The sequence below is a fragment of the Corvus moneduloides genome, chromosome 10, assembly GCF_009650955.1.
Source record: "Corvus moneduloides isolate bCorMon1 chromosome 10, bCorMon1.pri, whole genome shotgun sequence".
NCBI classification, from domain to species: Eukaryota; Metazoa; Chordata; class Aves; order Passeriformes; family Corvidae; genus Corvus; species Corvus moneduloides.
This window is the reverse complement of record NC_045485.1, coordinates 13,375,240-13,519,418: the sequence shown is the minus strand read 5'-3', so window position 1 is coordinate 13,519,418 and position 144,179 is coordinate 13,375,240. Positions and strand designations below refer to the sequence as shown.

Below are 144,179 nucleotides of genomic sequence, written 5' to 3'. Positions count from 1 at the left end.
AATATAGCTGAATATTCTCACCCCTCCCCCGCTGCCCAGCTATACCTACCAGCAGCTGAAAAAAGCAGTAATTGAAATTAAAGGCTCCTCCAGCACGTAGGAACGTCTGGGTTTAATAACCGGAGGGGTTTCAGGTGCAGAGGGCGCTGTTGTTCGTGTATTCTGCAAGCATTTCCTGAGCAGGGAGAAAAATAGGGATCCAACAGTTTAATGTTTATATTTTTAAGATATCCATAAAATGTCAGTGGAATTGCTGACATATAGATGCTACCTTCCACGGTATGCGATGATTTTCCTGAAATAAATCCTTTTCGTGGCAGTCTAGAAGGAAGATGCCAGCTATCGTCACCAAAGTGAAATGTTTTTCACTGTTTCCACTTTACAGTCCATTTCCCAAGATTTTATAACCCAGCCACAAGGTTCCTTCCATCACACATTTTCATATAGGGATATTTCAGTTATTTTCATTTTTAAAGCACACCAGATGTGTTTAAGTGTAACTTGCAATGCAAAGTGTGAAAACAATTTGAAACACATCACTTCAGTGGCATTCTTAAACATTTCTTTCTTTCTGAAATATTCTTTGCAGTTCATAACTAATTGTTTCAGGTGTCTTTTCCATAACAAATTATTAACTAATTATACCCACAAAAAACAGTAGAATACACCATTTACATCTTGAAATAATTTTCTGCACAATAACTTCTCTTTTGAGTTTTACGTATGCATTTACTAGCATTATACCTCCACATGCATAACTAACAGCTTTAAAGACATCATTAGCTCTTTGAAGTAAATTGTTTTCTAAATCCCTATACAATGTACTACATCTTGTCATGTATTCATATTTTCTCTTCCCCCCTCCCCCCACTGATGGAAAACAAGCTACCCTGCCTAAAAAATAGAGTGTAAAAAACCATAAATAAAAACCTTAATGACAATTTAGACCCACAGAAAGTCAGGAAACTTACAGTTACAGCTGAAATTTTGGTTTAAACTTGAATAATTGTACCTAAGGTGTTTAGCTGGACAGGAAAGGGTGGTCATCCTGTAGTCCTTTTCTGGAGTCACTGGAAGTTCGACTTCAGTGGGATTTATAGATTCAAGCATCAGACATCCTGGATCAGCTCCTGTACTGAGTTTCCTGTGCTACCTAAGCCCAACAGGGTGTATTAAAGCCAAAGCAACAGGCTTTGTCCAGTTCCAAGTTGTGACTTTAAATCAAACTAAACTGCTCCAGCAACTTAATAAAGTTCAACTTTTATTTACCTATAAAATCTGACCTTACCTAAAAAGTTATTACTTGAAAGAAAGGAATTGAAGAAAATTATGTGATATAGTTTACTTTTCTCCTCTAATAAATTTTATTGATTCCTGTATTGCACTACAGTCTAATGCATCTGCATTTTAAAGTGTCTGCCAAGCATCCACCTGGGAAATCTGATTTTTAAAAAGAAGCTACTAGGTTAAACAATAAATTTTGGGAGAAATAAATTTCTCATGTGTCACTCTTGCCATGGGGCTCTTCAACTTTTACAAAACATGTTAAAACAAATTCTGTATTTCAAAGAAACAAAAAACCATCAGAATACGTGGCCGACCAAAATTGCTCTTTGCATAAAGTTTTTATTCCCTGTTAACCAAAATTTTACCTGGTTAAAACAGTGCCTACACTCTAATAAAAACCAGCCATTGTTAGTTTTTCTCCTTGAATCAAAGCTTATTCAAAAGTTTCCCACCTGATAAAGGCTTTAATATAACTGAGACAAAGTTGCATTTTATGATTGGCAAGTTCTTTGCACCCCAGCTACCCCCCAGCCTGGCGGAGTGGGGCTCCGAGAAGCATTTTGGCCCTGTCTTTATGTCAAATCACTGCCATCAAAACAATGGCACATATTACATGAAAATCTTGTGCAAATGAGCCATAATGGAAGTGAATGACAATCTTGTAAGACCGTGCAGCAGGATTCTCCTTTGATCTGAAATATTGTTAATCTTTCTCAAACATAACACTAAGTATACTTGGCAAATCCTGGATGAGACAGTCCCCATAGTGCGGCTCTGTGGACAGCCAGCCAGAAGCCAAGCACACCCTGCCACAAAAAGATGCACAGCCACAAGAGAGGAACACCCCGACACTCAGCCGTGAGCTCTGCAATTGCTACAAATTTGTTTATGATTCAAAGACCTCTTGACCCATTTCCTTTTCCCGAAAACAAGCTAAACTATATGTTTATTTATTCTTAATAATGGATATTTGCTGCTGGATCGCAGCTTCATTTAATTAAGAAACTGCAGTATTTAAGATATTAAAATCCATGTTTCGAAAAAGGTTTGCTTTTACAAAACACAGGCCTTATTTATTCACGGCATAAGAAATAACCTCACTCTAAATTATAGTTTTAATATGATGCCGAGGGAGGAAAAAATTCTAGCAACGTAAGGCAGGATTTTTCATTGGTAACAAAAGCATGATATAGGAGTTTATACTTTCCAAATGATGCTTAAAGCAAAGATCTGGAACGGTATGTCTCCGATGAGGTCATGCATCAACTTCAAGAGAGTAAAAACCTCTCCTTAGACTATATCACAGCCAACTCACACCTTTTTGTTGTGCAGCCAAATATGCACGGCGTATGTAGACGAATGCAAACAGAGTAAATCATGTTGATTCAGTGCTAGTAGGAAATATGCCTCTTCAGTTGTGTGCTGCTTTTGAAGTACTGCCTAAAAATCAGTGTTGGGCTTCAAAGAGAGGGGATTATAGCCTTTATCCAGCAATTAATATGGCTGAAACTCAGAATGTCAGCACCTGACGACTATACAGGCTGGACAGTAGCCTAGTAGGGGTCCAGTCCCCCTCAAGAATTGGAACTAACAATAAAAATTAATGGATAAATAATATAAATTATCATATATAAACTGAAATATTTTGGAAAGGGTCACAAAATTTTAACTTCTAATGACCTGTCTATATTTTGACATGTGGGGAAGAGGGAGAGTTGTGGTGTCCCTTGACCTTTAACCTGCCTTATCCACCTAGATCATTTTAATCTCCCACCAACTGTTAAGCAGAAAAGAGTGCTATTAAAGAGAAAGCTATTCCTTTTGCCTTCTTACATAGATCAGATGACAACCTCTCCAAGTCCCTCCTCTCTGTCAGAGTTCAAGGGTTCAAAAATGGTCAGAATATCAAGCAACAGAAAGCCAGCAGGACTGCTGCAAAAAGAGTTTAAGGACTTCATATTATGCAACGGGGGTTTAAAAAAAGGGAGAATGCATTATTTTGAAGTTTTACTCCCTGGTTTACTGGTTTTTTTTAAATAGGTACTTTAATTTCAGAAGAAAATAGAGCTTCTAATTTGAGGGGGAGGAAAATTCTTACATTATTATGATATGCTCCCAAACTTGTAGCTATGTAATAATCTTTTCCATATTGATTCTTTATATGTAGTTCCTGAGGTTTAGGTCACATACACATGCATTTATCAATAGTGTTGTACTGTAAATAAAATGAACACTTAACACTCTAGTTCTAGCCAATATGTCAGGGGTAATAAAGTAAAATAAGATATAATTAAATTAAATTAAATTAAATGGAACATGCAGTCTTTTAGTTCATGACTATCCTCAGATGACATTTCCACAATGCACCCTATTCCTCAGAGAACATCCAAGCTTTCTACTATTTCTCATTCTTAACCATAGACAGTTGTTATAACACGTTTCTTCCCAGAATTTCCACTTTCTTTGAAGAAAATATCCCCTGAGTACCCATGCTTAATGTACTTATGGAAAAGCAACTCTATATAATGACAAGCTAAACAATATGGTTCTATAATAAAGAATGTGCAATATTAAATGCAGAGTTCTTATTTCAAAATGGTAAAAAATCAGTTTGAGGGAAGGAATATAATTGCTCCACATAATATAAATGGAATGGGTGCAAGCTGAATGTAATTTTTAACAGAGTCCCACTTTCTAAATATACATATAATGTGTTTGTGTGCCTGTGTACAGAGACATGATAAACAATAGAATTTAGAAAACTGCATTAGATTTTGGTTTTTGCATTAGGCCCTTCATATCCTGTGTATCCTCAAACACTTAACAATGTTTCCATTGTACTTAACTAAATACAGTAATGGTGCAACAACACAATGGCCTGTGCTCTGCCTTGGACGGCCGAGCCTGGCGTGTGACAGCGAGTTTTGGCTGGGAAGGAGGCTTAGCCAGCCTCTTTTCACAAAAGTGCCATGGCGATATTGCCCAGAGAGACAGCAGGGACAGGAGAAAGGGATTTTGGATTAACATCTCTTCTCATGAAGGACGGCACCTCAAACACTTCGACACCTCCCCAGTGCTGCACTGCCATGTCAGCATTAAGAATCAGCCCAAGTCCTGGTGGGAGACTTAAACTTGTGACCTTCTAGCCAAGAGGTAAGAGCACTGCTGGCTGAGCCACACTGTCATTATTGATATGTGCTTGCATGGGCTGACATCAGTGTTGACTACAGTTTGACCTGAGAGTGGAAAATTGATGCCCCCACAGATTTTAGAAGTAACCCACATCTTGCAGAAAAGCTTAGGGTTTTTTTCCCTATTGGAATTTACCTCTTCTACCAGAGAGTTGCAGTTTCCAGCCTAATCTCTAAATACTGACTTCCTAAACACCTTAAACAAATTGGAATACCTTTCAGATATGTCTGGATTCACAGTATTTAAATGAAAATTTTTAGTTTAGCTTATAGTGTTTCCAGGTAGAATGCATTTTTATGGAGAAGTTCCTGGTGGAGGGGGGAAGATTGGTATAGTATTTCCAGTAATTAAGATTAAATATATATTTACATTTTCCAAGACAATAAAAGACCTTTAAGGCACCTTGCACCTATATAAGCCATGGTATTTCTCAAGGACACTTTAATATCAGTAGATAAGATACAAAAAGGGCTAAGAAAAGTGTTCAACTGGTATCGTGTGCTATGCACAGCAAAGGAAATCCTCTTGGGGAATGTTTTCATTATATTACAACATACATAAATTTGATAGGGAAGAAATTATCTGTCTTGATCCTGCTTCTGCTGAAGTTGCCATTACCAAATTAGACAGTTGATGATTGCAGACTTGGACCCAGTCACTGAAGACTCATTCCAATTTGACAGTGAAGCTAACCCTATTTAGCAGATGTTAAAATTTAAGCATTTGAAGACCATCTAGATTTGCAAAGTGGTGATGTAAAAGGGTGTTTTCTGGGGCTGAGGTACACTGTGGGTGTAGATAAAATTTGGAATAAATCTTTAGCTGGTAGTCCAGACAGGATTAGATTTATAGGTTGTTTTTTTTTATCAGAACTTATAATTGGTGCTTGTCCCAAGCTGCTAGCACCACACCAAATTTAATTTAGAAGCACAAATCATAGCAGAAAGTGAAACTTTGCCAGATACTAGCAATAACAGTGCCAGCTAATTCTTACACATAAAAGAATTTCTCTCTCTCAGCAGATATCTCAGGGCAATCACACGTTCCTAAAAATACACTGAAAAGATGAACCAGTGATTTGACAGTGGATAATATCCCACAACCTTTTTTAATCAGATTTTAGCCTTCAAATCCTGCAAAGTCAGCTGGTTTCACGAGTTTCTGATTGCTTCAGAATCAGAAGAGTGAAACAATGAATTAAGGCTGATCACCTACAGCTCTAATTCAGGACCAAATACTGGCAGAAAACACTCCAGAATGGGGACATGTATACAAGCCTCAGCCTCATTTCTCCAGCCTAGATAGGAGGTGTTGAACTGTAACATCTTTTTTTCTATCTGTTCTCTCTTTTTTGTACAATATCTTTGCTTGTTTATTAAAATGTTCACTGCTGTGATCCTGTTTTTTACCTGGGGAGTTGAGTAGATTTAAAGATGACACATAGCTGCATAAATCTTGTATTTACTCTGCCTACTGTAAAGATGTGCTTGGCTGACCAAAAATAACTTTTAGAAGCCAAGAAAAAGTAGTGGAAAGGCAGGGTGAGGGACACCGAGGGGATTATGTGTTCTGCACAATGTGGTGGATTTACTGGCTGTGGTGTGGGAGCTGAGCCTCTTTCTCAGGAAGCCAGCTCCGTCCTAGAGTACAGTCCTGCAACCAGGAAATCTCACTGCTGGATTCTGTGCTCTTACACAAGTATCATTTCAGTTGCTCAAATGAAGTTGTCCCTAATCAGACTGATTTAAACTATAATCACACTGAAGACCTTTCTTTTACTGAGATTTTTTTTCCAGTAAAAACTGAAAAAGTCTTTATGACAAATGATGAAAGTAATGACCTTACTGGGTTCTGAGAGGTTTGCTCCCAATCTTTGTAATGATTCCATAAATTCATTTTGGATAGATGTAAACTGTGTATATGAAGCTAAAGAGTCCTGACCTGCAGTCCTTAGTTCATTGATATGGTTTTCCTCTTGTAAGTGGATTCCTCTTCTCTAGAATTCATAAGTCAATTCAATCATCATCATTATTATTATATAAAAACTATTCACATCCATAATTCTATGGATTACTGTACAAGGACATTTGTTCTTAGAAGTGATTCCCTTTAAGTTTGTCAGAAATAATAAGAGGAAACAACTTTTATATATTTCCCAAAACAAAAGCTCCTAAAAATGGACACCAAGCAAAATATTAAAGTAAATATCTCAGATTTTTTATTTGTACCAGTGCTCATAACTGAAAGCAATTGAGCTCCCCCACCTCTTAGCAGTGCTTTTTTTCTGGGCATTTTCCTTCCGCATCTCCAAAGTGCAGGCCTACAACGCCGGCGCTGCTTTGGGATATGGAATATCTACATTTTTCTGAGTGCTGCACCTTGACACCACACATCACACCACAATCCATCATCAAGAGCTAACAACTTGTGTGGAGTCCTTCCATTGGCTGACTGGGGTCCCTGAAATCCATCTATCCTTGCTGAAAGGCAAGAACCTGAGAGGCAGCAGCCTCCAGCAGCATAATCTTCCCCATATTCTCTGGCAGCCCTATTCTGATTTTGTCCTCTACACCAGACTAACGACAAAATCTCAGCTTTCTCTTCATCTGTCCCTGTCCTCCCCCAACACCTTGCCAGCCCAAACCTTTCCATCAAACTCACACATCTGCCTGAATCCATCTCGGGCACCTCGTCTTCACTTATTTTGTAGTTCACTTCTACCTGGTACTCTCTCTCTCTGTACACCTTTATCTTCCACACTGCTTCTGCCATTACCACTACCTCTGTGCTGGAGATCTTTCATGTTGGAGCCAATTGCTATGGTTACAGGCAATCTGCTGCATGTTTCATCTCCAGGAGCTGTAAATGAGGGAGTTTTAACAGCATTTGAGTAAGCACTGCCTCTTCCTTACATGGAGAACACAGCCCCATTCAAATTCATCTATCCACTAGTTGCTGTTGCATCATATATATTACACTAATTCTACCTAGATGTACAGATTGACAATGAGCTCGCATCTTGTGAGAAACAACAGCTACAGGATTTTTATTTTATGTTCTTCTTCATTTTAACAGAGTAAGGCTACCATTTTAGTCACATGCCATTCTGGTTTGTGTACGCAAACTCAGATTCTGACTGTGGGATGAAGTATGAGGGAGAAAAAGATTTAATCTTTTTCGTATCTTTATAAAGTTCTGTAAAATGATAGTGAAATAGAATATACACACTCTGCATCCTGAAAATAAACCACACAATAAAAATTACAGTGTGTTCATTCTTTGTGCCTTAAGAAAATAAGATTGGTAGCCCTGAAGTTTTAGCATCATGGGGATGAAGTTCATAGCAATTGACAGTCAACTAAAATATAATCTTAAACACCAGTCATTCCATTTTATTTGTGTGTGCGTGTTTGGAATAAGGATGGGAGAGTAGGAGGCATTTAAACTCTGAATTTGGATCTATTTTTATCAGTCTAAAAGATAGACAAAACTGATAATGCTAGTATTTTAATGTTTTAACAGGTGAAAACCACACTAGCTAGAAAAACTGTTTTCATAAATGCAAATGGAAAACATGCCAAGAACTGATAGTTTGATATTTCTACAATTTTGTATCAAAATCCGATAAAAACAGCTTGCCTGATTTTACTTCACAAGGAATCCAGCCACAAACTCTTCCCATGATTCTGTGTAAAAACAAATCTGCTGTTCTCTCATAAACCTCAGTGGAATCAGGATTATCCACACACTGGTCTTCACACTTTCAGCTCAGTCCAGGTGACGACAGAATAAATTCCGGTTGGTCCATCCCTCAGATTAAATACTTAGTTGCTCCTCTGAGGCTAGAGGGGAACGAAGGGCCCAAAAGATCATGAGCAGGAGGCCACTAAACAAAGTGGCTCTGATTAAGCAGTTGCCATGGCCAGGCCAGAGCGTGTGGCTTCAGTGCACACCCACACCTCTGGGAGCTGGTGGAGACTGCAAGTCAGCACTGACACCTCAGCTCTCATTAATTAATGAGGAAAGTTCCTGTTTCACACAGTGTTGCACTGGATATTCTCTCTGGCTACATAATCTACGCCACCCCAGTCCCTGCATTGTCGGGAGCTGCAGCTCATGTCTCTGTGTATCAGAACACAGCCCAGTGCAAAGCCTGCTCCCTGCATCCCAGCACTGCCTGCAAATGAGGGGCCTGCTCATGGAAAGCTCATTCCACACTGGCTTTGGCTCCCTTCCATTCCTCCCACGAGGGCTGTATGAAGGCCCTCACCAGCACTGCCTACCAGGAGGGAGTTCCTCCATGGAGAGAGGCTACAAAAGTGCCCTCAGACACCTCTCACTCCCTCATCCTCTGCTGTCCCCCATCCTCTACTGCTCCTCACCCAGCTGATGCTGCAATCTAGTCCAGTGTGAAACTGGATCAATGGGAAAACAACTCTCATTTGTAATCACAGCACCCTATTTAGATTTCGTATAATGCAAAAATAAAACAAAGTTGGGCCTGAATTTGGCTTTCTGTCTGTAACATCTTATAAAGGGATGGTGACAGCTGAATGAAATCAATATATCCCTTAGGCAAATGACTTTCCCTTCCAAGAATAAATCTCTACAAAAATAAGATTATGCACAGTCATTTCAGGGCCCCAAAAAGAACATGATCCACAAATAAAATAATTATTTGATTATATATTTTAATAAACTCTCTTCCTTTTAAGTCCCTCCCTCCTTGGAGTTTAATTACTCGTCATACTCCCCTGACTTTGCTGTGAGAAGCACATTCAGAAAGCTGTTACGCACACATCAAATTCTTGGAACTGGCAGTACAAATTTGATCTTGGAAGGAGATGAACCAAGTACAGCAGAAATGCATCTGTAATGCACCACAGTGGACAATACAGGACATCCATGGGGAGCGCCTGCTGAGTGCTGCACCCCTCAGCTCAGCACCTCGTTCTGGCAATGTGGAGCTTTGTTTTGTGATGGGCTATGGAGGTAGAACCACTGCAGTGCAAGTCTTGGTGTATATGACAACAAATAAATGCCCTCTTCAGCTCCAAGTCTGCATTTGTTCGTCAGCTTAAATAAGGTGTGAGAAGGTTTTCAGCATGAATGAACCAATGTGGTTTGGAAATTTTCTCCTAAAATCTTAGGCCCATTTTTTTTAGTATCAATTGATTCCCGCTTTTAAATTTATGGAGCATTCACGCTGCTTCCTGCTGCGGTCGTCATCAGGTCTTGGCTGCTGGATCATGAGGAAGCAAGGCATGAATGGCAGAAAACCCTGTGGCTGTCCTTATCTACAGAATGGCAAATACAAGCTGAGCTCTGTACAAAGTCTGCTAGGCTGTCAAAGAAAAATTACAAAGGGTTCCCTTCTTTCAGTGAAGTAATATATTTCTGACTTTGCAAAAGTCTTTTACTTAGCCACAATTGCATCATATCTGAAATTATTTTATGACCTGAGGCATGCATTGCAGGCCCATCTGTTCTCTCATAGTGGCTCTGAAAGGATTGCCACCATTTCATTCAGTGTTTGAAAATGCCAAAAATGAAACAACTTCCATATTTGTTAATGAGATTTACCAGAAAAAGAACACCACGAACAAAAGAGAACACAAATACCCTCAGTCTGTATCCTTCCAAGTCAACATTTTAACTTTTCAAATATAGCCACACAAATCCATTACAATTGTCACTAGAAAAGCAACTGAAATTCAGCTAGCAATGAAAGGAAAAGTGGCTGAAGGTTAAGAGCTATTTGGTAAACTACAGCTAGCTTTTGCACTTGTGATTTTTAAGAACAAACCTTTAATTTTGAAATTCTCAGTCTCTCCACCATTACAAGCCCCTTCAGGGCAATGATCTATCAAGTTCTGACTGTTTCAAACTGTTTGTGCTAGATTCAGCATCTATCACTCCTCAGACTTGCTGCACATTTAGCCACAGAGCCAAGAAACAATAATTTTCAATTAAGAAACCTGGAGAAGACTTGGGGACTTGATTTATGGTGCATGACTAATTATCAAATAGCTAGCCTAATGAAAATTAAGCTGCTGGTTACTACAAAGATTTAACTTCATTTGCTTGAGAAGAAGCTGATATGACCCAGAATATAATTTATTGAAGTTTTATTATGTATTTTAAAACAGGCAAAACAGCAGAAATGATCTAATTAAATTTTTAAATATGATTTGAAATTTTCTCTTTTTTTACATTGTACACTGTAATGAAGATAGCTCATGTAAACTTATATCTGAATTAAAAGCTTTTTATTTCCTGAAGTTAAAGTGTTTCCTTTTGGATGGCAATGAAAGACATAGGAATATGAAGGGTGATATGACAGAAATTGCTTTTAAGGCTCAGTGCATTTACAAGCAAAAGATTCTATTCAGCACAGAGTGGATGCACAAAAACTAGGTTCAATACCTAGAGTATTTTATATGTAAAATCCTGGTTAGATATTCTGTTTTAGAATTAATTTTGGCAATCTTTAGAAAATAAGTAGGATACTGCTCTATGATGCTTATTTATTTTTAACTCTTTGTGGGCTGGATTCACAGCTTAAAGAAATCAGTGGACTTTCTTGTCTCAAGTATTCTCTTCCTGCTTATAGTGGTCTGTTTCAGGGCTGCAAGGGTCCAGCTCTCTGGCTGTGAGTATCATACACTCATCTGAGCAATCCTCCTAGAAACCTCCACGGGCGAACAGAAAGGTTTACAATCAGGCACTAAGAGTGAAGGTAGAGGCCTCTTAATTACTATTTCTGCAGTGAACTCTTGGATAGAAATTCACAACCCTATATATTTAGGGTCTCCAATCATGCAAATATTACATTATTAAGCAGGAGGAATTAGCAAACTATTAAGCACCCAATGCAAACAACTCTGTATATATCATTAGTCTCTACTATTTTCACCCAACACATTCACATTTACTCTCTCTGGTGCCCATGGATCTATACAAAAAAAGGAAAATGAAACAATGAGTTCTTCAAATAACACTCTTTTGCGGAAGTTAAAAACTGAAGATATGTTTTTTGCAAGGAAAAAATAAATCTATTCTTATGGAAGAAGCCAGCCTTAGTTTGATGCGTGTCAACTGCAAACAATTCTCCCTCTGCTCTGAGCCCTGCACGCTGCACTCATAGGCTTTGTTTTGTGCACTTAGGCAAAACAATGGGGAAAGAAATATCAAGGTGAAATGACAAAACCCCCTAGATTAGAGCAGCTGGTAACAAGACTGCTCAGGATCATCACTAAAGATACCAGTCACTGAAAGGGAGAAAAAAGGGAAGGAGGAAAAGATAACTTGATTTATTCAGGAAATTGCTTGTTTCTTCAGAAGGCCTTTATGGGGGCCATCACTTTATATTAGAAGACAGCTGGTAACCAGAAAGGGAGTGGGAATTAAATTAATTTCCTATCTAGCTCTTTAAAGATCTGGGTTCTGTTCAAGTAGATGTACAGATATGTACAGAGTGCAACTGATGCTTTTCCTTCAGTTTCCCAGTTGCAAAAACAGCCTAAACCAAGACTGCATATTTTTCGTATTTTCCATACTGAGGCAGCACTAAATCCTGATTAGCTCCAGTTTGGCTAGGAAAACTCTACCTACACAAACTTCCTTGACGGTTTCAAGACCCTACGTCTTACATGTGTGTTCACAGACTTTTTAGCCCAAATAGGAGACTGTCTCACAACAGGTTTGGTACAAGATGAAAGACACTAAAGTCAAGTAACAATGCCTTTCACTAGTCCATGAGGAAGAAATCCCTCCCTTTCTCTCCCAAGGTGTTCTCCACTGTCCTTCTGAATTACTTGGACTGGCACTGGGAGAGCATGTTGTCTTTGCTCTCCTAAACCCATTGTGTTGAACTGCTGTGTGCTGTTAAACAGCTGCCACAATTTATCCCTGGCCTGGCCATACCTCAATAGTGGGTGAAGTGATTCATGCATGTATGGACTGTAAAGTTTGTAAAGCACTTCAGGATCCTTTGACATAAAAGCTGCTACATCACTGTAATTTATTAGCTGAGTGTGTTAAGTCTTAATGACAATGCCCTCCGAGGTAATGCAGCTCAGACTATTAGGCTGAAATGGTCTTGAAAAGTTTACACACAAAACTAAATGTATACTGTAAAAGCTTCCTCTGTTTTCAGTCTGGGGCCACGGTCTGTCCACAAAAACACTTCCTTGTCATGGTTGTTTCCTTAGGTTGCATGGCATTTAGGAGCTGGAAATAAACATATATCCAGATCCTTCCTTACATGGTGTTGCAGTGCAATGGAAGTTGTTGCTGCACCCAATACAAGAATATTATTTGATTTAAAATGAGAAGAAGGTCTGTGCATTCATGTGTAGTTCAAACTATCAACAAAAATGCTGAGCACCTTTGTTCAAAACTTCCTTTGGTCTCCTGATTTACCGCTGTCATCAAATTTTCAAATAAGGCCATATGAAAAATACCTACTTCAAGTGAAACCACTTCCTGTAAGGAAATAAAAATACAGGAAAACAGGGAATAAGAAAAAGAGGTTGTAGTGTATTTCAGGTCTAGGATGCAGCATTCATATCTCCATGTTACCATTGTGGACCTTCACGTAATCTTAGCCATCTGATCAGTGGTACATAAAATAAAGCACTGCTGGAACTAAATCAACTAAATCAACTAAATCAACTAAAGGAAGTTGATCTGTACACTGGAAGATATATGGTCCTCCATTATAGAGACCTCTCAACTAAAATTTGGAAAATGTCCTTTTTTCCTTTCCCACAGAAATTTCACAGTTCTGGCCCCTCTCTGTATTTGTTGCTGCTAACATGCAGTGTCCTCTGATTTCAATAACAGATTCATATTCCAAGTAGCAAGTTAACAGAACCTGAGACAAAGAGGAGAACTGCAGTCATTTAGTTTGACCTATATAGCTCAGGCCACATCTGTGGTACATGGCACTGAATGTCATGGGGACATGTTTATCTGGGCCTCAGGTCTCTCACTGTCACTGCCTTCCAAGGCACACTTTGCCATCCCAGAAATCTTTGGTCCTAGATATGAGAACTTGCATCCAGTCACTTTAAAATTCATGTCATTGAGGCGTCATTTTCCCCGGACTGAGTCAAGGACTGATATGTACATACACTCCCTGAGTCATCACCCCTCTGCTCAGACTGGAGGTTTGAATCAAGAGCAGGTTCATCGTTTCCCAGGTTTACACAGCAGTGCGGTTTTCTCCGTAAAACCAGCTGGGTAATCAGTTAAATGCATAATGGAGTATTATATGTTAGAAACTACGAGTAGATTTTTAAACTCCACAAAAACACCATATGAAGTTTGACCCCTTTTTTAATTATTTGTCCCACTGACCTTTTCTTTTTGGCGTTGGCTTCTGGTATAGGTGTCTCATCCAAACTCTCTGCCTTTTGGAGCTACTACACCCTAGCAAGGAGAGATGCTGGGGCAGTAGACTGTCTGATGTTATCTAGGAAATGACTGTGTGTTTCTTTAAAGCAGTGGGACTCAACCTCTTCTTCTCACTGGGCACTGAAAGAGCAGCATCTTCCAGTTTTCTCAACTGCTAGTGCAATGCTTAGCAATAATCAGTGCAGGAATGAGAGGAGATGGAAACAATGGAAGAGAAACTACAAGCAAAGCAAGGCTTACTTGAGATTTGAATAAATTAGCTGCTGATGGAGAGAGATGGTGCAGATGGTCAGTCAGAGCAACATAAGCCCAGGCAGTCCTATGAAAAGCAGCACAAAGCCAAGCAGGCAGCTCGCAGAGGAGGGCCAGCTCAGGAAACCAGGGCTGGAGAGACTGGCACCACCCAGTGCCGGGACAGGCAGGTATCCCAAAGCCCACCAAAAAGAAAACACGCAGCCTACAGTAAACCCTCAGGCAGACTGCTAAAAAAAATAACTAGAAAACCAGCTAAGTATCCACAGCTGTTCAGGCAAAACAAACTCTTAACTAAGCACCCATCACAAGATTCACCTCAAAATAACAAGAATCTTATTAGTCCTTTAATCCCCTGTTGGACCAAGAGGCCAGACAAGTTAAGAAGCTGTGCTTTGGTATGGTTGTACAGGTTGGAACAGCCAAAAAGAAAACAAGTCCAGCAGTCTCAGATCATTTCCCAAAGGGCCTCTCATACCACTGCTGGCAAGAGGTGCCTTTCTCCTTGGCAGCCACAGCAAAGACAAGGACAGAGTAGGTCTGGAGGTTGCCCACATTTTGCTGGATAATGTTTTATTAGCTCAGAGGACACTGCAGGGATAATGAAGTGGGATTTGTATTTACTGTTGCCCAGCCTCAGTAAAGACAGGGCTACAACATCCAGGCAATTGCTTTAGCTGCCCCTTTTAAAAGCACAAACCCAAACCAGATTTTGCATTTTATTTTATTTTTCAACAGGACATGGCTGCATGAAGCACTAAATATATTTTGAAGTGAGTCTTTATGCTTTGCATAAAAAATTCAGTGAATGTCATCTTTACCCATTGCAAGCACAGAGTTCATATTCAAAGAAACTTCATGAGAAGTGTGAAGGCAGATGCTTTTTGTTTAATGTCACTTACTAAATTTTAGATCAAAATTCAGCAGATAATAAGTGTCTCCCACCAAATACAAAAGGTCATGGATTCAGGAAAACAATTTTAAGTATGTTTGTAAAAACACAGTGTTTTTAGAGAAACTGGTTTTACTTTCTAAAATGCTTAAATTTTTAAAAGAAATGTGATTACTCTCAATTTTCTCTAGATACTAGATTATGGACCTGAAAGTATTGCTAATTCTGGGTATATTCAAACTTAACAGCTGCTGCTTCTTGATATGAACAGCATGTTTTCCCACTCCTCAGACTGCTGTACTATGCAAAAGTTTGTGCTTTAGACAGAAAGGCCATAACAAGCTGACCTAGGAAAAAGTCCAAATGCAACTCCTAACATGGATCACTGAAGAATTCTCAGCAGATTCTGATAGACAAGGTTTATCAGGGTGCTCCTATAGCAGAGTATCCAACAAAGCAAATCAATAATTTCAGGAGTTTTTCTCCCTGTTTGTTGCTGTTTCCTGTTAGGAGATATATCAGATCTCAGATAAAAGTGTTAGTAAGCCTAAATAACCTTTACAGGAAATGTAAAGTCATCTTGGCCTCCAGCTCTGGACCACATAAGGCAGAAGGGATTTATCTGCTTAACAGCCATATACCTACACCCTTGTATCTGTGGCTTTTATTCCATATTTGATTTAAAGCACAAGTTAATTCTGGAGAGCCTGTATTTTCTCTGCAGTTAAAGCAAAACTTGCTGAAAACAAAACAACGCAAACAAAGTAGAAAAATATCATAACAGTGTAACTATGGAAAGCTGAATCATCAACAGTCTTCTCATATTTTATTGTGATTTTTTCAAAGTGCTACGTTTCTCTATTAGAAAGACATGGAGATCTAGTTTTACAGCATATTTGAAACACAGAGAAAAATGTTACATGCTGGGCAATGAAATTGAATTTTTTTTATTCTTGAAAGAGACCTATCCATTTCGTTCAGTTCTGCCATATTTTTAAGTAAAAAAACAATAGGAATCTACGAAAATATTTTGGTAAAATTCGTAAATATCTGCAGGGGTTCTGGAACTAAAAGTGATATTTCTTCCAACCTTCATATGAATAACTCAGCTGCTAGCCGCATTTTATTTATCACAAATGAAATAATAAGGCAGAGACACAGAAAAGAGTTTCTCTGCTCATACAATACTTCTTGCTCGTTATAGGTCCATTAATACTAACCAGGCACTTTTTGTGTTAAAGATTGAAGTGATAGAGCAGCTATGTGTCCTTGTGGCTAAACATTTTCAAAAGAAAGTCTCTGATGAGATGTTCCTGTGTCGTTAGAAGGAGCTGCGTCCTGAAGACTGTGTTTGGGCAAGGCAGGTGAGCCTCAGGGAGGCAAAGGCAGGGGTGGGCAGACCAGAGCAGAACAGAGGCTTTGACCCTGGGGTGGCTCCCAGGAATACAGCCAGGTGCCAGGGTTATAGCTGGCAAGATAATTCTCCCAAACCCACAAAGATCAACAAACAACGCTGCTCACAAACTGCAGCTGGGTATTTTTTTAATGAAAAAATGAAGGGCAGTGCTAATTTTTCACAAGCCAGATATTAAACAGTCTGTATAGAAGCTCCACTAATGATTTCAAGAGAATTGTGCAAGTAAAGCAGAGAAGACCTTAGGCCACTTTTTGCAAACTGTGTGTTTTGGGTCTTGAGAAGCTAGAAATTCTGTCTTCTAGTGGGGTTTACTCTTGCATCTTAATTATCCAAAATAAAAGCTGGCTTTATCAATGTTTCAGTTTAAAACATGTATCATCCTGCCAAAATCCAAAGTTTTACCCAACACATTTCTTAAAGCAATCTTGAGTATGTTATATAATTTGTATTTTTAGTATTAGTTTTCCCTTTTCTCCAAATTTTTCTAAATTAGTTTTCTGCCTTATTCTGTCTCTTTTACATAAGTCAGCTGAAACATTTCTTGAAGAAACCACATGATTAGCATAACCTACAATGGATGAAATGAAGCTTTACAGCTATTAAGATAAATTTGGGTAACAACACTAGGAAAATATCACTATACCTAAGGTAGACTGGGAAATAGAAAGCCAAAGGTTAAATGTCCTTCAGTATGGTTACAGTAATGATATTATGCGTTCTTTGGGATGTTTTATACTGGTTTAGTGGATGAAAAATTAAGAGTGGTTTGCCCTCACCACCTCATCTCCATCTACAATGTAGTGCAAATTAAACAAGGTAGTGTAAATTTTAATTTTTTTTTTCTCTGCTTTCTCAAGCTTCCAGTTCCTAGAAAAACTAATATTAAGATATCATCAGCCATAAAGACTGCATCATGCTGTGCTAGGTTTGTTTTTGTCACATCCCACTTTAAATTGTGAACCACCTTTGAGAGCAGCCTTGTTAATTCATTTTCAACAGGTCATTTTAGGGCCACACCGGGATTTGGCTTTTGCTTCTGAAAATTACATGTGAACATAATGCCATACAAATAATGAAAAATGTAAATATTCACCATTTGCTGGAATATCCTCAGGTCAACCAAACTCTTGCTGTTTTGTGATTAGTGGTCTATTAATGTGCACTGTGGCTGTATCTTCTTGCTTTCCCATGGTGACATTATAAGCCTATTAAATGACTAAGGATATATATAAATGTTGGGGGTGGAGGAGGAAGGCATTAAAACATAAAGAGGAATAAACTTCTTTGGGTTTTTTTGTATTTGTTTTTTTGCTGCTGTTCTTAGTAATGATGCCTTTTTAGTTCTCAGTGTAGCTCATGTCCCTCACTCTTCAGCAACTTCTCAGGGCAGCCAGAACAAGCATCCATTGCAACCCCCTCATCAGTTGGTCTGGCTACACTCTTTGGCCAGAGGACCACACTCTGTCAGGAACTGGTCATAGAGGGAAAAAGAGGTCTACTTTATGCCTCAGAGTGCCTGAGACCTCTTCCCTTTCCATGTAGCAGCACACAGATCTCCTGTGTTAGTGGAAAATGTTGGATTCTGATCTGCACTTCAGACCTTTACCATGCCTGGTTGGCCTGCAATGCACTACCACCATGATGACACCATCACTGACCTCCTTCTCACCCTGGCCCTTCAACTCTCATCCAGTGTGTTGCCCATCCCACAGAAAATATCCACTCATCTGACACATTGCCCCTCATCAAGGCAACCCCTGGCCTGCTGTTCTTCCTGGAGCGTTTGTATGAACCCATCACATCACTCCACCTGCGCAACTTCTCCGTCATGCTGCAGCTATTCCAGCAACGGTGAGATTCTGTGACTGCACACAAGGCTCTGGTTCTCCAGTCTGACCAATACACTCTGGGCACTACATTTCTTCTTAAAAGCACTCTTCAGTTTACCACTCATGATTTTTCCATAGGGTTTCACTATAACTCACTCATTAAGGCCTTGGGATTTGTTGCTGGACAGTGCAGCAGGGGGAGGTATCATTGAGACTGTTTCTCCCAGTGCCTCTCCAGGAAAGCCACAAGCATAGTCCAAAGCTCCCATTCCAAGAAAGAACTCTGGCAGGGTGGCAATTTCAAAGTAACTGTGCATGTCTTTGCCATTTTGGCCAGTATCTGAGCAGTAGTTTTCTCTGTGTCCCTGGGAGGCATAAAAACTAAACATGCAAATGGAAACCAAAATATGATCACTGCTAATTTATGAAATCTGAGTTATTATAAACAATGCACATTTCCCGTTAATCTCATAGAAAATATGTTTTGTGTTAGAAAAGCAGAGTAATTTGCAGTTTCCGGGGCAGCAAATTTATGGAACTGAAATATAATTTGAATTCCTGAAGGGTTTATCAGATATAATTTTCACCATTCATTTAGCTAAAGTCACATTTTCTTGTTTTAACTCTCTTATTGGATGACTAAATCATGATTTATATTAAGTTAACCTTTAATCACTAAAAGCTGTGTTCAGACACTTTGCTATTCTGCAAATGTTAGCCAGGAGCAAGAGCTTTGTTCTTGTTAGGTGTGACCTTCCTGTGGGAAGAAGCCTCTTCCATAACAGTATCATGCCATGTATTTTAGGCAAGCAAGGGTTTGCCCTTATATAGCCTTGGAAATATCTAAATACAGCACTGTGCTATGAATCTGCTTGAAAGGGAAACCTCAAACTCCCAACTTGGAAATCCTGACTTCCATCTGTCATATCCTAGTAAAGGCAGGCATCTTTTCAGGCCCTCCCTTCCATAATGTGGAAGGTATTTATTAGATTTTTCCAAATTAATCCAGCCCAGAGCTGGTTTAATAGTGTCATATTCTGCTAATTACACAGTCTTAACATTCAATGTTCCTGGCTGTGAAATGTACCCAGCCTCAACATCTCCGTTTGATGGACTTACTTGATGTTTTGGCTGCTGCTGTTCAGACCCATCTGCTTGAATGGCATTATGCCCACTCATCAATTGGTTGGACCTTTTCATTACAATATAGATGTCTATCATTTATGAGTTTATGCTGGTTTTGCAGCTAGCATTAGACTCAACAGCCATGTAGTGAGTGCTTTATGGAAAGCAAAAGGCACACATAAGTGACACAAAACCCTGAAATCTGGTTTCATTAACGATGAAGATAATACTGTTGAGGTAAATGTATATTTACATCATTCATTGTGAACAATTTATCAGCTGTATTTATCCCTTATTCTCTCTGTTTTGAAAGAAAATCTATGCACAGGCAATTTTTCCCCCAGTCTATTCTTCTCTGAGTCAGCGGTAAGTCTGTAAACAAGTACAGAGCTTTCAAAGTCCAACCGCTGGGTATTTGTATCTGTTTCATCATGTGTTTCTTTAAATTCACGTTCTGCTGTTTATGTAGACAGACTGCAAGAAGGGAACTTGTAAAAAAAAATAAATAATTAATGTCTAATAATGAGCAATTTATTACAAGGAGTGATCTTCAGGCCAGTATGTGAATTTTGGGCCTTCAGATAAAGAATATTTGTTACTGAATGTTACCTTCAGGAAAATCCCTCCTGAATAAACATTCAGAGGCAGAAAGAGGGATGACTGTAGACAAACTACACAGCCACTTGGGACTTTAATTCAAGTTTATGAACTTCATTAAAGACAATTTACAACATCTGGGGATATTTTCAATGTTTTTGCAGAATTCATTTTAATTTATGTAAAAATAGACACTGTTTTTCTAAATGAAGGATCAGAATTTTCTATCAACATCATATGTTACGTTAAGTGCTAACCAAATATAAATCTGAAGACAAAATGGTGATATGGAATAAACTAATAAAAAAAAGCAACCAGACAGATATTTGTACTGAGATTATTTTAGATGCTCCTGCATTATTTTCAGTGGTGACATCAGTCAAGAGCCTTCAAATAGCTATTTTCTCCCCTTTCTGTTACCTGACAAAATAGCAGCACCAGGAAAGAAATTTCAGACAAGCAGTGTCTGTTTTGTATCACTAATTCAACAAAATAATTTCAAGCAGTTTTTAAGATAGACGGTCCCATTCAAATTTTTTTTGAGGAAATGACACTATATAGATAAGAGAAGACTATATGAAAAATCAAAAAATGGGGCAGGAAAAGGGACTTCTTAATAGTGATTCAGTTTCTTGCAGGTTTCTCAACAGCAGTATGCTAGCATTTTGTTTCCTTGGTTTTTAGAGCCTGGTGTTATCCCTGATGTTCGTGGAGAAATCCAGCTTTAACAGCTTTCACATCAACAGATAGGTCTGCTCACTAACCGAGCCTCTAGTCTTATCCTTTTCCTTTTTTCTTTTTTTTTTCCACAGAAACACATGTAACATATTTTAACCATTCAGCACTTCCTTGGGAGTTTTTTTCTGAAAGGCCCCATGCCTCATGCTCGGGCGATGGGGCAAAGCCATGGTGCAGGCACGTGGTGCCTGGGCAGCTCCCTGCCACGTGTGACACCAGGTGCACCCAGCTCACAGACACAGGAGCCATGGTGCCCGTCCTCCCATGGCAAAGTCACCCAGGGCCTGATCGATGTGCTGGGGGGTACTTGTGATTGCAGCTTGTCAGATACTGTCAGCTGTTACCTCATGCGTGCGTGCGGCAGGAGCAGTGAACACGCTCGTTTGGCTCTTTCTGCCCCCAGCAGAGGCACGGACAGGACGTGGGCTATTGTTTGCTGTTGCTCCCCAGGAACTGTGTCAGTGTGCACTGAAACTATTTCATAGGCATTTATAGACCGATTTTCAGGCTGGGGAATTTTCACCACGGCTAGTTTTTGTGGGCTGCAGCCAGGGAATTATCCTTATCCCAGTCTGAAAGTCGGTCTTGAGCTGCTACAGAATTCCAGAAGTGCTGGTTTTGGGGAAGAGTCTGTCTAAAAGTGATGACACTGTCTCCTCTGGAAAGTCCTCTTTGCGCTGAGATACTACTGAAGAAGGAACACTGATTTCTTGCTTACACTTAATCAGACTTGTTGACATTTAGATGGAGAAAAAAAAGTGGCTCCCTGAATACATTAATGGTGTAGAAAAGAAAGATATAGATTACACGGGCCCTCTATAGAAGCTAGTCTTGCATGAAATTCTTGTCATTTGATTAATATCTCAAATCAAAAGTCTTACCACACTGCAATCTGGGAATCAAGCCAGCTAAGAAACTAAAACACATATTTTCAGTATAACTGTGTTCATAATGACAGGACCACATGGTCACAGCTTCAAATTAAATAAAATCTGTCTATTATTGTCCTTTTTCTAGGACACCAGGCAGTACCTTTAAAAACAAGACAAACCACATCTGCTTGTAGAAAGAAAGATACTCTTTGAGAAAGCTGGTGATGGAGACCTGTACCATGCTGGAAGATGGAGTACAGTGAGGTCCCTTTGGGACTTCCACCTGGTGGGGCAGGGAAAGAATGACTTCCAATAAGTTTTCTCTTCTAAAAACTTTGAATCACCTTTTTTTAACCACTTATTTTAATGGATGTGTGCTAGACTGTCTTACTGGCAAAATCAAGTCTCATCAACTTACCACATACCTGTGCAACACTGCACTAAACCTGTACAACAACTTCCTAACACCCCACCTCTAAGTATTTACCTTGCTGCTAGGCCTGTAGTAACTATAGATAGACTTCTTTTGCTGTTGCCCAAAACACGCCTATTTTAACAAGTATTTTTTCCTATATCAAGCCTCGGGCACTTTGGCACCATTAATGATGATGTTATTTAAGCACTGCCCTGGGAAAAGAGAAAGAGAGAAGCTGCAAACCTCTACTCCCTCTCCCTCTGCACACTCACTCCAGCAATGGCCCTTGCTCAGCAGCAGCAATTCTGGGCAGCCCAGGATCACATGTTGAGGTTTGTGCTGAGGCTGTTCAAACACAAAGGGATGCTCCTTTCTGCAAAGCTGTTATCCTGCTCATAATCACAGCAAACTTGGAATTTCTTTCACGTACCCCTAGTGGTGTTTTATTCTAGCAGGAATTAGTTCAGTAACTCAGAGAGCTGTACAAAGAACAACAAGGGGTACATTTGAAACACCAAAACCTTTGAATTTAATCTATTGTGCAAATACAGGCCTGCATAAGGAAAAAAACATTGCTTCAAGTAAACATTGAAAAAGGAGAAAAACCTGGACACTATAGGATTTTTTTGCTTATTTAACTTTATATAAAGTATGAAAATTAATGTGACATGTGGATAACTTGTTCTCTCCAGAAAGTGCTTTAGAAGTCATAGATTCTATATGATGTTGCTGTTGCTATAGTAACCCCTTTTTACGGCATAGCAAATACTCATACAAAACCTTTTGACTTTTAGTAAGAAAATTTTCATTCTCAAAATGTTTTCAAGTAAACTTTATGACCTAAAAATAATAGATTCATTGTCTTTCCCTTCTCCCATCTCTCTTGCCTATATATAACCAATTAAAATTATGCTTCCTTCGTCAAAGACTTACTCTGTGATCTAAAAAGTGATTTCATCTCACAGCTATATTTTATGCAATCCAGTAACTTTGAGTAAGTTCCAGTGAGCCTTCATATGTTAACTACTGACTACTGTCGTACTGTCGTAGATTTCCCTCTTTTTTCCCTTTCCCTCTTTTTTTTTTTTTTGCTTTGTTTAAAGGTGATTAATTACTCAAATGCAGTGTGAACCATTCACTTAATACATGGTGTGTAAGCTCAGTCCTTTTTATCTTCCCTGTTTTGAACACCCAACCGGCCAGTTTTACCCCACTGAACTAATGTGAGACAAAAAAAAAAAAGAAAACCTCAATGGCGCACACTTTGGATAAATACCTCTACACTGTACATTTGCCAAGAGAGCTTCTAAGATCAGCTCTGTAAATGTCATGATCCTTAATGCTATTGTGGTATAACTGAAGAGCGTTCCTTGAGCCCATTTGGCTGGGCTGACTAGCGCACTTTGTTTTCCCAGGAGAAGAAAGCAGAGTAGTAAACCATTTTTGCAGAATGTCATTCTCCCACAACAGTTTATGAAAGAAACATCTGTGACAAGAATCTTTAATGCTTTTCTCAAAGCCAAGCTGACAGTAAAAGAGCATTGCTAAAAGTGGCAAATCAATCCCATTCCACTCCTTCTAGAGCAGGACACCTAATTTGCTATGTATCACATGTATTTTCTTCGCATGTGCTGAGAGGCTGTGACATTGATGTGGTGGCTGTCGTCCAAGCTTCTGTTGAATAAACACTTTGGCCATATAGCAGGCACACTGGAGTGTTTAGCAATGTCTGTTGTCCAGTGTGAGTTTATTTCACCTCAGGGAAAAGTTTGTTTAGTTTTTAGATTGCAATTTGGGGATATAAACAGTATCTTTGAAGGATGATTTGAAAACCTTGGGGGTTTTTTAACTTGGCTTGCTTAGTGAGGGGTTTTCTATTACCTGGAAACACAGACATATGAGACAGAAGAAAGTAACAACAAATGCAAGTCAGCAGCTAAAAATTATTTCATTACTGGGATTGTGTTGATTGTGGTATAAAAATAAGATGATTCAGCCAAAACCAGCCTCACAAAAGGTATCTAGATCTGAGAGAATAATTTTTATATTTAGTAAGTTAAAACATCTGAAAGCTTTTACTGACATTGGATAATGAATCAAAGTTCTGGTGAGTGGTGCACTGAGGAAACTGAGAGCTCAGCTGTGAATCAGAAGGATCTTTCTTAAGTTATTGTTGTTTTTTTTAAAAGATGCAACACTACTGAAAGTTTTGATTGTCCCCAAATTAAAGTAAATCCTTAAATAAACTTCTGATGTCTGTAAAACTTAAATTATTCTATTTTGAAGCTTTTTGCAAAAGAACATGAGGTAAAAGGGGACCATAACTTCTGGCATGAGCCTCTTGTCACCCTTTTGGCATGAGCACATGGGCCAAGCCATGCAGTTATTCAGCACTATCAGATCTCCCCCTGAATCCCATGGGAGCTCTGGCTGAGGCTGGAGTTCACATTGTAATGAGATGGACCTAGATAGTGAATTGACAGCTCCAGAAACCTTTCCTGGCAAAGAGATGGGTATCGCCACATCTGAAAGCTGAGTGAGATTAAAGGCTGGAGTGACAGGGCTGGAGTGAAAACAGCCACAGTTCATAACAATGGCAGATGGCTTGTACCTCTCTCATTGCCAGGGGAACAGTGGTTAAACTGCTGGAATACAAACTTAGAGCCCAAATTTTGCATTTAAAATAAGGGAGCCCAACAGAGGGTAGCCATAAGAATTTCTTTTTTACAGGGAGCTTTCTGAATTCAAGCTCTGGCATTGGGGTTGTTGTATGTTATAAAGTTAGAAAAGTTCCAAGCTCGAAAGAAAGTCTATTTATTCCATCAGTTGCCATGGATAACACTTGTTTGTGTACATCTTTAAAGCCAAATGAGTGGAATTGCATAAATAGAGGGACTGGAACTCATAATACATTCCAAAGAGATTTAATTGACATCTCCATAGTTGTTCAATTAGTGGCACTTGATCAGATAACCAAGCCCAAATTCTCCTTAACGTCCCTGTGAAAGTCAGCTCAGTGACTTGTGGGCAGAGTGAAAAGGTGTGGAAGAAACTCGAACACTAATGATATTTAGAATGATAATTCACAGCACCACAGAGAAACGGAAGACAGACTCACCCTGAGGCCATGTGAATGGAAAGCAAGGGTAGTTTCCAAAGCAAAAGGCAGACCTGAAAGATTTAATCCCAATGAGAACAAGCCACCTGTTCTGCCACATGCATTTCCTCCTCATTCTTCATACTGCCTGCCTTATGCAGGAGAGAAGGATTTCATGTCTTCAGGAGGCACAGTTCTGCTCTCTTTTTTCAGGAAAAAAGTGCCTCCACACAGTGAGAAATGTCCTTTGCAATTTTCAAGCTCATTTGAACTTGAAAATACTCTCATCTGACTTCAATGGGACAAATCTTCAGTAGAGCACGCTTGGCTGGACTGGATGCTTGTTGAGAAAAACCAGTCTGCAACCACCTGTCGGCTGCAGGGTCCTTTTGTGAACATTCAGCTCTTTGAGAATAGGACCCGATTTCTGCATCTATACAGCTTTGAGCACATTCTGTCCTTATGGAAGTGTGGAGCTTCAGACACTATCCAAAACACATGATTATTTTTAAACATTGCAATGGCTGCAGTAATACACAGGCGAGTAAACAAATCCCTGCCAGATTAACCCTGAGCCCTGAAAGTTCCCTGAGTACAATATAAGCAGGTAGTTCGAACACTGCTGGGATTTTTAATGCAAATGTACATGGTGCCGTAGATAACAAACTGCTTTTTTTTAACTTGCTCCTTGTTTCCTTTTGTGCGCCCTCCTTCCATATAGTCGATATCCAAAACATCAAAACACAACTTCATTTTATTTTTCAGAGTTCATTTACTTACCCTCAAAGGCTTTTGTTACAAAGAACAAAGCACATGTGTCTAACAGTTTGACCCTTCCTCCATCCTTCCCTAGGGGCTGCAATTAAACTTTCATTTAAGTAGTTATTTGGTGTGTGGGATACTATGCTAAAATACTTTGAATCAGTGGTTTTTGCAAGGCCCCCAGCTGCTCTGTCTACAGCACCCAGTAACTCTTCTGATCACATTGGAAAGACTTTGCTAATGTTGGGTATGCTTGGGAGGAGTGATTATTTAGATAGAAGAAATGAAAATAGAGAAAGGATTCTTTTTAAGGAAAGGCACTGACTGCAAAGGACAACTGGAGTGTGTATTATGTGTCTGTCCATTTCTTGCCCATCATTTTGTTTCTGCCATGGGAATACATCAAAATATTGGCTTCCTGTGAATAAGGCACTTATTCATGACTTAGGACCTTGTAAATTCCTTATGTGATTGTGTTAAAATGTCCTTACATTTCCCATGCTCATGCTAAATTTTTATGTGTTTCAGCACATTCTCCCTGCCCCTCCTCTGGTGCCACTTTACATGCAAAAAAAATGGAAAATTTGTTTTCCTAAAAAACATTGTATTCTGAAAAAAAAAGGTTGGTTGATTTATAGCAAAAGAAGGAAGAAGTGTCTTGTTCCCACCTGTACCACCTCATGTCCCCTTGTCTTTGTCGTTATTTTCCATGTTTTGTAAGAAAAAATAGTCATATTTATTTCTGAATGATTCTGGAGCTGTTCCCCTTCCCTCACTGCATACTGCCCCAGTTTGGTTGTTTTTCTTTCTCATCTCATTCATTTCCTTGAAAGCATTCACACCAGAGTAACTTCATCCACCAGTCTGTGGTTGCAAAGCAGATTCCTCTGGAGAAAACTAAGCCTAAAGCCATACTCCAGCACCAAAGTGGTACTTGGGTCACAACCAGGAGGGCTGCACCATCAGCCAGTCTTCCAGTGCACAGCTAATGCATTCCTTACAGAAAATTTTATATCACATGTGCAGTGGAGGCATTCAAGCAGAGGTCCAAACTCTATTTAATTAAAAATAAGTCCTGTGAACCACATGAAATGGAGTTCTAAGGAGCTTAAGCACGTATCAATCCCATTTACAAGATCTGTTTCTATTGCAGTGAATTGCAGGCTAATTTAATGTCTATAGTACATGTAATGTCTGCCAAGTCTGCAGCCTCCCTTTCAGTGGGATCACTAAGAATCTCTGTGCCTTTTAAGGCTATTTTCACAAAGTTTGAGACTTCATCTCTACGGGTTCACAGTTTCTGGAAGGATGAAATACCAATATTTTCATACAAGCTGCATTTCTTCAGAAATCTAGCTAGTACTTGTGCCCCTCATGTTGAGATATAAATCCTTGTCTGCACAGCAATATCAATAACAGTTCTTCCCAATTATGCCAAAATGTTTTTGCATTGACATTGTAGTTGTCAGCTCATATGTTTCCCCCAAATGTGCACTCTAGGACTAAACTAAAACTGAATTTAGAATATCCTAAACTTTGGGGGGCGGGGCAGTCATTTGAATCTTGAATGTGCATTTCATGAAGGGCTTAATCAAAACTCAATCAATTCCCACCTCACCAAGTTTAGAAAGGGATTAAAATCCAGTACCAGATTTGGATCTGAATTTTGTGCCTGGGGGCTCATTTCTGTTATCAATTAGTTGTTGCTCTTGTGATGTATCAAAAGGCAGTAGCATATAGGCTGTTGTTTAGAGATGTACATAATGTAGCTTTAAATTTCATTGGGAAACTAAACAAAACCTCTGGCCTTAGGGCTGCATGTTCAAATGCTACAGTCCCATAGTGCATTACACCAGTCAACACTTCTTTTCAAATACCACCCGCATAACAATTAACCTCACTTCAACCTTGAGGTCTCTGATTAGTGATGGCCTATTGTTTAAGTTCCATTAACATAGCCCCTGTGTTGCCCTGTTCTCACTCAAATGGACTAATCAAATCAGTCACCAAGGACTTAAGCTCAGGGTCCAACATCTTTAGTAAGCAGCAATTTTCGATTTAAGTAGAATGGTGGATGTCATCAACACAGTCACAATTAGTATAGCTCTGACATGGAAAACATCCTTAATGATCCCAAATTTGTGAAATATCAAGGGCCCCAGCAACTTGCAATATGAGAATTTCAATGCATAATAGAAAAATTGCAATATTAATAGGGTATTCAATGCATTACCTTGTACCAGACAAGGCTCTAAAAGGACAAACCTCAATCCGATTCCATTTAATTTCAAGAAGCAAATGCTGTTTTAAACCAGTAGAAATAAAAATACATAACAGCATTCATAAAATGTTGGGTTTTGCTCCCTACACCACATTTATTATGCAAAAAAGGAAAGAATTGTTTATTTTTCCAAATCCAGTTACAAAGTTGTTATTCTTGACATTCTTCCTCCTTGGATTACACAACTATGTTTTCATACACAGTAGCTGATACTTGCTCTTTCAATCATTTGGAATTAAAAGTGGTCTTGTATTATTTCTTTGAATTATTTTTAACAGTGTCTTCTATTTCTGTCAAGGTATTGGATGATTGGAGCACTGTATCTAAGAAGATACAGTGGAAAAGTCATGGAAAATACTTCACCAGCAGAATTCAGGGCCAAATCTTCAAAGGGCCAATATGCATGCAATGAGAGTTACTACCTCCTTATCAGCACAGATACCCACAGTGCCCAGGCAAGGAATTCTTTTATTTTCATGCACATGCAGTTAGTGCATGAGCAGCACATATATTTTCCAACCATTCAGATCTTTCTTTCCTTTGAATAAGCAGCAAGAAGGCAAAGTGGGAAGCCTCTGGCCATTGATCAGGACACTGAGGACACCAAGGACTTTCAAAATGGAGCCTTTGGGGCAGATAGAATTTTGCTGTGATTATAACTGGTAATTCCTACCTAATCAAAAGGAACCTTTTTTTTTTTCTTTTCCTCTTGCCACCTTGTTTTCTTGCCATATTGTATCCACTTTCTAAATCTAATACTTTTTCAAACCATGGTGGAATCATACTCTCTCATCTCCTCAGAATATGATGAAGTTGCTAGATAATGTTCACACGTAGTTTTTCTTTTATGATCAGTTAAAACACTGTGCACAGAATAAACATTGCCAGACATATTAAGTGTTTTATTTTTCTGCTTCAGAGAATGAAATTTGGCAGAAATATTCCCTAATTTAAATCCGGCTTTTGTCTGCCTCATTGCTTTACACACCATGTAGTGAAAGAACTGGCTTCACACTGCTCCCACACCACCAGTCCATCTGACTGACAATAGATCCAATCTGCATTACATGGGAGGCCATGTGAGTGGTCTATTCTGCTCCTCCATCTCCACCGACAGCTGGAACTGGACTTGGAGCAAATACCAGGAGAATTTCCATGATAGTCCATTTGGAGCACATATGCTATAAATTCACCATTGCTGCGAAATGGCAAGCCATAGGCCCCGTCTACACAGAAGTTACATGAATTGAAATTAAAACCAATTTAGTCTAAACCAGAATGAACTTCTGCGTGAACGCTCATAATACTTTAAAATCATCTCGCTTCAGTTTATCCAGCACCGCTGGCTTTCCCCAACAGACAATTAACCAAGTGCAAGAGAAGCACAGACACTGCCAAGCAGTCTCCATCTTTAATTGAAGTCACTTTAAACCCCACCTTTAGCCCCGTTGCTGGCAGGGGCTCTGCTTTATTGGCTGGGGCTGTTCAATCATACATGTCATTCAGAACTGAGGGGGATTCTCTTGCAAGCCTTCAATTCTTTTTTTCATTACCCACAGTCAATCATTGCCTACAATTTGGAGGACTCCAGAAGTGGCACCACACATTGCCCAGCGCTGGATCAGGTTTGGTCCTTGCAGTCCCTCAGTGAAGGCACTGGGGCAGCAGTTTCTGGAGTGGCAAAAGCTTCACACATTCTCCAGCCATTGTTTTGGTCACATTACCCCTGGGCACTGACCCCCTGCCTGCACTGCCTCCTGTTGCTCTTTTGTTCAAGAGAAAACTTGTCATTTAGAGGCTGATTATTAGTTTTCTCTTCCCCACCCGGAGTCCCCCTTTAACTGGATCATCACCAGTTTTAGAAGAGTTGCCCCTTTCTAAAGAAAACAAAACAGAATAAACAACCTCTTTCCTGTCCCTGCCAGAGCTCTCTTCTTTTCACCAACATCCATTTTCTCCCAAACAAAATGAAAGGACAGGGAGAAAAAAGACAGCTTCTTCCCTCCCACCACAATGAAACAACAAAGAGAACAAACAAAATTAAAATTAGGCATTTAAGCTGATTTTCGCCACTTAACTTTTGACATGTTTTTGCAAATTTCGTTCAAGTCCCCTCTGAAGACTCAGACAGTGAAACCCACTGTATCAAGTGGTGTTTCCAAGCCTTTTTTACATAACTTCCGTGAGAGAGCCCACGTGTTGTTTGGAGTGGCAAAGGCACCTTTCTGCTAAGATGAAAATTGGAGGCTATGACACAACAAAGTATTTGTCCCTTTGGGGAGAAATCAAGGTTTAAATGCATAATTTTTCAACTTTATGTACCTCTGAAAATATTTGGGGTCTGATACATCGAAACTCACTTGCAAAAGGATCTCCAGGTGGGTGATTTATTAGAAGTTAAAGCCATTGCCCAAAAGTTCTGTTCTATTTTATGCCCACGTACTGTCGGTTCAGCTTCATTGTCTTGCTTTGAGAAGTAATTGTTTTTCTCTTCAGAAATATATTTTTCTTCCAGTAAGTCTGCATCATATTCATCATCTGGAATGTATTGGGAGCACTGCACTGGGCTCAGCTTGCAGCTGCTCCCAATCATATCTGATGTGCTCAGAGCCAACCTGCAAAAGCCTCAGCAGACAAGGGTGGGACCACCGGCCCTGCCACCACTCCTCCTTCTTGCCCTTGCACCCGCGCTCTGGGGACTTTGCCGCTCTCTTCTTCATTTCCAGGTGTAATTCAAAATGCTGGTTTTGATCCACAAAGCCATTCACGGTTTGAGAGCTTGTACTTCTTTGAGGCTGCTTCTCTGTTTCAACATCGTGTTTCACCTGGCAGCCAAGATTGGCTGCAGTTGCATGAGATGAATAGCAAAGTTGACTCTGTAAAATACATGAGAGATTGCAGAATAACAGGTCATTCTCAGTGGATGTACAGCACAGGAGCAATAGAAATATGGGGAGCGTCTTGTTTTACAGAGGAGAAAAGAAAGGATTTATTTCCATTGGAAAAAATTAATATTCTTCATATTTTTGTTAGAATGTCATTAAGTGGAACCACTCCCCTGAAAATATTCTGCAGTAGAATTACTAAGAACTGTATATGACTTGTGCTCATGTTTGTGTTGTGAGTTACACCAGCAGTAGTGTCTTTTCCTTAGAAGCCATTAGGTTTTTTACTAGTCTCACTTAGATCTGAAAAATCCTGAAGAAAAAAAATCACATGTACATGAAACTCCTGAGATGTTACCACCATAGGAAGTCATATAAATAGAATTTTGACTACTGGAAACAGAAAATTAGAATTTAATTTACTAATGGAATTAATTTAATACAACAAAAGAAGGAATACAGAATGTGCTATTCAGGTGCTGCAAATTTCTTCACTAACACCTGTTCCCTCAGTCCAGAAGAAACCTTCTGCACTGGTCTATGCAGATGCCATGAGATAAGGATATTCCTTCATGGCTTTGCAATCATCCAGCTTCTCTTGGGATTTATCTCTGGTTTCATAGCCTACCTGACTGAGGCAGGGCACAGATGTTGCTGTAGTATACTCAAGGGATTCCTTCTTCTGTATAACCCCAGTGCCTGCTACCTCCAGCCAATATCCCCTTTGCCTTTCCGAGGAACATCCAGGTCTCTCCACATGCCCTTGTTCCCCTCTCTCCCATTCCCACCTTCCCACATGCTCCCCTTGAGGTCCCTCACCTTTTTTTTGTCAATGTGGCAGCCAGCCAAGAATCCTACTTAACTAAGAGAAAACTATTTTTCTCTGGTTTAACCAAACTAAATGTGTTGAGATTAAATTAACTGGCTGAGTTATAAAACACATAATATCATTGATAGATGTGATTTTACAGCAGGTCAAGAGATATTCTGTTGTTACCCTATGGATGGAAGGTCTTCATTACTCCGTCTTCTTGACCTAGAAGAAAAACTCATGGCTGTAAGGAAAAGATTGAGTAGAGGACTTCAGAGCATTTCAGAAACAGAGGACAAATGGAAAACGAATAGCTTTCTCTAATTCTTTCTTCTTTTTTTTAACAAAACTCTTTTAAAATAAAATGTTATGCTTGTTATGGTGGTAACAAGCTGTCATATCACTTCTCTTGGGGTTGTGTTTGGAACTGACCAAAATGCTCATAGCCCTGTGCAGGACACAGTTCAAGCCCCTGTGTTGTATAATAAGCTGTGCCCATTGCAATAATTTCAGCTGCATTAAGTCAGCTCAGTAAAGATAATGGAACATAAGAAAACACAATTTTTCCTCACTTAAACAAGACTTGAGTGGAAAAGTATAGTGAACCCTTAGCACTACATACAGCAAGTGGATAGGAAACCATCTGCTCCACTGCTGCCAGCTTTCCTGAGCCTGGGGACCTGAGAGATGCCCCAGGCTCCTCAGCAGCAGTTGCTAAGGAAACATTTTAGGGAATCTTTTTCATAAATTCATAGTAATCTCCATTTTTCAAATGTCAAGGCTAATGACTCACCCTTTGATTGCAAATGGGATTTACTACCACAGAATTGCTGGCAGCCTTCAAGTCTAAATTGTATTTGTCAGCATTTGAAGACTTTTAGTACATTGGTTACCACTGCTCCTCTTGAGTGAGTAGAAAATGTAGATACATGAATATCTGGCAGAATTCCCTCAGATATATTTCAACCCTTTCCTAAGTTCTGGATAGGAAAAAAGACAGGTATTGGTGTCTGAAGGGCTCCCACAGCAGGGAATCCCCACAGCAAAGCCTGTGCCTTTGGGAGTTTCTTGCCTGAGGTGCAACCTGCCTTCTCCTGGGAAGCACAGACCCCAACAGAGGGGAGCTGGGACCAGCCTAAAGCTGTCTCTGGGGATGACCAGTAGAGACATGCACCCTGCCATTCCCCCCAGGGGTTACTTCTACTTGAAGGCAGCTGGATACGCCCATGGATTTTCTGCAAGTTGCACATAAATCAGTGTCCTTGGTTTCCACCAATTAATTGCTATGGGAATCCGCAGTTTTACCCCTCATGCATTTGGGATGTCACCTGAAACAAGACCAAGAACCTGACACTACAATATTTAGTGCCTTCACCATTCTTTTTCTGCCAAGTGCCAAGTTTGCAAATGCACCCTGAGACTTCTTTCTTCAAAGTATTTGCAAAGTTATCAACAAACCAACTTCAAGGATATCTATTGCTTTGAAGGCAATACATATTTAGAAAAAGATTCTCTCTCAAGTGATACAGACTTCACTCCAGATGGATCTACTTCTAAGTTAAAAGTTTATAGCCCAGAATACAATTTCAAAAGTGGATATTTTAACTCCTAGTACTTTTAAAAATACATAAAAGAACCTCAAACAAATACAGACCTAACCCCAAATTTTCTGTAAATTAATTTTTGTGAACATTTCATATTTATATAAATGCATATTAAAAATCCATTTGAACATTGGTTCATACTGCATTTAAGGCATTTCCACTTAATATAAAAGTTACAGAAATAATGTACTTTGAATGGATTCATATTATAAATCACTGTGACTCATGGAAATCCCTTCTACCAGTGACTGGTATATGGAAGATACTGATGAGACCAGCTTGTTATCAGTAGCATCACATTGTTAGAGGACACATCCCTTGATATAAAATCAGTATCACCCATTTAGGAACATGCAGTTAAAACATATAGAATTTTCTGCAGAGGAACACTTGTATGTTATTTTGAAGTGTTTCCTGGTCACCTTGAACACCATTGTCCAAAACAGGCAGATGGAGCAAACACTCATCCAAATTTTGCTTTCTCTGTCTAGGGAAAAGGCATCCCTCAAGTGCATTTTGTACCACTCTGCCTAGAGACAGAAATATTGGCTTTCCTTTTGCATCTGGCTACAGGATTTTACAGTGTAGATTTGCTCATTTTTCAGCTTGAGTATTTAGCCAAATTTCCAGAGTACATGTCCTATCCCAGGCCAGGTGCTGGGAGAAGACTCCACTCTAGAACTCTTTTTGCCTAAAATACAGAAAGAGGAATTGCTGCCTCTGATGCTGACACTGGTGTTTCCAAGGCCATTTTTTTCCTCTGTTGATTGCCTTCTAATTCTATACCCTCTCATAGAATTTTGCTTTTACTGATAAAATTAAGTACTGTGAGTGTAGAGGTGGTCTTGGGCAGTTCCCCCTTCATTTCCAGATGGATCTATCTAAAATAATAATTTAAAGAATACTGTTAACTCAGAAAATAAGTTTCCAAAACTTGACTGAAAACATGTGGCCCCGAAACATAGATGAAAAATGAACAAACATCTGCATTATCATACTGTTAACCAAATGCTGAAATCAAAGTCCAGTCTATGCACTCTTTCCTCTTTCTGTAGCTAAAATGTCTGCTTAGTTATTACACAATATAGCAAAAAAACTGATAGCATGTTATTTTAATAACACTGAGTGTTCTCATTCAGCTAATGATTATTTACATCATTTCTGACCAGAAAAAAAAATTGTAAGCTGACTAGGAGGATCTGTCTTTAAGTTTTTGTCTCATCAATACCTATAACTTCTGCACCTGTGTGTCTTTTTCTGTGTGAAGTGAACTGCCATGATGCTGCACCATGTACCACAGTGGCTCTGAAACACCCTGGTTGATCCTTTACCTGTAAACACCAAGATAGTACCTGCACACTTAGAAGCAATCACATAGTTGCATGGAGCCACAGTACATGTGATTGTGGTTTAACCTTTTAAAAGAATTGTTTTCTTGGTTCTATTAAAAAACAGAGATAGAGACTCTGGGAGGTTATGACCAGTTTTATTCTCATATAGTAAATGCAAAATCCTGAGGACTTTGAAGCATTCTGTAATTCAAACAAAGTTTTATTATTTCCTGAAATGCAACAACCATCAAAACATCATCTAGGTAGATTAACACTTTGTTGTCTTGCTTCTTAGAGTGCTAACAATCTAATCTACCACTACAATATACATTCCTAATGCTCCCTGTTCAGTTGAAGCAGGGAATTTCCTCTAATTTTGGCAAATGATATGCTGAGAGAAACGTTACTTAACTCACCACACAGCCATAAATCTGCTTTGTAAATCTTGCACATTTTGGAAGGCTTATTGCTAAAACTTTTGCTTCAGAAGCACATTTAAGGGGTTTAGATTTAATAAGGTTAAAAACCATCTGAGCATTTTGAGACTACAAAGAAATAATATATCTGTAGTTTCCCTTGCGATAGATTAGAGACAGGACTTGGTTGCGGTAATGAATATAAATGGGATTCTTTATTAAAGCCACTGGACAGAAGCAGGACTGTAGCTCTGCTCTCCAGCTCCCAGGCTAACTGCATTCAACCTATGCTTTCTAACAGCACCACACAAGTCTATCCCAAATCCTGGCCTAGATTCAGCAGTTTTGGAAGGGATTGCCAAACTCAGTGAAACCTAGATGCTTAAATTGTTCAGCAGTGGATACAACTTCCAGAGCATGCCCTGCCAAGGCTTGCACAATCCCTACATTTGCATGCACGTGAATTAAACAATGAAAAAGCTGGAGATTCTGCAAATGGGAATAGAAATATCCTCCATGCAAAAATCTTTTTTTTTCCCTGCAAGTTTAAGGATAAAAATAGGTCTGGAACTTGAAAGCCTAGATGTTTAATTTCTTTAATGCCATTTTAATTACAAAACTAACTTGAACAATAAATGTAAATATAGAGTGGAGAGAGGCAGACACCTCTCCATATGCCATAGCCAACATTATAGGCTTACTCCAGGTATTGGGGTTTTTTCATGGAGGCTGGACATGGAAGTTAATGAATGTTTATGGTCTTTGTACTGAATCCAGAGCATGCTCAAGGCATAGAAAAAGTAGGTAATGGTTATCATCTGCTCTGCTTTGGGCTGAGGAGAAAGGAACTGGATCATGGACCCTGAAAAGCCCATTCCTGTGGATGCAGCCCTGTGCTCTTCCTCTTCCTGCCAGGCCAAGGGACGCTGAAGACTTGCAGCCCACTGACTGGCAGAGAGACAGCAAAAGTGTCCCCTCCATCCCACAGTCCTGTTGCCCTCATCCTCCCAGCCCAAGGTGCGTAGAGCATGTGCAGGGGCTGCAGTGAAGAGCTGGGACAGCCCCACAATGGAGGGGAGGGAGTGATGGAGGATGTTGGTTAGGCTGTTAGGTCTCTCCCTCCCCCTCAAACTTCACTGGCTCCTCTGACCTCCCTGTTCCCACTCAGCAGTCCCAAATCTGCCTTCGCTCTGCCTGTTTTCTCTGCTGCCCACCTGCCCCAGCCCAGTGCCACCCTCATGCTCTTGCTTCAGGCGGCAGACACAGCCCACATCCCCCTTCCTTTCAGAGGCTGGGCTGCTGCTGATGTATTACACCTACAAGTGTGAATCTCCTTTGAAGCAGGCCCATCATGCTATTTCCAGACCACACTCACCATTAGGCATGTTTTTATTCAAGGATCAGCAAATACAGTGCCTTTTTCCTAATTTTTTCAGGATTGAGGGAGACTGTTTTCTCTGTATTCAGACAAGCTGTCTGGGTTCCAGTCTGAGGAGTATCTGCCAGAAACTCCAAGGTCCCTGCATGGAAAATAGACTGTTAGTCAAACACATTGAGTTCAGCTTCAGAAACTTCTCCAAAAAGAGCTATGGCAGACATTCAGGCTGTGGCACAATTTCTGTCAAAGGGGTTGTGGCCTCCCTTGTGCCCATACAGCCACACACCTTCCTCCAGAGCCTTCCCCAGCAAGGGACGTTTGAGGTGTTTAATATCACAAAATAGGGACATGACTTTCTTACTTAACTGACAGGGAGATTAAGACAATGGAGTTTGGAGTAAGGCATGTGGTAGAAGACATTCAAAGGCCTTTGATTTGTACAGTGCTGACTGTTGCTAGTAGGGTTATCCTACAAAAAAAAAAAAAAACAATCAAATCCTGAGGCTCCCAAATTAGAGAATACATATAAAAATGTTACTCAGGGGTTTCTGATTTGTATATTCCCATCAGCCCCCTCCCTCCCTCTCTCTTCAATACCAGTGCTCTAGTGCTACACTGAGCAGGGGATCAGAATAAGCGGGAGGGTGCAGTGTAGCTGTGGGATCTCAGGATACCAAGAGGTGAAAGGGTGACACTGCCTTCTGATTTGAAGAGCTAACTTGAGGAAAGCCTATGATCACATCAGTGGGCCACATGTACCAAGTGAGTGTTGCACATGTCAATATATTAAACATATGTGGCTCTTATTTCCTATGTTAAAGGAATACAGTTTGCAAGCACCAAGGGTGTGTTGTTATTTCATATGAAGGGTAAAGGTGGATTAAGGGTGTTTCAAGATTTCCATGGTCTGATGACAATGAATACCTGCAAAATCCAACTTTGATTTTAAAGTTTTCCCAACATTTAAAATGTCTGCCTCACAACATTGGTGTGGGACCTGGTTTCATTTTAAAGGCTCATGGAAACAACCAGAGCAGCAGGAACAATAACAGCATCCTTTTAGAAAAATACAGGAAATCTTTTCAGCCAGATGCACTGCAGCACTGGGGCCACCATGAAAGTCTTGCAGTTAAAGAAACCTCACAACATCTTCTAGGCAAAAAGGGGATCATCACGTCTCCTAACACTTCATCTTGCATTAGAAATAATTCTTGCTCAAGGAAGAAAAAAAGAGCCAATAAAATGTTCAAACTTCATTCCTTTATTGACTTTTTGTTGCCTTATGTTATTAATAAGAATTTACAACCTAATTTACAGTGTAAGGTTTTAGTGAGGACTGTTTTTTTGCTTGTATGCAGTTTGAATTTTAAAAAATTTTGGGGCGTCATGAACCTGACAAAATCTTTTAAGAATTAATAGAGTTTTGTCTGGGGCCAGATTTTGTAAAAAGGTCTCTAAACTGGACCTTTATCTTTTTGTGTGAGAGGAAGTAGGATCTCCTGGGCACCTTATGATTGGGGGTTTGGGATATGAAAATGAGGGATTTGCATGTTGCAAACACTGCTCATGGCAGGGTATAGGTAAAGAGCAAAGGGCCAGCCACTTTGAAACAGAATTCCTGATTTGCAGGCCCCATGAGCACACTTTTAAGTGCCAATTTGATAGGTGGGAAGGCTATAGGGAGGCTTGGGGGGATGAATATCACAGAACAGTAACACTATCACTTTCTTACTTAGCTGACAGGAAGATGAAGACAATGATCTTTGAAGCAGTGAATGTGGTGGAAGGCATTCAGAAGCCTTTTTACCTGTACACTGTTGATTATTGGTAGGGTTGCCCTGAAAAAGAAAAAAAAAAACCAACAAAAAAATCCAACCAAACAACAACCAAAAAAACCCAACCCCGCAGCCAAAACCTGAGGCTCCTAAATTAGAGAATACACATTAAAATGTTGGCCAGAGGCTTCTGATTTGTATATTCCCATTCTCTCTCCCTCACTCTTTCCTCTCCAATACCAGTGCTGTATTGAGTTGGAAACATATAAATGTTACATGTAAGATGCAGCCTTACTGTTGCATCTTTATTCAACATCAACTTCCAGATGGGAACTATTTTTCATGGTTCATAAAGCCAAATCCAGCTGCTACATTTGGACCTACATAAGGAATCCACATTTTATTGCCTTAGCAGTGCATATAAAACAATTGCTGTTGTTTCTTTAGTACTGGTGCACCTCACATTTCTCAATACATTTTAGATATTTAAATTTTTAAAACTGTATTTTATAGTTCCTCATTTAGCTGTGCACCGTAACAAGATCCTGCTTTTACAACATTTTCTAGATATCTAACATAACTGAAAGAAAAACAACCACGGACAAATGGTATTCAATATAGCAGCCATATATTCAGTTACTTACTAAGAGTGTTCAGACAATTTCCTATGTAAACCGCAATGATATTAAATACTTCTGGAATCTCAGCTTTATTAAGAGACAGGAAGTGCAAACTCAGGAGTCTTTCCCCTCCCCCTCGGCTAATCTGACTCTTTGATAGTCATGTGTTAGGAATAACCATCGAGTTGCTCCTAACGAAAAATATTCCCACAGCTAAGAGAGAATTAACCCTTGTGAAACCTCAAAAGAGAGAGTGGAGTCCATGTGTTCACACAGAGAGAGAGAAAAAAATCCCCATTAGGAGGAAGTTTATGCCAGCAGCAGGTCTACACAACACTCACTGCCAGCTCTTCGATGCAGGCATAATTCATTTGCATTTTAGATGGTATTGTCAGAGCAACTACGGCGCATGCATTGCAGAGGAGAATTATCCAGCCTGGCAAAATTAGCCATCTTTGTGCCTCCCTGCCTCCCTCGCCAGCGAGGAGACGCGCTCTGCAGCCGCTCAGTCATGTGTGCTGGGGGTTTTTCTCTGCTCTCTCCAGAGCAGATGTCAGGCTGTTTGCTAGAAAGCAAACAAATCCCACAAAAAGCGCCGAGGTGGGACAGAGAGAGTTAATGCACTAGTATGACAGAGAAGCAAGTTTGCCGTGAATTGGGAAGCACAAACTATAGTAATCCCCACCCTGCTGAGTGGCTTCCCCAGAGGTCTGATACAGTGCCAAAGCCTCTTACGCATACTGAGACAAAGCTTATTTCAAGCCGAATTCAGCTCCTGAAGCCACCATACTGCTTCCTGACAGCCTCCAATTGCACTGCCTCTGTATTTGTGTTTCCTGCTGTTTATATTTACTTGTTCCCAGAGCCACAACAGCTACAAAAACAAATAGTTACTATTTGTGGGGCTCTGTATCAACACAGGTAAAGTGCTTCACTTCCCTTTTAGTTTTACAAAGATTGTGCAAATAGGCTTTTAATACCTCAGAGAGATTAATTTGGTAATTATAAACCAGTTTAGGACCACATGCCAAACAATTGGTCATATAATCAGCATCCTTGTTTCAGAGTATTAGCGCGGCTGAGGCAAAAGGTTTTTAAACCATAAGGGCTACACAAACACTCCCTTGATTATGTTGCTATTATTTCCCCATTCCACCGAGACACAAGCTTGAAATATCACTTTTTTGTTTGTCAAGTCCCCGTGGATGCTCTCCGGATCTGTGCTCCTGTCTCTTTGGCCCCTGTACAGCTATTGTGACAGAGTCTGATTTGGGTAATGGAGATCTCGTTTGATATATTTATTTAAAGAATCAGCTTAAGAAAGCCTAAGAGCCATCAATTCTCTTAATTAACTGCAGAGAAATGATTAATGCTATAAGTATGGAATTGATCAGGAAAAAATTATCGTACACAGGATTTAATACGAGTTGTTCCACCGATATTTAAGACATTAAATATGATAAATCTGGTTCTGGGTAAAGTGTTCATAACTACACAAGTTATTTATGCACCTCAGAAAATTGCCACCACAAGACACCAGGGCTGTTAGGCTTCTAACTGGAGGGGGGAAGTGCTTTTCATGTAGAAAAAGTTACTTTTACAATATAAGAAACTCCCCAAGGAATAGGTCCATTTCAGCTATACTGCACTTTCTAAACCAGAGCAGAAATTTTTCAAAGCATTTTATTCTGGCCTTATCTAAAAAGAACATTTTCATTTCAAAACAGTTCCATTTAAAATTAATTTTGTCTCATGCACATTGATGTTGTCTTAAACAATGCAGAAGTTTCATTTATCAGGAAATTTTTAAAAATACAAATTATTTTGTTGGAGGCCAGAAGATGGGCCTCCAAGCCTTTCCTTTCAGAAGCACCCACACCGAATGTTTCCCCCTGCTGAAAAAGAAGCAGAGAAAAGCAAAGAAAAATACCAGGCAGGGTGGCAATTCGGTCTGTTGCCATCCCACCAGTGCTCCTCTTGAAAACTGAACAGCAGTCCAGAAAGCCTGATCCTTAGGCCTGCTGCCACTACTGCCTTTGCACCTCCTAAAATATGTTTACTTTTTATTTCTTGTCTGTCAATCAAAACCCAACACAGAGAATCTAACCTGCACATCCAGCTTTTTTTGATTCCCACTTGTCACCTAGAACTGCATCTGAAGGCCTCTCTGGTGTGGCAGCCCTCCCTGACATACTAGCATTGTGTAAAAACAATTTGCATTCCCTGTGATGGCTGGTGTGGTCCACTGGGGCTGAGAGGGATGAGGAGGGGGGCAGGTGGAGGAACAGGGTGAGCCAGTGTGCCAGGCTTAAGGACTGCTGATAAAAGTTCTTGGAGTTGTCCCCCCACCCTTCAGTGTCTTTCTCACCACAAAAAGAATTAAAAGCTGAGCCAACAAATCCAGTGACATGGCAATGTCAGTGACTTTTACAGACATCTAGAAGACAGTACTTTTAGAGCTCGAGCATGCAGCATTAGAGACAACAGCTTTTGGTGGTTTTTTTTCTTTTTATAATAGCTAGTCTCACAATTCTTCCTGTCCCCACTGCCCCCAGTCCCTGGAGGATGAGAGTTATGGAAATAACAACTCCTGAGACCATTTCCCAAGAACTCTGTGCCTTGGTCCACAAGAAATGCATTGCCAGATCCACCCACATGCAACAAGTAAGACATCCTGGAGCAGTTTTAAGAGGAGATGTTAGAGAGACACAAATGTCACTGTATTCATGTACAGAGCATGGATCCACACATGGAAGGCTAAGCTCCCTTCCCCGGGAAGATGTGTGAACTTTGCCCAAACTTTTCCCCGCATTTGCTTTCCCCTCAGGATTACTCACCACCCAACACAGGGTGGGAAGGTCTGTCAGAGGTCATTCTCCCTCTGGACAGCCATATGGAGTTCTGTGGCTCTCAGAGACTGTTCAGGACATGCTCACCCACCACTGCAGCCTCAGCAGGGACAGAGGGGCCACCAGGAAAGATTCAGCTGCCTCTGGAATGAATACACAAAGGGCTGAGTCTCTGCCTCTGCCCAGTGGTGCTACCCACCTACAGCATAGGTAGAAGGGACTCCAGTGATGACCAGCAGTTTCAGGGACACTGACTGCCCCTTTAAGAGGCATAAAGAAATAAGAAAATCTGAGAAATTTTTCAGTCTCAGATGGATCTCATGAAAGATCCCCTGAGAGCTTGGGGGAGGCAAATGTGCTGGCTGGTGGCATGGGACACAGATGGTTTTGCAGGAGAAGACTCAAAAGAGGGAAGTGACTGAGCACACGATGGAAACCAGCAGCTCACCTGAGCTCCTAGCTGGGGCACTGGATGACAGTAAATGGATGGTGTGGTACAGTGCCACAGATATTGCAGATATTGCAGAGGGAACAGTTGTACAATTAAACACTCAAAATCCATCTAAACTTCACACTTATCCACACGCCTGAATACAAGCGCTTAAGAGAGCAAGACTGTCTTCAGAAAACTACAGAACTAAGGCTCCCAGGGCTCCCTGACATCTCAGCAGCTACCACACTCCAAGCAGAAAGCCATCTGTTTGGGACTGCTCTCCATCCGTGCTTCCCTGTGTCTGTGACCCCACCCTGTGGGAGAGGGGACATTCAGAGAGGACAAGCAAGGGCAGTGGGGTGCCACAGAAACAGTGATACAATGCATTTCAGTGGCCCCTGAAATCGAGGTGCTCAAGATTTCATTCTTGCTTGGATCGTCGGGCTTTTTATAATTTCAGGGATGAGACCAATTTATTTTTTATAGAGATGTGTAATCCGCCATTTCAACACACTAATTGAAATAGGCTGACATGCAGCTATGTGTCCTGTGAGCCTTCCAAAGCACATATCTTGGCACTTTCCACCAGAGGCTGAATGACATGGCTGGATACCCTACCACATCCTCTGTGTTTACAGGCCTCTGTTTCTACATTATTATTTTGATTGCTGGCTTTGCCAACAAACATCCAAGAGGCAGAATCCACTTGGAGAAAATAATAGAAAGCAGAGCTGAAACAGATTTTAAGAGGTCAAAAATCAACTGTACCTATGCTATTTTTGACAGCTGTTTATTTAACTACTTTGTAAGGTCCTTCAGAAGTGGAAGTGCACACATTTTCCCGATGCCATCTGACCTGTTCTTTAATTATGACTTTTATAATGCCTAACCTAATTTTTTCTTCAAGTAAACGAAGTCTATATTTTCTTATCAATTCAGGGGAAAAATATTAGCTAATTCCTTTCCTTTCTTCAGCAACTTTTTAGGTATTTGGAGATTTTTAAGCTCCCCTCTGTACACTGTAAACAGCTCCCATCTTTCCAATTTCTCTGGTTCTGACCACTTGGCTCAGGATTCTCTCCTTTGCTTCATGTCCTTTTTGGAATGTAATGCCCAAAGCTTGCCCATGCTGAGGAAGGTAGAAGGACATATGCACCTGTCTTCCAGGTTACATCAATTAAAAAAAATTCTCAGTAGTACATTTTTCTTTTTTACAACATTGTGTCATTGAAGACTTAAATGGTTTAATTCATCATAACTTCTTTATTATTTATTATTTTCTTTAGAGTCAAATGTTTTACCCTCCATTATGCAGCCAGCTTTTGCTCTGTATATAGAGTAAGTACCTTTCATTTTCTCTCCATGATGAGTAACATTTCTTCCAATCATTTCTCCAGTATGATTTCCAGTTCCACCCTCCAACAGCTCTCCCAGGCTCACGTTCTTTGTGGCTGTAATGATTACATTTGGTTTTTGCACCCAGGACACTGCTGACGCTAATCAGTGAGAACAGACCACAGCACAGGATCCTGCTTGGTGCAGATTTCCATGTGAACAGTGATGATATTTCCATCAATAACTGATCTCCAAATATATTCTTCCAACCAGGAAAATACCCATCTTTTGGAAGGTTTCATCAATGTTATGTTTCCTTTACTTTTTTAATGAGTTTATCAAGAGTTATCAAGAGAGGGAGAGGTTAAATGGGGTTTGAGGTATTCACAATTTTTCCTATAAGATATTTAATAAATCTTGATGAGGCCTGTGTGCATAGTGAAACAGTCTCAGAAGCCTTACTTAAAGCCAAGTTCCCCGATCATGTTACTGGACCAGTACAGCTGCTAAGAATACCCTCATGACTCCAACTGACAATATCCTACAGAGTGTATTGCAGACATGAAGACAAATGCTGTGAGGTAGGGCAGAGATGTCACCTCCTGAAAGATGGAGGGACAGAAAACTGACTCATACTCAGAACTTGCATGGTTCCATCCCAGTTATTCTCTTACTATTACTCTTCAAACTCAAAGTTTAGAGATGTGAACTTGTTAACAACTTTAAATATATTTTTACAGACACTTGATTAGACCTTCACAACACAACTACTAAAAGCATGAATACAGCCATAATCTTTCCTTAACAAGGAGGTAAATCTTTTTTAAAAGGAAACTACCTGCCCGTCTATGTGGTTAACCATAAGAAAATAATTCCATTAGGAAAATTAGAAATTATACTTCTCAGAAAGCCAACTCCTGACAACCAACTGAGCCTATGTTTAAAGAGTAGAGTCACAGAGATATAAACTAAAATGTATACACTGGCAAATAAATTAGAGTTCAGTAATTAATGTGAATTGTAAAATCTTGTGTTACTCAATGACGACAATTACCATTAAAAATTTTTATTATTCACATTTGAAATACCAGCAATCTAACAGGCCTCTAAAACATCTATTTTGGTTGCTAGTTTAATTATCTTTCAGCTATATAGTCACTCATTTCAGAAATTAAAAAAGAAGAGTTTACATACGGGGGGAAATGCAGTAGCATGGTAGGAGAATTTCTTGGGGGAAACTTCAGGCAACCAATTTTACATCATTGCTCAAGCTGCCAGCTTCACAAAATTCAGAAATGGGAGCTCAGTTTCACCTATGGTGAAACTGAGGAGCCAGCCATGTACTTCTGATCCATATCTTGGTTTAATTGCTGTAGGATCACTCAGGACTGCCACTGAGGCTGAAAGCCATGCTAGGAGAATTGCTTAAAGTCACAGACGGAAAATGAAGACAAGAATTCACCTCAGCAGTTTGCTGAGGACATCAACTACATACCTCCTGGTGCTTTTTCTTGGCATTTCAAGAGAAGAAAAGATTCTAGCTCTTCAGAATCAATGACACACTTTTTTCAGTTTTCTAGTCTTTTGTCTTTCCCTTCTGTTTTGATCCAACCTGCCACAATGATGTCATTTACCTTTCTGGTCAGAGGCACCACCACACCTTGTCTCAAATTCTGCCATATTTTCAGAATGACACACTTTTTTCCCAAAACTTATCTGATAGTAAGTGGTATATTATTGGTTATACCTTGTCAGTTTGATATGTGCTAGTGTGTGAAAAGGGGGCTCTGTGAATTCACTGAAAATGAGAGCAAATAAAACTATCTACATAAAAGCTCCATGAAGGGAAATAAATAACTTGTTTTACCATAATGGTCCTTTAACCCTGCTTTCATCCATTATTTTGATTTTACTTGAGATCTTCAATATATCTTGCATTCCTACACATCTCTTAGGTGGTCAAAAAAGCCTTCTTTGCGAAGAGAGGTGCATGCCTGAAATGCTCTTTCCTCCACTGGGGATCCAACAAAACATATTAGTTACCTTAAATTAAAAGGAAACACTCAATAATAAGGTATACAGGGATGTGTTTGCAGCAATCCAAAGTGGCAGATGGATTTGAACCCTAATATGCAATTTCTCTATACATGCAAGGTGCTATGGGCCAGTAGAGCACCCAGGCTGCTGAAAGCATGAGGCACAGTGTGTGTGAGCTACACTTGTGTCTGTAGGAGCCACTTGCATGGAGGGGTGCACATTACTGGAACCAGGATTCACCAAGCTCCCTCCTTTGCCTCCCATTGGAGAGGGCAGGACAGTGCAGGAAGAGGAAAAAGAGACAAGAGATATTCAAATCATCAGAAATGAGAGGAATTAATAAATACCAGTCTACTCGCCATAAACAGTGTGTGATTTACTGAAATAAACATTACCTGCACTCCTGAAAAAACTCAGAGCCCAATGAATGTGAAATACCTGTAGAATAAAAGCTTCTAGGCACTTGAAAGGGTCACAATAGAGACCCATGGTAGGAGCATGAAAGACATAATAGGGTCAAAGGCAGAGTGAGTGATGCCAAAAATAGTTTTTTATTTGCAGCATTTTCAGATCTCATTTCTCCCCTTGGAGTGTTTTGGTTGAGAGGGGCTCTGGGCAAGCCATGCAGCAAGGATGGAAGCACCTGCCTGCACGGGAGGGCCTGCGCCATTACAGCCGACATCCAGAGGGAAAACAGATTTCCCTGCTCCGAGCCTGATTGTCCTACAGTCTGTTGCGTTAACAGCATAAACAAATGTCTACAATAGCCCTTGCTCTTCTGCTCTGAAAGAAATAAGAAAAGACCTTTCTGAAGCTTCTAGGGAGAGAGACAAGGAGGGCAGAGCAGCTTCCCTCTCACTTCTCCGACTAATGTCACTGTTCCTGTGGCCAAAACATGTTTGTTGCTAAGCAACTATGTATATATTACCCTCTTCTGCTTCCATTTGGGATTTAACATATGCATTTTCACTTTCATCTCTGATGCATACTTACATTTGTTTGCAGTGGGTGCCAGAGTGAATGGAAGCTGTCCAGTATGGGATATGCATAAGAACTGAAAGGCACACAGTGATTTACCAATGTGCATCATTGTTTCGCAGCATAGTTCAATGGGAAACCCACTGAGTGCCATTCACCAGCAGTTGGAACAATTTTTTCATTCAGGATTGATGCTGGTTGCTGTATAACAGCTATTGGTTCAAGAAGTGCAGCAGTTCTCAGATGTCATGAGGAAACATAGCATGGGGATAGTCTGACTGTTAATTATTGAAGATGGATTCTTTCTACAGCGATAAAAGAGGTCCGTTCTTTCACCTGAAGTTTTCTGTTTTATGCATAAATCCACTTTATTCTACACCTCACCCACTTACTTGACAGGCAATTAAAAAAAAAAAAATTACCTTTTTCTTTTGAATTGCATGCAGATGACCCAAATCAGTAGCACCCATCGCTCACATTTTTCTATGAATCAAATCTAAAAAGAAATTAAAAGAGGGTAAAGAGAAAAAGAAGGCAGGACTTGAGAGTTCATTTATATTACAGTCTGTAACAGAAGGAAAAAAATCAGTTTTAAAAAAAACACATTGTAATGAAATTATAAGAGAATGCTATTAGTCATGTCTGTACATTTATCCACACTGTGAGTTCAATAATTATATCAGATGTGACATGGAATTTACTAAACAAAAGTCCATGCTATAACAAAAAGGGTTTGGTATTGTCTCTATTAATAAGCATTGAAGAATAAAACATTGGGGGAATTCTTGCAGTCTAGGTCATTTGGGTTTTGTTATGCCTTTCAGTTTAGCTTAATTTCCCACTGGAAGTTTCTCTCTAAGTGTAGTCCTAGGATTATCATCACATAAGGAAAAAAACCAAAATACTAAATTCAGTTCGTTCTTGGTTTTTCCTACTTTCTCCTCCCTGGAAGCCAGGACAGGAGAGGGAGCACAGAAAGGAGTTGAGGCAACCTTTACACCAGCCATAGCTGTTACACTCTCTTCTCTGAGGGAAGACTGAAGGTTTTTTCTTTCCCCTGAAGCTCATGAAAAATGAACTTATGAAAAGGAATATGATATGAAAGCAACTTGCTTGCCCACTCATATGCATTGATTCAGGGCTGTCTCAGTTGGAAGAAAAACTTTGCTCTGGGTGTGCATCAGTACAATGGGTTAGGGTATGATAGTTCTCTCCCTGACCTGCTCTTCCATAGAAGAGGTAGAATAATTCAGTGTTATTTTACGTGCTGGCCCTCTTTGCTCTGTGAATTTTCTGCATCCCAGGTCTATGCAGAGCCTTCAGCTGGAGCACTGATGGCAAATCCATGCCATGGAAGAGTGCCTGTTACACTGCTGGATTGGGCAAAACAGGCTGCTCTGCAAGCAAGAATCAGACTCAGCAGTTAAAAAAAAAAAGATGCAATTAAAAAAAATAAAACTGTGCTACACCTTTAAAGTGTCCTGAGTCAGGAATCAGCTGCTGTTTGAAAGTTGCCTTCATGCAGGACAATCTGCATTTAGCACTTCCCCACTGGCCTCAGGGCCACACAGCAGCTCTGCAGATAACAGAACTGGTAACACACACATACTACCTTAAGCTGAAGTTTACGTGAGTTAAACTGTTCTCAAGAGCCACAGAAATGTCCCTGCTTGTCCCTGCCACTGTACACATACACTCTCCAAAATTTGAAATCCATTGCACAGCTGAAGGACTGGAAACAGCTTCTACATTTAACTTTTGATCTCTGGACATTTTGCCATCCTTTAGAAAAGCACTGCTTTCTTGATTCACATTCCTGGTGCATTTGAGTCCCCCCAATATTAAAAGAGAATGTAGCTTAGAGGATGATTTATAATACTATGTACATCTATATTTCTGCCACAGTATCCAAGAGGATGACCAAGACTCCTTTTATATTCTTAAATATGCTTTAAAATTTGAAAAATAAGAAGTAGCTTCAGTCCGTGCCAACTGAGCAGCCTTAGCAATTTAAGTTGGTATCCACAGCGACATGACCAGGTCAAAAAACCAGCATCTTTGGTCACAGCTGAAGCTAGGGTTATTCTAGAGGCACATTCAAAAGCACCCTCCATGCTTAGTGAGCATACCCCTCTCTTCTCCAAATTAGCACATCACCTACTAAAAAAATAACAACAAGATCTAGAGTACCAGTAAAAGTATTATTTCTTCATTTCAGAAGTCATCCTGAAATGTTCAGCTGCAGAGGTGATTTTTCATTGTTTCCCCCAGAGTCTACATTTGGGGAATATTATGGAAAGCTGAAGCTAACACAGATGCACACATGCCAGGGATTCGTGCGAAGTCCTGCCACTGCAAGCCCAATAGAGGCGATGAACCTTTGTGGACCTTCCAGGAAGCTTGTGAATTTTGTCGCCAAGTTCAAACAGCTCTAAAATACATAAGGAAATGAGATCCCATGGTATTTACACAAATTCCCATGTCAGATATAAACAGCTACCTTTGTCTACTGTTCAACAAAAAAGCAAACTTGCACGAATCTTTCCCAAACGTAGAAGTGGTTATACCATTACAGTGCTAAATCTGGCAAAAGGTACATGAAGTGTGTGTGCAGAGACTGCTTTTGAGGTTTTGCAAGGGTAAAGGTGTCACTGTGATACTACATTTGAAATGTGTTTTACCTGCCGTTGCCTTCCTTTTAATGTATATTTATATATTATTTATACATATATCTATCTAAGAGACAGTCACAAAATCAATAATCATATAGCACTCTAATACTAGTTGTAACTCAGCAGATACACAGAATAGAATGCTTTTTTTGCTTCTCGTGTTTAACTTTTTTTTTAAATATCTAACAATTCATCCTGCCTTTAGGAAAATATTCATGAAGCAAAACTGGCAATAGAAAAATAATTATTTGAAAAACATTATATGAGGTGAGTTGTTGCTTCCCTACTGGATGCCAGTTTAAATTGAGCTAATTTGTTTTACCAGTAGCTTAAGAAAACCCCAGCACAGCAGCATGACAATTATATCCAGGTGCAAGGACTTAATTCAACAAATTCTAGGTGGATCCTTCCAGTCAGCTCAGTGGGCCCCATCCTCAGCTGTGGCTAAGAACAGATGCCCTTGAAAAAAAAAAAACCAACTCTGTAATCACGATCCATTGAATGTTTGAACAGTGAAGCTGAAATGTGTCCAAAAAAAAAAAAATATAAATTATATTGCTATGGCCAGAGTATCAATTGAAGCATGATTGAGAAACAAGAACATCTGAAGACATAAATCTGAGAAAACAGATGCTTTTTGCACTATTGTTACATTACGAATGTAAAAACAATAGCTCATCTACAAAATACAAGAGTATGGTTCACCAGTTCTCTAGGATTTAGAAGTGACACCTGAAAAATTAAAGTCAAATCTAGCATTCTGATTTGGGGAACACTTTAATAAAACAATCAAACTTCAGGACTTGCTGTTTTAGTTGGTCTATGCCTTGACACAGCAAAAGTTAAAACATTTTCAAAGGCAAGATTTCAGGGAGGAATTCAGCATAAACCAGCACCACATACATACAGATCATAATACAAAAAAATTAGATTTGGGGGGGGTCTTGATCCTTTAGGACCCAACAACTGCACAAGTATAATAATTTTCAAGCTTTATTTTTGACAACCTGCAGTAACACACTAATGGTCTGCTCCTGACTCAGGCAAAATATAGATTGAATTCAAACAGAAAGATACTTTTATAACACTTTGTTTACATATCATTTATTGCAATGGGTTAAGACCAGGAAACAATTAACATCTAAACCCGCAGTGTCACATGCTTATTTAATTGGTGAAATACTCCCAGATGTGTACATGTTTTACTGAACTGTGCACAATGTACAGTTACAGACAATCATTAAATTAGCAAGACCAACTAAAGTTCATAAATGCATTTGTATCAAAAATACTGTATATGTGTATGCATGCCTAAATGGACAATGATGGCATTGTTTGGGAACTTAGCCTTATGTTGTTACCATTTGGTAATTGTTATCATAATTCATGTATTCCAATTTTTGAATAATATTGCAAAATCTATTTTCTCTCCTACAATTTTTACAATCAGGAGTTTACAAAATACATCCCAAAAATGCAGCATTTTGTGCTATTAAGAATTTCAACTTTAACTAACACTAATTAGAGGTATACCAGATGACTCTGATTAAACTAGTGGGTAGTGCTTATTCAGATTTAATGTGAGCAATCTGGACATTTTGAAAAACAGCCAAGCTGGGCTCAAATAAAAACCTGCCAAAAATCCAAACTCTGAATTCAGTCAGGCATGTAAGACTGGTTCCCATGAACATTAAAAATAAAATTCAAATCAGTTGGAAGTCTTGGTTTCCTTCAAATGAGAGAACAACCTCCCAATACCCTCAAGAAATATTTCTGCCCTGCACAGGCTGCCCTTTCAAAGCCACCTCTCAGCGACCAGAACAAACCAGGGAAGAAGCAGCAAAGACAGGCTACTGGTTTTGTCGGGTGTATCAGCTCTGACATTGCTGGATACTGATTTCTAGGTGAGGGTGGAGGCAAATAAGATGAGGGCAACTGCGAGTTGAAACACATTTTCCAAGACTGTCATCCAGAAATCGAGAGACATGCTTTTCACTAGCTTTTAATTTAAAACACACTGTACAGAGACATATCTTATTCATCTGAACCTTTGAACATCTGATGTAAGGTGAGATTTAGGGATCCAATGTAGAGGGGCTGAGTTTTCTGCTGGTGTAAGATGACATAACCACTTCAGATAATGGACTTGTGGCTGCTTATATGCACATTTGGATTTTATAGAGTCCCCCTCTTCCATATTGTTCACTTGCAGTGCATGTTTTCTATTTATGCTGGCATTAACTTGGAAAGAAAAATCAGAATCTAACCCACTGTGAGATAGTGTATCTTAGCTAGTGCTCAATTACAGCTAAATCCATCAATTTGGGTAAATTTAAGAACATAAAGGTCTTGGGTCAAAATTCAATGGGTATTCATCTCTTCTTTTACATATACCTTCAAAATTCATAGTTTCAAACATGAGAACAATGAAGATTTAAGAAAAGGGCCACTTTTGCACTGCCTATTGCTGTACTGTGCAAGTACAGCGCTCCTCCAGGTGAGCTTATTTTCTAAAGCTGTATTTCTTTAACCCAAGATGCCTAAAGACAGGTAAGGACTCTACAGATGTTAATCCAAACCACCCTGGGCATATTAAGGTTTTCTAAAGTGAAAATGTGCTTTGTAAGGCCAAAGGGTCAAATATTTAAGATGTTTAAGACGTCTCCTACTGGTGAACAACCAAATTATTGGATTTCAACAAGGCTTCTGAACTATGCTGTTTGAAAAAGAATCATGCTCTCAATCAGTGTAGGTTTTAAAGAATTATCACTTGATTTTTTTAACTCTATTTTGAAAATAAATTGCTGCCTTAAACAAAAGGCAAGATCTTGCTTTATTAAACATTAATTTTTAAGAAGTTTTGGCTGTATTTTTTGTGCGTTCTTTGAATGGTAAGAACATATTAGTCTTAGATATTAGACTCCCCACCTCTAAACCTTTTAATTCTGTATGCAAACATCAGTTCAAAATTGAACAGGCACAGGCAGGAGATGTTTTTTATCTGCAGTATTTTTTAACAAGTGAAATTGCCAAAAAAGAAGTTAGAGGTTGAGATTTTCAAATTCATGCTTATATGAAATGAAATTTAAGTTCGAATTCTGGTTTGAAAATTCATCTGTCAAATAAGAACATTTAACAATAAACTCATATCTCTAAAGTAAATTTCACCAAAAATACATAGCTTGTGTAGGATTAGCTTTTTACTTATTACTGTATCAGTCTGTTGAGGAAACATTTTAGAAATAAAACCTGAAAAATAAGTAAAATTAGCATATGATTAGAAAATAAGTTACTCTATATTTTTCTGATCAATTTCTAAAATATTTTTAGCAGTGCTTAACAGTGCAGTTTATTTTTGCTTCCAACACTGTTCCAAGTATCTGTTTTAGCCTATATTCCACAATGGATGATTACATCTATAATCATTATTGGTCATCGGTCATTAATTTATTTCAGAGTACATACCTCTGTGGGCAGTAATTACTGCACAGCCTTCAAAGAGATATCATTAACAAAATGAGAAGATAGAAAATATGTTAATTATGGTAAATGTTCTACTGGTTTCTCCCTAGAAAAAACATGCCTGGAGATTAAGATCATGTGTAATTCTTTCCTAGACAATATAATGTAATTTATAAGAATGAAAACTAAAGCACATTACTAGAAAGAGGACGACTTTCAGCAATTTCAAGTTTCAGTTTGAAATCTTGCAAGTACTTTCATGAATCAAAATGAATACAAATATTTCATTGAGTCTAATTCCCAATACTTTCAAGTTAAAACCCTTTTATGTCAAAGTGTGGTAGAAGCAAGAATTTTTCATATACTGTGTTTACACGCAGTCCACCATCATTGAATCCACCCATGTGTAACTTTAACTAGTGATAGTGAGTTGGATGGTTCAGAAACCTTATGGGCCTTTGTAAAAGGTTTGCGTAGGTAGAGGTCCTTCTAGGCTCCATAAACAGACGACTTTCACTGGTGAAAATACTGTTTGCCCAAATTCAGTAAAAATATTTTCCAGACCAAATTTTCAGCGAGTACTAATATTTGATGAAAACATCATTTGAATCTGCTGTGTGAAGTTTTTCTGTCCCATAGCTTGGAGTTCAGAGCTGGCTGTTTTCAAAAGGTTCAGAGAAGGTTGGGTGAAGGAAACAAACCAACAAAAAAAAAAAAAAAAAAAAAAAAAAAAACCAACCACAAAAAAAAAAAAAACACAAAAACAAAAACAAAAACCAACCCAAACCTAGGCACATCACATTTCTTGACTCATTTATTCTTAAATGCAAGACCTTTTAGACAATTCTTACAAGAAGATAGGAAGCATATTTTTCTTGTTTTCCTCTAAGATACCATGATGGTTTTGCTTCAGTTTCTCCTGGAACACTGTATAAAATAGCATGTCAGGGAAACTGATTTAAATCTGAACTTTTTCCACATAAAACACATTCACAAACAACCATCTAGACAAGCTTTTCCTGTACAAGCAATGCCACCAATATCCTACACATGATCTTATTGCATAGCCTAGTGAGTGCACAGACTTGCATATTCATAATCTATGAGGCAAAAAAAAAAAAATCTGCCTGTTGAAAATGTGTGATTTGCATGGTGAGAAAGTGCTGGGAGAAAACAACTTTGCCAGAGGTTCACCTCAGTCTGGTCATTGCCTTGACCATAAACTCCTCAGGCTTCCCCAGGAAGATTTTTATTTTTAATTTGTATGGAGAATCAAAAGGGAGGTGATCTTTTACACATGACCAAGAGCACATCAGCAGAGACAGGAAGGCAGAGGGTGACTTTGGATCTACAAGAATGCTCCAGCAAAAACTAGAGTCATTCTGAATTTATATTTCTTGGACTACATGGAAACTGAATGTGCGAATGCCTGTGGAAAAGAAAGCAAACAGAAAGCCTCTTGATTGCTGACATGGGTGTGTAGGATTCATCTGAACCAACATTTGCCAATGTGGTTTTTGAAGTGTTTACCCAGCACTGTATGAGACACCAGAGTGAATAAACTAAACTGAAACAATTATTTCCCATAGAGCAAAAGTAAACACTCCATGGATATCTGACTAGAAAATGTGCTATGGCACATCAGAGTGTTTTGTAGGCCATTGTGACTCCCTTAATGCCCTTAACAAATCCATAAGTTGGCTATTTAGCAGTAACTGAGATAGATCAAAAATTTAACTTTATATACAGAGTCCGACTTCCCTTCAAAACTGAACAGATTAAGCACCATCTGCTGGTGTCCTCTCTGACAGCTCCACACTTGAGTGGATCATATTGACTAAACCTCACAGGCTAGACAAATTCTTAGGTTTTGAAATAACTTGAGCTCAGTTTTTAAGCTCTCTGACATAGCAGTCAAAACTCCACTAACATGATTTACAGTTAAATTAAACATAAAAACATCATCATTAAAATAACTGTGATAAGGTTGAGACCTAATGCCTCATACGCTTTTTAAAGGCAGCCAAATATATAAACACTTTGGTCTGTGGTGCCAGTCAGTAGAGAAACATAACTACATGCACTGTTATGCAGCAAGCATGATTTGCAGGCTTTCAATATTTTATAAAATATTCCCAATCCTTAGCTTGATTCCATTTTCGCCAAATTCAGAATTATTCATGCACTTTATCCATTGATGTTTTATTTTAAATGTAAAGCTCTAGTAAGTTCTCTGTTCCATTTCTAGAAGATTACAAGAGATCAGAATAAAGTGTTTTGATTTTTTGAGTACTGAATAGCCGATAAAATCAATCTATTTCAGTGAGAGATCTAACACAACACTGTTTGCAAAAAAGAAAAAGCTTTTGTAGTTTTCAAAAAAAATTAAAACAGTTCCCTAAGAAAAGTGTTTTCTTCCAAAGTTTAATCAAAATGTGAATAGAAAACATTATATTCCTATAGATTCCTGCCTCACCAACTGGTATAGCATCTAGGCCTGGGGTAGTATGAACTTGATAATTCAAATACAGTCTTAATAATTTGAAATCCTTTTAAAAATACTTAGAGGACCTTAAAGGTATTTTATTCTCCTCTCAGGGAGAAAAAAATCCTCAAACGAAAAGCAAGCACCATAAATACACACTTAGTATCCCAAATAATCTCTTGACAAATATCTCAACAATACCTTGGTGTATGTTCTATGCATCTGGTGAAAACACGTCTTTTCTCCAGTTATACTTTGTCAAAAGGTCTGGTCCTTTGTACATCATTATTAAGGAGAAATGACCAGATTTAGTAATAAATTGCTTCTTCCTTCCTTATACCCCAGATCTCTACCCATTTTCAATAGGTGAAGTGAAACATACTGAAATGCTCATGGATATTATCAGCTGGAAAAAGTTGTCAAAATAATAAAATACTCACTTCTTGCAAGCATTTTTCATCAAAGCGTTTTACAGGTGGTTCCATCATTCCCACTTCCTCTAATAGAGGAACCAAGATGCGGATATGATAAAGATGACAAGCTTACAGGTCTACATCAATGTACACTAGCTGAGAATCTCAAATACTCTTTAAATTTCCTAACTAAAAGCATAAGTAGGATTCATCAAATGAGAATGAGTGCTAAGACAATGTCCACGTATACAGGATTTGAGCCAAGTATCACAAAGAATATGATTGAAGTCAGGGAAGTCTGTCCTGGGGAATGCAAAGACAGGAAGAGAGAGCATCTTCCATGGGGCTCCTTTTATGAGTGATGAAGATGAGCCCTGGTTCTGATCTACCCTCAGCATGAGGAATACAGATGACAGCTTGCTACAACTCCCTCAAAAACAGTCAGATGTTTTCTGCCCTCTCCAATAGTGTCCAGCTTATTGGGAGGACATTCTAAAATCTCTGTGTTTTCTAGCAGATGACATTTTGCAGATCTCTTTAGATTTCCCCAGCCGAAGCCAAGCATCACACTTTTCAGCAGTAATATCATCAGCTCTTAAGGGCCCCACACAATGAGGCACTACTCCAGCGTGCTGCATTTTTATACTCTTATCTGTGCTTTGGAACACTAGGAAAATACCTGAAAAATTATCCTGAATCTGCTTCCTTCCTGGTGAAATCAGGAGGTATTACATCATCTTTCCCCATTTCTTAGCATACAAATTCCCTTTCAAGTTCCTTCAATGGCTTCCCCTTCACCTTTTGTATCATATTCTAGTATTTCATCTTTACTTCAAGGCACCACACTCTACCAGTCCTTCCTGTGTGTCAGCTCTCCTTTCCTCATAGTAAACCTCCTGCTGGCTGTACTCCTCTCACACCACTCCTCCTAATGCTTCTTCATAACCTTCTCTCATGATTTTTTTTAAATGCTGCCACTTTTACACAGAAAATCCGTTCCAGCTCTTGAGCACCAGCTACTCTTTTCCACTGAATTATTTCCATAAACTATTTCTTTTCAAACCTTATAAGAAATGTTTAAATGTATACTGCAGAAAGTTATTTGGGGTGTTTTCTCTTTGTGGTAACTGGGTTTGATATACAGCTCAAGACAATCATGGAAACTATAGAACTCACAAAATATGCTGAAAATGAAAGTCAAAGAATGAATTCAAGATAATACTTCAGAAAAAGTAACCAATAGTTGAGGGTGCTACATTACTAATACACAGATTAAGGTAAAATAATATTTGTTGAGGAAAACAGTGCTTGCTCCATGTCTAAAATATCATTGGTTTTGAGGTAGCCAACATCGCTCAGACAGGAAACCTTGGGGTTATGATAGCGCCATGAAAATATCACTCAAGTACTTGGTAACAGTCAGGTCATTCACACATGGAACAGAAAACAAATATAAAGTCGTCTGTTCTTTCATTGTACAAATCCATGCTTCTCCTACATTTTGCAAGCTGTGGTTAATTATAAGACCTCCACCTGGAAAAATGTCTTAGAACTGGAGGATACGCAGAGAAGAGCAATAAAGGTGAATGGTTCCTATGCAAGGCATGACTCAGTTAGCTAAGACTTTTCATCCTGGAAAAGAGATGGCTTAGGGGAAAAATTATGAAGGTCCACAAAACCACAAGCAACCATGAGATAGAGATGAATTGCTCTTTCCTTTTTTCAGTACAGGACATGGTGGTCAAAGGAAGCCAGTTGATCCCAATTCAAAACAAACAAGCAGCTCTTCATTCATATGTAGCAAAATTATGTAAATCCTTGCCAAATGACGTGGCAGAAACACTTTACTGGGTTCAAGGATAGGCTTAATAAGTACTTGAAAAGAGATCTGGAGAGGGTTAGTAAACAGACAAGCCACAGTGGTCTTAAAGTCCCTAAGCCAGAATACTTAGAAGCCAGAAAAATACTCAGTGGACAGATTTTACACATTTGCCTTGAGCATGCTGTATAATCTTCCCTTGACAACCAATTTTGGCCACTGTTACAAAAAGAGTAATGTTAGACAAGCTCTCGCCTGAACTACTGCAGTTGCTCTTATGAAATTATTTCTGAACATTATTAAAAAAATACTCAGAACACACTTCATGTTTCTGAGCAATGCTATGTCTTGAAAAAGCATTAGCACCAAGGGAGAGAGGAAAGAATGTGGTGTTTCATTGGGCTCTGCTATGATCCAAGGCTGACTGAGATTTTAATAACAGGAGGCAAACTGAATATAAGTCAGTTTAGAGATAATCTCACATGTACAAGACTGCTTATCTAAACCATTCCTGTATGTTAGACCCAATTTGTGTTTTACACAGTTTAAGGCTGACTGGAGCTCTCACAATTTTATAATAGATAATGCCTGGGATCATTCAGAAACACACAATGTAGGTGAACAATCCCTTGGCTTTGAGGGAAGGCTGAAGAGCTGTGAGGGAGGTTCTGAGTCTCTGCTTACCCTGTGTCTTCAAACATTCCTGGGAGACTGCAGTGGAATAAGGTGCTGCCAGCGACCTTTTGAAAATCTTGGCCAATAAAAAAACATAGGCTGCCATCAACAGCCACATCACTTCTCAATGTTCTCTTTGCCACTTAAGTGAACCAGTACCATCTCCTTTCTTGTTGCATACATCAGCAGAGCACCCTATCAGGGATTAATAAAGAATAATCCAGCAATAAATTATAGCCAGAGAACCTGGAACAGATTTCATGGGCTGACGAGACTCTGGCTAACATACAGCACTCACAACACTTGGAACATCTCCTGCGTCAATGATTAACACTTCACTGAGCATTCTGAATACATAAGGTATTTCATAGGCTGTAGCTGACCTTAATGAGGGCAAAAGATAAGTGAGCTTTTCAAATCTTGGGGGGAAAAGTGGTCTGAGAACATTTCAACCGTGACAATATCCTGAGTCAACACATTGTGGCTATAGAGGCAGGACTCTACAAAAATCCCTTGTGAAAGGTTTCAAAATACCAATAAAAGCCAACTTTTATACACCACTTAGAAAAGTCTTGGAGTGCATATGTTTCACAGGGAAGATGCATACACATCCAGGCCTTCACTCCAATAAGATTTAGGAGTATGCCTGCCACGTTAAAGGACGTGCTAACTGGAAGCCATCCCAGTATGGGACATTGCTGCAACCTCTGAATACCTTGCAGAACACACACGTGAGGCTCGTGGCTCTTTTCTAGGCTTGTGCAAAGCATCCTGGAGACCCTTCTTATCTATATAATTATGTAATTATAAGTGTATAATGGCTAGAATGAGGTGCTAGACACAAATGTGAACTGTTCTTCAGATACAACATGCTATTTAGATGGATGTTGCTGAATGAAGCCTGTGGTGTTCTCTCTCTGGATTCACATTTAAACCATAGCACAGTTACTGCCAGGGGAGGAGCATGTGGATGTTGATAGTGGCTGAAATACACAAAGTATTTCTAAAGTAGATTAGAAATAGAATAAGTAACAACTAAACATATTGTAATATTCAAAATAGGGTGCTGCTAAGTATTATGCCTTACACTTACGTAGAATTTCTTACCCTGAACAAAGCCTGTTTCCTCAGGTAAATTACCACACTTAAACCTGGAAAACCTCAAGGCAGATGGAGCTGAGGAAGGAAACTTCCTTCCTCACTAGAGGTGAGGAAGAAAAAAAATGAGCTGAGGAGCAAATCAAAAAGAGTCAAAGTTAGTTCTTAGAGAAGGTGTTACAACACCACTGCTGTCCCTGTAGAACAATTTGCAGATTTCTGACAATGCTCTGATTCAGAGATAAAGAAGGGAAACCCACCCAGAGGATAAGCCAGGCCTTGATAAACCCTGCTGTTAAAAGCAGTCAAGTGTCCAGGGAAAGTAAATCATCCTTCTACTGCACTCAGCTGAAAAGGAAACAGGTACACTTCAGATCTGAAAGCCAAGACTGCTTCAGATCTCACCCTCCTGTATATATAGACAAGGAGATTTCCTCCAGCATCCCACACACTCTGGGATTATTCCTCACTCCTGCCCACACCCATCAGCTCATCTTCATCTGCTGCAGTTGGCTGAGGCACATCTTCTATCCATTATGTCCCTTCAGTTCAAGCTTTCTTGATGCCCTGACTTTAGATCCAAGCAAGAGTATTACAGAGCTCCATTAAAAGTCAGAAAAGTAAAGGATTAGAAAAATAAAAGGAGCACTCTTTTTTTTCAAAGACATGTAAAAAAAAAAATCCTCATTTCTTCCCCTGACGTACAGAAGAAAAAAATATTAAATATTTACCCATCTAGTCATCCCTGCTTAGATCTTCTCACGGCTACAATACCCACCCTAAATTACCTCCTCCTCCCTGAATCACAGCAGGACTTAGAGTCACCCTGTGGTACCCCCCTTTATAGACTGATGGGTGAATCAATTAAATCCCCACAGCTGGCTACCCTGAAAATCCCTGCACTCAGTTCAGGCAGCTGTGGACCTCCTCTAGCAAAAGGGAAATCATTAACTCCTTCCCAACCACCTCCTGGACCTTACTTTTATAAATTACTTCATACACCATAATCACCAATCAAGCACTCAAAAGCCTTTAAGCTTGAATAAAATGAAAGCTGAAAAACTCCCAAAACACTATGTTACCTCTGATTTTTTTTTTTACTGCGGAGACCTAGTCTATTAATTTCCATTAAGAAACTAAATTTGATAAATAGATAACATTATAAAAAGAAAATGTAATTAGCGTGTAGCCTTGGTAGATGTAAACTTACTGGTACCCAGGAGCAATAGCAGTTTATGGGAAAACTAGAATGTTACCATAATTATGAAAATGAATGTATAATTTATGCACATAATATGGAAAATATGCAAGGTGTGTAGAGGATATGATTATATTGCATTTTCTTGTTTCTATTGATAGATGATAAATCTCTAGAATATGTTGAAGCTATGCATTATTCTGCATGATTTTTGGATGCCCATGATTTCTGATAAAGTTTTTTTTTCTTTTGTTTTTAATTAAACTCCATTTTACAACAGCAGCCCTTCGCCTGCTTTATTATGCCAAAGAAGCATATGGAAATATAAACTCTGAGATGTTACTGATTTATTTTGATGTTGGAGCATTTTGCTCTTGTGTAAACATTTCTTGTGACATGAATATGGATAGTTTCAAATCTTGGAAGAGTTCATTACTAAAGGTAGCATATGTTTTTGACTCCTGAACCATGAGGGAAATGAGAACACCCAGCTTGCCAAACAGTAAATTGTAAACAGTTGGTACACCCCTAAGCAAAAGACTGAAATAATTACTGTATCTGTGGTTTAGAGTAGCCAGCTCATTTTTATGTCTCATTTTTGTTTGAGTTTTTTTTCATTTTGCTGATTTAATGTTTTTCTGCAAGGTTTGTAGATGCAGTCTAAATATATACTTAGAGCCTGCAGCATCATGATTCTGAGTGTGCAGATGTCAGCGTGGATTCATGGATTCCCAGATACCCTACGACCATGTATAAAAGCCTGGCTGAAAGAGGCAGTCAGTTGTTTTGCTTCCAGATCTACTCATAAAATACGTTGGTTTTTTTAACCTGGACTCCATCTTGCACAGTACCAGGCTTCTGCAAGTCATTGAGGAGTTCTGAATACTTTTACCACTTTGATCATGAGAAACAGAGGCCCCTCACAATTCTGTCACATTACACAGAACATGGCCAGAGCTGAATGACATGAATGCTTATTTTGTGCACTATCCATAAGTTCTTACTGTGATATTCCAAGAAGCCTGGCATCCTAGCACCCCTGCCTCTCCTGAAGCTTCCCATACAAATGTTAGAAGTGTTGTCTGCTGTTGTGGCAGCAAGGTCCAAGGCTGTGCTCTGCTGTGTGCAGGGTCACCTCCACACATTCGAATAATGTCCTGGAGAGTGTTCCTTGCCTTTATGAGACAAGAAAAAAAACCTAGAAGGACACACAGGTGGCTCTTCAGAGACACATAGGACATCACAACTTTTAACTGTATGCTGCCTTTCTCCTCCTTACTGACACTTTTTATTGTTCCTGCTGGAACACCAGTCTGGAATGCTGAGGTTAAAAGATGGTGTTTGGGTATGTTCACTCTGTCCTGGTGCCTCCTTGGACTCTAAGCAATAAATACTCGTTCATGACCCAGTTACCACGCTTGATTTTCCTTCCACCCAAAATTCCCAAAAAAATAAAAAGGTATTTCACAGCATTTCTGGTAGTTTACTGGTTTAGACACTTTTTGAGACTTGTGGCCAAATCATCCTTAGCATCCCTAGCTTGGATTAGAGGCTTGAACTTGCATTTTCACCATCCCAGGCTGGTTTTCTGACTACCAATTGAGCCAGGTAATTCACACTTCTGTGCCTTCATGTTCCCTAAATCTCTGTCTTACACATACTCTGAATACAGGCACACCCTCAGACCCCAGGTTCTCATGGCAGTGGGGCACCTAATTTAAAAATCCAACTTCAGGACTTCCAGGCCACCAACCATAGATGAGGTTTTTCCATGGTTTTCCATATACACAGTAAAATGTTGGTGCTCCTCACAAAATGCATTATCTCAGCGTCTGTATGGAGCTGAAATAGTGAATGTAGATGAAGAACAGATACAGCTTTAAAAGTAGGAGAGAAAGCTTCCCAGTCACCCAGTTGCAACCCCATTGTAGGAGTGCTTATAAGTTGCATCCAGCACTCCAGATAAATCTGTCCTGGACGTCATTATTTAAAGATCTTAGGTGCTTATCTGTCTTTGGGAATCTGGGTCAAGTGATTTGCCTAGGTCCATGCAGCAGGTTGGCAGCACAGCCAACAGGATTAGGAGTCCTGGGTCCTGAGTCATAGGTTGCTCTCTCCAGGGCATGGCATTACCTCCTCAGAACACAAAACAAATATACCACGTTCACTGCAAAGCTTGGTTACAGACACGACAGGACTTTAGGGAGACACTACACTGTACATAACATCATAGATGTGTGTGGGTGCATACAGTTGAGAAAAACTAAAACTTGTCCAAAAGTAAAACATTTCTTTTTGTGTGCTCTACCCCTGGGGAAGAGGAGAGAAAGAAAAGCATGCTACAAATGTGATTGACATTGTTTAACACATCAGTGGATTGTCTCGGCAGACACTATGGTAAAGAGCATAATATCAGAACAGACACAGAGGCCACACAGCCCTGCCTGGTCTCCATCTCCCCACCTGTACCACCACTTCACCCAGCCCTTGAGAACATGGAGTTAGGCAGCTTCATGAGTCCTCCTCTTGCTGTGCAGCTGGGTGGATTTGCCCAACTTTGTGTTGCATTGCAAATATTGAAAGAAGTACTTGCCAGGAGTAATCAAGCATTATACAACCTCAGCACAAGCATAATCAAATCACTTTTTCTTAAAATTGGACTTGATGGTTCAACGCTTGGGCCTGGTTTCAGATTAAGTACTTTTGAAGAACAGCAAATGGGCTCTAACATTCAGATTTGTAGAAATATACTAAATCAGGCATGTATAATAAACCTTTCACACAGCTCTAGAAAGAATTCCTTTTGTCCCTACAAGAGTTATATATTTGTTAAATTCATCTCTTGTGTAACGTTATTGTTTTCCAGTGTAGTTACATGAAGGATGAATTAATCCCATTACCAAATGATTTTTTACAAACAAATAATTGAGGCTTGCTGAATGAGAAATAAATAGACTCTGCTATTTAAAAGCCAAAGTGAGACAAAAACTGCTTCCCATATTAACTCCTTTAAATCTCTGGGGGAAAAAAGTGTCAAAGGTCAGGAAATATAACACAATCCTGCACTGCAAAGTTGCATGCTCTCTCACCAAAAAGAGGAACTCAAGTACTAGTGAAGGACAAGGAATTGATCAAGCAGCAACAAGTTCTTTCTTCCAACATATAAAGAGTAGAGCATAGCTTCTTTGTTCCACATTTGTTCCATGCAGTTATTAACCAGAATTTACTTAGGCTTTCATTCAAGTGTCATTGTGCAGACTTATTCAGAGTGTGGATGGAGCAGTGGCACAGAGACAACTGCCCCATTTCTCCTCTCATCTCCACATTTAATGGATTCCACTGTTAAGTGTGATCCCTTTCAAGCCTTTACGTATAATAAGATGTAAAGTAGAAGATAAAAGAAACATTTTAAGAGAAGTAAGGTGTGTGTAAAAGTTCACAAAGTATAGAGTAGTGAGTTTGGAAAGTCCTCAGAAAAGATCCACCATTCTTGTGAATTATGTACCTGTGTACAGCAGGTTTTATGGTACTTTGTAGCTTTTGTGCAACAAACTAAAATTTATTCTAAATGGGTACAGTAAAAATATAGCTTAAAGAGTGGCTTTAAGAGAGACTTTACTTCTGTGAATGCTTGGTGATGTTTATTTCTTGAGTCAAACAGCCCTACTTTAGCTCTTCTGCTCTAGCTGCTCTTCTTGGAAGTTTCAGTATCTCCTCAGCACATTCTAAGTTCTTTCCTTTGGTTCATCTTACTAAATACATGGCACAGATTACATCACTATTTCATACACCACAAACATAAATCACATGTCAATATAGCCAAGGTAGGCACTGGCAGGTGGGGCAGGACAGCCTTCTCTGAGCACTCCAGGGAAGAGGAGGAGAAAGTAACATCAAGGGAAAAATGAAAAAAGAGCAAATCATTGCTCCACATTTGATCCTCATCATTTGCTCCTCATGACAGGAGGAACAAAACTTCTGCCGGTCTAAGATGTGTCCCTTCACATCTTCACCCTTCTGGGTTCAGCCAACACTGGACAACCTGTGGGGCACCTCGCTCTCAAAGCTTCTCTGTGGGAGGATTTTATTTCTTTTTGGAATACATATTGTGGAGAAAGATGGTAAAAGCTGGAATAACACAAGGCTACATTTGGCTCAGTGTTTCTGGTATGCTTTTCCCCCACTTACAACAAGACTTCTCTTGAAGCTCCCTTGAAGGAAGTTTTCATCTTCATTAAAATTCATTGTTCCCTATTCTCCCCCCAGGCCTTCTTATTGTTAATTCTATCTTTTTTATCACTATATCTACCCTAAATATCACAGCTCTGCTTGTTCTCCCCTCTGTTCTATGTTGGCTTAGTCACAGCTCCTTCCTACTACTTGTCATTTGCTACAAAATAATTTACCTATCAACTATGAAGAACACTTGAATATTTGTGTCTCACCAAGGAAGATCAACAGGCCATACTTTCATTCAGCTGCTCCATAGCCCCTTCAAGGCTTTTCTCTCAGAGGTCTCTTGCGTTGAGACCCTCATAGCTCATCATCTAAACCTGTTTTCCATTTTACAGGTAGGAAAGTCCGGAGAGACAAAAAGCACCCAGACAGCAGTACCCAGGCTTTCCAAATCCTTGCTTGGTTGACTATAAACTAAGCCATCTTCTTTCTTTTGTGATTTCCTACACCGCATGGATGTTCTTCCCCTTTTTTGGGCTGCTGCCTTATCTCCCTCTCTTGGAAATGTCTTTGTTCTTAAATCTCGTCTGAAAACTTTCCAATTTCCTTTCCTTTTTTTGCTGTTACACAACTCATTTCCTTTCCATTCTTTTCCCTTCCCTTTTTCCTTCTTCTCTGGCTCCTAAACTCGACCTATGTTTCAAAAATAACTCTGCTGCTATTTCTTCTTTATTTCTGATTTTCTTATGTTCATGGTAGTCTATCCTCAGAGATTGTTTTTCATCTCCTTGAGACTCACTGTGACAGTCTGCATAAAACATTCTTTCTTTTCTTTATCTCTCTCTGCAAAGCATTTTGCACTACTTTTTATGGAGGATGCTTTTATATAATTAAATTAGATTCCGATTGTATGGGAAATGAAAAGACTATAGCAAGCAAGCTCTGAGGATACTGAAAGCATTATAAGTAACAACATTTGTTCTTTAACCACCATTATTTAAAAAATAAATAACACAGACATAGCACATTTGAAAGTTTTGGTACACAAAATATCATTTGTGTGTCCTCATAATAGTGTAAATTAAATTTTGGGCTCGTAGCCCATTTTAGAAAATCATTCAGAGCAAGTCCTTAAACAAAGGAAGTCCCAAAGAGAAAGGAAAGGCTTATCCATATTTAAAGTTCATGTCTGCACTTTCAGAGAATGGAGTAGTTTTCCTCTTCCTAATACTCATTTTTACTTCCACATCATGCCTCATTACAGCCTGTCTTTATATATAACCTTTCAGTTATAGGTACTTTTTTTGCTTCAGTGTCACTAAGAGGAAAAGAAAATACTACTTAAATCTGTAACAGCTGCATATGCTCCCCCTAAACCGAATGCACTGTAGATGTGTGAGCCTTCACTATTAAATATTTTCAGCTGCTTATGTGATGTACACATGTGGCAAGTTAGCAAAGTGTTAGTTTGCAATGCTTCCAGCCAGTCATATATCTTTTTTCTCCATGTGTTGTTGTCTTCTGTCTTATGTACATCAATATCATCTTTACTACCTGTCCCCACTTTTTATAATGCACCTAATATAAATCTACCTGAATATTTGCATAATAGGCAAAAAGACGTGTCTTAATATGGAGAGTTAGACAATTAAATGGAGAGTTCCATTTTACAAAATTTCATCAGTCTCCAATGTGAAAAAGTATATGGGCTTGACTTGGTTTTGCAAGAAATGAAGGTTTTTGGTTTCTCATCATGAATTCTGAAATTTCAGGAATAAGGCAGTCCCATCAGCTCTATCACACAAAAATTACTCACATTAGTGTCTTCTGTACCCAAAAAATATTCACCCTGGCTGAAACACCTCAGAGGAGGGAGGGTGATGGGCTGTTGGGAGCACAGGGCTTCTCCAGCATTTGGACAAACCTTAGCTTGTGCCTCTCCGTGATGCGCAGGTCAGGTCTGCTGCTCAGCAGTGTCACTTGGAGCCACCATCCTGCCTGCTTTGCACCCTTTTAAATCCCTGTGCATCACTGTAAACCTCAGAGAAAACAGCTTGTTCTGGGCAGAGACTGGTATCCCTGACTCCAGAAATGCAAATGTCCACAGGAGCTGTCTGTGCCCCTCTCCCTGACATCCCCATGGCTGCGACCCACCCTTTCTGCTCCACAGTGCCTACAGCAGCACTCTGGGTTTGCATGCTGGCAAAAGAATATTAACAAGGAAGAATAGGGGCAAAAATTACCTTTTTGTCATCCCAACACAGCGGTTGACTAAGGCAGTCCAGCCCCGGGCACACAAGGCTTCTACAGTTGCTACAGAAGGACTGAACCATCCACACTTTTCTTGACTGTCTTGTCCAGTCTAATAGAGCAATAATACATCTTTCTGTAAATCTGGTCTCAATAATTTATTTTTTCAACATATAAAAAGCTTCATTTTCCACCGTTCCTCCCACACAAAGATCCCTCAGCAATGATGACAGTGGTTTGGTGGCTGTGCAGGCAGTGAGTGGCCAGGGACTTTCATGAGGGACCAGCCTGCTCCCACAGAGCTGATGACACTGATGCACTGACCTGCCCCACTGCCCCGTGCCTATTAGCACTCACAGAGCTGATTGAGTTTCCTGTCACAACTCAGCTATTATCAAGCTCTGCTCCTCATATGTGGACCACAGTGAATTTGAATCAACTCCAAAAAAACATAAAGAGAGAAGCTTTGGATTCCCATATGCAGCAAGATACTGTTTGACCTGTGTGGCCCATGGCTCCTGAGCCTTAACCGTGAAAATCCCTTGCGAAGTCAATGTGCAAAGCTGTAGGTAGACTCATTAAGATTTTGCCCCTGTTATTATTTCAATAGACAAACCTGTGTTTGACTAATTGAAGTACAAGGTGTACTGTAGATCACAACTTGTATTATTTCACATATAACTAGAGTCAGAAAAAAAAATACAGCTCCCTGTAAGCAGACCCCAGCTTGGTCAGAGCTTTTAGATCACCTTTTTTACACCTATTGCTTCTACTGATTTCTCCAAATAAGACAAGTATTTAAAAGTGAAATCCACATTATCAAAACATAAATTAGAATACTTAACATTTCAAACAGAGAAACATGCAAATATAACAAACACCATGATAGGTATCTACAACTTTAAACCATTACACCCAAATTTAGACTTCTCAATAAAATTGCTTGATTATTCTCAGGCAGTACACAACTGGAAGCTCTGACTTCAGCAGAGAATTATGAGTACAGGGTCCATAGCCATGCATAATTAGGAAACTTAATATCAATTTAGGACTAAATTTTAATCCTAGTTATTTGAATATTTTAGTCAATGTGTGTGAATACACTAGCTGTATGTGTAAGATTTTGCTTCAATGTGTCCAGATACACATCTTCAACAACTCTACAAAAATGTAAATTCAGTCATGTTTCCCCAGTGGCTTACCATGTTTCTCTTGTTAATAGTGAACAGTTTTAAGAGTTACCCATATGTTTTTTGTCAGTCTCCAGCTTTCTAGGATTACCTGTGTACTGTGTCTTGAATGACACAAATCATGATCTCATAATTTTTACATTGTTTAGTCATTATGTATTGTGCCCATGTGAATGAAGCACCTTAAAAACTGATATTTATGTATCAGTTAAATCAAAGCAGATCTAGCTTGTGCCTTTCTCCAGCTGTAGGGATCTGAAGGGTGATGGCAGTATTAGTACAGCTGTGTGTCAAAACAGCAAGGCTGCTAGGTAGAGAAAGTCACAATTGTACCTTCTAGACACAGCTACTGCCAGGTCACTCTGCTTGCATCTAAGAACATCGGGTCTGTAATCATTCAGAATGGACTTTCCATGGCTGTTTTCTTAGGAACTGCTGGTTCTTAAAATTAAATTTATGGATTCAGTAAAACCATAAAAGGGGCAGAGATAGCTTTGTGATAAGAATTATTTTTTCCTTTTAATTCAGTTGACCTTTCTTGTTGACTTCCAAAGGAAAGAGATGTAGTCATAAATGTGAAATTAATATGATTTTCAGGACTTGTGTGAGCACAGTGCTCCATATTTAAAAGTCATAGGGATGCTCTCTCTTTTACCCATTATGACCCTTAACTAAATATCTCCATTATTTTCCAAAAGGACTTCAGTTCTCTGATGTACTTTGATGGGGAATGTTCAGCATCAAAGAGTAATGTCATTGTCCAGGGGTAAAAAGATGCTGGAAATATCATTATTGCCTACACAACATTTCTACAGAGGTATCTAAGTTCATACAATGAGCTGTATGTATGTCCTATTCTGTCAACAATCTGTGGTAAGCTTAGGTCAAAATTTTCAAAAATTACTAATGATTCTCAGTGGTTTTGTACCAACAGGGAGGGCTCAATAGATGCCTGTTCCCAAATTCTTTAAATTGATATTAACTTGGTCACCTCAGAACTTCAGGATACTGAAACTAACCCCTCTTTGCAGTTTTGGGAAAAGTGGCATGATTGCAAGCCATCTCTGGCTTTTTGAAGCATTCACTCACGGCACCATAAGCACCAGTGATAGGATGTGTAGCATGTAGTATGTGGAGCCCACACAGCGGGTTTACAGTGGTCATCTGCACTGTCAACTTTCAGTAAGAAGAGATCTAGTTCAAACAGCAGCATCTCTACCCCATGATTGACTGACTAAAATCTTTTTGAAGAGGAAGAGATCAGTTGATCTATGCAAAGTGAGTAATTATATTAAAATTTTCATATGTATTTTCAAACACCACCAAAACCATTTTTGAAACATTTGGATTTGACCTAAGTCTTACAGACATTTGCTGAACCTGTAAATATCGAGACAGAATTATTAAAATAACTCCCAAATTTTATTGGACCAGTCCAGAATTTTTGATGATCAAATTCTGCTTTTTTTTTAAATCTTTACACCTGATATCATTAAAAATAATTGTTACTCTTCTAAATTGTAATTGGGATCAAGGTTTCATTATGCTAAGTGCTGAATATTCAGAAGAGACAGTCCCTGCTCCAAGGAGGCCGCTGGTTTAAGAGACAAAAAAACAGAATCCAGATGGGGAAATGTGATATAGCATACAAGCACAGTGGTTAAGGTGATGATAGCTTCACATCTTAGCCAAGAGCCTGCAAACTCCACAGAACTGGTTGATATCCACACCCATACAGTAACCCATTGATTCCATTGGGGCTCCAACAGGCAGCCAGAGCTTCCCTGAAAGTGCTAATGCCGAAACAGGGGTGTATTAATTCCTTCTCTAGGGCTTTTTACCCTTCTATTTTATTAATTCTATTTGGTTTGGGTATTTTTATACTTTTTGCTACTTTCAGTTTTACCCTGTACGTAGACTTTTAAATCAGCCTAGACTGTTTCTGTTCTCATACGTAATTAAAACTGTCTAATGTAACATTTGCTTTTTTAATTAAAAAATTTAAATCACTGTTTTCAATTTTAATTTTCAATCATTTCTTTTCTTTTTAGATTAATTACATCAGTGCTAGTTATACCTTTTGCCGTCTTCTTCTTTTACTATTTAGTGCCACCCTCCTCGAATCTTGGAGATACTTTAAACTTCTAGTTCTTGTTCCCTCCCCCTTGTCAAATTCTCAGAGAATCAAATTACTTCTCCTACAGTCAGCACAATGTCCTGACTATCATTACATTGTCTAATTTAATCTTTACTAACCCATTCAGCGATATGAATTCCAAAATAATGTACTATATGAAAAATAGTGTGAAAATAAACTATCTAGTAATGATTAGAACTCCTGCTGATTGCCTGGCTTTATGCGAAATGATGGCAATCACATGTTCAAAGCATGCCAACTGAAGTGTGGCTACCATACTTAGCAGTTTAGTTTCTCATGTGACAGAAGTATGAAATACAGCACAGAGCCTTTCTGTGGCTGCACAGTCATCTATGGTGCTTAATGAGAAAGCTGTGTCAGAACTTACAGTGAGGATGAATCTTTCACGTAGTGACAGGTAAGCAAAGAAACATGAGAGGACAAGGTTTTCTAGAGGAATGAGAGCAAGCTGCTTGCTTCTATGAGAAAGTTTGTTATTGAACAAGGACCAGTTAAACTAAGCTGCTCCAGGGTTGCTGTGTATCAGCCCCAGCCTAGAAGGGTCAGACACCTTTTCATGGATGTATTAACAAAATATAAGTTGAAGAAATTAAATGACTTTGTGTTTAAGATGTGCACATATCTGCATTAGTTTCACCACAGATGTCTCAAAGAGAAAAGTTATTTTTCTGGGTGTCTGTGGCATTATCTTTGGTCCTCTGTAAAAATCTTGCTGCAACCCATCTTGCACCATTCATGGAGCTTTGCGTGGTGTAGACTGGAAGATGATTCATGGCAGCTCCACAGCACTCCTCCTTCACAAGAAAAGAGCTGTCTGAAGTGCAGGATTTGGGGTTTCAGGCTTTTGCTTTTCTTTGGTTCTAAAATGGCAAATATGCAGTGTTAAGTGTATACGCCAACAAAGACTACGCAAGAGATGCACTTTGTTCTTGGGAGGGAAGATAAGCTTTGATATGTTTCTTACTTCCAGTAGAAGCTCCAAGTTGACTTTTTAGTTGCTTTATCAGACAGGAGTTGTAATTTTGGTGAGATCAGAAGGTCAAACATTCCTTCTGTCAATAAATGTCCTTTCGTCAGAATAGTTTTTCCACTTGGAAACCAGAAGATGTGCTGGCAAAACACATTTCTGAGAATATACAATGAGTCTAGTAGAAGAAGGTCTGCTAACAAAGCACTGTACAGGTAGATGAATCCTTGAGCTAACTCTCAAGAAATTTCTGTCTTCGTAAAGAGGAGTTTCTTCTGCTAGTAGATATTCTGTTGCTCTTCGCGAGTTGCTCTAGGTACAACTTCTCTCCCAGAGATTAAAGTGAGTATAACTGAACTCCAGCTGGACTGATGACTAAAGATCTACTGAGTCAATGTATTTCAACTTTTCTATAGAACAGTCAGGAATCAAGAAGCAGAAAAGAAGCTTCATATACACAGATGACTGCAAGGTGTTTCCATGTTGATACTATGGTACCGTATACCAGGGTTGGGTGTTGTCCCTGTACAAGCCACAGTCTATTCCACATGTCTGCTAAGCCTCATAAGCTGCCTTTTTTCTACATAGAAAGGCCCACTGAAATTCTCCAGAAACCGCTTTTCCAACAATTAACCATGCAATAAACTTCAGGATCACAGCCCACAAATACCAGGAGAAATCTGCATTTATACAATGTGCTTTATAGCTACTACTAGGTAATTCAGTTTACCTGTTTGTGAAACAAGTATAAATATCATGGTACAGGCAGGAAAATAAGAGGCCAAGTGCTATATGATACATTTGATATACATCATGTTGCAAGATTATTCAAACCTCCTACAATTTGAGTTTACCTTGTTGGTATAGTTATACATTCTTGACCACTGGCTCTACATCATACTTTAAAATCAATTTTATAGCTTCCATATTAGAGTACTATGTCTTGCTTAGGGGTTGGGAAAGACACAATATTTATCTAATCGACTCAATTTACAACATTCTGGGCCAATTCTCTTGTTGCTAGAATAATTCTTGGTTCCGCACAAAGATCTTCAAGAGCAGACTAGGCTTCAGCCATGCAACTCTCATTAGAAGCAGCAGGGAGAGTAAATCCTCATGAGACTGAAATTCAGGGATAGGAGTTTGCTAATAATGTGCCTCTCAGTTTTTGACTAATCAGTCTCCTCCAGGACAGCAGGATACAGGTAGCTATGGGGGATACTCTTTCGTTAAGGTGTAAACCAATCACCTTTTTGGAAAGTGAGACTGTCACATTGGCATAAAATAGTGCAACTCCAAGAAGCCACACTTTTGCAAAGTGCATGTGGAAGTTACTCCCTCTCCTCATAGATAACCCTAACCATCCCAAGGCTCCTCCTACTCTCAGAGAATGAACAACAGGAAAAAGAAATATAACAATTATTGGAAAACACTGTTCAAGCCAAAATTCCCTAACACTTTCACAAGTACATATTTCTTTGCATAACTAAGTGAAGGTTTAGCCTGCAATGTGCAAATGATCAATTTTTAAATGTATTTGGATGGTTTGATTTAATAAGTGAGTTAGGAGTCTAAGTATGCTTTTAAATCCTCCCTAAATTCTAGTACATCACCACGTGTGGGTTCATTCATTAATTTGAAATGTGCTCACAGCCTGCATTTCTACAGGGCAGGATTTGGGATTTACTGCAACAGTAAATTACATGTTTGAATGTTCTGAAAGAGGCATTCCAGTTTTCATGTCATACATTTTGTTAAGATTACTGTACCTTTATATTTTCTCAAAAGTAATATTCCTACCATTGGACAGTCATATCATTTTCTGTGTCTTCTGCTGGCCCTTTTTTCCAGGGTGTACTTTTATAACCCAAGGTTATAAACAATTAGCACAATCTAATTTTCAACACTAAGGAAAAGGATATGCGTGGTTTGTCTCTAAAGTAAGTTACAAAAAAATGAACGTGTGAGCTTTGACTGAACAGAAGGTTGACATAACCTGTGATATTTTCCAAATGTCAAAAAAAAAAAATTGTTGGCTAGTTAGTGTTGTATAGTGTAGCTATTAATTTCAATGGGATTATGCCACAACAGAATCCTCCCAGTTATTTTGAATACATTTTCACAAAATGATCCCGGCAGCTAAAAGAATGAATCCTATTTTGTCCCTACAAAACCTGGTCCAAAATTAGTTTCCATGCATAATTTATTGTGCTTATCAAAATTCTGATTTTAACTTACCTATACATATCCAAACATACACTTCCTTTTGTCATTTCCAGTGTATTATTGAAAAATGACATAAAGTCAAATATCCAAAACTATGACTGATATAATTGGGGGAGTTCTGTCAAGATCAATAGTTATGCTGATTAACCCCAGCTGAGGATCTGGCCCAATAAATAGCTAACTACATAATGAGCAAAATAATTCACTCTGCTATTAATTAGAAAAAGAACTAACGAATGCTTAATCCAAATGTTGGGTTTTGGGTGTTCCAAAGCACGTACACAGTTGTGGGCAATTTGGGAGCAGATCAATGTGTCAAGTTGTGGAGTTCCCACATTTCTCTGTTCTCGGCTGTAAACCCTTTGCATATTTTGGGAGTAAAGGAGGAGTCTACATTTTTTGCAGATGCTGGAAGCATGCCAGATCCTCCACTTACAAATATTTCTACATACTGCCAAATGCTCCCATTGGGAATACTCCTTGTATCCCCACAACTACTGGTTTTGCTCAGTCCATTACTCAATAAAACTAGCCACTGTTCCAGCTGGAAGAGTCTGGTCTGAGAAAAAGGTTACCAGAAATTCAAAAACATCTATCTGGAGAAACTGGGCTGTTAATAGATCCAACAAGCTGAGATTTATTACACAATTTTTGCACTAAAAGGATATATAAAGCACTGCCTTACAGGTGCAAATATATTTTTCTAAGGATCATGTCATTATATAACTCGAAATTATAACAGTATTTAAAAGTATGATGTGAGTGAAATGGTCTAGTGATAATAGTTATAAATTTCTTTTAGATCTGTATTTTCATCTATCACTGACTTCAGTGGGGCCAAGAGTTCAGCTCTGATGTCCTAATGATTTGGGAAAAATTGGAAGCATCTCAGCTTTAAAAAATTTTATTTTCTACCTTTAAGCAGTACTTGAGATCAAGTATGTTTTCCCTGGTGAATCTGAAAAAAAGGGAATTCATGTATTTGCTGCCTTCTACATGCAATTTTTCTATTTTCTTATCATTCTGTAACAATGAAAGATGCCACATTAGTGCATAGAGCCTTAATCTTAACCTGTCAGATGCATTCATTCCTTTCACTATAAAAATTGCATTTCACATTTTCTTTTCTTAGACCCCAAATTTGCAAACACTTAAGCATGTGCTTAATGTTAAGTCTCATTTGGTACAGAAAGGGAAAGACGTGAACTGCACTTAAGAGACATCAGTGCTCTACAAAAGTATTTTATAGCTGTTTTTCTAGACAATATTTAATTACTTTAATACAAAATTGAACTGTTTCATCTCATCTCCGATATACCAGAGAAATCTTGAAGCTGCTCTTTAGGCTTCTTTTGATCTGATGAATATCTGCTGGTTTTGAGAATTTCTTCGAACGACCCAATGATTTAATTGCAGCTCTTTTTCCTCCAGCCTAGCAACTAAGCTAGTGCCATCCCACATTAAAGGCAATGAAAATAGACTAGGCTGATTTACAATAAAAATATTTATATTTAATATTAGTGTTTCTATAGTAGGCCACTAAAGGAATAATAAAAATGGTAGGCTGTTGTTACTGCCTTAAAAAATGGGATTTTTATTTAAGCAAATCATGTCAGTGTCTGAAGCCTACTGGATTATCTTCTAACATATGGTAAGTATTGGTTATGTGGTGTGCTGGCTTGCATTTCATTGTTGGAAAAGCATAGAAAACTGATTTTAGTATGCCTTTGCTCTTAGCAGCAGGGTATAATCATTTTTAAAAGAAATTATGGAATCAAGCATTAGCATACTGTGTAAATTTAGGATTTATGGAAGGATGTCATATATCACACACATATATTGCTTTGGGATGCTTAGGAAATCTTCACTACCACATGTCACTGTTTTGTAGTTGTTTAAAATGGTAACTAAGCACATGCAAAAAGATAGCAATGCTAGGATAGTCTTCAAAAAAATTACATTGTTAAGTATTTAATAAATATACCAAAACATTAATATATTATCCATTTTACAATCACTGAACTTTAAATAATTTCTTCCTGTGAATGCATGAGTTGTCATTATCTCTGAGAGTATTAGCTAAGCCCCACATATTCAGCCCCTTGCAACCTTGCCATACTTACAGGATTTTCTTCAGGTGTCTGGAGGCGGGAGGATGTGTGTGGGTGGAAGTCAGGGCTCTTTGTACCCACAGGAGAGGAAAACCAGCACTTCTCATCCCCTTCTTTCCCTCCACTATGGGCAAACTCTTCTCCATGTGAGGGAAATGAGAGCTGCACCAGCAGGTGATGCCATTCCCACACACCTCTGATGGTGCAGGATGTACACACGGGCTTTTACCTGGCAAAGCACTGGGAGACGTGCCCTGCTCTGGCACCAACACGTGTCTGCTGGATCTTCTGAAACAACAGCCTGCACACCATGACTCTAAACAGGAAGCCCAAATTGTAATTGAAAGGTGAGAGAAAAGTACCCATTATATACTTGCCAGCTCATGCTTACTGCTGGGGGTAGGCTTGACTTTACCCTTCACTTTAGATTTCAGCGGCTTAATTAATCTATTAACATCAAAAGGAAAATAATCTGTTCCGAGCAGTCCTTCTAAAGACTTGGTGCTTTGAAACTTCATTTCAAAATCGATCTTGCCTCTATCAAAATGAATGTAAAACTCAGAGACGAGAAGAACCCTTTCCTGTGACCCTCCATCACTGTCACTTTTGTTCTACCAGACCTCTGCAAGGTGCCCATTTGATCACTGCTATTTATTCTGTACTTTTGTCTAAATAAAGCTCTATGTTATTCACCCGTACAGAGAGAGACAAGCAACAAAGCACCAAAACTGAGGGGGTTTGTTACAGTCCTGTTCTGTCAGACTGTGGCTGTATGGGAGTTGGTCATGAAGCCACTGTTGTGGCAGGACCTGGCAGCAAAAAATGAAGAGAGGGCAGGAAGTCAGCATAGCCTCTTTTTACATTTCCCTATGGCCCATGCTGTGCCAACGACACCAGGCCGCCTGTGTAAGATACTGGGCAGTGACTGGCCAAAGTCCTCTGAGCTCACAGACCTCTTGGTGGTCAAGTGCCAGGCAGAAGAAGGCCCTGTGGAATAATGAACACTATGAGTGCCTGGAGACAGACCACAGGCACAGACGAGATGGGAGGAGAGAGCAGAGGATTTGGACTGCCCAAGGCTTCTCTATTTAGAGACCAGTGGAGTTGCTATTGATGCAAATAATGGTGAGCAGCCATTTAGGAGGGACCATGTGTTCATGTGACAACTGTCCAAAGGTGAGTGCCTGAGAATAAGACATCTTGACATTTCACTAAAGGCTAGCCCTGGTCTCCTGCCCTCAGCTAGGTACTTGCTTGGTGGGAGGCAGAAAAGTAAAGCAAGAAAAAAGATGCTGGTACACTGGAACTCTTAAAATTTAAACTGCTAACTGCTCATGAAAGAAAAAGGCAGAGCCAGAAACAGTATCAATTATTTTAAATTATATCATACAATGCTAGAGTCAGCAATCACATCAGCCACTTGTCCAAGCTGCTTCAAAGTACATCTTGAAGCACAAGACTCCCATCCCACATGACTAGCTCAGTTCATTGACAAGGCCTATAACTCACATTTGCAAATATTCAGCAAATCTAACATAGCCTATGACCTATCACTTAGAAATGTTCCTGGAAAAATCTTGTTAATCTGTAATAACCTAGAGAAATCACGACTTCTGCTATTGCTCCATGGCCCAGATTCTCCAAGGTCTGCCATGCCTGAGAAGACATTTTTTCTTCTTATTCCCCTGATCTGGCCCCTGGTTCCTCACTGGTGTTTTGCAAAGCCTGGGGACCTTGAAGGGGGAGCTGACTGCTTCGGCCCAGGTGTCCACTAGGGCAGTGGAATGGCTCTCTGACCCATTAAATCATTTTGAAAATGCAGTTATATCTAATTAGTGTTTAGCATTGGCTGTCTTCAGTGTTTGCATTGGTTTGTTTCCATGAAGTGAAATTTCTGGGTCATTTATTACTTTTTTTTAAATTTATATATTTTTATATATATATATATATGTATATATATATATATAATATATAATATGTATGTTACATATTTATATATATTATATATTTTTATATATTATTTATATGTATATATATTTGTTTATATATTTTATTTATATATTAATTTTTTATTTTATTTATTACTATTTATTATTTTATATGTTCCAACATGCTTTGACAGTCACCTTATGTTCTGCCAGTTTGGGGATTTTTGTCAATTACCCCGATTTTATGTTTGACTCTGATCTGTATCTACAAATTCTTTTCACTACATCCTCTCAAGACAGGAGCTTGTCCTTATTGCCAGATGGATTGTAAGGGCTGGACTGTAGAATAACTGCACAAGAAATAAGGGATTTGTTTACAAACAGCTTGACAGAGTTAGCTTGCCCAAATACACAAGCTATCCAAATTTCATGTAAAAGGGACCTCTTGTACTGAAGGAGAGTAAAGAAAAGCTGTGGCTCATGGTCAGGTTTATATTTGCATTTTCCATCAAGGGGTTATTTGATCCCCTCTGCAGGGAGCATTTACTTGAAAGATGGGTCTCAGCCACAAAGTGTAAATTCCATTTCACTCTCCCCAAAAGTCTGGTGTTATTCAGAATGGCCAAGTTTTGCTCCTCCTCTGTGCCAAACTTAGTGGAACAAGAGCTACCTTCCGTCATATTTCAGCTCTCTCTTTAATATACAATCTTCTCTTTCACTGTTAATCATGTCTCAGCCTCTTGCTCACATGTGACAATGTCAGCTCAAGCATGCACAACGAACTCATAATTCAAAATTACTTGGCTCTGCAATACAAGATAATCTTAAGAAAACTGCAAATTAAATACTGTAATACAATATTCACATTTATGTTATCTGATAATGTACACTGTGATTTAAATTCTACTACTGTCAAATTCTTTGAATCATTAAACATGTGATACCCAGTGGACATTTTATTCATTCTAGACATGTTTTGATGTTTTCGATCAAAACATTTTTTAGTATGATTAGCTAACTTGCTTAGCAATTGTTTTCTGGTGTCTAGCATAAACTAAGAACACTTTATCAACTATGGTGAATTATCATTTCTAACTCAGGATTACAGAAATATAAAACTTGCATATTCAACAATGGAAATTCTCTAGAAAATAACAAGATTTATGACTCATTAAGAACTAAAAGGTGTTGTGTCTTGACATTATGAAGGGCCAGGATATTATGAAAACAGATTTCCACAAAAAAAAAAATTACATTAGAATTAAGCTGAAAAAAATTTAAATTTGACTGAAGCCATTGAGGTTGTTGGCAAGCCAGTGCTATGAGTGAGTTGTGCAGCTCGATTACATCAATTAGTCCCAAAACCAAGCATTAGTTAAGCTTTTACTAATATTAGTCCATACAATTGCCTTCTGTTATAAAAGCAATAGTTTAAGAATGAACAGCAACGCTTTTTCAATTTCCTTGTAGACATTGAATACAGAGTAAGAATCCAGAGTGCAACGCATTTAGTCGTGTAATCAGTTCATCGTTCCTATTTTCCTGAAACTCTACTAACAGTTTATTTTTACTGTTTTGTATATTTATCTAATAATGCTTGTTCAACTGCTGTTACATCATCTACAAAGAATGCTTCAAAGAGATGAGGGGAGAAGAAAAGGGGTGCGTAAAAAAAAGCAGTTATATCGCAGTCATGTAGGTAACAACTATCAAATACTTTATTTTATCCTTTTTTATTGCAGCTTGCTACTGGTTCAAACATGCGCTCAACCATACATGAAGTGTTTATAACAACCTCCCAACAAAGCTATTTTTGTATAAACTTTTGGGGTCAGCTGCAACCTGAGTCCCAAACTCCACTCCTGTTCACTTTCTAATGGGGCCAAGTTCAGCGAGTTGTGCATTGCTTTCTCTGGAGACAAATGAGAGCTACCACAGATGTATGCAGGAGCAGGACTGGCTTCTCTGGGAACCCCCAGGACAGACCTGGGTCTCCTGCATGGGAGGAGCTGATGTCTGCCACTGACAAGGAGGGACAGGGACATGGTGCTTCAGAGAGACAGACTCTGATTTCCACCTTATCCTCCCAAGCTCCAAAAAGTTTTCTGCCTCAGCCAACCTCCTTCTCTACAGGGACATATTTTTCTACATTACAACACTAAAGATTTTAATAATAAATGTTCTTCTGCAGAAAATAGAAGTCAACACTGATGATGTTTTCCAGGAACTCATTTTCCCATATATATTAGCATCATGCCTCACATTTCAGTGACTTTTATTCAAACTTACTACAGCTGAGTTGCAAAATGCTGTCTTTGTCCTTACACCCATGACAGAGAACTTTATCTGCATTCAGATGCCTACTGGTTTGTGGTATTTCAATAATAAAACAGCAGGATTGAAGGCTCATGATGAGAAATCTGACTAATTACCTGTTAGATGATAGATGGTTGTAACTCTGCAGTGCCAGTCACTGAAAACAAAACACTTCTAGATATCAATCAGCTTCCTGACAAATTCAATTTCCATCACATTCAGTGGACAATAAATGTGAATTTTACCTCAGCAGCTATATGGCTTTGACTTTTAACTTTCCAATATGCATAATGATATTTTAATAAAGTAGGGATTTCTTCTAAGCAAATTAGTATTTGAATCCTGACATATTCATATTTCAGGCTCAAACCCTGAAATAATTAATGTTGCAAATCTGTTTTGTGTTCTATTGCAGACAGCAAAGGTGTATTTAATAGCAGTATTTTTGTTTTCTCCATATATTCTTGTTTAAGACCAATTATTTACAGTGCTTTTAATGGAGGTATTTACTCTCTTTTTCCAGCACCTTATCCATCTATGTATCAGTGAGCTGGGTGCAGATTCTCCCTATGACTCAAAAAACAAAATGTCCAATTACCACCATTACATACCAGCATGTGGGCCAAGTTAAAACAAAAAGGGATTGGAGTGTGGAAATTGAATACCGGCTTGAAGAAACACTTCTCTTTCTCTCCACATAGGGACTAATTGCACTGTCAACATCTGGAAGTTGTGGATAAACTTGTCCACTTCAGAATTAATCTGAGTCCACTTACTCTCTTATAAATCAGAAGAGGTCAATTATAGTGTGTTTAATATCCATGCCAACAGTGTGATATGAGAACTAGGCTCTAGAGGTCATCAATCCCTTTGTTGCCTTGGGCACAGTAAAGTGAAAGCAAAGAGGAAATGTTAACATTGCTTCAAAGTTATGCAGGATGTGCATCCTGGTATCACTGCAACTAACCACCCTGATGAGCCACACCCTGCCCCGTGCATCATACGTGCACACAGCAGACAAGAGCAGAAGTCTCAAACTTCTGAAATCATGTTTCATGGGATACAAATTCAGACCAAATGATTTATCTCTGCCTTTTGGCAAGCGGCATCCACACAACAAAAAGAAGGGCAGCAAATTACATTTATACTTGGTTTAGAGCACTGTGCCTCTCCTATTTTATTTCACCTAATAAAACATTGAAAAAAAAAAAAGATCAAGCCTTAATACAATTGTCCTTCTTGGAGGAGCCATTTCAATGTGCTCTGTCAGCTGTCAGGGCAAAGCAAAGCTCTGAGGTCCCACCACAGGTGTCTGCCCAGCCCTCGGTGCAGGAGCTGCAGGGAGCTTTGTCCTTGGGAAATGGGAAAATTATTAAGCAGGTAACATCTGGGACCTGCTTCTCTGAGGTAACATCAGGGAGAGATAACTCTGTTAGTGTAAGTGATGGTCGAGGGTTTCCAGGGCTGGCCACTAGTCTGTACTCAATTTGATTGATTGGCAGGTGCTGGGACAAGGTTAAACTGCTCATTTCTCCCAACCAGAAGCAGCCTCTGCCTTTATCCAGAGCTCCCCACACCAGCCCCTTCCCAGCAGTGGGTCTCTGGTCTTCCACTGGAGCACAGGTGAGAAGGAGACACTCAAGTGACCCTGGGGATCCGCCTGCCCCAGGGCTGAGGCAAGGGCGCAGTGAAGGGCACGGTGTGAGCCAGCTGCTGGGCTGTGGTAAGCTCTGTGCCAGAGCTCTGTGCCAGAAATGAGAGCTATGAAAAAACACAAGAGTGAAAAGGCTGAGAATTTTTCACTGGAATCAGTTTACTCAGGAAACACACTACAGCAGCCATTTCTTCTGAGCTTGAGTTTCTTTCCCAGGTCCTGCCTCAGCACCTCAGCACAAGCACCCCAGAAGAGCTCCCTGAACACTGGTCGTGGTGTGCAGATTTCCCAGGGCAATGCAGGTCACACACATGTGGCTCAGATCTGGCTTTCTGGCATTACATTGGGTTTAGATGGTTTTATATTGGAAGCTGCAGCAAATTTGCCCTCCAAACCACATCCTTCTCTGCAACCTGGCAGTTTGCATGTAACTGTTATTTTCCAATTTGCAGAAATACCCATTGGTTTTTTCTGAATTTGCAGGACCTATTTCTACTTTGTTTTAAGAAAGGTCCCTGATAGTACTGCTGTCTCTGATTTTGTACAGTCAGGCTATCACTCTAAAAGGTGCCAATATATCTATGAATAAGAGGTTTAGTGCATCAGTGAAAAATTACATTCTTAAACACAGGTTATTAAAGATTATGTCACCAATCTGCATGCATGCGCATACATATCCATATACTAAAAAAAAAATGCCAGTAATCAATTTAGAATAGCTTATTTTATTATTTCTTGTAGAAACAATGATGGTTGTTTAAACAAATTCTTCTGTGTCTGATTCTGATAATGAATTACCAGGCTCACATTTATATACTACTTTTCATTAGAGATGCACTAAAGACTCTGTAATGATTTTTTTCTTAATCAAACCACTGTACAGAAGAGGTCTACTCAGGCTTTTCTTAAAGCAGCCTGACATCAAAAGATTTCAAAAGTACAAAGGCTGCTTTTAAAAGCTAACATACTATTTATGATTTCAAATGGCAGAGGTATGATTTAGCCTGCTTTATTACAGATGTTATAAGTGATGTTTCACATAAGAATATTATTCTCTTATTGCTTTCCAGGTAGAGTTTCCACTGGGTTCATTAAAGGTCTGAATGTAAAACAGCTGCAGAACCATGAATTGGGTCCTGGCAAGTGAAATTGCCCCTGTTTTGTTTTTTTTTTTTAATCATTTGACGTGGCAACATGGCAGATATTTAATTACACTCATGCAAGAACAATAATTAGAAGACTTATGACCTTTTTTTTCAATAAAATAAAATCTACTTATTCTTTTTTACTAAAATGTCATTTCCCATTTATTTTCCCCCAATGTGGTTGCCAGTGTCCAATTTTTAGGCTCAGTGCACAACAGTGATAAGGTCAAAACCTGAGACAGGGTGATGTGATTAGCCCTGTCCTAGGCTACCTTGTAAAAATGTCTGCCACACAGCACATGCTCTGTCATGCAAGAAAAATTGTTTACGAAAGGGTTCAACCAAACAGAGTTGTGTGAACCTGCAGAGGACTTTTTATAGTCTCCTCTCAACCGATTTTTACAAGTGAGATCAGGGAGAGGGGGAGGGGAATTTTAAAATGGGTAAACAGAAGATAAAACTGGACACTGGAAAATCAAAAATTGAGGTGGGTGGTCTGGCAGCTCGAATAACTGTTGCAGATGACCTTATGAAGCCAAGGTGTGATTCATCAATCCCAGAAGTCTTGCAATATGCTATATTTTCCCTGCTTTGGAATAGGCAGTAACCCAAACAAAACCTGACCTGATGAGGTTTGGTTCACAGAGGTCTCATCTCTCCATGAGAATAGGTGGAATTACAAGCATAAGTACCAAGCATTAATATGGCACCATAGACAGAGACTTTATTTATCATGCAGAGAGTGAAAACAAAGCTTTCTTCTAGATTTATTAGTAAAAGGGAACAGAAGAATCTGGTATGGACAAACTGCATGTTCCCCACATCTCAGCTGCCAGGACTTCCTGCCCTCAAGCTTAGATATATTTATCTGGCTATAATTCAGTAAAGTTGTGTGATTTCAAGCCATTCCAAACAAACAAAATATCTAGGATATCATTCAAGGAGTCCTGACAATGCAATATTTCCCCTTTCCGATTAAAATAAAAAATAGAGATGTTAATTAAATGCTCTCACAAAGATGAGTTCTTCTCAGAAATTGGTTTTATTAATTTTATTTTTTAAACAGCTTAAGGACTGTAAAAATTAAAATTATGACAGTTTTATCTGGATGAAATTATTATAACATGTATATCACTAGGAGAGAGAGAAAAGCATATGGAATATATATATATATTCAGAGCTTGATTGTGCTGTTTCTTTGTATTCAAAGGCCTCTTTGACTTCAGTGGAAATTTTACATATGTGACAGTTGCAGAAATGAGTCCTCAAATTGTAGAGAAATCAAATTTCCATGTTAAAGAGACCCTGTTTCTAATTTCACTTGGAAAAATCACAGTTTTTCATATGAACCCCACCTCGTTATTTTTCCAGCCTTTCTAAACATTGATGCTTTTTATAAGTGAGGGGCATTGAGGAATAAAAAAAGAGATAGAAAGAAAAAGAAGACTTTATGTGTACCAGGGGATAAATATGTTACTGGAAAAAGTTTTTGTGGTGAGTGTACTGTCAGGAGTAAAGAGAAACATGGGTAATACCATTAGCGCCCCAGCGCTCAAAATAAAATATTAATGGCAGCATTTCCTGAGAAATTAAATTACTAGAGAAAAAAAGTCTTAAAAATATGCATTCCACTGCCTTGTTGAAAGCCCTCACACAAATTATGGTCAAATTAATATCCTTTTTCCTTTAGCGCATATACTTTATGACCTTGAGAGATGTTTTCATGTAAATGTCTGAGGTTTTCTTATTCAGAAATGGTCATATTTTGCACATACTCACTGGCCAAGGGAAAGAGCATAGCCATTAGCTATGTTTGAATGGATGAAATTCAATTGTTTATTTGCAGGAGTCATAAGACCATCTCGAGTCTGTTTAGCCTCCACTTAAACCTCCAAAATGATTCAACTTTAGTCACTCTTGACTTAAGTGCATTGATGCTGAAGGGTTAAGTCTGACCAGCCCAGTTTGTGCCAGCTATACTGATGGACAGTCAGACTCAGCAAATGAAAAGAGTGCTCTTTTTGTTGCAACACTTCACAACTTCTTTAAGGTTCTTATTCAACCATTAGCAGTGACTCACTGGTTGTTAGATAACTGCAGTTCTCACTAAACTGAAAAAAAAAATCGAGATCCATTCTCACAGAGGTCCTCCATATGTGATAAATACTGGCTGCTATGCTTCTAAGACTATAATTATCTAAAGTATAATTCATTATGTCAAGTCTCCAATGCACACTATATTATCAACATGAGTAAAAAAAATTATTTCTAGATCATGACTATTTCAAAAAGACTGTTTCTTGAAGTAAAGAAGGGAAACATTATGACCCATGCCTATCAATTTTCTATTGCCTATATTCATTTTTATTAAAAAAAAAAAAAAGAGGAAGAAAAAATTCAATGTCCTGCCAATAAGTTGAAATTTTTAGCATGTTTTATACACATTAAAATCATGTTTCAAGTAGGTTAATAATACCCCACCAGCCTCAGAAGCAGTGAAGAACATAACCTTCCTTTGCCCTGATTGTGATACAGGAAAAGGCTTGCTCCTGCTGAGACTATGAGGGGGCTGAAACTTTCCTTTCTCTAATAAGGTCACCAAGAAACATAGATATTTGGGGCATAAACCTGCATTTAGTTGAATACTGTCAAATGAGAAAAATCTGTGTACCTCACACGGTGCTTAGCGTCGTGTCCAACACTGGTGTACTGACTTCAGGTCAGGCCAAGTGTGTGTCTCCTACCCCAGTCTTTGCAAGAAGACTATCCCTAACACTGTTCTTATTAACCTTTTATAATTATTTTCCACAGTCATAAATAATTTTTGCAGCAACATTTTTCACACTTCTCCCCCATTTTCTGATATAATTCATTCTGCTAAGTTTTTAAGAAGAGTTTTGAAAAATTGAGGCAAACGTGGTTAAACCTAAGATCCCACAGCAGTATAATAAATATTCATCAGTACTACATTTGCCTTTATGTACTTCCCAAGCTTCAAAATATCTAAATGACACAAATTTGTTACAGTGGTAAAAGCAACACAATTATGGTTAGTGGCCTGTCGCTGCTACCATCCAAACTTCAGCTTACAATAATATAAAACTCTTGACAGGCCATTCATGGATCAAACTTAAAATATAAGGAAAAAAGAAATGGTTTTAACAACTGAGAGTTTATGGAACTGCCAGATGACAAGCTCGTATATGGAAGAGAAAATTAGATGTACGGAGGAAAAAACAAAACAAAGACTATGCACATTGCAGATAGGTTTTATACATGCACAAAATATTTACCTTGACACTTTTTTAAATCAGTACTTTTCTTAAATGAATTGCAAGAAATTAAGACCCTGAGGGGATGTTCTTCTCCACATCAGAGGCCCAGACTAGCTCAGGAGAAACAGAAGTTCATCCTGCAGACAGGAAAGGAGTTATTTCTGCCCAGGTGGGCAGCAGGCAGCAACTGGTGCTGGAGGTGGACATCTCAGAGAGGAACCCAGGAATAAATCCTCCTTGAAGGCTACAGACACCTAGTAGAGAAGCTTCCACCCCCTGATCCATCACTAGATATTACACCAGAAACAAGGGGTAAAACATACAATTTGGTGCTCTTCATGATCTGGGCTTGATGTAAAGAGCAGGAAAGAAAGAGGAAAGAGTGGAATGAAGGAGCAGAAGAGAGAGATTTGCTCCAATGAGTGGCCAAAGGCACTCAAGTCAGGCTCCTGTTCTACCCTGCCCCGTATGAGTTTCTTTATCAGCTCTTTGAAAGCCAAAAGAGGCAAGCAACAAGCCTAGCTGCAGTGACCTTCCCAAGGTGACAGCCAGTCCTCCCCAGAATCTTCACCAGGATGGATCAGGCTGGCCCTGAGAACTCAGGGCCTTCTTAGGGACTATCTCTAAAAAAAGGCTCCCCACTCAAGGAAGAGGTGCTCACCCATCTTTTCACAAAGGATTTTATATCAGCGTGCTATAACTGGGGCTTTGGATACTAAAACATTATTTTTAGAAGAATCATATTCTATAGCTCCATGTTCTAACATCCAGTGAATTGCTAACACAAATAATTAAAACTAATATATGGTTGTAAAAATAAATGAATAAAGTATATTTCATTATGCAGTATCCTTGATTTTTATGGTGTTTGATTACTCACTAATTTGTAAAATATGGTAATCTGCAGTATGCATCCCAGTCATTAGTGAAATCATACTGTACTTTAGTCAACAGGCTGATGATCTGACATGTCCCAACAGCAGCCCTGTACAGAAGGGTAAAATGAATTAAAGGCCCTGATTCTTGTTTTTATAAAAGCCAGTTCAGAACACTCAGGCAATGAAGAGTAACCATCAAGTTTCTACAGACAGGCTTATGGTGATATAAATGAACACTAAAGTAAGTAATAATGTGGCCAAAGGCACTTATGCCTTTTGGGGTTTCTTTTCACATATTTTGTCTTTTACTATCTATGATTAAATTTGGTGAGAATATGTAGGTGACACCTAGAAGACAAATATAACTTGGTAAGGATCAACAGCATTAATTCCAACACCCAATTTTGAGAAACATATGTTCTCTCGAACAGATATATGGGTGTTATCATTGGCACAACTATAAATAAATATTAAATCCTCATCAGTCAAAATAAGGAGTACTCTGAGGTTTCACTTTCATCAGATAACAATAACACCTCTGGAAAAACATTAAGTCTAAATGATAGCATATTTATTATTTGACAAAAACTATCCTACAAAATATTTTGGTTTAAATCCCAGATGATTTACATAATAGATTATAGCAGCTGCTATAACAATTCCAAACTTGTTTTTTTTCTCAGTAGTCTTTGAATCCTCTAACACTACAAGTGTTTTTCCAGATCTTATTTTTTAAATTAGCATGCCTTGAGAAAATACCTACATGTATTTTCCTAGAACCACGTTAGCTATTGATCTCAGCTTGACAAAAGTGGAAGAATTCATAGGTCATTTCAAAGTCACCTGTTGAGCCAACAGAGAAGAAATATTTCTCCTTCACCAGCCTAGAATCTTTAAAGAGCAGTGGACAGTGCAAAGGCTTCGCAGGGCATGTAGAGTTGCAGTGCACAGCCGGAGAAGAGTGTCCTGGCAGATTATCAGAGTATTTCAGCATTTTCATTTGAGTCCTGAAACAACTGGCTCTGTCCTGAGTTTTTTCTCAGGCAAAACTCCTGAAGCAGTGGTGGGCCTTTTGCTTAATTCTAGCCACGTGCAAATTTATTTTGGGATGAGCAAATAATTAATCTATTAAAAGGTTCCATGAGACATTCCAAAAGTCGCCATGAAAAATTATTGTCAGTGCACAGCTGAGATTCTGCTTTATAGAATTAGCTCATAAAGTAGTATTGTGTGTAATTGCATTTGTGTTGTCACTGTCTCTTTGTAAATCTCCAGAGATTTACAGCACCACACACTGGAGCAAGACCATCTAATATTTATAATGCTTCATTATTTTCATCTCCTTGGAACAAAACCTGTAGACTTATAGAAAGTCCAACAAGATGTGTCAGAAATAGCGGTGTCCACTTGCAGTATCAATAGCAGTACACAGAACACAGGCAGACACAATACCACAGGAATTGCAAGTGACCAAACAGCTGCATGACATTTACTCAAAATACTTTCTGCATTTAACATACTTATTGAGTGGAACTTGAAAATAGGGTCATTGTTTATTTGGGCACGGCAGAGGGAAAACTTTGGTTTTTTACTAGACCTACACAGTATAAACAGATCTGGATTGTAAAGCCCTTTCATTGTACTTCTACAGGTAAAAATAATATTTTAACTGATGACAGCTTTGGCTGGGAAAAAGTTAAAAGGCTGCAGACCTTTTCCTGTAGTTTAGCTCAAAGTCCTGCTTGGAAGAGGATGGACAGGTTGTTCAAGTACAGATTCGTATCAGAAGTAGTTGTTTACAGCTTTTTGAAACATTTAGGGTTTCAACTTAACACTTCCTAGTTTATGACAAGAAAAACTAGGAGCATGCAGCTTTCTGATTGCTGTCATCAGCCAGCAGGAAAATGCTTAAGCAAGAGTAAAACAATTTCTTTATTACTGGTGGGATCTTAAAATACATGTCCAAGCTTCATAAAAGCCATAGCACCAGTGGGAAAATTTGCCAGAATAAGAAAACAGGAATTTGGCCCTTTCTCTGCAACTACTGACAACACTCCACAATTTTATGCTGTTAGGATTTTTTAATTAAATGAGCTATTCTTCAGTACACAATAGAACTAAAAAGGAGAGAGTATCTAAGTATGAAGTTAAGTTTGTAAAGTAGTCTCTAAGTCCTCTCCAAATGTGCCCAGAAATTTAAAAATTCCATTGATACTGAGATTTTCTAGATAAGCAAGACCACATATTTTTAAGGGGGTTTTTTAAATAGCTGTGCTTTTTGCTACAGTCAGTAAGTATCACGAGAAACATGATATTAAGCAGGATCTGATCCTAAACTTATGGCTCCAGTGGGAACTGACTAAACACCATTTATAGCATATCCCAACAGAAATACTCCATTTGCTCTAGCAGTGTTTACTGCAACTGAATTCTCCTAGCAGAAAACAGCTTTTTCACAGTCAAGTTCCAATATTAGCAGTGAATTAATTATTATGTTATATTTGTAGGACCATGTTAAGGCTGAGAGAGCAGCGGGGGAGAGGGGGGTCCCACGTTGCTTTTACTCCCTGGCAAAGAAGAATAGAGATATGGTAATCTGGGCAATTTTCAACTTTTAGTCATGTGGCTGGAAAAAATGATTTACCGGAAAGGACCTGACCAAATCTCTTGGATAGTTGCTTCATTCCTACAAAAACACACCTTTGTCTAAAAGACCAATATTTTAAGAAATATCCTGAAAGCAATCATTGCTTGAATAAGGTGACTCGCATGTCATTTCCATCAGTTCTGCAATACCAGTCCAGGTTTCCTATCAGCACTTCCATCCAAACACAGACATTTTTATGCCAGACATGAATCAAAAAAATTTAATCCAGAATGTTACCTGTAAATAATTTTAATCTAGAATGTTACTTGTAAACAACATACTATAAACCAAACCAAAACTGGAAATAGACGAAAAGTGCCGTACCTGTACAGTGATTTACACTGTGCCTGAAGCCTGTTCCCACTCAGTAAGAGTCTCCCATTGATTTCAGTGTGGTTTGGTTCAGTCCCTTATTTCAGCCCTCATGCGTTTCGCCAGTTTAATGCAGCCACCCTTCCTGGTAGCCTTTGTCCACTACTCCTTATAGGAACATTCAACAATTTGCTGTATGATTAAAAATGTTGGTGGAAGTATGAACCATGTTGTATACTGACCAAGCACACATAGAGGCTACACAACTCCTACAAATATCACAACAGAAAACTAATCGAGCATTAAAAGTGTATTTTCATTTTAGTTTCAAAAAAATATCCTGAGTATTTCAAACAAACTATCCAGACAATTATAAATGCTCATATTAGGTATATTTGTCTCAGTGAAAGTCCTGCAGCAAGAAGTAGTGGCAAATAAAAATAAAACAAAATCTAAATGGATCAAAAAACATGACTGACACAAAAATTGCTGTAAGCATATATAACCTGCTTCACTCACCTATGTGAAAGATAATGATTTTGATTCAAACATGGATACTTACATTAGGTTTGTAACTGCCTGTATTATAACCCCACTTCCTAAACCTCACATGCCAATGAAGCATAAAGATACAACAAGGAAAATCCAAACTTGAATAATTAAACATTTATTTTTTATAAATAGGAAAGAATATCTTGAGTGCTGTGATGCTGGCACTGTGTTTACAAATTCTTGATTTTTCAATCATATATATTAACGATGTTTATTTGTATTGCAGAGCTAGTGGAAATACATTTCTATTCAGCACTCATATTATCTAGCAGATGAGCACTTTCAGGGTGTTTCCTAGATGGTAATTCTTTTAGATATCAGGCAGAAACTACACTTGCTATGTTAGGATTTTTTTTATGCACAATATCCTAAAACCTAAAATTCCACCGCAAACCACCCTTTGTTACAGTGCTTCATGCTGACCTGGGTGTAAACTTTCACCATTCAGAAAAGTCAAAGAGGGGTGACATTTTAAGATTATATTATGCAAAGATATATCTATTTGCATTGGGGGGAAGAAAGGAGGGGAAGAAGGGGGAAGGGGGATGTTTTTTCAGGAATATTACACCTAGCCCAACTTTATGTCTAATGTGAGCTGTTTGAGTGTGCTTGGCCTGTAACCTGCAGAAGTATCCTGTCGGGTTGGCTGTCCATTTTCTTTTCATATGAATTGTTAGTAAAATCTACTTGAAACAAAATGGAGCAAAAGATATACCATAACATCTACAGGAGTTTTTTATCAACTTCTGAGGTGACCATTTTACATTCAGACTGTAAAATGCGCACAGAAAATAGGCCTGAGAAAGAATTCTGAACCTCACAGCATTTGGTTTATATTTTTTTGACTAGAAGTGAAGTGTCTGGCACATCATTCATTTCTCCCTGGAAGGTGCAGATTTGAGGACATGTTCAACCCTGCTCTAAGTTTAGACAGTTTCAGAATAAAAGGGAACTATTCCCAAAGTCCCTGCCCTCTAGGTCTGCCTTTTAGATAATGAAGTTTCTGAAGGCATTGCTCAACACAAACCGACTAAAAAGGAAAGGAAAAAAAAAGGGGGGGGGGGCAGGGGATATGACAGAAAAGCACATGTTTTTGCATTTCTTCTGAGTTTATTCAGAATTATATCCATCTGGGTGAAATAGCTAGCTCCCCAGCAAATTAATGGTCTGATGATTCAGGGAAATGTAGAGGTAGGTTCTTAGTAGTAAAATGCATGTAGATGAAGAAAGGGGTGCACAGAGTGAATCTAGTTTGGTAGGATAGACTTTTTTGTAGATTAAGGATTAATTTGGAAACGATAGGCTCCTAATAAAATGCCAACGTTACAGCAGTTTTATTAAAACACGTCTTGGAATAAAGGATCAAATTCTCTCGGACTCAGCTGCAGCCCGCTGAGGAACCTGAGTAGAGGCAACATTTGTTAGCAGAGGCGACTCATTAGAGAGGGGGAAATTGCTGTCGGCTGGGAACTCGGCCCCGCTTGAGCTGGAAGTTTTGCCTGAGGAGTTCAGGATCGGCCCCTTGCCGTGTCCGGGTCCCTACCGCCCGCTGCAGTGCGGGAGCGGCGCTCACCTCTTCCCGCGGGGAAAGGACATCAGTCTGCGCCACGAGAACGCTCCGCTGTCTCTAAAACAGTGATCCCCTGGCCAGCCAGTCTGAGCAGAGCAGCAATACCCGCAGATACTCAAAAAATGATCGCCTAAAATACCAAACGCTGATTCCTTCTCTTTTTACAGGGTTGGGGTTTTTTTGTTGGGTTTTTGTTTGCTTTTTTTTTTTTTTGTGACAGCAACTTCTGGAGATTAATCCCTCTCTACAGTTTGCCCGTGCCTTGTCATGTCAGCAACGTCCTGCACAACTTAACGAGATAAACCCTGACAAGCTAATCAGGCCGGGCGGGGGCTGGCACCGCGTCCTGGGGCCGGCGGCCGCTCCGCACCCCCGCCGCCGCCTGCGAGCCCGGCCCGCCGCGGATCGCTGCCCGCGCCGGCGGAGCGGCCGCTGCGCGCCCCCGGCCCCTCACCCGCCGCCACCGGGCCGGCCCCGAGGGCAGCGGCGCGGCCGGGCGGAGCCCGCGGGCGCGGAGCGGGACGGCGGCAGCGCTGAGCCGCAGGGCCCGGGCGCGACCGCGCCACTCGTGCGCACACGCGGCCTCTGCGCGGCTGCGGAGCGGGGACCCGAGGGAGGGAGCCATTAGTAGGCGGCTACGGGGCTCGTTTCTCAGCGGCGCGCAGGGGACGAGCCCTGAACTTGGCGGTGCCCGCGGCTCCCCGGGCCTCTCCGCCGGGACCGCGCTCCGCCGCCGCCCTGGGGCTCCCGGGCCGCGGGGCAGCCCCTGCCCCGGCTCCTTGAGCTGGAAGCCGGGCGCTGAGTATCGTTTTAGCTGGAGAATTAGAGCGTCTAATTTATCCAGTCCTCATTTGCGACCGGTCTCCTGCTAAATTATATCAGCCAAAGGTCAGCCGGACTCAGCGGTTCTCTTCATTTTCTTAATTTTTAAAACAAACAAACAAAACAAAAAAAAAAAAAAAAAAAAAAAAAAGAGGAGGGGGAGTGTGATGGGGGAGGGCGGGGGAGAGAAACCAGCAAGTTATTCAAATTCAACCTCATCTGAATAATCGTGAATTTGATCCAGTCAGAGCTGCAGACTGTACATTAAAAATAAACGTCCAGGAGGCATTTACTGAAGTTGATTTATTAAAAAAAAAAAAAAAAACAGAGGTTTTAAAAATGCAACGCCTGTCCAGCCCTTTTCCCAAAGATGGAGTGAGTTTTCAGGTACTGTACGAATCTTGCAGAGTGGTATCAGAGTGTCTACAACACTTAAGTTGAATGCTTGAACCCCCCAATCATAATTGTATGTTCACAAAGCACATATGGCAGCTGCATTCTTTGTATAGTTTGTTATGATCTGGTGTGTAATGTAAATATATAAGTTCCGACCGAAAACACAGGCTCGCTTTCCCAATAACAACCAAAAAAAAAAAAAAAGTTGCTTTGCAAACTTAAAAAGAATGACATTAGTGCCGTGCTACTGTCGGAGCCAGCAGTGATTATTTGGTCTGTTTGCTCCCATTCAGAGTTAATACACGACAATAGTTTTACTCTGTGCTGCTTGACGTGAAACCACTGGGGTTGGGCAATTCTGTTCCAAACAAATACAACTTCTACACCCATCCCTGGGACAGCTAGCCGAGAGCTGAGCGAGTTTTGCAATGGAGAAAAGCATCACTTACCACGACGGGGATCTAGATCTCGGCAAATGCTGCCAGTAGGTCTGAGAAGTGAAAAAACTGGAAGAGAAGCGCAAAAAGCAGAAAGTTGGAAAGGGGGATTTGTGTGTGTGTGTGTGTGTGTGTGTGTGTGTGTGTAAAAGCCAGAGGGAAATGCGAGCACAGCGCTCCCTGCTCTCCCTGGTCGCCACCAAAACAAAGATCCAGGAGTTAAGGGAGCAAAGCTGTGCCAGATCTACACACACAGCTCCTCACAGCTCCTCAGGGCCAAACCTCAGCTTCTCACTCACTCCAGCTAGCGACAAGGGTTAATGCTCCGGAGGGACAGGCTAGCCGGCCCCTGACACTATTGGCTAGGGAAAAAAAAGCAGGTTTAAGGTAAATTTACAGGCGTTTTGCAAGTTGCAAAAGGATAATTTAAAAATTAATATAATAGTAACAACTAAAACAACAACAACAATAACAATAATATTACTAACAGCAACAGCAACAACAACAATAATAATAGAGCCCATTCTTGTCCGAAAAAGCGAGGGCACGTCCCCTTCCTCTGCCCCCGCAGCGAGCGCTGCGCGGTCCCGTCCCGGTGCAGACGCCCGCGCCCTGCTCCTGCCCCAGCCCACCGGGGGGACCTGGTTATCTCTGGAAGCACAACAGAGGGACGAACCCGGAGGGGAGAGGGCTGGGGGGAGGGAGGAAGCGAAGCGGCCATTAGCACCAAATGCAAAGGTTCAGGCTCACACTTAGAGATCAACAGTTTTCTTGGGAACTAAATGATGGGAGCGGATTCCCACGCGAAGGCGTGGGCATGTGACTCAGGTGTGTGGTCGGGTTCCACTGTCCGCTTGAACGACGTTCTCGCGCCCCTGCAATTACCTGGGAGCTTTCCCCTTCTGCTAAAGGGGAAAATGGAAGAAAGAAAAAAGGCTGGATGGAAAGCAGGGAAAAAATATGTATGAATACACATCTGTTTAAATGTTGGAGCAAATGGTGACAACAGTTCGTGCCCAAGACAAGCTTCCACTTGAGGAACCGAGGTCAGGATCTGCCCTTTCTGAACTGAACAGGCGACATGATGGACATCGGCTTTATTGTCGCCCCTTGTAGTCGGCTGGGGCGTGCAGGGAGCCTCAGCCGTCCGGGGAGGGGGACACAGGCCCTCCAGGTGTTGGCCCGGAGAGGCTTCCACTACCCAGCCCAGGCGCACACACACCTATGGGCGCGCGTTCGTCTGCAGCGCCGAGCAAGGAGGGGAGAGCGGGCGGTGGAGAGAGGTGGGCTATGGCGGAGGGGGAGAGGGAGAGAGAGGCTACGGAGAGGGAATTGTCGCTGGGCGATTTCCAGCCAGTCTCGCTCCGCCCGGAAGGGCCTTTCTGGGAACTTGGGGGGTGCTGGGCCGGGCCGTGTGGACGCGGCTCTGCCCGGGCCAGGGCAAGTGCCCAGGTGTGCCCGGGAGCCCGCACGCGTTCCGAGGGCTCCAGCCTCCATCCTGCTCCCTTCCCTCCGGGCTCAGGGGAAAGAAAAACCCACCTCATTACCAAGATATAGAAGCACATTTCTGATACCATGGGATGTTATTTTGTCACCGTACAAAAGGCTTTAAAATTACTTTGTGCCGCTGAACAATGAGTACTGGGAATTACTAGTATTTGTAAAAAAAAAAAAAAAAAAACAAAAAACAACCTACAACCTACAAAGAAACAAATGCTAAGAGCCTGCGTTTCTTCCTCGGATCTATCATGCGATGTCGATATACCAGCAATAAAATATGATGGGCCATACAATATGATGAGGTTTTCTTAAGAGGAGCGAGACAGAAAGGAATCCATTACAAGAACCTTTCTCCCTTCCCCAGAGACGGTACTCTTCTGGTGACTGTACCCGTCGCGTTTTGACACATAAGCCCACGAAAAGCCTCTCGGCCGGCGACCCCCGGCGCTGAGAACAGCTGTGAGGAGGGGGCCGGGGGTTCCCTAAAGAGCCCGTTAAAGGAGGGAGGTCGCGTTTGCCCAGCGTGCAGGGGGAGGCTGAAAGCCCCTGCCCGGGCGCATCGCTGCGCGGCACGGGGACGGCGCGGCGGGGGCAGCCCCGGACGGGCCGGGCCGGGCCGGGCCGGGCCGGGCCGGGCGGCTGCGGGGCGCGGCGGGAACGGGGCGGGAGCGGGGCGGGAGGGCAGCACGTGCGGCGGCGGCGCTGCCGTGCGCGGGCGCGGGGCGGGCGCGGGCACCTTCCGCGGGCGGCGGGGCCGCGGCATAAATATTCAACAGCACGTGGAGCCGCGCCGCGGGCGCGCATGCGCCGCCGGGGCTGCCGCCGGGGCGCACGGCGGGCGCTCACACAGAGACAGACAGACATACAGTCACATACAGACACAGACAGCACACACACACAGAGCACTCACACACACGTCACACACACAGAACTCATACAGAGCACGTTCACGCATCACTCACACACACATCACACACATGCAGATGCACACACGCATCCACATCACTCACACACAAAACACTCGCGCACACACAGAGCTCACACACAGCATGCACACACAGAGTACTCACACAAATACACACACCGCTGACACTCACTGAATACTCACACACACACACAGAGCACTTACACAGCCCTTACACACAGAGTGCTCACACACAGAGCACTCACACAAATACACACACCCCACTGACACAGACGCACCGCCCCTACGCACAGCCGCGGTTTCTAGGAACCGTCCCCAGGTGGTCAGTCCCGAACCTCCCCGCTGCCCCCGGCTCCAGAAAGGGGCAACATCAAGCACAAAACGCATGGCCCGGCGGGGGGAAGCTTGCTAATGTAGGGGTATTTTCCCGGGCTTATTTTTCCTTCGCTCTTTGGCCATATTTCTTCATGGGATTTTTGGAAGTGAAAGTGTCCTAAAGGATCTTACAGTTCTGCCCCGTGCCAAAACACAACTTTCAATTTTTTGCTGAGCAAAGTCGTGCCCACGTCTCGACAACGTGGCATACGGGGACTCGGACTTGAGTGTGCCCCACTGATCCTACACCCTGCCTCGTTGCAGTTACCCCAGACATTAAATTCTGTGTTTGGTTCCCCAGATGTAAACACATGCACAATCACAGATGCACACATCGAGTATTTTTTTAATAGCAGTTTCATAGAGAGATAGTATGATCGTATATATCTAAAAGGTAATTAATTTGATTTATTATACTTGAAAAATCCTGTCTGCAGTACGGGCGTCATCTGGAAACTTCATGCTATTTTATACTATCGTTCTAAAGCTGAAATAAATGTTGCGAATTGATGACAGCTTCCAGCTGCATGATAAAAATAGCCCCTTCGCTTCACAAGATCGTGTTTCATGTTATCGAAGATGAACCAAATCTGACCCGTAGACGTTCACAGCAGGGAAAAAAAAATTGATACAGAGTTAAAATCTTGGCCATTTTTAATAAACAATGCACCCTAAAACACAGCATCTTTGTGGTGAAATGGAACCCACCTTCACACGTTCAGCAGGTTCAGGAAATCAGACCTGCCCCTCACTCAAAATAGAATCTCAATTATTAATCTTTCTGGATGAATTTGGAAATTACACCCATTCTGTTACAAATGTCACCCATTGTGCAGAAGCATTGCATTGAATAATAGAGGTTCTGTGAGCCTTCGAAAATATACTTCCATGTAAACACATGAATGTGTGTCTTTCTAGAAACACCGCTCTTTCTTTACCTACAAATGTAGATAGAGAGGTATATGTACAGATACGGACTTATTTGTAATACAACAGCAACGCGAACGGTGATTTCGGTGAGCTTGTGTGCATCTATGGCAGTGTCCGTGTGTCCCGTGAGTTGTAGCCACAGCACAGGCCATGTCCGTGCCCACCATGGGACCCCCCGCGCCCGCGGAGCCGCGCGGGACGGGGGCGGCGGAGCCGCTCCGCAGGCCGGGCTGCGCGGCCGCGCCGGGCCCCGACCGGGCCCCTCAGCGTTCCCCAGCCTCTCCCCAGCAGCAAAGCCCCGCTCAGCAGGGAATCGCCACCTTTTGAGGAAAATGTGCTGATTTCCCGCGGGAACACCGCGCTGAGCCGCGGGGATCGAGCCCTCATCTCGAGGTGGCCGGCGCGCACGTGTGCGTGGGGCGGCGGGCGCGTCCCAGCCACGGGCAGGCACAGCCGTGTGTGGCTTCGCAGACGTGCTGCGGGTACGAACGGGGTGCGTGTGTGTGCAAATGCAGATGTAAACTTTGCGATGGTGATGCACGGTGCGCCTGGTACCTGTACAGCCTCCTTCGTGGGCGTATCGCTCACGAATTCCTCTCCCTCTGAGCTCCAGCGACAAAACGCACACGGGTTCTTTTAGCGTCAGGTCACTTGAAATACTCTGCCCTTTTCAGAGGGGATCTCCTTCCCCGTCCTGCCTGCTGGAAGTGGGCTTTGCAGCGGGGCTCAGGCTCCGCGCCGGCCGCGCCGGGGCTCCTGCGGCCCCGAGTGTGCAGCGGGGCTCCTGCGCGCCCGCCGCCCGGGCCCGACCCGCGGCCCGGCTCTCTGCTCGCTCCCTTTAAAAGCTGCTGCGAGAGGAGCAAGGGCTCTGGACACAGGAAAACTTACAAAGTCAGAGTCGTTTTCCAGCGTGGCCAGAAAAACAGTAAATAAAAGTGTCGATGCTCCGTACATCCGTCCAGGGACTGCTGCTTCCTCACGGCTAAAAGAAGGGCGATAGCCAGACGAGGCCAGCGCCGAGCGGGTGTCCCCATTTCAAACAGTGTCTGCACTAAAGAAGCTAACTTTGGCTTATGAATGCCGGACTTGCCTTTTAATAAATTCAAGCGATCACTCACAAGCCATTAAAGCGACCTGAAAGGCGAGTCTTTCGCGGGGGAAGGGGAAGCGCCCGATTATTGTTTTGCATTTAACTTTCTGCGTGCAAACGGCTCAAGCACGGCCGGGGGTTGCCACCCGAGAGGGGCCAGCGCACACAGCTCTCCACACACCCACCCCAACAGCCTCCTGCGCTCTTCCCCGCCGGCACTGCCTTCCTGCCGTGGGTATCTTCAAACACTCTCCCGCGGCGGCGGGAGCCTCCGCGGACGCGGGAGACTGCGGACGGCAGATATCGGACCTAAGCGTTTTGTCTACCCCGGACCAGGCAGCGCGAAGGGGCGCGGGGCTGTCTGCACGGCCTGCCGTGGGCTACAAAATCTACTTTTCCCACACAGGAAAAGTACCGCGACAGCATCTCCAGAGCCAGACATCAGAAAGAAAATTATGGCCCCCGTTGAGGCTGAAGAGCTGGGGTCGGTGTTTCTCCTCGCGAGCCTTCGTGAGTAAATCCGCAAAGGGAGCCTTGCTAGAGGAAAGTTGACTTTAGAGACTAAACCAGCGCAGAAGCCGCCGAGAGAAACCTCATAATCTCTCTGCCTGAAAAAGCACCCCTCTGTCTGCCGGGGATTTCAAAGCACTGCTCCCCTCTCCAGAGCCAAGCGAACAGCACAAGCACCAGCATGGCGTGGACTTGAATTCAGCATTAACAATTCCAGCCCCAGTGATCGTTGCTAATTCAGAACATACACGGGATGGAGATCAACCAGTACCGCGCCGTTCCCCTTCACCCCAGACAAAAAACCAACAGCAGCAGCAGCAACAGCACTAGAATCATCCTTTCTGCTGTAGGACGCTCAAACAAACCTCAGACTGAAAGTTTAAAAGAATACACATTAACCAAGTGTTCCAATACACACAAGTAACAGATCTGTGTTAAGCGACCACTAGGGACTTTACACCAAGTTCAAAGAAACTTGCAATACGCATCTTTAAAATATCTCACCCTCGCCACGTTTCTCCGGGTTTACTTTACAGATGGGTGGCTCAGACTAGCTCAACGATTCTTTTTTTCTCAGATACGCTCAGGTTACATTTTTTAAAACCGGTGCCCGGTAAAGTCGCCGAGACAGTTACCCTGAAAGATTTGCAACAAGCAACATTTTCGGCGCATGAAACACTTTTTCCCCCGGCTCTTTTGCCCGGTGGCTTACATTTCCTCAAGTCCCAACACTTTCTGCCCAGGTCCCACCGGGCACCAACTTTTCCTATCTCTCCAAACCCTGCAAGGTGGCGCTCTTTTCATTGAAAACTGATATTGGCCTTATAATAATAACATTTTGTAGAAAGTAAAGTTAAAGAGGAGCCTTCCCACGGGTGCTGCAGGGAGCAGGCGGCGATGCCGAACTGGCAGGAGTGGGGCTTCGGATGAGCAAGACAAACTCTCTTTCTTTTTTCTTTTCCTTTTTCTTTTTTTTTTTTTTTTTTTTTTTTTTTTTTTTTTTTGAGGGGGTGGGGTGTGAGGGGTGTGCTTTGGGGCAGTGAAAAGTCTCGCAGGGACATCCCTAAATGTTACGGACAAAGAAAAATACTTGCGAAGGGCTGATGAGAGCCAGCGGGCTGTGCTCTGGGCGGGTTACCGCCGGGTCTGCGGAGTGCCCGCACGAATGTGAGGGGAGAGCGGCTTCCCCCGCACCCCCGCCCCCCGAGCGGTTAATATGGCTATTGACTCGCTGTACACATAATATTTCTTTAAAGAAGCTGTTAAAGTGTCATCTTGGTCTACTGGAAGGTCAGTTTGTGCAATTCACTCTATGACATATCACAAGCCCTCGCAGCTTTAGCCAACCTCATGATTTGTGTTGTCTGTTGATATGTTGTCTGCTTAATGGGGCGATCATGCAAGCTACAACCAGGAACAAAGCCCAACAGTTCCAACAACCGTAGCTAAGTTAGTGGAAGCAGTACAGCTTGCAAATCTATCAAACTAAACTGCAAGGAAGACAATCTGATTTAGAGAAAAGGCGTTCTGCTACAGTCATTAAGCACAAGTAATTTAGATTTTTTATATTGTCTTCTCATTTACAAATTTACTGTATCAACGCCAGCCAATGGAACGAATTTCTTAAGTAAATGAGAAATAAATAAAAGAGATAGAAAGATAATCAAATTACATAAAATAATTCTTATGCCCTAGATTTATTTTTTTTAGAAAGCTATTAACACTAGCAAAATTATAGTAATAATAATAACATAACATAAGAAGTAATTGATTTAAATTAACATCACGTTTTAAGGAATATCAGCAAAGAAAAAAAAAGAAAAGAAAAAAAAAGCAAATAAAAAATACACACAACAACAACAACGGCCTTCGTGAAACAGTGCTGTACTTCTTGGAGTAAAAGGCCCAAGGAAAGTCATGAATCCACTGCCTAAGAATTAGTTATGGTCATAAATGCCTTAAATTAAAATAGCAACCGAAATCTCCACTGTTTTAAATCTCCTAATATATGTTATCCGAATTAATTTAATTTAGGGACCCCGTCTATGCAGATTCATGGACAGTGTTGGAGTGGAATGCAGCACTTCTCGTGTAACAATTCCCCACATTAATATTTATGTAGCATATGCAATCTATTTCTGTTATTTTTATGGTTGTTATTCTATGTCTGCAAAGGTCATTTAAATTATACTGCGGCCGAAAATTTGTTTCATAAATTTTGATATAAATACTAATTACACACTATAGTAATGCCAGCAGGGATCCTTTCATTTATCACATTTATATCACCTTCGCTGCTTTAGTGATGACATAATGGAAAGCAGTGAAAAACTGGGACAGTTTTATTCTAATATCCTAAACCTAGTAGGAGTTGCAGCAGGTTGACTTAGTGAATAAGAATTCCTACCACAATTCTTGGGATTTAAGAATCTTTAATAAGGTACGAAATGTTACCAAACAGTTCTGTAAACTAAATTTTACATACCAATTCTTCTAGCCATAAATATTGAATATCTTGTAACAGGTATAACCGGACCTTTACATGCGGATAAATATGGAAATTAGGTTTTATATACATTATGTTCTTGTATTTGCCAAAAGCAACGGACAGATATAGTTTATATCTTTTTTTTTTTTTTTAATATCACTTTACATAAACAAATGTAACAGTTTGACACGCAGATCCAGGCTTTCACTATACGAATTTCTTGACAGGACGTGTAACAACATTTTACTGCACTACTTAGACTGGACTTTGGGACGAAATGTTGCACTTTATACAAAAAAGCACATTAATACCAATAATATTCTGTTAGATCGACGTTTAGACTGTAATAATACAAAGTAATTCACATTTTGGTACACATTTACTAGAACATTCTTGCCATTCAGTACAAATAGTTGAATTTCTACCTCTTCCCTCTGCCCCCCCACCACCTCCGCCCCCCCGCCGCCGCTCCCGCCCGCCCGCCCCTCCCCCCACATATATGCAAAGACCACAAATCCACATATCCCCTTATTCAACTTGCGATATAACTATTTACAAAATCAATCAGTACATTTTTTTGTTGTTTTGTTTTTGAAGCTAATAATTCTGTATTTACAAGAGGGGATGGGGGGAAGGCCGCTGCCCGAGCAGACATGCAGTTGGCGATCTCTAATCAGTGGTTTCCAGTAAAGCCCTACACAGTTGGCATTTGCCCTGGTAACCTTGTCTTCTTATGCATTCTACTAACCCTTTTGCCTACCAAGCCTTGGAACAGAGTAGAACAGTCAAGAAAAGGAAAAAAAAAAAAAAAAAAAAAAAGAGAAAAAGAGAGAAATAATAGAGGACAAAAAAAAAAAAAAAAAGGAAAGAAGATTTTAAAAAATTAAGTCTTCATTTTACTCAGTCCTGGGTCTACTGGCAGCATTTTACTTTTGTTTGCTCATTTAAATTTTGATTTCAGAGTGTTCATTATTTTGGAGTCTTTAAATAGGGTATTTGTTTGCTCGCTTGGGGCTTTTTTGTTTTGTTTCGGTTTGTGTTTTGTTGTTGTTGTTGTTTTGTTTTAGCGTTTTAGACGTACCATTCGTTAAAATTTGATGTAAGCGTGCTGTGGCTGGACGTGTGATGGACTGCAGAGGAGGAAGGGGATAAGGAGCTGGCAGTCTGGTTTTCTGTGGATGGAGACACGATGGTTGGAGGGGTGGAGGACTCGTAGCCTGAGCTGGCGGCGGGAGAAGGCTGGGACCCCTGCGAGGATGATTCATGGACCTGCAAGAGAAAACCCGGGCAGAGATAGAGAGCGGCGGCGGACGGAGGCCTTCGCCTGGGGATGCGCCAGACAACGGGACCCAGCACCGGGCCCCAGGCTCGGGCTCTCCTGCGGGGCTCCCCGGCAGCCCCAGCTCCAGCCCCGGCCCCTGCCCGCCGGGCAAGGCCGGACTGCGCCCCCCGGCTGCGTCCTGGCGCTGCCCCCCTGCCCCTCCCCGGCTGAACCGCACCGACCGAAGGCCCCGCGGTGAGGCCGGGCCCGGGGCTGAGCGCTGCGGGGCGGGGGCGGCGCGGCCCGGCGGGCCCGGAGCCGGAGCCCCGCAGCCGGCCGGCCCCGGGCCGCGCTCCGCCCGCAGGCGCGGCCGCTCCGGCCCCGCCGCCCTCCGCCCGGGCAGGCCCGCACGCCAGGCGCCCTCCATTTACCTTCATGTGCTTTCGGAGGGAGCTGGGGTGCGTGTAGGACTTGTCGCACATTTTGCAGAGATAGGGCTTGTCGGAAGTGTGCACATGCATGTGCTTTTTGCGGTCGCTGCTGTTTGCAAAGCGCCTGTCACAGCCCTCGAACTCACACTTAAATGGTTTTTCACCTATTGCAGAGGGAAGGGGGGTGGGAGGGAAAGGGATCTGATTAAGCAGGGCCGGCTGGATCGCTCATTGTCACCGCACCGCCGGACGGAGCCCAGGGCTCCATTTCAAACACTTGCAACTTTCTAACTTCAGCAAGGCTCAAATCCCAAAACCTTTCTTCTACTCTCTTATCCTTTCCGGACCTCCGACTGCTTCCCAGCGCCCGTTTAGGAGAGCGGGGGAGCTAAAAACTTTTTTTTTCCCCTTCCCTTTGGAGAGGCGAGTTTCCTTTGCAACCCCAGTCCCGGGCACCTCTCCCTCCTCACAACGCTCCGAGCGAGAGAGCAGGCGTGGTGGGATATTACACACGATCCTCAGTGTCTGGTTCCCGATTTTATAGCTCATTCTCGTAATATTTTACTCTTCCACCCACCTCAGCCACCTCCCCCATATTTTCTTGCAATATTGAAAATTATCCGGCCCGGGAAACCAACGAGAGGACAGCTCCACAAACCCTCGGCTAAAGCACTAGGGAAAGCGGCTCTGGCTTTCAGCGCTCGGGGGTGGGAGAGGGGAGAGATTGCTCTCCCGGCCAGAGGCTGCTGCATTCCCACCTCCCACGAAGGAAAAAGTTCTCAGGAATACCGGCGCCTCCCCTCCGCACAACAATAACACAGTAACGCGCCGAGCTGGGTTTATTTAAAATCGCTCAACGGAATTAAATATTTACCGAGCCCTGAATTGCAGAGAGGAGACGAATGAGCTGCCTGCAACATTTAGCACAATTTCTCATCGTGCCACAGCCAAAACTGCCGAACAATAATTAATTAAAATCTATAAATTTAAACAGGACAGGTTGCTGCGATCCCTCACCCCACCCCCTCCGCCCTAACAATCCCAGCAGCAAACCCTGCCGTCCTCCCCCTCTGCCTCGGCAGGGATCATTTTCTTTTTGTTGCTGCTGCTGGCGTGGCTGTGACCGAGCTCGTTTTGCAGCGGAGCTCCGAGCCGGCCTCTCCCGGAAAAAAGCAGTGGTCCCTGGACCAAACCCCCTCCTCCCCGTGCGAGCCTCAGCCAAGCCGGCCCCCCGACCTCTCCGGCACGGCCCCGCGTCCCGCTGTGGCCCCGGCGCTCGGCGCTTCCACTCGCAGAGAGAAAAGCGACAGAGAATGTTACCGTACCTGTATGAGTTCTTTTGTGTATTTTGAGATTCTCTGATCTGGCAAACACTTTGCCACAGCCTGGGAAAGGGCAGGGGAAAGGTTTTTCACCTGTGTGGACTCTGATGTGATTTACAAGTTTATATTTGGCCTTGAAAGGTTTCCCTTCTCTTGGACACTCTTCCCAGAAACATATGTGATTGGACTGCTCGGGTCCTCCAACGTGCTCCACCGTGACATGAGTCACCAGCTCGTGCATCGTGCTGAAAGTTTTGTTGCAGGACTTTTTGGGGTTTGACAATTGCTCGGGCTCAATCCATTTACAGATGAGTTCCTGTTTGATGGGCTGCCTCATGTAACGAAAGAAGGCCCCTGCCCCGTGGTGGGCTGCCATGTTCATGTTCATGTGGCCGTAGCCGTGCAGCTGGGTCGAGGCGTAGTGCTCGGAGCGGGGGCTGGTGACCTGGCCGTACTGGTCGGGTCTGCCGTACATGTCTCCGGAGAAACCCAGGCGCATCTGCCCGTTCACCACGTTAGGCGAAGCGTGGCTGGTGGCTTGCTCGTGCAGCCCCGGGAAAAGTATATGTCCCGCGGCATCTGTGTGTCCGTGGGGTCCGGCGAAGCTGCCGGCAGCGGAGGCGAAGAGGCTGTGCTGCGCGCTGGCGGCCGCCGCCTCCCCGAAGCCGCGGTTGCGGAACAGAAAGTCCCGGGTGGAGTTGAAGGCGGCGCTGGAATAGGAGCTGACATGGGTCGGGTGGTGGTGGTGCCCCAGGGCCGCCGCCGCGTAGCCGGGCGCCTGCGAGGTGAAGGCGGTCTGGCCGGCCGAGGCCAGCTCGTGGGTGCTGGGGTTGATTTTGAAGGCGCCCATGCCGTCGGCGAAGGGGTTGATCCCCAGCCCCACTTCTCTGTCCGTGACATCGGCCGTGGAGTGGTGGCGAGAGGATCCGAAGGTAGTGACTCCTATGGCGGGATACTGCGGTCCAGCATCCAGAAGCATCTTCCCAGCGTCGATGCAGCAACCAAAAAAAAGCACGCGCGCACACACACAACGCGGAGAGAAGCAGCAGCAGCAGCAGCGGCAGCGAAAACACCCTCTTTGGAAAGTCAGCGACGATCACCACCAAAGCAACCACATCAAAAACACCCCCTTCGGCATCAGCGCAGGGGGAAGGAAAAAAAAAAGGGGGGGGAAAAAAAAAGGCTGGTGCGGAAGGGGGGAAGAGGTCTTCGCAGTTGCAAATAATAATAATAAAATTGTGCCCCAAAAATATTCACTGTCTCTCTGCTTCGACTTTTCAGGGAGGTATAAGTGGGGAGGGGGGGGGTTGGGTGAGCTCAAAAATAAACTGCCTGCAAATAACAATAACGGCGAGAGTTCAACACGGGTAGCAAAAAAAAAAAAAATTTAAAAAAAAAAACAAAAACAAAAATGAAACTTCCTTCAGTGATTTTTTTGGCTATAGGAATGTTGCAAAGTGGCCGAGAGATTGTTTCTCTCTCCTCTTCGAGCTTCCCCACACTCACCCGATTTTTTTTTTTCGGGGGGGCCTTTTTTTTTTTTTTCGCTCCGCAAAAAAAAGGCGCAAATCATGCACAATATTGTCTTTTGCGGTTTATCTTCCTGGGGAGAAACTTTCACCTCCTCAGCCGGGCGGTGAACGCGAGACTGATAGCGGCAATCATTCCTGCAGATAAATGAATTGAAAAGACGACACCGTCCCCCCCCTTGATGAATGGGAGCCGGGGGCGGAGCGCCGTGCGGGCGGACGTGGGCGCGCATTGGCCGGCGCCGGCTCCCCCTTCCCCGCGTCGCTGCCCCCGGCCCCGCCGGCTGCGGGCGCTGATTGGCCGCGCCGGCTCATCCATCGCAGGTATTGTGGCGCCCTGACACCGCTCTGACAAACGGGGCTGCGGCAGCCCCAACTTTTTTTTTTTTTTTTTTTTTTTTAATATATATAAGGCTCTTTTTTTTTTTTTCTTTGCTTTTGCTTTTGCCTTTTTTTTTTTTTTTTTTTACCCCCACGAAAATATTTTCAGCGCGTCTTTTTGTGTGTGTATGTATGCTAAGGGAAAAAAAAATCTATTATTATTACTAGGGTTATTTTGTCCCCCGCTCTCCTTCTCTCTGTCCCTCTGTCTCCAGCACTCTGATAATGATGGTTATGATGATTTCGTGGTGATCCTGAATTTTTAAGATCACTGAGCAACTTTTTAGGCTTTGGAAAGAGAAGCCCTATAGGGATTCGCGTCTTTTGAAGGTGTTTTCTTCTTGTTTAAAACTGAAGGTCTCCGAGAGTAGGTGCTGGGTGCACTTGATTTTATTTTTAACACCAGGCGTGATTTCTCTTTATCCCTCCATCAGGTTTCTGAAATAAATCTTGTTTTCTGCACCCATCAAAACGCAGGTGGGTGAGAACTCTTAACTTTCTAATTTTGTTGTTGTTGTTTTGCCTCCTTTTTTTTTTTTTTTTTTTTGTTATTTTCTTTCTCTTTTATCTCTCGCTCTCATTTTCTCTCGCTGTCTCTCACTCTCTCTTTTACGGAGCCTCTCTCATTCAGGTAAAACTGTAAATTTTCTAAACCTACATTATTTCTCCTCCTGCTGCATGCAACTCAAGGTTACTTTTCTCTCTCTGTCTTTTTTTTTTTTTTTTTTTTGGTAAAAATTCATTTTAAATCCTCGATAGGAGCAACGTAAATTTTCTGACATTCAAACCTTTTCTAGTTCACAAATCAGTCACCCTTGTCACAGTTATTGAAATTCCTCAACTTGCCACACCAGGACGGTGGAAAAAGCAGGCGGTGTCTTTGTTGTTGACCAGGCTTTTGATCGCCAGAGAAAATTTACTTACCTTCAGATGAGTGAGCAGAAAAAGAAATAACACTCCCTTTGATTTAGTTAGAAAAATGCAGACATTTGGATTCAGTGCAAACATACAACACTTGGTTGTTTTCTAGATGCAACCCTCGATTAACCTGTCTTTCCCCAGCTCAAAGTCTATTGAAAAACTGTGGATAGTTCTTTTTTGTTCCCGCTACAAAGAGCCATTGACTATATATTAAAATGATTGTTGAAAGGTATAAGTATGGTATTTAAAAGCAGAAAACCTTTGTGGCTTAATCAATTAAGCTAAGCAACATTTGTACAATATTTTAAACGATGCTTCGGCTCCCAAAAAAAAAAAAAAATCGAGAAACTTTTAAGTATAGACATCTTTGTGCGTGTATGTGTAGATACATTTACTTATGTACCAATGTGTGTACATATATAAAACTGGCAAATTATTAATTTACTCTGTCGCCTGCATATTCATTAGCTCTAATTATTTTCTAGTAACGAAAACGCCAAAAGCTCGCTAAGAGTCAGACTCCTCACATTTCGCCTTTGTTCAGCCCTTCACTTGCCTCCTTCGCAGCTCAATCCGAGCCCCTCCAATTCCTAGTACCAAACAAAGAAACTTTAAACTCATCCTCTCTAATTAAAGCCGCTGGTAAGCAATCCACAGCGCAGGTACTGGGGAGTCGGACCAGCAGCGCTGCTGCGCGAACCCTTCTCGGGTGAGAACTGCCTCGTTTTAAGAGGTATAAAATGGCCATTGCGCCTAGAAAACAAACAAACAAACAAACATCAACGACAATAAATAAACTTTGATACGCCTTGATTGAATGTTTCGCTGCAGTTTATCTGCAGACGCAGTGTGCTTGTCCTCGGTGCATGGAGATAGCTTTCAAAGCAGATCTATTACGTAATTTTCCTTGGATCTTGGGAGGCTTTATAGGGTTTGGTGGGGTTTGGTGTTTTATTTAGAATAATGGTGAGCTGAATCTACACGTTTGCATTTATTCTACGAAATCTGTTTGATGGAATTGCAGTAGCTTATAGCAACAGGTATAACCGCTCTAGGGAGAGCCTGGATGTGGACACAGTCTTAGGGCGGGTATTGCACTACTTTCTGTATTTGGCGCTAAAATTAAGCGAAGGACAGTGTTGTCAGCGTTATTGTGAAGTGTGCTGGGTGATGGCATTTGGAGAGCTAGAAAGTGAGGTACCTCAGTGCTAGCCTGCCTCCCAGTGCAAGGGGAAACCAGTGATCATTCCAGGTCGGTGCGAAGTATACGAGAAGGCAGACGAGAAGGTATTTTTAGGAAGCGTATCTAAATATACAGTCTAAGAGTGAATGTAAAAAAAAAAAAATGTTGTGGGTTGTAGAAGTTATCAAGTGGGATTTGCGGTGCGCTCTCTGCAGGAAACGAAAGCTGCTCCAGTTCAAAGCCACATGCACCAACGTGACATATAAGCCATTAAAATATCATCCTGACGGCTCATTTCTGCTTCATCATACATTCCCTAACTGCTTCCAGAAAGCAAGAAAAGAAGAAATGAAGGATGACCGCCTCGATGGAAGCGCCAAAGAGGTGGTGGGTTCTTAGGGGGGGGGGTTATTGTTTTCTTCTGTCATTCTTTCTTCCTTTTCCATTTCCCTCCACCCCCACTTTTATTTTTGCCAGTTCAGAAATGAGGGGAAACCTTCAACAGGTCGCAGGGGTAAGTGTCTGGGAGTAGGGGGTGCCGGTGCAGTCCGGGCAGCTGGTTAGCCCCCACCGCCTGCCCCCAGGGCTTGAACGAGAGCTCCCTGTCGTCGGAGGGGTCGGCGGGAGGAGGCTTGGCCACCCCGGGAAGAAGGGCTGGAACCCTGCGGTGCAGGGGGGGTGGGGGGGGGCGCGGCAGCGTACCCGCGGGACCTCGGCGGGCGGGGGCGGGCGGAGGGCCAAGAGCCCGGGAGCCGCCGAGGGGGGGTCCGGCACCCTCTGTCGGACGCCGGGAGCCGCGCCCGCCCCGCTAAATGAAAGGGAGGGCTTGCCTGGCGGTCCGCGCAATGTAGGGCGGCGGAGGTCCGCGGAACAGGGGAGCGGGGTGCGCAGAGCGGGGCGGAGGCGCTCCCGACCCCGACAGCGGCCGGGCTCGCTACGGACGGGCAAGCACCGGGACCGGATGGGTCCTGCGGCCGCCCATGCAGGGTGAGGGGCCCGGGGCGGCTTGCAGAGGGGAACGAGCTTTGACAATGGCGAGCCCCGTGGGGAGGCGTCCCGGGGGACGCGCTCCCCGCCCAGAACCTCGCCCACCGCCGCGCCCGGTGCCACGGGGGCGCTCCGGGGGACCCGGCGCTCCGGCACCGCACGCCCTTCTTTATAGTGCGGGAGGGACGGAGCCCGGGAGCTCGGCCGGCCCCCTCCGGCCTCTCTCCGCCCCCCCGCAGGCAGAGCCGGGGGGGCTGCTCAGGGAATTGGGTGCTCCCGCCCCCCCCCGCAGGCAGAGCCCGGGGAGGGGCTGCGACCCCGGTCCCGGCCCCGAGGGGCCGTCCCGTGTCTGGAGCCGGCTGGGGAAGGGGTAAATCTCCCAAATCCCTGCCCTGGGCGATAGATCCGTAGGTGACCTCTGACCCGAGCCCAACTCAGTGGCGTGCCAGCCCCGGGCACCGGCACAGCGCCGACCTATGGGGACTGGCGTGGGCTTCTCGCCGACCTCTTTCCTGTCACTCCTTTGTCACGCACGATCCCTCAGCCCCGGGGAGCCCAGCCCGTTGGTCGGGCTTGTCTCGGGGCTCGCTCCACCCGGAGAAGAGGAACTTTATTTCTACACCGAGCCCTTCCCGGGGAACGCTCCCTCCGCCCCGCGCGGCGGCGGAAAGTACAGGTTGCATGACAAGCCAGTGGCGGCGGGGCACACGCCGTCGCCGCTGCCGCCCACTCGGTCTGGCTCGCAATCCCGCCCGGGCCGCCGGGATCCCGCGGGGCGGCGGCTGCTCCGGCCCCGCTCGGCCGGCGCACCTTCGGCCCCGTGCGGGAGCGAGCGTTTAGGGAAGGGGGGCGGGGCGGGTCCCATCGCAGCCCCAGCGCGACACCGGGGGGGAACTGGTACCCCGCACTAGCGCCCGACAGCCCAACAGTTTGGGCAAGGGGACATCCCACCCTCCTGCTCCGCCGACGGCACAGTGCAGACGAGAAAAGCGTACGAGGTCGAGCCAGAGTTTTAGCCAATATTTACTCTGAAATGCAGAACTGTTTTGCCTTCCTTTTTGCCATCTGGCAACCATTTGAAATATTAAATGCAGCGGGGTTTTTTTGGTTGGTTTTTTTTTTGTCCAGTTTCAACAAGTTTTGGCGAATGCTTGGGAACTGAGCTCTCCTCTAGCCTCCCATCCTAACCAATAAAGCGCAGCTCCTGCAAGCCTCTCACTAGCGGGGCAAGGTTGGCTGATCTGACTTGAGAAAAGTGTGAGGATGAATGGAAGCTGACTAGGAATTTTAATTCCTAAAGGATTCCTGAAGTTTTGACAGTAATTTTCATCACAGCAGTGAAAATACTGAGGACATCAAATTATTTTGGAAAGATTATGACTGTGATACGATGATGAAGTCTCATAATTAATATCATCAAGTGTTTGTCTTAGTACAGATTTTTGTTTACTAGCTCTGGACTTCCTATAATAATAGTAGCAAGAGTAATAATAATAATAATAGTAATAATATAGTCATTTTAAGTAACTGATTCCAGACTCTAGTGTGCTTTTCTTTATTAAAAAACAAACAAACAAAACCCTGAGAGTTTCAAAGATATCTGCAAAAGTTCAGACTCAAACACTGCATCCAGCCCCAGATCTGCTCTCAGAGCTATTGCTGCCGCTCAAACCAAGCTGTGCAAAGTTCTGCCTGTAGCAGTGGCAGTGCTCTGCCTTACAGAGAGCAAAGAGCAAGCTGAAAATTATAGGCAAGGAGAAGTGCCAGGGTGGTACTATACTAATCCTTGCTGAGACAACAACTTGTGTTGGAGGCTCGCAGAGAGTCCGGAATTTAATTTCGGGACGGAAGGATCTGTAAACAATATAGTCGAGTGGGTAAAAACCTGCCTTACAATAGCCTGCCAGAAGGTGAATGTCAGATCAAAGGAGAACTGAAAAGATGTCCTTTCATTTTTTTTTCCCCCTAAATCAGCCATGGAAACTTCATGACTCCATAAAACATGTGCTTCTTTGCTGGGAAGACAGCCTCCAGTTTCCCCTCGGAGAAAGCTTCTCTTCCCCTCTCATTGCCTAACTTGTGTTTTGGTTTGGTTTTATGTTTTGTGGTTCTTTTCTTTTCTTTTCTTTTTGAATCGATGATGCCCAATACATAGAGCGCCTTACTCATTTCATATCACACACAAATGCTTTTGCTCTTAACTTTCCACCTCTCTCCCCAAACAGGAACAAAGTCAGGAAATGAGGCACAAGACTCCCCTTGTAATGAGGAAAAGAAAACGACTTTACAGAAACATCCTGGAAAAGTCAAGTAAGTTAAAATATGTCCTTTTTACAGTTCAAAGGAGACAGTATTTTTTTTCAGCTTAGTGTTTAACGTACTTGCATAAACACAAATCAGCGACAGAACTCCCCACCAGCAGCTGCCTAATCCTGCTCAATGCCTATTCATTTGGAGGTTCTAGAATTAATATTTGACGACTCTCTCATTGAAACAACAACCCCTGACCCCATGTGATTGCACTGTCACATTATTCTATGACATATTCATCTTGAATTCATTTACGGACGATTTGATTGGAATGAGGTTTGACATGTATTGGATCCTATTAAAGAAGAAGACTTTGATCTTGTTGATGGGGTTTACATGATATGTATCATCTTTACCAGGGATACCAGGCTTCCACAATGTGGTGTCTAAGTAGTTAGTGACTGACAGCTTATCTGACAGGAATACCTTAATCTTGAGGTCCTGAATGAAATATTCTATTTAAAATAAGCATATGATTTGCTTGTCCTAGGGTAGCTCTAGGTCACAAAATGTGAGAGGCAAACCTAGGCACAAACCGTTGCTTGTCTGGTAGCTGACTTCCTATTGTTCGGGAACCTTGAAATAAAGAAGTCCCCACAAGTGGAAATGGGGAGAGGGAATAAAAACAAAGGCAGAGTGTGCTCTCGAGCTACTCGGTACCCTCTCCTCCCTGAGGTGAAGCTAGAATTGCTGAACGGCTTTCTTGAACCACCTCTTCCTAACCAGCAGTGCCTTCTGCCGGGGCAGGCAGGGACTCGGGCTCAGGTCCTGCATATACTTCCCTCATCTCTCCCCGCCAAAGCGATTTAAGGGATAAGGAACTGCACAGGGTGACTTTCTCGGTCCTCTCTCTTTCTACTCCTCGCGTTTTTTCCCTTTCTCACAGTAAAGAATAAGGCGTTTTCAGACTGATCCGTTCCCCTCCTCTCATCCGGGACCTGAAGCCCAAAAAAGTAACCCCCCGAAGCCTGTCTGAAGTGTTCAGAGTGGCCCGGCCCGGCCCAACCCTCCGCACCGGCTGGATATTTTGTAGCTGGCTCATCGCGAAGTTTCCGCAGAGGTGGAAGTGGGAGAACACGGGGTGGATGAAGGTCAAATTTTGCTCACTCCAATGCTTCCTGAGGGCAGGAGCTGCGCCTTGAGCTAAGCACGGTTATAAGGGGGGGCTCTGTCTTCGAAGCAATGTTAGAAATAGTGACAAACATCTTTATGTTTAGGTATATTACTACCGAAAAAGCAAGGCTAAGGTAAAGCTGATGAGCAGCTGGGGCTGTCCCCACCCCGCAAGGGGATGTGCAGACGGCTTCATGCCGCAGGCCTCGGCAGCCCGGCGGGGCTGCGGTGCTTAGGGGCAGAGGTCGGAGGGTTGGGGCCTCCCCCGCCGGCCCCGCACCCCGAGCTGTGGCAGGCGGAGCTCTGGGCCCTGCATGGCGGAGAAGAAAGCAGGAGGGAATGCTCAGCCCCTTACCCAGGGCACAGCCCCAACGTTCTTCCATGAGAGCCGGGTCGGGGGCCAGAGAAGTGCTTATGACTCGTCTTTACAACATGTCACCTCTTTAGAACAACCCTCCATCTAGGGCTAACTTTGGGGCCGGGGCTGAGGACGCGGCCGTGGACGCACAGCAGCCACAGGAAAATTCGTACTCGGGCTCAAGCTGTCAGTCTGTTGGCCCTGCAGAAGCTGATGTTGACACATTTGAGAGTTTGCCGAGAGCCCGGCGTGTCTGGTCAATCAGGGTTCAGGCCGCTGCCAAGAAGCAGGAGACCTCGGTCACCTCTCGAGTGGCAGCAGCATGGGCTCGAGCTGACAAAGGGCTGCACAAACAGGCGTTCAAGTTTTCAAAATATTGTGGGAGATGCGCGGAGCCCGTCCGGGTCTGGGCCCGCTTCCCTCCTCTTCCCCGTTTCTCCGCCTCCCCGCAGTCATGTGGCAGCCCCCGCCCGCCCCCGCCCCGCTCCCCCCACGCACACAACCGGGGCTCACAACAACCTCACCTAACAGTGAGGGACACCGAGGGCCAGGTTCTCCTGCGCTGCCTGGAAAAGGGTGTGAGAGCCAGCCCTGAGTGAGGGGCAAGCTGAGAGCCATGAGTGTCTGGCAAGAAACCATCACAACATTTGAAATGAACTTAGGGCAAACTGGTTATGACATTTTTTTAAATTGACAAACTGTTCCAGATGTTTTCTCCCTTGACTGAGAAGTGTCAGAATTGACGGATAACAAGTATGTAGAGATGCAGTGTTTTAAGGAGGTATGAGGAAAGCAGCTTTATTTGGGATTCACAGTCTCAGTACATTTGTAAGTAACAGATTCATACTTCCTAACGTTTGTCTCTTCTGTGCACTCCTATTGAGATGGTCATGAATAGGACTGTCAAATCCATTTCGTAGAGCAAGTAGACTTGAAAGTTGAGATATTGTGAGGATGGTGTGTGGTTTAAAATGCCTGTGTAAACATGTTATGTAAGGTTGGGGAGCTAATTGCATCATTTGTCACTTTTCATCATCTCCACTCAGAAAGATGTGCGCAAGGATGTATCTATAGCTTGCTACCTGAGTGTCAGCCTAGTGTTACAGTGGAAGTATGGTAAATGCAAGCAGACACAAAATATGTAATCAAATCCAACCCAGAATATGCAGAGCTGGGACAAAGATGTCCCCTATGCGGGTATGTATGTCCTAAACTTTAATCTTATGGTTTTCAATCATTGGCTCATAGCTTCTGTTATGAAAGTAGCTGGGTTGCCATTGCCAAATAGTTTCTTGATTTACTACTTCACATAAAGCCTAATCATTGCCAACACTGCTAAATTCTTATGGAAACACAAAATTCTACGCTGAGAGCTTTACCTGACACGCATCTGGTAAAGAATCCACTGGCAAGTTAACAGCGAGTCAATGTATTAAAATGATGAGAGTTTGACAGGATGCGTAGAGAATGAATCATTGCTGGATTTCATAGGACTGTGAGGTTATTGGTGCAGCCATTTTTGTGTCAGGATCCAAGTACTGTAGTAATACGATGGGGAGATATTTAAAGACGTGTTTTTCTTTCTTGAAGCAGAAGAATCTTTTCCCATGTTTCATTTACTTCTTTTAAGTTCACAATCCCCTTCTTAAAAACTTAAGCAGATACTTCCTCCTGCGCTGAAGCCCTAAGCTTTCCTAAACCTGTAAGGCCTCAGTGTATCCAGCCGAAACCCAAAACCACACTTCCACTACTAGCACGCAAAACCCTGCAGACCATGTTATTTCCTTCAGGTGAGAATCATCAGAACCGAGTCCGTTATGAATGTTTGGCAATGCTTTTCCTTCAAGCCAAGGACGGGGATTTTACGTGGAACTGCCCTGTAAGTGTGCGTGAGAGAAAGTGAGAGAGGGAAAGGGAGAGACTCCCTCTTCTGGGTTAAACATTCAGATTCAGCCTGAACATCACGATCTCTCGCATTGCTTCGGCGGCTAGTAATCAGATAACTGCTAAAACTTGTCAGAGGAGGGGGAAGGGGACGGGGAGTCTCCCAGGGATCCTTTGTCCGGGTTCAGGCACCGGGGAGGAAGCCCGAGCCCCGGGACGAACACGCTTGGCCAGAGAGTGGCCGGTGCGGCTCCGGCCGCGGCTCCTGTCGGGCAAGGACCCTCTCCCCGCGCTGGCAACAAGTGCCGAGGACCCGCCGGCAGGACCGGGACCGGGACCGGGACCGCTCCGACTCCTGCTGCTCTGGCCGGGCGGCGGGCACCGGCGGGGCTGTCAGTGCTCTCCCGGCGGCGAGCCCCGCAGCTGCCCCGTGTCTCAGGGCAGGGCAGAGGGAACGGAAAGAGGCGAGGGCGGGAGGCCGCGGCGATGCCCTAGACTCCCGCCGAGGCTTTTTTCCCCGGCCGCAGACGGAAGCCCGGCCGTGCCCAGCCCCGGGCGGACCCCGGGCAGAGGCCCCCGGGCCGGGCCGGGTCGGGCCGGGCCGCGGAGGGGGCGCCGGGGGAAGGGTCTGCGCGGCGGCGGCGGCGCATGCGCAGCGCGTCCCCGCGCGCCCCCCGCCGCACCGGCGATCTCCCTTGCAGGCGGCGGCGGGATCTGTCACTGTGACGTCATCGCGGCGGCAGCCAATGGGCGCGCGCGGCGATTGTGTGGCCGGCGGGGCAGCGCCGCGGCCGGAGCGCGGCCCGTCCGGTCCCGCCGCGCCGCGAGGGCCCCCTCGGCCCCGGGCAGGACGGGCCGCGCCGCGGGACCGCCCCGGCCGCCGACAAAACCTCCCGCCGGCCCCCCGAGCCCACCCGCTGGCACAGCCGCCCGTGCGTCCCGCCGCCAGGGCTGCGGGACCGGGAAACTTTTTTATTTTCGGAGAAAGAAGAAGAAAAAAAAAAAAAAAAGTTGTTTCCCCCGCTCCCCACCCCACCCCCCCCCACTCCCCCCGCCGCCCTGTGTCTTTCTCCTCCCGCTGTCAGGTGACTTTTTAGCGTTAGAAGCTAATGAGCGTGGATGCTCTGGGGATCCCAGTGATGGACCCTGCTGCTCTCTCCAGGCGGAACACGGCGCTGAGATTAGTAGACTTGGCGGGGGCTCCTCGCCACCATCACCACCCCCCTCAGAGCATGACAGGCTTCCCGGGCTTCGCCGGGCACCCCCACACCACGGCGCCCACGCAGCCGGGGGAACACGCCGCCGAGTCCCGCCTCGGGCCGCAGCAGCTCCGGCCAGAACACATGGGGCACCGCCACCATCCTCCTCCTCATCCTCCTCCTCAGCATCACCCCGCGGCCCTTAAGATCAGCCCTGCCCCTCATCCCCACCACCAGCTCCACCATCACCACCACCATCATCATCATCATCATCATCATCATCATATGGCAGGCCAAGCCGAGGTGGTCTCTAGTCAAACGGCAGCGTTTGGCCCGGCGCAGTCACCAGCAGCCCCTTACCCCGTCTCTCACCCAGCCCAGGCTCTGGCAGCAGGTAGGGACTTCTTCATAAGCAGAGACCTGCCGTCCCCGCTCATGCCAGGGCTGACCGAGCAGCACCCCGCTGCAAGTTCTCACCACGGACTGTTTGTCTCAACAACAGGTAGCTACCCCGGACACCATGGTCACCAGCACCACCACTCAGAAGCTGGGAATCCCTCTCTGTTCACTGGACTCCATGAGCAGCCTCCCCATGCAGCTCCAGGTGGCCATCTAAACGGACAGCTCAGACTGGGGTTACCTGGAGAAATGTACGCCAGGTCTGAACATTTCACTCAAGTACCAGCCTCCAGGACAGATCATTTTGCTGCTTCTTCGCTTCATAACTACGGTGGTATGAATCTGAACGTGAACCTGGCTCCACACCACGGCCCGGGTGCCTTCTTTCGTTACATGAGGCAGCCCATCAAACAGGAACTCATCTGTAAGTGGATTGAGTTGGACCAGACTCCCAAAAAATTATGCTCGAAAACTTTCAGCACGATGCACGAGCTGGTGACTCATGTCACGGTGGAGCACGTTGGAGGACCCGAGCAGTCCAATCACATATGTTTCTGGGAAGAGTGTCCAAGAGAAGGGAAACCTTTCAAGGCCAAATATAAACTTGTAAATCACATCAGAGTCCACACAGGTGAAAAACCTTTCCCCTGCCCTTTCCCAGGCTGTGGCAAAGTGTTTGCCAGATCAGAGAATCTCAAAATACACAAAAGAACTCATACAGGTCAGTATGTAAAGCTCTCTTTACTCTCTTTCTCTCTGTTTTTCAGCGTACTGTTTTGCTTTTTTTTTTTTTTTTTTTTTTTTTTTTTTTTTTTTTTTTTTAATGTATCCTTTGGGTTGTTATTGAATGCACGCCAAGTACTTCTGGAAAATAAATTCCCAGATTTGTTTGTTTCTTTACCGTTTGGAGAAGGGGGAGGAAAGGGTGGGGGGAAGGGGAGAGCGAGAGCAAATCTCAGAATTCTCGTCCATATTTTTTTCTGGTTGTGCTGAGAGCCTGCTGGAGTGTTTATGTGGGTAGGTGTGTGTAAATATCGAGTGATACAGCAACTATTTCTGCTAATTCACACAGGCAAGGATTTTTTTTTTTCGATTTAAAGTAGTCGGGGGAAAAAAATGAAATCATTGTGCAAGCTCACAAATTAAAAGTGAACAATGGAAGTTACAACTTGTCTGGTCAGTTTTGACTGATGTCGCTGAGATGCTGCTGCTCGAACATTGTGAGAATAACACAGCTGCGACCTTTTCGTTCAACAGTTCTGTTTTGGGCAGAGGGAGTTTCAAATGTTTGATCTGAATAACACTGACATTTTTAATGAGCATTGCCTTCCAACCACTTTCTGCATTCGCAAATATGGGGAGCTGCAAGTTCTGATTCTCGTGAAGGAAAAAAAAAAAGAATAAGAAAAGAAAGAAAAGAAACCCTTGTATTGTTTCGGCCTGTACATTCTGAAATGTCATTTGCAGATCTGGTAGGCGAAATTGGGACATGTGTCAGAAACATCTGTTAGTTCTAGTTAACAGAAAATAAAGTAACACGATGGACGATCTTGCAAAACTACGTTTGAACTCTTCCGGCCAGGAAAGCATTTATAATTAATGAAATTGCACGTAGAAAGTTTTCACACTTCCAGGAGCAGCTTGTGAAGTTGTATTAATTAGTTTAGCAGCCGGTGTTTGTAGTCTATAGCGCTGGCTTTTGGGGTTTTTTGGTGGTTTTTTTTGTTTGGGGTTTTTTGTTTTGTTTTTTTTTTTTTTTTTTTGGGGGGAGGGGGGCGTCTTCTCTAAAGAAGAAGATAAGAAATAAGCCCTTTTTGGAAAATTTAATCTGTTCCAGTGTAGGGTTTTCCACCTCCCACCCCCTTCTGTACAGCCTTATGCACTGCGAGGGAAACTACATAATCCTATTGTAAGATCTGCTTACAGCCAAACGATTTTTTTCGCCTTCCAGTTCATAAAACTCCCCTTTCCCCATGCTCGGTGCAGAGCTTGACCTTCCAGGAGTTGCATTTTTTATGGTAGAGCGCGACGTGATATAATATGCAGAACATACACTAATTTCGTATCGCTATCGTCTAAACATAGCACTGAGATTTTACAGCGACCGTCACTCGTCACCTCATTATTTTTCCATCGCTCTATGAGGAGCAAGTCTGTGTGCGGGGCGGGGGGGTGGGGGGGAGGAGGTGGAAGACAGCATAGTTGTGTTTCTCGGCTGCCTTCTTGGCCCTCTTTTTCCTCGAAAAAGGGGTATCCCCGGGTCACGTAACTTGTATCCCAGCCAGTTCCTTGTTGGATCAGCACAGGTACAGCCATTAACCGGGAGAGCTCATCTCTTAATGACAGTGTTTTTCTTAAGTAAACAAACTTTTACTGCTCTTTAACGGCCTCACTGTTTGAAGTCTCTGAAGCAGAAAATGGTTAAATTCTTGGGAAAACTGACCTACATCGGAGATGCAGGTTCAGGGCAAACCCGAGAGCGGAGATTTGCGTTTATTAAACACCATTCGGCGCGTCTGTACTTTTGGCTTTAACTTTCTCGGTGATTAATTGCTATATTGTGCAAACTCCTGCAGGGCCTTTATGGTTCCACCGTTTCTATTAAACACCCAGAAGTTGTCAAAAACGCAATGTTTCTGAAACCCTAATAGAACTCACTACGAATTATTCATGAAGACAGTTCTAGATTCAACAGGAAAATTATTGCCTCCTTAAATATTAATGACTTCTGATTTCTCCGAGGCTGGGGAGCAGGCAGAGGGATATCTGGCGATGTACGAGTTTTCCAGGTTGGAGGATAAGGCCGTTAAGGCGGCGGCAACGGGACGAGCATGACGGGCTGGGATCACTTCACCGCCTTTCCTGAGGGCCAGGAACAATAGTGCGAGGCGTGGGACGGAGCCCCGCTCCCTCCCTCCGGCCCCCGCCACCCCCGCGCCTCGCCCGCAGCCCGGGAGCCGTCAGCTCCGGCTTCCCCCCACCACCACTCACCCGGAGAAGTTGGCAAATACCTTAATCCACTCCCGAGACGGGGGATTATGCCTCAAATTCCAAGCTGAATTTCACTGAACACTTTTTCCCAGCTACAAGTGTGGGGGTAAAATGGCGGTTGAGTCTCCATCGCCCGCGGAACTTTGTGCGTGGCTGCGGCTCCGTGCCCAGGCTGCGGCAGCCGGGACCCGCGCAGTGTCCTCTCCCTGCCGGGCAGGGATTTCCGCGTAAGAAAACCTGCTCTCGCGAAAGGAATACTTGCAAATGGCTCGGATGGCTCCTCTTTATTGAGGCGTTCATGGAATGCAACCCGGGCAGCTGAGAAAATGCTGCCCTCTTCCCACTTGAAACCCGGCTGCACGGACGGACCTTTCAGTGGCTCTTTCAGGGGGGTTAAGCGAAGTTGAACATTTTTCAACTCGGCAAAGCGCAGTGCGGCGCAGCCTGCTTTTACCTGAATGGAACTCACTTTGCACAAGCAGTGCTTATGAGGATGGCTTTCCCTGGGGTCTCCTAACTTACTGCTTGCTTGTACTACACTAATATCCTTGATTTGTTGTCTCAACTTAGATGCTGAAGGTCAAATTATTTCCTTACGTGGAACTCTAATTAGATTATAGGCGAGCGTGTGTCTATGCATATGCACCTCTGTATGTCGACAGTATTTGGTTACAGAATCCGCATCGTTTTGTGAGAGACCTTATTTTTAACCTCTTCCATCCCTTCCCTCCAAAGCCAGGTATTTACCTATTCTCTGTGCAAATGTTAGCGGTGCAGGATGTCAGTGCTCCGCACTGAGTATTACAGTGAGGAAAGGGCATACATTAAACGCGGAGCCATGAGCTTTTTGCACCCACCTTGCATAAAGTGCATTCATGTGAAATATTTGGAATGCCTTCCTTTATTTGCCTCTGCTCGCAGCCGAGCCCAGCGTAGGCTGAGTCTCTCCTAAATTTAATCATGACGAATTGAGAGGGAAAAAAATAAAAACGTCAACCACAAATGCACAACCCAAGAAATTAAAAAACCAAACCAAAACAAACACACAAAACCAAATATTGGAAGTCCTTTCGGGCCACATACGCCATGATGGTGAACACAGTTGCTTTGTTTGCACTTCACGTTAAGGTTAGGCCATGTATTTTTGTGGAGTCCTCTCAGCCCTGATACTTTTTGACTTTTGATGGATGAGGAGGTTATTTTCATAGTCGGTTGGTGCAGGACTTGGGTACCCCTTGGCAAGCAGGCTTTTGCAGTTTGCTATTGTCAGCAACAATAATGCCGTCCGCATTTCATCCTGAAGCTGGCTGTGGCATGTTTCCTTGAAAACCTCCTGTGTATCGTCTACTATGCCAGGTCCACACGATTCGAGGTTAAACTTTCACACGACTCCAGCAACACGATTGTATTTCTATTATGCGTAACATCACTTATTATATGATCAGACAATTTAATCCCGATTGCAATTCCTTCAATGGCTGTGTAGGTTGAAATGAAAAGGGAATCCTACCCTCCCGACAGTGCCGTGCACTGGCCTAGTCATCCTTCTGCTGAATCTTTATCGTTTTGCCCCCACAATCAATGTATTTCTGAAGTATTTCATTCTTTAGCACATGGTATCAGCAAGCTGGGAAGCGGGGAAAGGAAGGGGATGTGGATCTTCCATGGCATTGTAATCAGTGCAAGTATGAAGTGGATAAAATATGATCTGGCCAGGTTATGAGAAACATTTCTACGTGCACCTGGGGGACTGTGAGAAATGTATTTAACGTAAAAGCCTTCGAAGGGATAAATCACTGACCGCTCTTTCTGCAGGACTTCGGAGTCTGCGGGGACAGCACAGGTTTGCTCGGAACGAGCAGTTCTCTTCTAAGTTTTCCTTGTTTCGGAGCTTTGTCTTTTGCACAAACCCCCACGATGACACATACACAGGGCAGGGGAAAGAGAAGGAGAAGCTGGCCTGGCCGGGTGCTCCGCGTGCGGAGCCGGCCGCGCATCCGGGTGGGAACGGAGCGACGGCTCCGGGGAATGCTCGGCGGGACCCGCGGGGAAGGGCAGGGCTAGTGAGAGATGCAGCGGGGAGAGGAGTCGTGTCAGGGCCGGAGAGAGGGGTTCGGGGAGGCTGTGGGCTGGAGGGGGTGCGGGATGCGCTGCTCCCGGCCCCGCCGCCGCCGCTAATGGCTGTGCTCGCCCATTGCCTCCTGCAGGGGAGAAGCCGTTCAAATGTGAATTCGAGGGCTGTGACAGGCGCTTCGCCAACAGCAGCGACAGGAAGAAGCACTCGCATGTCCACACCAGCGACAAGCCCTACAACTGCAAAGTGAGAGGCTGCGACAAGTCCTACACCCACCCCAGCTCCCTGAGAAAACACATGAAAGTGCACTGCAAATCCCCTCCTCCCAGCTCCGGCTACGAGTCCTCCACGCCCTCCTTGGTGTCCCCCTCCTCGGACTCCGGCCGGGAGCCCCCCGCCTCCTGCTCCCACGCTGAGCCCTCCGCGCCCGCGCAGCCCGCCGCCAACCTGAGCGAATGGTACGTGTGTCAAGGCGCAGGGCCCCGCGGCCCCCCCGGCGCCTCCCCGCCGCCGCGCCTCACCGCCGAGCCGCGGCCCCGCTGCTAGGGCGCGCCGGGGGCGGTGGCGGCCGGCCCGGCCCGGCCCGGCCGGCACAGGGAGCGCCGCGCCGGGCACGGGGAAGCCGAGCGAGAGCGGCAGCGAGAGGCGCTTGGCGGAGGGAGAGATGCTGCGGAGCGCGCGGGTGGGCCCTGCCTGCGCCCCCAGCACCGCGCACACGGGAGGGCTGCGCTCGCCTCGGCCGGGGCGCTGCCGCCTCCTCCCGCCGTGCCACACACCCCCACTCTGACCGCCTTGCTCCGGTCTGTTTACACGCCAACTGATTTGCATTCCCTTTCCTTATCCCTGTCCTTTTCCCTTTCCTTCCCTTCCTTTCCCTTCCCCTTCCTCTTCCCCTTTTCCTTTCCCCTTCCCTTCAGTGATTTCATACAGATTTTCTCTGTACAGATTTTCTCTTGTCAACAGTACTGTGTGCTGCACTGTTCTGTTTGCCCACGATTTTCTGTGAGAGTGTGTTTTTTTTAAGAAATATATATATATAAACTATTATTTGTTACCAATTTGTACAAAATGGATCCATTAAATTTTTTTATTAATAACCCGTTCGATGGACGTTTCTGTAAAGAATCTCCTTACTTTTCCCTCTTTCTGTGTATAAATACATATATATATATTTCATCCCCCCACCCAGTAGTCGCTAATAAAGAAAGGCCCAGGGGGGTGCGATGATTGACTGTCCATTTTAGCTCCCACTGGTAATGACTCCTAATACCTAAACATGCCCGTTCCCACCCAGAGTGCGGCTCCTGTTGAACTGTGGGCGCCGAAGCTCCCGGGGGGGCGGTTCTGACCGGGTGGGGGGAGACCATTCTCTGACGTCACTGCCAGGGCGGGGGCCGGGCAGCCCCGGGCAGTGCCGAGACCTGGGGCCGATGCTCCACGGCTCTGCCCTTCGAACAGCCCCGAGGAGAAATGAACTGCTCCCACAGCGCGGCTTTAGCATCCCCATCCTGTCCCAGAGTCTCAAACCTACAGGGTTCACTGCACTGGTTCAGAGAAAGAAGGGAGGGGGGTAAAAAATAAACAAACCCCCAAATAAATAAACAAACCTCTCCACTGGGGTAGCTTGAAACTACCGAATGGTGTCTTTTTAATTACTTTAATGATGTTTAAGAATACCAGATAGTATAGGCAAATAAATAGCATGGGCTGCTGGAAGGGGTTTCAATGGCTTGCGGAGAGCAGACAGAAGGCTGCTGTAACTGCATCCTCTCGTGTCTGACAGATCACCTCCGTACCCAGGTGACTGGGGTACTGTGTGTGTACAACTGAACACACACGCACATACACACGTGCATGTTGATACTTACAAATAAAAAGCTACATGAAAATAAATAGCTGGTCAGTGACTAAAAACACCCCAATGCCCAATGCTTTCCTTACTTATACATCTGTATTTTTCTCCCAAGGCACCAAGTCGGCGTTTCTTTATTCATTAGCCCAAGCGCAACAACTTCTGTATTTAAACACCACGGATAGTGACAACAGCATGTCGCTACCGGGAATACACTTAGGGAATCAGCTAGGTGAGAGCAATGTGGGAAAGAGCAGCCTAAACAGGGGAGAGTTGTGCCCCTCTCTAGCCCCCGAAACTTGTGTCATGGAAATCGAGAAGTGCAGAAACCAGATGCGGATAGGGAAGATGTTTCCATCATGTCCTGAGATCTGTTTATTTCTTTATTTCTCTATTTGCAGAAGTATTTGGATGTGCAGGCTAATCACCTTTAATTTTTCATTTGCTTGTTACAGATGTCTACCCCGTTGCTCTCAAGGTAATCTAGACAGACACAGCTGAAAGCCTGAATCTTATGCCTTAGACATCAAAGCAAGCTCGCACAAAGGAGTATTTCTTCACAACGGTGAATCTTCATGGTAAGTTAGGATTTCTATGGCAATAGGCAAGTCATACTTAAATAGTGAAAGGCGAAGTCTGGAGCCCGTCCAGTCTTTTCATTAAGGACATAATATTTACGTCTAACAGGCCCTTTTTCTTGTGTATACAAGTATATATTTTTGTTTGACGCGAACTAAATCATTTTCATTTAATTTCCGGTAAACAAAACCCACGCGAACAGGGCACTTGTTCCAGACCATAATAAAAATGGATAAGACTGTCAGGAAGAAAAGGCCTGCTTGAACTGTCGCCTCAGCTCACTTTTGTTTCTGCTTTCTGCCAGGATCAGAGAATGCATTTGGGATTTGAGGGCGAGTTTCTAAAGGCAAGGAAATGGTTTTTAAGGGGGGAAAGAAAAGGAGAAAGGTCTAATCAAGCTCGGGTTGTTCAAAGGGCCTGATTTTGGGGTTGAAAGTGTGAGTTTTATGGTGCATCAGCATGCCACGTTAGGATCGCTATGGTAATGAGGAGAGCAATAGCAAGCGGCCTTCAAAGGAGGCACACTCCATTTGAGACAGTCTATTAAGATACATTTGCACTGACCTTTGGTTTCATGCTAGCTTAATACACTCAATCTGCTCCCCGCTAGAGATAGACTTCCTCCACCTAATGCACTTCGGCAGAGCTGGGTTTTGCTGGGCTTCGCCCTCCCCCCGAGGCGGGCTCAGTTCTGACGCTGTAGCCCCGCTCTCCTTCTCCCCAAAGTAAGGGTCTGCCAGACCCCAAGCTCGACGGGAGCTCCCGCCCGCAGTCCCCAGCCTTTCTGACCAGCTTCTAGCAGCAAAACTGTCCACAAAGCCTGAGAATTGCTTCGCTTTCCTCCCCACCAAGTTGGGAGGGGAGGATAGGATGGGGACTGGAAGATCCCCTTCCTTGGGCTGCCTCTGTCTCAGAGTGCAGGTGTCCCGATGGAAGTCCTCCAGGACCTGGAAAGCAGGGTGACGTCCGGGGAGAGATGCCCGTACCCCTCTTCCCACTCCGCCCGGTCCTGCTGTCGCTGCGCGGCAGTGAGTGGAGGCTCCGCGGTGCGGGGGAACTTGACACCCGCATGGCCGGGGCCATGGGCGCTGGGCCGTGGGCCCGGGAAAGTTAGAAGTCCATGTTCCAGTAATTGTCTTGTTGTTTATTTTATCCAAGTACCCTAGTGAATAGGGGAAAAATAAACACGGGGGAAAAAAATTCAAACAGTTGAGTCGTCTTTAGTGCCAGCCCTTGTGGTTGAATAAAAAGGATGGTCCAATTTCTATTGAGCTGAGAAATCTTTGAAGTGGGAGTTATTATCTGAGAAATTCCTGGTCGTCGTCCTAACAACGCTGATGAAACGTAAAAGGTTCTTTGTCAGCGATTTGTTCTCCTCTCTGTCAAACTCACCCTGCCCGTTAGCTTTAAACCGTTTCTAAAGAGATAAAATCAAACTTTTAAAGATAACTTTAGGGGCCCAGAGGGTGCAGAAAATACCAAACTATCGAATCTTGTGTATAGACATACATCTGGATATATGTGACTGTGTCTGCGTGAAACCCTGACTGTGTACAGATGTCCATAGATGTCTGTATGACCTTACAGTTCGAAAGTTGAAATTATGTCCATTGTTTTTGCATTTCATCCTCCAAACTTTTCCGTCTAATAAATTATTCCTAAACACACTCTGCGCAGAATGCGATTCTTGGGTGAAGGCAGATATGTTGGGTTTAATTAACACCACTATGTGACCAAAAAATGTTTTCTTTCCAGTAGAGTGAAAGCAAGAGCGTAGACATAGAGTAAAATCTTTGATCATTTAACAGTCCGAATACCTATCAAGCATGTATATACTGCAATGTATCGAAGTTGTTAACGCATTCAAAGTGATGGCTTCCGTATGCTCTCATGTTTTATTGTCCGTACGTGTAAGGATAGTCGAACTGCATCCCTTTTGTATCTTCATTTTATAAACATAACGGTGTTGTACTGAAACGATTCCCTGATCAAATTTTATTTAGTAGTTTCTCATTGGAGATCATGCAATGCCCTGTTCGGAATATGAATTCCTTGAAGGTGTAACTCACCAGTGTACTTCTGTTTTAGTTGTTATAGAATTATCTAAGCCAAATCCGGCCATTCTAAGACAAACCATTAATTTAATGGGACTTTTTCTGAGTAAAGACAGAGTCAAATTAGAGTGGAGTGGGTATTACTATTATTACTGTTATTATTTTTTGGTCTTGTCATATATATGGGAAAATCTAACACATTCTTTGTGAACTGTACAGAGAGGAAGCCTCTGAAAAATGTAGCTCGCAGAAAAACATTTAAAATATTGGTATGCTGTATCTCTTTCCAGACTTCTTATAATCCTTATTTTTCTTTATCACATGTTTGGCGATGAAGGAATGTTCTGTTGTGTGCTTGAACATACTATTTATTTTTAATATTTGGATCTTTTTTACAATAAATATTTATAAACATTTCATTTCTATGGTTATTTTTACAAATGTGCACTTTTAAAATATGTGTTTGTACTGATGACACCGAGCCGTTCCTAAAACACTGTGTAATCAACCTTCTCTTTCTGTTGGTTTTTATATTAGTTGAAAAAAAATCCCCAAACCTGTGTACTATTAATGTGGTGTACAATCAAGTGTTAATGAGTGTTTTTTCTGTTGGTCTTTAACCTCTTTTAATGTTAATCGTTTTAGGTTGGCATTTCCATTAAAAGAACAAAACAAAACCCTTCTTTGGCTTCATTTCTGAGACAACATTTTTCAGATCGCAGACTTCAAACCAATTGTACTTTAAGCATTGACCAAGGCGCAGGGTGCGGAAACAGAGCCCAGCGTCACTCAGGTGGAGCCTTGTCCCTCAGGGGGTGGGTGTGTGTCCCGGGTACCTCTGCAGTGGCATCCTGGCTCCTCATGGGCACTCTGTGACTCTGAGGACACTAACACTGGGATGCTGGGCACCAACACTCGAGGTATTAGCTTGAGTTTTCACCTGAGAGGCTGCTGCTCCCCTCCGCCCGAAGGGTTGCTGTTTCGAAGGATGTAAGTGTTCTTTTGAAGAATTTCCTTCCCTCCAGAATGGGACCCTGTCACAGCGAAGTATAACCTTTTTATAGGTTCCTAGGAGGATTTAGGGAATTTTATTTCTTTTTTAACAGACGGAATTCTTTCGTCAGCTAAAGTAATCTGAAAGTAAGCCTTCTTTGCCTTGCGTATTCTCCTGACCGCTGTTAATATGTTCCAGGGTTTCTCAGCTCCTGAACCTGCTCAGAGCTCCCTTCGCATGACAAACGCGAGCTTTGCTGTTTGGAGGGATGCAGCAGCCTCGGGCACACCGCGGCCCGAACCCGGCGGGCGCCTTGCGCATGCGCTGCCTTGATTCCTTTTAAAAAAAGGAAACTTGAAAGAGGTTGCCTAACACAGAGAGATGACAAAAAGTTGGCTTTAGCCGCCAGAATATTGTCAATACGGAATACATTTGACTACATGAAGGGGGAGAGAGAGAAAGGAAGAAAATAATTTAAGAAATAATAGAATTCAAGAAAAAGAAATGAAGGGAAACATTTTTGCTGGTCTGTAAAAGACAAAATCTGGCCCATAAAGGAAAGGAAGGCTAACAGTACATGCTAATTAAAGAATACAATTCTATGGTCTATAATGATTGAGCGAAGACATGTACTTATTACACTTGACTGTCAACAAGGGAAGGAATGTCCCCTCAGACAACATGGTGAGAGACGTGTGGGCATTATTAGTGGCCCTTTTATAGACATTGCCTTTTCTTTCTCAATGCTGACAAACCATTTTGGAGGGAACCATCCCCTGTTGCTTCCTATCATCGATCCCCATGCAAGGCCCTGCATTGTGCAAGTGCATTAATTAAAGACCATTCATTTAACAAAAGCACATTGTATGTTCAGGAAAGGAAGATTAGAAATATGAATCAGTAACCGAGACCCGTTTCCGCCACCTTACCGGGAGAAGCGGAGGGGAAGGAGGTGCAGCGTGAGGTTAAACACCCTACACCTCCCGGAGGGAGCGGGGCTCTACCCCGGCTGGGCTTTTTGGGAGAGAAATCCTGAAACTGATTACAATTGAAAACAACAACAACAAAAAAATGTTGTCAAGTGTCTCTGTGGGCGCCAGATTGCTCGACCCTGCTCGGCGCATCGCCAGCCTCCCGCTCCAAGGGGCCGCCCAGCCCGGAACGGCCCGGCTCGGTCCGGCGTCCCTTCCCGGGGCCGGGCCCCCCACCCGAGAGCGACCGTGTCCGGGGCTGTTGTGTGTGTACACACATCCTCACACACATTTGTTATGTCAACGGGAGTTTTCCAACTGCACGTAGAGGCGCAAGCACACGGACCTGCGTCCATCTCTCCCCATCCGTGCCCTGCCCAGATTTTTGCAGTCCGAAGGAAAAACCATCTGGTGCCCCAAAGCCGGTCGCGACACAAACGTGACTTATCGTGAGAAGGTAGAAGGAAAACACAGGGAGAAGGAGGTTATGAGGGAGCGGGGGAAGGACAGAAGACGGATTCTAAGTATCACCCACATGACTTGCTAAGCGGCTACAGCTCCTCTAAAACCTCTGGGCCATATGTTAGTTTATTTACACCCTTTGTCTTTTCGTGTGTAGCCTAATGAAATAATATTCCTGGGGTATAAATGAAAGTAAGCTAGAGTAAACAAACAAGGGCAGCGCCTGCTAAAGCGGTATGTAACATTTCTGAGTTTCCAACAGAGTATGTCGTTCCCATGGTTATAATGGGGCCAGGATAGCAATTAAAGCTTTTAGTTAAAGCCCCGAGATTTTTAATGCTGAATGACACATTGACTCCGTTTTCTCATAGATGATTTAGAGTTTTTTGCAGGATTACACTATGGGAGGAAAATGAGAGGGAAGGACAAAAGTCAACACAAAAGCAACCCCGTAACAGTTAAAAAAAAAAGGCACAACAGACTATGGTGTTCCTAATGATGGCAACACCTCAGAGAAACCTCTGCAATTTCCCGTGAGGCTGACTTTATTCTCAACTTCTTCTACATTTGGATCCACCCCGCTCCGAGGCCAGGCTGGCTCCTCTGGATTAGGTGACGAGACCCAGCAGAGCTGCAGAGGGTGCACGCACCAGCTCCCGCGTTTCAAAATTGCGCATCAGCTTCGTCTTCTTCTTCGTCATGAGGCAGCCAACCCCATGGCCGGGCTGGAGCTGCCCGGTCTACAAGGAAACCTTTTTCCTAAAATAAGTAGGACGCTCTAATAGACCGGCAGATTTTTTTTTCCTTTCCCCCCCTAGTCAGTGTTACCTAGAGGATCGGCTCTATACTGCCTCAAAACCCGTGTCCGGGTCATTGCGGGTTGCCTGGACCGGGGAAGCCACCCCGGGGGGGGGCCGGGCTGAGCCCCCGGCAGCGGGAGCCGGGCTGAGCCCTGCGGGGCTGCGCCGCCCGCCCGCGCTGGGGGAGGCCCCCGGGGCGGCGATGCCCGCTGCCAGCAGCTCCCTCTTGCCCCCCTTGCCTCCCTCGCCTCGCTGCTGCCCCTGAGGATACCTGCTACAGCACTCCCTGAACACAGACAAAAGCGAGGACTCCACCACTCACCCATCGTCACCCCAACTGTTTCGGGAAGACACACAAAAAAATTAGTCTTCAACTTTTGACTAGTGTCTCCTGGCTTAAATTATCCTCTGCCCTGGGTGGGGGCAACAGTGAAGCACTGTGAGCTCCTTGCTCCACCGCCTGCTCCCGCGAGCGGCCGGGAAACAGGGTGCATCTGAACTTGGGCACAACTCGGCTGCCCGCCCGCAGCCCTCCCCCTTCCCTCGTCACGGGGAGTCCCGGAGTGGGGAGTCAAAGGGAGGTTTCAAGGGGGGAGGTTTTGTTATCCCTACCTGAGGACAGATTAATCCTCGCATATACTTGATAAAGATGAAGATCTTGCTGGCAGGAAGAGGGAAAAAACGGGTAGGAAAAGAAAGGAATTACTGGATTGTTATTGTCTAGAAAGCAGGCCACCTTAAAAAACCTGTTGTAGAAATACAGAGAGTCCTTTAAGTGTGAAATATCATTTCATTGTAAATAGTCAAAAAAGAGTCGGTAATCCAACTTCCGGAAACTGTTCTGAATTATTTCAGCAGACTCTTTTAAAAGAGGATTAGCAGGGCTTTAAGGGCAAAATCCTTCTGTTTTATTCAATCTCTGATTTTATGTTATAATTACTAGATGTAAAGACTCGTGAATTAGTATGCAGGCGTCGTTCAGACATTATGCAGGTGCTATTCTAATCATTCAGCTTTTTAATTAAGGAACGAGGTAAGAAAACAGAATCATAAAAACACTTTTGTGAGAGCTGAGAAAATCGTGAGCGACTGCATGAATAAAGCCTTTATACCTTATCCTGACAGGTCAGACACCAATTGCCTGACTTACGACCTTTTCTTGCTGAAACAATGGTTAACAGCTTTCTCACCTTGTTCCCATTATAGCCTTTATTCTTGCAGAGAATTTATGGAAATGGCCCTAAAATGCTTACACTAAAAAGGGAGATGCGAAAAAGTATTGCAATTTTAATTGGTGCGTGTCCCGTACAAAGATACTTTAATTCGGGTCGTTCGGGAATTGAGGGACTAGGCTCGGCACGAGGATTTGGGTAGATCGAAACGGTTTGAAGCATAAAATTCTCCTTTAGGAGAGGAGGGGACACAAACAAACAAAAAAGCCACCCAAAGTTGCAGGAATGGCCGGACAGCCGCCGCGGCTGGGACGGCGCCGGGTCTCCCTTTGTTCAGCGCATCAGAAGGCATCGTGTTCCTTGGTCCCGCGATGCAAACTTGAAGCCTTTGTGGGGCTTTGTTATTATTATTTAATTTCTTTCCCTTGCTTTCCTCCTCTCCCCTCCTCTCCACCCTCCCCACGCCTGGCGCGACTGCATCACGTGTATTAACATATGAATGAAACAACCAGAGCCAATGCACTTAAGGTAATACCTATGCTCCGTTCTCGCCTGATTATCTTTTTATAGAAAGTTACATTAACTAATGACATTTACATAAATATGAATAATTAGTAAGGTAAGTAATTCTGCTCCGACGGGGGAAGGCGGAGTAGGGAAGAGCCTGAGACCTGAGCCCAATTTTCGTCTCCGTAGACCTGGACGCTGCTTCACCCTGGCACTGGTCAGGAGGCATGGAGTCCTCTGCGGGGAGGAGGAGAACTGTCACGTTTATATTGTTCTCTCTCTCTCTCTTTTTTTTTTTTTTTTCCCTAATGCGAAACTTTTCTCTTGTGCCCCTCTTTTATCTCCCCTCCAGACCTTCAGTTCTGAGCAGAGTTCAGTGGCTGTAAATGATAGGTTCCCAAAAGCATCAATCCGCGCTCCTCTAGTACTTGGCCGAGAACAATGCAAGTATTAGGATATCAGCAGCACTCGAAATGATCACGCGTTAAATTATTTTGCTTTCACGGATGAGGGGGCTTTTTTCCAATGTAAATCAAGCGCTTTAGTTATTAAGTCTGAACACTAATCTCCAACAACCTTTACATAATGTGGCAGAATGTGCCACACCACTTCGCACCTGCACTCTGAATAGAGCCGCCTTTTCAATGTAAGACACGCTTGTTGCCCCTGGGCTCCAAAGGAGTTGTGTGAATAAGTCAAGCTTTTTGAATACCCCTACTCGCTTTCTCTTCCTCCTTTGATCACAGAAAATGTCTTCTAATTTGTCCTTTTTCATTGTAACAACGTTTTCAAGTCTCTTTTTATTTTCCAAACCACATATTTATAAAGAACATAAATCGCCCCAGAAAACAAAAGTTCTCTCCTCGCCAACTGGCCGAGTAGCCTATGACCACTTTGTTATTCACAAGGAGAAGGGGAAAACAAAGTTCTCGCAAAGACTGTTGCTTCTCGAGTTTGTCCTAAACAAATGTTTAACTTTGGGACGGGACGCGGGGGGAGAAACATGTTTGTTTCCTTCAAAGATAAGGGCAGGTCCATTTGCCTTGGGAATCTGCTCGCTGCTCTCTCCAGGCTGGTGGCCAGCCGCATTTCAACCTTCTAGCGGCGATAAATGGCAGGAGGAGGGCAGAAGGGACCGGTATCTCTCTTTGACCACTGGAGTGACTGAAGCCTCCGCCAACTTCCTGAGCCCACCAGACAGCTCAGGGAGAAGCCAGCTGTAGCGAGCGGGTTTGCACGCATTAATTCTTAGCTGAGCTGCCTACTTTAACGACCTTCGAGGATAATGAAATCTAATTTATAAATCCGAGAAAGATGTCAAAGTTAATAGGGAGTGGAACCACTGAAAACAACCTCTGGGCCCCCTTGTCCCCCACCCCGCATCTCCCCGGCACTATTTTTCCGCCGAGGAGTGGGGCAGCGGCTGCCCCAGCGCCGAGTGCGCGGTGCCCGGCCGGGCGTCTCCAGGCTGCCCTGCCCGCTCCGCAGCCCCGCATCAGCTGCGGGGGCAGAGGCGAGAGCCCAGCAGGGATTCCACCCCCTGCTTCCACCTCAGCCCTTTCTCAGACATCTCCGAGGTGCTTTACCAGAGTGTCTGCTAAGGAGCAGTAGGTTAATGGCATTTTAGTGAAGTTGCTCTCTCTGCAGGCTAAGCCCAACCTAGGAGTTTCTCACTCCTCCTTCTCACAGACGGGTTTCCGGACGACTCTTTAACATCCCTATTCATTAGCACGGTAATCAAGGCTGTAATCCCAGCGAAGAGGTGCATTCCTGCTGCAGCTGAAGCCGCCTCTCGAGCGTGCACCTATGTGCAGCACTGCGCAGCGCCCGCTCCCCCCTCCGACGGGTGCTTCCACCGAGAGGCTGTTTCCCTACATTACCGTAGGCTCTGGGTAAGAAAACTAACAAACCCTTCTAATACAGTTTAAAACACTTTGATGTCTTGCCAAGAAACACACTTCCTTCAAGAGACAAGTCAACATTTGTTTTTCACATTAAATGGCATTTAGTTGCCACTGAAAAAATGATGCGGAAGGACCACTTTTTAATTCGATGTATAACAACCGCGGGGGTCTAAGAGAAAATAACGGCGAAAGCTATAGACACAAATAACTAAATTACCAAAACGTTAGTATATCTCCTAGGTTCATTAATATGTAACAGACTCCCCAGTTAATCTCCAAAAGCCAGTGTTCCCCCTCTAAAATAGCACTCTGGGACGAATTGTACAGGAGATCAATCACTGCTAATGCAGTAAGGTTTACTGCAAGGGGGGAAAAAGCTATTTACACCTTCAAATAGAAGCTTTTGAGATTTAAGAGTAAGGGTCATACATCACCAAGAATAAATGATTATGAATTGGTAAACGCGCCCTCCAGCCATTAGCTATGCGACGCGATTTATCATTTCTGGGTGTTTTTCTTTTTAAAATCATCTGGCTGTTTGAAAAGAAAAGCATGACGGAGAGAAAAAAAAACACCGCGGGAAAGTTTGTTTTTGCATATACTATAAGTCATCAAAACATGGCTATTCAGAAATAAACGGGGTCACTTATGAACTGCTTAACGAGAGACAATAAAGCCCTTTCATTGTACGCTTTTATGACTCAGGGATCGGTGGGCTTCTCCCAGCCCAGCCTCCAGCCGTCTCTGCCTTTTTTCCTCCTTTCGTTGTAAGTTACAAACCCGCGAGTGTTGTAAGAAATCATTTACGCCCTGAAAAAAAAAAGGGTTGCCAGTGTCTTTCCGTCGCCTGGCATATATTGAACTAAACTACAGGAGACATTTTGCCAGTTTTGAACAATCGCCAGTCTTTTATCCAAGGTGGTCAGAAGCAGCCGTGTGAGGATTGGACGGGGAGGACCTGCCCTGGAAGTAGATGTGGGATGGTGGGATAGGAGATCTCTTGTTCCTTGTCTCTGTTAGAAGAAAAAACAGAGATGAGGGCTACTTTGGGTGGAAAACCTCTCAGCCCAGGTCCGTAGAAGCCAGTTCAGCCCTTCTGGGTTTATCTAAATATTCTTGTGTGAGCGTAGTTGACTTTTTTTTTTTTTTTTTTTTTTTTTTTTTTTTTTTTTTTTTTTGGAACTATTATCATTGAAACTGTTTTGCAAAGCCAAGTAAACCTTTTTCCACTTAGACTGCTCAGGGCGGTGGGAATGTTGCTCATCAAATGAAATAATTTGTAATAAAACACATATTCCAGAGATGGGAAAGAATGACAGCGTGCTGCCGAAGGGCGGGGAGAGGAGAGCTGGCGGCCCCCCGTCTCGGCTGCTGGGGGGCCGGGGTGGCGCTTCCCAAAGCCGGGCAGCGCGGCCGCCGGCCGTGCCCTACAGCCCCGGGCTTGGGGCAAGCATCGGGATCTGCCGTCGGGGAAGACAGCCGAGACACCCAACGGGGAGGGGGAGCGTAACAAACGAGGTTCTGGGCGGGGAGGAAATCACCTGCCATCTCATTACAACCTCTTTCAGTCCATAAACAACTAAGCACCAGGCCAGGGGAGAGGTGCTGGCTGTGCACAGGGGAGGCCGTCGAGGGTCACCTCTCTGGAACACACTCTGGATGTGGCCCTCTGAAACGCTGGGCAGACCCTGCAGGCCTCTCGGAGAGGTGTGTTCGGACCTCCGCTCGGGAGGGCCTCCGGGGAAAATACGGCGTTCCCTAAACTCTTACATCCCGCTGCCCCAGTACGTCGGGTTTCAATTGTGACAAGTGCCTGTTTTCTTAGGGTAAGAGATTTAATATGTATGGTGAAAGGGTCTGTGTCAGTGAGGCTCACAGCAGGTAACCAGCTCTGCTAGGAGGCTTTTTAGTCCCACTTCTAACACTCCTAACATATTTGCAAGATTTGGGAATAAAGCGACTTGGAATAAAGCGACTTGGTTCTAGTCTCGAGGACGAGCTGAGATTTCTGGTTTGTTTTACAAGCTCGTTACAGGCACATTTGGCCAACGGGAACTGTTTTATGTAAAGACAAAGACACTGAGCCCTTTCTGGGAAATGCGGGGCTTTTAGAAAACTCTGCTCTGTGGCTTATTGTCTGCTGGGTGGCTTTGGGAATAAAAACGCTCAAGCACAAAACCCAAACCCAAGGCAGTTGCACGCGATGGGTTGCTGACCCTCCGAGTGCAAATACCTTGTTGGAGGCACATAGAGATATTTATCGGGGGATGCTGTCCCCTCATCTTCGGGGCATCTCCCTGCTCTCCACGGTAAGCACCGAAGCGCACCTGCGCCAGCCGCGGAGAGCCGGGGGGGCGGGCGAAGGTGGCCCAGGACCGCATCCGGGCAGCCACCCTGTGCCCCTCGTCCACCAGAACAGTGGCCACGTCGCCGTGGACTTCACTGGGGCATGAGAAAGTGGGCGCAGTGCAGAGAAGCGGGGGTACTGTGGAAACCCTCCCCGGGTTCAGCCGGTGGGATGAGGAGAGGGCAGGCAGCAGCCGGCACTGCTCAGGCCTGCCCGCGCCCCCGGCCCCGTGCAGCCTCCTCTGCCCACGCCAAACAATGCCTGCTGCCCCCCTGTCTCTCTGAGAAGTGATAATAAACTCACAATTCGCCTTTGTCACGGGAGAGCAAAGGGAGGCCGTTCTCTGCCTCCCCAGGGTTCCGTTCCCTGCCTACCCGGGGTCCCCCACTGGAACGTCCACTTCTTGGTCCACCAAAGAGGATTGGGGCGCAAGACGCTTTGCTCAGAAATTCTCTTTTCTTTTGAAGCCTATCTCACAGCACAGACGTAGGAAAAAAATAATATTCTGAGATGATCCAGTTCTTTGGAATAGATGAAATTGTTTCCTTGAATATCTAATGTTGCAATTCCACTTCGAAGTACACCCATTTCCTCTTTATTACATCACTCTGCATTTTATTTCTATGATCTTATGTTTTACTGCTGTTCCTGCAAAAGTCTATATTTTCAGTGTTATAGAAAGTCTCTAAAGATCCATAAGATTATTATTTATCTGACTTTCTGTGTCTCCGAGTGCTGTATACATTATATAATTGCCTTACAATGTTTTCATAAATTACATTCAGAAATGTGTCATAGTAAATTACCTTTGTAATAAAATGTAAAAAATGCAAATGGCTGTTGTCTTTATTACGTTTTAAACCATTGGTTTATCTGCACTATTTCACTTGTCAGTTGCACAATATGTTGTATAAAGGGAAAGCACAGTTTGATAACAGATAGATGGAACCTCGTGTGTAATCTAGCAGGCACGTACAGTTTGGGTCATTTCCTTATCTCCCGCAGAAAAGACATTATCCCCCTCATATTTACATACTTTTCAATATTTGTCAAACAATCATAAATTATAAATTAATGAAATGTTCGACAGTCTTCAGAGATCAGGCTAATGAACACATTTACCTTTTTGGTGATTTGGATTCTCATCTTTGTAAGTTTAATGACATTTAGACTCTCACGGTTTATTAGGCTTTATTAGATTTGTCCTTCACTCCTGCTGTCATTCAGATGTCTCTGCATAAACATCACCTGCTTCAGGTACAAGAACAAATCGTCTTCTTCCAGAAAGGCTCTGGAGCAGCAGCGACACCACGCCTGGGCGCGGAGTGGGGCGCGGAGCAGGGGGCCGGGGGCCGGCACAGGCCGCGCGCTGCTGTCCTCGCCCGGCGCCACGGGCTGCTCGCCACTCCTGCAGGGCTGGCAGCCCACTCTCTGGCCAGCCCCGGCGGCTGGGAGTTGCTAAACGCCCTCCCAAGCCAAGGAGCGCATCTGCCTCTGGTTACGCCGGAGCCCGAGTCCAGCCCGCAGACAGGCGCACCCAGCCCGGCCCCTCGAGGCCACCCCTGTCGGGCTCCCGAGCGACGCCTGAGCGTGCCAGTGTCATGCGTCTGCTCTTAGCACGTTGTTTGCTCTCTTCTCGTGTTCGTGACGGGCTGCGCCTGGTGCCGCAGAGCGCTGGGCCGGCGGCGGTGCCCGGCCGGGCGGGCAGCCCGGCCCCGCTCGGCGCCGCGCAGGGAACTCGCTCTGATGGATGGTACCTGCCTCCCCAACGCGATTAGGCTGCAGAATTAGGTTGTCCCCAGAAAGGTCGGCACTCGTCCTCCTCCACCTTTGCCTGGAGAGGCACACGCTAAATCCCACCGGCCAGACCCTGGCGCCATCTTCCCGGGAACAAAGGCCCCGGGCTCCCCAGCCCCGCCGCCGCCCTGTAATCGAGTTTCCTAATTGCATTACTCCGCTGGCAAATGTCAGGAGCGTGTGCTGGGGCACGCTTCCCCCCGCCTCTCCGCACGGCCCCGTCCCCGGGGACCTGCCGAGTGCCTCGACGGCCGGCCCGGCCCCGCGCTCCTTCCGGCCACGGGAGCGGGCAGTGAGGTTGGGCGCTGCCTCACAATCTCTGCACTCCATCAAACAGAGATCGGGTCTAAACCTCGCGCCACGAACCTCGAACATTATTTGCAGAGGCTTCCAAATATTTCCAAACAACGCTTTTTAAAAACACAACGGAGAGTTATTAAAGCTCTTGTTGGTAAAGTGAGCATGTGTTCTGCAATCATCAAAAATTGATATGTACCACCAGTAAAGTAATTATGCACCATCCTGAGGATACGAGAACAGTACATTGTTAATCCACTTGCACACCCGTTGACTTGCAGCATCAGGCTGCAAATAGCTTAATTAAGTCATACACGTGGAATATAACCATATTGTTACATTGCATTATGCACACTATATCTCAATTTATTGGGACAATTAATGCCAGTGATAGACCTCGGGCGAAAAATATTAACCACAAAGAACTAAAGTTGCATTCTGGTGACATTTGCAGTACGGGACATAAACACTGAAACAAGGCACCGCCTTCGAGAACAGCGAGGATTGCCGTGGATGCCTCTGCCCCCAAGCCCGTCCTTAGCAGGCACTTTGGGCAGCCGGAGGGAATGACTTCCACATTTCTCCGTTCCTTGGCTGAGTCCTGACTTGTGAAAACACTCGGAGGATCAAAACCGAAAAAAAAATTATTTTTCTTCAGGGAAGTTTGGGTTGGTTAGGAGCTCCAGGATCGGTCCTCAGAAGGTGTGAAGTCCAGAGCAAAGGGCCTCAGAGCCAGGGCGAGTTTCCCCGCAGAGCAGAGGAGCTGTAACATGGCGGGGCGGGGACTGAACATCAGCGTTTCACGGGCAGCCTAGAGCTGGGAGGACACGCCAGCCCGTCTACTAACTTGCACACCGTAAATATGACCACATGTCCATATTTCCTACAGTGAAGCGGCGAGGCTGCATCCCGGGACGTGACTCTGGGCTGCCTCCGGGCCCACCGTGCCCAGAGCGGGCCCGGATCCCAATGGAGTCGGGTCACGATGTGTGGGCGTCCAATCAGTTAGTGGCCGTAATGGGGAAGCCCAGCTGGTGACCAAGGTGGGGACGCCCAGTCCAGCCGACAGTGCTCGGGCCCCCGCCCCGGGACAAGCTGACCCTTCACCCTCTCCAAACTGCGGAGCTCCCCCGCGTCGTCGTCCCTCGAGGGACCCGGGGGTGAAGGTAACGCCAGCAGCGCTCACAGCATCACGTATCCCCGGGGCATCTGCAAGCGCTCTGCACCCGCTTCACAGCCGGGGCTGAGTGGCTCTGGGAGAGGCGGTGGGATCCGTCCCACGCAGAGGGAAGCGCTGGGGAGGAAGAGCCAAGGGGGCAGCTCCGAGGGGCAGCAGGGCTCTGTGGTGCCAGACTTAGTCCAGATCATTTGTGCAAGCAGGGGCAGGTACGCTTCCGGCAGCATGGGACTGGGTATTGTATCCCTTTATCGTATCCCTTTATCCTCTGATTTACCCTCTTTTCTGTAAAACCGCTCAGAATCGATATTATTTTATGGGCAAAAAATACTCCTAAACCAAAACCAAAACTTCTTTGCTTGACTGATTTAGCTGCTTCCTCCAAATTTTCTAAACACCCCTCGATGGTGTGCTGTCATTCCCAGAGTGATGAAGCCTCTTCAAATTTCCCCAGCCTGCGTTCTTTGGGGATGCAAGGGGTGACTTCCGACCTCTCGAGGTCTTTGATTTAACGGATTTCTCAAGCGTTTTGGGAAAAAGGCGTCTAGAAGGTCACCAGGATTCCCCCAGACGTCTCCCTTGCCCACGTCGAGGTGACCCGTTAAGCGCAGCCACGGCTGGAGGCAGGAACACAAGTTAGACCCACGCGCTGGGCAGCAGCAGGGGCTGCCGAAGGTCAGGGCTTGCTAAATGGGACACAGGTGCCCACTCACACCCCGGTGCCCGGGGCTCCTCAGCTCCCCACACACACGAGTGGGGGAGCTGCTTTTTCCAAAGTTTTTCCTGCCAGCAACTTTTTACTCTTATTTCAGTGCTTCTCGCAAGCCACTGCGCCAGCGGGGAAAAAACTGCAAACTGGTTTCTGCTCCTGACCACTGTCAGAACTGGTGCCGTGTTCATCCCGGCAGCGCCTGTCGGGGAGCAGTTCCAGGAGGTCGTTAGGCGTTAGGAAACTCCGCACTAAATTTGCTCTTTGAAAGGGTACAGTGTCCAGTGCGTGCCTCGTCCACTCAGATGGACACGCAAAACCATGCTCTTTCCTCCGCTCCGTAGCTGGCTTTTAGAAGAGTTGCGCGTTTTTCTCCTATTTCGTTTAATCGTTTACAAATTAAGCCAAATATTAAGAGTTCAAATCCCCACTGCCCTGGGGAAACAGCTGGCTCCCGGGGATAATCCTGTGCTCCCGGGCACTGTCCGTAGCATTCCCCGCCCGAAGACTGGACCACAGGCAGGACCTTCGGCCCCCCTTGGTGCTCTGGCAGCACCTGCCGCCTCCACGCGTGGAGCCGGCGGCTCCCTCGGGGTGGAGGGACCCGCGGCCGCCCCGCGGGGACCCGCACTCCGGCGGCCGCGCTACCTGTGCGAGTGTCGGGGGCTCTCCGGCCGTCGGGGCACAGATGGCTGAGGGCACAGGGGTGCGCCGGCCCCGGCCTCTCGCCCGCCGTCTGCGCGGCCCGGCTGGGTCCGGTGCGCCGGGTACCGGGGCCGCGGCGCAAGGGCAGAGGTGGGGGGCGGCGTTCGGCTCGGCGTTAGGCACTTGCGGGCGGCTGTAGACCCCCTCCCACGGAGAGGCGAGGACACGTGTTCTCCAGGATGGGAGAATTATAGAATGGGCAAGGGGCGAGAGGAGCCCGGGCAGGACCGGCAGGGCAGGCAGGGAACTTTTAGTCTGCACTGCTCCTGCAGATTATTGCCACCCCTGCACAGCCAGAACTGCCTCCTTCGGTCCAGCCGCACCAGAAAATCTGTCCTGTTACTAAAGCAGGTGGGCACAACCTCGGACCCAGGCTAAGGCGCCACATCTCTGCCCTCGCTTACAGCCAGGACAACTTTCTGGAAGCCAATGGCAGACTCCGAGTGCCACTGAAATCACAAGAATTGCAAAGCTGATTACGCCAGAGGAGATTAGAGTTTACTAGTGGTTTTAGGGCTGTTTATGGGTGTTTCTTAACAATAAACAAAGCCCACACCGAATTCAATCCCCTGCCTCACACAGTCGCTAGCCTGTGGTATTTATTTTTGTTATGATTATTAATCGCAGTTATTATTTAGATCTATTTATTACTCAGAAGAAGGACAGGAGCTGATTCACAGCACAGCCTTCATCTGCAATCCCTGCAGTCCCTTAGACTTGTCCTTTCTGGTTACGGCCTGGAAGCCCTCCCTGGAGACGAGACATGAGGTGCTGGTAAATTAAAAAGTAACACCTTGCCCAGGGGCTATGAATGCTGTGCCCTTTTTTTTTAACTAATTAAAAAAAAGAAAAAAAAAGAAAAACAAAAGGAAAAAAAAAAGAAAAAAAAGAAAAAAGAAGGAAAAAAAAGAAAAAAAAGAAAAAAGAAAGAAAAAAAAAAAGAAAAAAAAAGAATAAAAGAGAAAAATCCTGCCCTGAAGAGAAAAGAAAAACTGTTTGTGACATATGAATTGTAAAAGCTTACTTTTGTTTATTTGTTTATTGAGACACTTTTAAGGGGGGGGAGTGGGACAAAGCACGATAAACATAATAAGAAGCTGAAAGTCTGGAAGACTGTAACTGCAGTGGATTGGTTTAAAGCGGGCAAACTCTGTCTACCTTTGGCCATCTGGCTGATCTAAGCTTTTGCCCCCATGCTGTATGATTTTAGCTTAAAATCTCTTCCGTTGCAGTGCCGCTTTTATTGAATTCATCAAAAGCAAACTTTCCCCGAGTTTTCTTTTTCTTTTTTTTTTTTTTTAAAGAAGGGCTAAAATAATAAGTCGACCACTGTGACATTCTCTGGGCTTAGGCCATTTTTCATAACGCAGCTGATACGCTTTTGTGCAGCTAAGGCGACCAAACAGATGAATAACGAGAAAAGTCTCCAGAAAACTAAAGCCTCCAGCTTTTCCCATCTTTAAAAAGTTAAGTAAAATGAGAGGTGCATGTAAAAAAACCCCTTCCAAATCCAAAAACCAAATCCCATCACGCCAAAGATCAGGGCAATACTTTTATACCTCTGAATGGTAACGATGCCTTTTAAACAACTTACTGCACACACGCGCGCACACACACACACACACACACACTCGCACAAAACTTTAAAGCTTGTGAAACTGCCCAGGTGGTGTTTATAGGACCGTAGCCAGTGGGTTGTAAAGAAATCTGAGACAGTTGAAGATTAGACTACTTAAAAATACATGACAAAACAATTTTTTTCCTTAATTTTATTCCTGTTTCACTGTATCCACCGTGTTTAATGCAGGGCTTGAAGGGTCAAGTTGTCTGCAGCACTAAAGAAGAGTCCCACAAATTGTGATGGCTTGGCAGACGGGGGTAAGTATATTATTATTTTTAACGTGTTTTCTCATGAGTGTATGCTTGTGTTTAAAGTTTGCGTTGCAAAGAAAATATGCCCTCGTGATTTTAATGTCATTTTAGCCATAAACCGGTTTTGCGCTCAGAACCATGTCTCTAATGCTGTGGATGTTCTTCCTGGAGTTTTGTCAAAAAAGAAAAAATCCTCCTGCTTCTCCCAGCAGCAGAGCCAGGCAGAGCCAGACCCCACGGTGCGGGACTGGGAGGCGAGTGCCTCTATGCCACAAGGCAACAAGTAAGAATTTCATGAGCTTTCGCCTGGGTTCAGAATAATCGTTTCTATCTGGCGATTTGTTAGGGTTTTCTTTTTTAGTTGATTTCTTTTTCATTCCACTATCATGTCATGTCATGTCATGTTATTTATTTATTTATTTATTTATTTTGCACGTGCATCCCCTAGACCTGAGTGCCTTAAGACCACAACTGTGAACTCCCCGTTTATTATGAAAACTACTGTACGTACAGCCTGGGTGGAAGCACAGCCATTGGTTCAAATAAAATGACTATTGATTCAAAGTGTGAGCCTCCAGGCTGAACCGAGAAGGAAGGAATGGGTCATCATTTTTTTTTCTTTTTTTTTTTTCCCTTAAAAAGAGAGAGACAGAGCAAGAGAGAGAGACTTCTAAACTGCGAGTGTGACAACCACCACCCAGTCCTTTGATTCTTGTCTATTTTTTTGATAGATAGTAGAAAAAAATCCTATGAGAAATAATAAGCTTTGCTTGGAAAAATCTGTAGGCAGATCACCCTCAGAAATAAATTCCAGCCTTTTCTATTCAAAACATGGCGCTTTTTTTTTTTTTTTTTTTTTAATTGCGACGACGTGGGGAGGAATGAGGATAATAAAGTAACTCGGTTCCTCCTCCCCCCTCCTCCCCACGCACTTTCAATGAGGAGCCAAACTGCACTTCCCTGCCACCGGTCTCTGCTCGCCCAATTTCTCCGGAGTTGCTCAGTGCATCGAGCCGGCAGGCGATGGACCGCCCATCTTCGTTTGTCCGGGGTATGGGGAGGGAGAGAAAGAAAATACCAGGAAAGAAATAAATAGCGAGGAAAAGAGGAAAGAAAAAAGAAAAAAAGAAAAGGGGAAAAAAAAAAGGATGAGGTCAGAACAGTACAAAAAACACCAGCTTATTGGAAGGCTCTTGTTAGCAACGGGAGGTGACGGTGCAGTAGCTGCACCCCGGACACCCTCCGAGCTTCCAACCCTTCCACCCGGGAGCTGTCTGGAAGCAATCACAGCCGGCTCACAGCTAATAATGCCCTTCGCAGAGGTTTGGTCTGCGGTGCTCGCAGAAAATGCAACTTTTGCCCCATTGGTTAGCTAGGTGAATTAGCACACACTGCAACTGAACAGTACTTGACCTTTGCCTTTATGTTTGCTCAAATGTTTGCCTAAAACACAATCACCCTTGACAAGAGAGCATGCTACCGTGTGACACTGCCTATTCAATAGATAGATGTTCCCTGCCACACACAACCCAGTTCAGCATTTTAAATAGCTTAGGTATTTGTAAAAGCCGTATAAATTAATGTCTGATGATTGCTAGTTGCTGGTTAAAGAGCCGACTATTTAACACGTAAAATAAGAGTCGGCTTAAAAAAGCCCAAACCAGACCAAACCAAAGGACCGGCTGTACAGGGATATAAGGACAGAAAAGAGAATTTGTGGCCAAGGCGATCAACAGATTCTTAATCTGCCCAATCCACAGCGTGGCTTTGTCGAGCTGCGCTGGCAGCCGGGGTTTGGGACCGGCTGTGGCAAACGTACTATATGGCACACATCTTCTCAGCCCAGGCACTGTCCCGACACCGTTGATGGCAGAGATGTGAGGGTGGAGGTGCTACCGCGCACCTGAGAAATTCATAGGTGACACAGGCAAAAGGATGGAGGCAGGCAGGCAGGTTACCCTGATGTAAATCTGACCTATCCTTCTTCTCACAAACCTCTCTTGCTGAAATTGGGCAATCATCACAAAACTTTAGGAGAAAAAACCAAAACTTGCCGTTTGGCGGGAGTGTTTTGTACATGAATTTGATCGCTGAAGCCTGGAGTCCAAAGCATCGCCCTGAAGCCTGCTCAGAAGACACGGTTGAGCCGGTTGCCGGGCTGGAGCCGGGCGGCTCTGGGTGGCTGCCGGACGGGCAGGGCGGCGGCCGGGACTCCGCGCTCCACGTCAGAGGCTGCAGCAGGACGGGACAGGACGGGACGGGACGGGAGGCGAAGTGGGGCATGGAGCAGAAAACAGTAATCTTTCATAAAAACAGTCACCCTTCATTTTTATGAGGCAGCGCATCATTCATTAATAGA

At 43.1% G+C, this 144,179-nt stretch overlaps 2 protein-coding genes and 2 long non-coding RNA genes across 12 annotated transcripts in view; 1 reads left to right on the top strand and 3 right to left on the bottom strand.

Annotated features, from left to right (window-relative positions):
- Positions 1–1,152, bottom strand: part of LOC116449057 — a 12,684-nt gene extending 11,532 nt beyond the window's left edge. The window contains exons 1-2 of one of the 2 annotated variants that reach the window (XR_004242218.1): positions 972–1,152; positions 50–175 (exon numbers count right to left, since the gene is read on the bottom strand). This is a non-coding gene — a long non-coding RNA (uncharacterized LOC116449057). The remainder of the gene's footprint in view (positions 1–49; positions 176–971) is intronic. The other variant, XR_004242217.1, reaches the window with a different exon arrangement.
- Positions 1,153–28,249: 27,097 nt separating this feature from the next.
- LOC116449041 lies at positions 28,250–93,752 on the bottom strand. 2 transcript variants are annotated; one of them, XR_004242210.1, is made up of 6 exons: positions 93,473–93,752; positions 47,051–47,124; positions 38,334–38,439; positions 36,963–37,070; positions 36,599–36,743; positions 28,250–31,052 (listed from the first exon to the last, which is right to left on the bottom strand). It is a non-coding gene; the product is annotated as an uncharacterized LOC116449041 (long non-coding RNA). The 2 variants fall into 2 exon arrangements; XR_004242211.1 differs by lacking the exons at positions 47,051–47,124; positions 93,473–93,752 and adding an exon at positions 39,021–46,997 and having other exon boundaries at positions 36,599–37,070.
- Positions 93,753–101,205: 7,453 nt separating this feature from the next.
- On the bottom strand, positions 101,206–105,984 carry LOC116449008 (zinc finger protein ZIC 1). The gene is made up of 3 exons (XM_032120132.1): positions 104,296–105,984; positions 102,971–103,134; positions 101,206–102,547 (listed from the first exon to the last, which is right to left on the bottom strand). The coding sequence occupies exons 1-3, from the start codon at positions 105,269–105,271 to the stop codon at positions 102,350–102,352; spliced, it is 1,338 nt and encodes a 445-aa protein (XP_031976023.1). The 5' UTR covers positions 105,272–105,984; the 3' UTR covers positions 101,206–102,349.
- Positions 105,985–106,280: 296 nt separating this feature from the next.
- Positions 106,281–126,784, top strand: ZIC4 (Zic family member 4). Of its 7 annotated transcripts, none has more exons than XM_032120147.1 (6): positions 106,281–106,679; positions 108,522–108,693; positions 111,519–111,603; positions 116,660–117,277; positions 121,755–122,079; positions 123,929–126,784. In XM_032120147.1, coding segments are annotated over exons 2-6 (1,068 nt in total). In that variant the 5' UTR covers positions 106,281–106,679; positions 108,522–108,654; the 3' UTR covers positions 123,930–126,784. The 7 variants fall into 7 exon arrangements, with proteins under 7 accessions (XP_031976038.1, XP_031976041.1, XP_031976037.1 ...); XM_032120150.1 differs by lacking the exon at positions 106,281–106,679 and adding an exon at positions 112,490–114,953 and having other exon boundaries at positions 106,941–108,693; XM_032120146.1 differs by lacking the exon at positions 106,281–106,679 and having other exon boundaries at positions 106,941–108,693.
- The last annotated feature ends 17,395 nt before the right edge of the window (positions 126,785–144,179 follow it).

Coding starts and splice junctions, on each gene's coding strand:
- ZIC4 (XM_032120143.1), top strand. CDS start 116,068: ATGAGCGTGGATGCTCTGGGGATCCCAGTGATGGACCCTGCTGCTCTC. Junction 117,278..121,754: donor ACACAAAAGAACTCATACAG/GTCAGTATGTAA, acceptor TGCCTCCTGCAG/GGGAGAAGCCGTTCAAATGT.
- LOC116449008 (XM_032120132.1), bottom strand. CDS start 105,271: ATGCTTCTGGATGCTGGACCGCAGTATCCCGCCATAGGAGTCACTACC. Junction 103,135..104,295: donor ACACAAAAGAACTCATACAG/GTACGGTAACAT, acceptor CCTCTGCAATAG/GTGAAAAACCATTTAAGTGT. Junction 102,548..102,970: donor CCCTCCGAAAGCACATGAAG/GTAAATGGAGGG, acceptor TTTCTCTTGCAG/GTCCATGAATCATCCTCGCA.